This window comes from Erinaceus europaeus, chromosome 1 (genome assembly GCF_950295315.1).
Source record: "Erinaceus europaeus chromosome 1, mEriEur2.1, whole genome shotgun sequence".
NCBI classification, from domain to species: Eukaryota; Metazoa; Chordata; class Mammalia; order Eulipotyphla; family Erinaceidae; genus Erinaceus; species Erinaceus europaeus.
In genome coordinates this window covers 74,137,459-74,281,637 of record NC_080162.1, presented here as the reverse complement: position 1 = coordinate 74,281,637, position 144,179 = coordinate 74,137,459, and the positions used below count along the sequence as shown (strand labels likewise).

General features: G+C 43.2%; 4 protein-coding genes and 1 non-coding gene across 8 annotated transcripts; 4 read left to right on the top strand and 1 right to left on the bottom strand.

Moving 5' to 3' along the window:
• The first annotated feature begins 31,535 nt into the window (after positions 1-31,535).
• Positions 31,536-31,673, top strand: LOC132542862 (small nucleolar RNA SNORA70). Its single transcript, XR_009553833.1, has one exon. It is a non-coding gene; the product is annotated as a small nucleolar RNA SNORA70 (small nucleolar RNA).
• Positions 31,674-32,906: 1,233 nt separating this feature from the next.
• DEFB129 (defensin beta 129) lies at positions 32,907-41,225 on the top strand. Its single transcript, XM_007523092.1, has 2 exons — positions 32,907-32,964; positions 40,759-41,225. The coding sequence occupies exons 1-2, from the start codon at positions 32,907-32,909 to the stop codon at positions 41,223-41,225; spliced, it is 525 nt and encodes a 174-aa protein (XP_007523154.1).
• A 24,515-nt stretch (positions 41,226-65,740) lies between these two features.
• Positions 65,741-99,707, bottom strand: C1H20orf96 (chromosome 1 C20orf96 homolog). Of its 4 annotated transcripts, none has more exons than XM_060187986.1 (12): positions 99,052-99,702; positions 98,726-98,987; positions 98,385-98,427; positions 97,365-97,476; positions 89,680-89,792; positions 81,089-81,247; positions 76,658-76,757; positions 73,628-73,785; positions 73,446-73,547; positions 73,203-73,289; positions 71,486-71,604; positions 65,931-66,123 (listed from the first exon to the last, which is right to left on the bottom strand). In XM_060187986.1, the coding sequence occupies exons 2-12, from the start codon at positions 98,851-98,853 to the stop codon at positions 66,063-66,065; spliced, it is 1,182 nt and encodes a 393-aa protein (XP_060043969.1). In that variant the 5' UTR covers positions 98,854-98,987; positions 99,052-99,702; the 3' UTR covers positions 65,931-66,062. The 4 variants fall into 4 exon arrangements, with proteins under 4 accessions (XP_060043958.1, XP_060043978.1, XP_060043969.1 ...); XM_060187992.1 differs by lacking the exon at positions 65,931-66,123 and adding an exon at positions 66,136-67,482 and having other exon boundaries at positions 99,052-99,704; XM_060187975.1 differs by lacking the exon at positions 71,486-71,604 and having other exon boundaries at positions 65,741-66,123; positions 99,052-99,707.
• Positions 99,708-107,690: 7,983 nt separating this feature from the next.
• Positions 107,691-110,620, top strand: ZCCHC3 (zinc finger CCHC-type containing 3). The gene has a single exon (XM_007523051.3). It carries the CDS (start codon positions 107,981-107,983, stop codon positions 109,205-109,207), a length of 1,227 nt encoding a protein of 408 aa, XP_007523113.2. The 5' UTR covers positions 107,691-107,980; the 3' UTR covers positions 109,208-110,620.
• Positions 110,621-132,943: 22,323 nt separating this feature from the next.
• Positions 132,944-136,125, top strand: SOX12 (SRY-box transcription factor 12). The gene has a single exon (XM_007523050.3). It carries the CDS (start codon positions 133,380-133,382, stop codon positions 134,319-134,321), a length of 942 nt encoding a protein of 313 aa, XP_007523112.2. The 5' UTR covers positions 132,944-133,379; the 3' UTR covers positions 134,322-136,125.
• Positions 136,126-144,179: the final 8,054 nt, after the last annotated feature.

The window sequence follows — 144,179 nt, the reverse complement described above, 5'->3', positions numbered from 1 at the left end:
ATAAAACAAGGGCAACGAAAGGGAATCAATAAAAATTTAAAAAAATAAAATCTGCTAGTCAAAATTCTCTGAGCCTACACTCAAATACATGCACTGCATTCATCCTTCTGATTCAAGAATGAGGCTGTTGACAAAATAGATAAACACCAATGCAAATGAGCCCCATACTAGCTACCTTTGCTAATCTGATTTTATACCTAAGTATATATCCCATCAAGTATCAAAAAAGCAAAGAACATAAAAGAAAAGAAACTTGGGAATGAGCAGTGATGCACAATACCATGTGTGAATACCTGTGTTCAAGCCCTGGGCCTCACCTGCAGGAAGGGAAGCTTTAGGAATCGAGTGGAGCATTGCTGCAGGTGCACCTCTGCCTCTCTCCCTCTTTTCTATTTCTGTCTCTATAAAAATGGGGAGTTGGGTAGTAGCGCAGTGGGTTAAGCGCACATGTCACAAAGTGCAGGGCCTGGCGTAAGGATCTCGGTTCCAGCCCCCGGCTCCTCACCTGTAGGAGGTCGCTTCTCAAATGGTGAAGCAGGTCTATAGGTGTCTATCTTTCTTTCCTCCTCTCTGTCTTCCCCACCTCTCTCCACTTCTCTCTGTCCTATCCAACAACAGTTATGACAACAATAATAACAACAACAAGGGCAACAAAATGGGGAAAATAGCCTCCAGGAGCAGCGGATTCGTAGTGCAGGCACCGAGCCCCAGCAATAACTTTGGAGGCAAAAAAAAAAAAAAGCACAAAGGAAGGAAAAAATGGCCACTGGGAGTGGTGGTTTTGTTGTGGAAACACCAAGCCCTAGCAATGAATTTTGTGGCAATAAAAAGAAAAAAAGGAACTTAAATGAATTATAAGATAAATGACCTTTATAGAAGAAAAGCTAATACCGAGTACAAAAAAAAAAGGAATTATTTAAAATGCCAAATGAGACAAAATAGATGGAACTTGGGGTGACTATACTTAGCAAAAAAGAGAGATGAAAGACAACTACCAAATGGTTTCACTCACATGTGAAATCTAGAGATCTGATAAAATGACAAATGACAAAACTAAATATATTATTGAAGCTTACATAGTGCTGGAAACTAATAGTGAAACAATAAAAGAAAGTGATAAATTTGAATGCATAAAATGCCTAGCATTTCCATACCAAAGTGCATGTAGTAGAAATCAGATGTTCAAGATAAAAAGACAGAGCAAAATAAAATATGTAAATATAAAGGGATTGTTACCCATAATACATAAAAGAAAACTTACAGCTCAATAAGAAAATGAAAATATTCAAAATGCATCACAGTAACAAAAGGCACCTCTTACATAAGTGTATAAATTCAGAGATATAATATATTTTTAAGAGAATTGTCTCTTAAAACAAATTGTCTTTCAAAATTTTTTTTGCTTGTTTGTTTGTTTTTGCCACCAGTGTTATGTGTGAGATTTGGTGCCTACCCACTGAGTTCTCCACTCCCAGCACTCATCTGAGTATAGTTTCACACCACACCCACCATCAAAGCTCTGTCTCACCCAACATAGGGTAACCACCATAGTATTATAATTCTCCAAAATCTGAGAGATATTTTTTCTTCTCCACTAAATCTTTTCTTTTATTTATAAAAGGGAAACATTGACAAAACATAGGATAAGATGGGTACAACTCCACACAATGCCCACCACCAGACCTCTGTATACCATCCCCTCCACTGATAGCTTTCCTATTCTTTAACCCTCTGGGAATATGGACCCAAGGTCATTGTGGGATGCAGAAGGTGGAAGGTCTGGCTTCTGTAATTGCTTCCCCGCTGAACATGGGCATTGGCTGGTCGGTCCATACTCCCAGCCTGTCTCTCTCTTTCCCTAGTGGGGAAGGGCTCTGGGCAAGCGGAGCTCCAAGGCACATTGGTGGGGTTGTCTCTCCAGGGAAGTCTGGTCGCATTCTGATAGCATCTGGAACCTGGTGGTTGAAAAGAGAGTTAACATACAAAGCCAAACAAACTGTTGACCAATCATGAACCTAAAGGCTGGAATAGTGCAGATGAAGTGTTGGGGGGGGGGTCCTCCATTTTGTAGATAGCTAGTAGGCATATTTTAGTTATATTCCAAAGGGCCTGTAGCTATACTAGTGTTTGTTGTTTGTTTTTGTTTGTTTGTTTGTTTGTTGCCTGAGCCTGAAATATGATATGTAAGTGGAACCAAGTTATTGTCTGGGGACATGATGTCATGGCTGGGAAAAGGACCGGAAAGAAAGCTGGATCAGGGAAGAGAGTATGGGGAAGGGGTATAAATATTGTTGACTGGAAAATCAAATAATATAGAGTAGAAGTATGATAATCAAATATACAATAATTTCCAAACTTTCCTTTACACATGCAAGATAACACTTTATTTTTATCTTCTTTTTCATGTTGCTGAAGAATTGTAAAACATTAACTACTCGTATTGTTTTACTCTCTCTCTCCCACCCCATCTCTCATTCAAATAAATTATAGTGTCAAAGATGACAGTCAGTGCTGAGAGGCAGCCTGAGAGCTAGCAGGGTAAAAATTACATTGTAATGTGACTTAGCTTTTTAAAAAATAAGTTAACGAAGAAATAAATAACAAAACTAATGGAAGAAAGAAAATAAAGACCTCAACCCAGATGACTGCCCAGTGACAGAACCAGAGGCCCAGAGTGTGGTCCCCTGCAAAGCCACAGGACTGGGTTGGTTTTACTCTTCTCTGTGTGTGTCTCTATCCATTGACAAATGTATGATAAATGATACTTTCCTCATATTAGGGAGATGCTCTAATCCAGCTTTCTAGCCCTATTCTCAGCTCTGACACCATCTCCCCAGACAATACTTGTAGTTTACCTGCATGTTAACTGTTAGGCTCAGGCAAGAATTACTAAGTCATGGGTCCCTTGGAATATACCTAAAATAGACTTCCCAACTTCTTTTCACGAGACACTTAGTTTCTATTTTTACCTTTAAGTTCCTGTTTATTAAACAATTTGCCCTGCTTTATACCTTACTGCTTTTCAGCCACCAACTTGCAGACACTACCATGATGCCATCCTGACTTCTCTGAGCAAACAGCCTCACTATTGTGTCCCAAAGTCTCACCTCTACAGAGCCCTACACCACTTGAGAAAGATAAAAATAGGCTGTGGGTATGGATCAACCTGCCAACGTCCATGTTCAGTGAAGAAGCAATTACAGAAGCAGACCCGTCCACCTTCTGCACCCCATAAAGGATTTTGGTCCATACTCCCAGAGGGATAAAGAATAAGGAACTTTCCAATGGAGGGGATGAGAGTTGTTTGAAATTGTACCCCTGTTATCCTACAATGTTGTTAATCATTATTAAATCAATAATAGTGAGAGAGAGAGAGAGAGAGAGAGAGAAAGTTACAATATAAAAATAAACATCTAAAGATGTCATTGGGTTTGACATACTCCTCAAGTGTATTCTACACTGTGTCCACAAGGCGGCGACATAACACCACAATTGTCTTTTTTTTTTTTTTTTTCGAGCATTCCAGCCCTGTGGACTGCACCTGCTTCTTGCTTAGTCAGTTATTCATTTTTCTGTGCTCTATCGAGTCAATAAACGAGCAGTTTTCACACTGCATTAAATTTCAGCATTTAGAGATTTACAGGTGAAATAGCTCAAGAGGCAGAGTGCAGGACTTGTAAGCTTGAGGATCCAAGGTGTGTCCGCCTGCCTCCCCAGGAGCGCTCCAGACTCTGTTGTGTCTGGTGTACAGATATCTCTTTCTTTCTCTCCGTCTCTCTCTCTCTCTCTCCCTGTGTGTGTGTGTGTGTGTGTGTGTGTGTGTGTGTGTGTGTGTGTTTCCTCCAGATAAATTTTTAAAAAATTAAATCCAAAGAGTGAAAGAACTTTGGCAGGTACCTGCACAGGAGAAGCTAGGACTCAAATTAAGGGGGGAAAGTTTACAAATTAAGAGTTCTTCCCTGAGACACCAATCAAACAGCGCTTCAAAGTTACAAAAGTAGGAGTTGGGCCGTAGTGCAGCAGGTTAAGCTCAAGTGGCGCTAAACTCAGGGACTGGAGTAAGAATCCAGGTTCCTGCCCCCGGCTCCCCACCTGCAGGGGAGTGACTTCACAGACGGTAAAGCAGGTCTGCAGGTGTCTATCTTTCTCTCTCCGTCTCTGTCTTCCCTCCTCTCTCCATTTCTCTCTTTCCTATCTAACAATGACAACAGCAATAACAACTACAATGACAACTTTGTTTTTTTATTTTTTATATTTACTTTCCCTTTTGTTGCCCTTGCTGTTTAAATAAATAAATAAATATAAAAAATTTTAAAAAAACAAAGTTACAAAGGTGATCACCATCTTGCCTGGAAGCAGGGGAGAGGGCGCTCTTCTGAAGGCCCCGAGCCCTCAGGCATTCATCATCTACAAGCTTTTAACTTATCAATTTTCTCAAGTGTTGTCTTCACTCAAAAAGTACTTTAGGGGGCTAGGGAGGCAATGGTTATGCAAAAGAAAAAACTCCTTCCAAGCCTGAGGCTCTAACATCCCAGTTTCAATCTCCAGAACCATCATAAACCACAGCTGGGTAGTGCTCTGGTATAAAATTTAAAAAGTACTTTGGGCAGCAGAAGGTAGTACAACGGATAGACTTTGATCTCTCAAGCCTGAGGTCCCAGGCTCATCCGTGTTCAGTGGAGAAACAGTTACAAAATTCCCACCTTCTCACCCCAAAGAGAATTTTGGTCCATACTCCCTGAAGGGGAGAAATGTTAGGGGAAGATGACCAGAGGGCTCTGAACTCCAATTCCATCAGGACCCAGAGAGAGAAGAGGGAAAAATGAAGGATATTTGGAATTAGTAACAGGTGTACATGTGACAGAAAGAGAAGGCAAGATTATAGAAAAAGGGGGGGCAGTGGTACGCACACTTAAGTGCATATAATACTAAGCACAAGGACCCAGGTTCAAGTCCCCACTCCCCACCTGCAGGAAGTCCACTTCACAAGTGGTGAAGCAGGTCTGCAGGTGTCTATCTTTCTCTCTCCCACTCTATTTTTCCCTCCTCACTCAAGTTCTCTCTGTCCTATTCAGTAAAAAAAAGAAAAGGAAAGGAAAGGAAAGGAAAGGAAAGGAAAGGAAAGGAAATAGAAAAAAATGTGGGGTGGGGCATGATGATGAACATGATGGCAAAGGAGGACCTAGGGGTATTGTTAGGTGGAAATGTTATGCATGTACATATTTTACTGTAGTTCACTGTCAACTGTAAACCATTAATCCCCAATAAAGAATTTTTTTTAAAAAAATGGCTGCCAGAAACAGTGAATTTATAGTGCCCGCACCAAGCCCCATTGATAATTCTGGAGGCAAAAAAAATAATAATAATTATAGGGGGTCGGGCGTTAGCGCAGTGGGTTAAGCTCACGTGGCGCAAAGCACAAGGACCAGCCTTAAGAATCCCAGTTCAAGTCCCCGTCTCCCCACCTGCAGGGGAGTCGCTCCACAGGTGGTGATGCAAGTCTACAGGTGTCTGTCTTTCTCTCTCCCTCTCTGTCTTCCCCTCCTCTCTCTATTTCTCTCTGCCCTATCCAACAACGATGACATCAACAATAATAATAATAACCACAACAAGACTACAACAACAAGGGCAACAAAAGGAGGGGGGAAATGGCCTCCAGGAACAGTGAATTCATGGTGCAGGCACCGAGCCCCAGCAATAACCCTGGAGGCAGAAAAAAATTATAAATAAATAACGGGGGTCGGGCAGTAGTGCAGCGGGTTAAACGCACATGGTGCAAAGCGCAAGGACCAGCATAAGGATCCTGGTTCAAGCCCCCGGATCCCCACCTGCTGGGGATCACTTCACAAGCAGTGAAGCAGGTCTGCAGGTGTCTATCTTTCTCCCCCCTCTCTGTCTTCCCTTCCTCTCTCCATTTCTCTCTGTCCTGTCCAACAACAAGGGCATCAATAACAACAACAATAATAACCAAAACAACTATAAAAAAAAAAGGGCAACAAAACGGGTGGGAAAGCCTCCAGAAGTAGTGGATTTGTAGTGCAGGCACCCCAGCAATAACCCCGGTGGCAAAAATAAATAAACAAATAAATAAATAAATAAAACAAAAGTAAAAATTAAAATGAACAAATATATATAATAGTTAACCCATATGTGTGGCCTTGGGATAACTACCGCATTTTCCAAGGGAAGAAATGGGGACACAGAACTCTGGTGGCGGAAACAACATAGAATCATACTCCTGTTATCTTGTAATTTTGTAAATCAATATTAAATCACTAATAATTTTTTAAAGCATGCAAGTTGTTTCAAAATATTTCATTCAAAACACTTTTTCCATGACGTTGGAGTAGTAATGTTTTCTACAGAAAGCTGTTTTTCAGGTCTTGCTCTGAAGCCAAGAGCAAGACTTGCAGCCAGACAGCAGAAAAGCAGCCTGAGCTATGAGGACCGCTGATTTTGCTCTTCCTCTCTCTCAGCCCACGACTTCTGAATCTAGACCAGGCAGCATGAAACGTGTCAAAATCTCTTCTATTTCTACATTTCTAGGCCTTCTGCATTCTCCACACTGCACACAAATTCAACCTTCTACAAAGATAATAGAACCCCAGTAGCCGTCATGCATACGTGAGGCCAGGATCAAACCTGGGACCTCACACATGCCAAGCTATAGCCCACCATAGAGCCACCTCCTCAGTCTGTCCATTTCTTATAATGAATTGATATCTCCATTTAATCAATTTTATCTTTGAATCTGATAGGTCTCTCATAAGCTGCATTCTACTTTATGTCCACAAGGCGGCAACACAACACCACAGTGCGCATTGTTTACAAGGCTCCCCGCCTCTTGTCTGTATCTACTTGTCTCACGTTCATTGTCCATACCAAGTCTATGGACTTTTAACTTTTTAATATTTTGTTTGTTTGGTGGCTAGAGACAGAGAAATTGAGAAGGAAAGGGGAGATCAAGAATGTCTTTGGATTTGTAAAATTAGTCTCTTGGGTGCATTCTACTCTGTGACCACAAGATGGTGACCTAGCCCTACATTTAACCTTGTTTGCAACTGTTCCATTCCTGGGACCACACCTGCTTCTTGCTCAGTTACTCATTTTTCTGTGCTCTGTCGAGTCAATTGACTTGAATCTTTTTTAAAATCTGCCTTTCATTTTAGGATTTAGAGAATGGAAGGTAAAGTAGCTCAAAGAGCAGATCAGGAATTGCATGACTGAGGCTCTGGGTTCCATCTCTCCACCCCCAGGTACTCCAAGGGGACCTGTGGCCCCTCTTTTTGTCTGTCTCTGGTTTATTTCTCTCTGTATCCTCAGATTAAGTTTTTTTAAAAAAAAAAAAACACTTAATCCAAAGAGAGTAGTAGAGCCCTCGCAGGAAACTGCCCTGAAAGGGCTGGGTTTCCAACCAGGAGAAAATGTTTACAAAATAAGAGCCCTTCACCAGGCCACCAATCACACACAGCTTCAAAATTACAAAGATGGGAGTCGGGTGGTAGTGCAGCCGGTTAGGCGCATATGGCCCAAAGCTGAAGGACTGGTGTAAGGATCCGAGTTCGAGCCCCCGCTCCCCAACTGCAGGGGAGTCGCTTCACAAGCGGTGAAGCAGGTCTGCAGGTGTCTTTCTCTCCCCCTCTCTGTCTTCCCCTCCTCTCTCCATTTCTCGCTGTCCTATTCAACAACATCAATTCCAACAACGATAATAATTACAACAATAAAACAAGGGCAACAAAAGAGAATAAATAAATATAAAAAAAAGTTACAAAGGTGAGCATAGTGCCTGGGGGGGGGAATCTTCCAGCAATCCCACCTCCTCCCAGGCATTCATTATCATTGAGTGTTAACTCAGCAATTTATCTCAACCATTGCCTCACTCTAAAAGCATTTTGGGAGGCCCTGGAGCAATTTGATCTTTCAAGCCAAGGCCATGAGTTCAATCCCCAGCATTATATGGACCAGAGAGTTGCTTACATCTTCTCTCTCCTTTTCTTTCAGGCCACTCAGGTCACCCTCAACCACTTAAAAAATCAATAAATAATTTAATGTATTAATTTGGAATTTGATATAATTATTTTTTAATATTTATTTATTCCCTTTTGTTGCCCTTGTTGTGTTATTGTAGTTATTATTGTTGTCATTGTTGGGTAGGACAGAGAGAAATGGAGAGAGGAGGGGAAGACAGAGAGGGGGAGAGAAAGATAGACACCTGCAGACCTGCTTCACCACTTGTGAAGCGACTCCCCTGCAGGTGGGGAGCTGGGGGCTCAAACCTGGATCCTTATGCTGGTCCTTGCACTACCGCCCAACTCCCGATATAATTATTTTAAAAGATGCAAAAATATATAGTAATGATTTGGCCAGGGTGGTGTTATAATACAGAATCTGCATGCCAGGTACCCTGAGTTTTGTTCACAGCAAAGACATAAGAGCTGGGATTTGATATTCTCTCTCTCTCTCTCTCTCTCTTTCTCTCCCTTTCTCCTTCTCTCTCCCCATGTCTCTCATCTCCTGACACCTATATGTAAGTAAAGAATCTATTTGGTGATATACTTAGAGAATAGCTTGAGAGGTTGGTTACCTAGTGTAGTGGCTATTCAGAAAGGCCTTCATGCCTATGGCAGCAAGCTTCAAGTTCAAATCCCAGTCTCACCAGAAACCAGAGGTATACCCCTCTAGTAGAATAGAGAGAGAGGAAATAACCTGAGGAAAACATTCTATCTGTACAGGCTTAAAGTAGTAAAGATTTGTATATTTAAGAATAGCTTGATAAAAGGGACATAAAGTCACTGTCAGCTAACAAGTACAGGGGTAGCATCAACAGATTCAAAAAAATAAATAAGTACGTGACCCTTTCCTCCAGGGTCAAGCACAGGAGAGACTTCCTTTCCGTGAAAGAAGCAGCGGGTACTTGTTTGCAAGCATGCCAACCCTGTGGACAGCACCTCCTCTTTGTTCAGTTGTTCATATTTCTGTGCTCTATCGAGTCAATTGACTTGAAAATTTTTGAAAGCTGCTCTTCATATCAGGATCTAGAGTGGCAGGTGAAATAGTTCAACAGGCAGAGTGCAGGATTTTCATTAATTAGGATATATATACATACATACATACTACACACTTTCATGAATATACTATCTTTTCATTACTCCTATAGAACTCTCCTGGGGTGCATTCTACTTCATGTCCACAAGGCGGCAACATAATACCACCAAACGCACTGTTTACGACACTTCCTTCCCTCCCCTTGCTCTGCACCTGCTTCTTGCTCACTAGTTTTTTGTTTTTTTGTTTGTTTTTTGAATGCCCCATCCAGTCAATGGACTTGAAAATTTTTAAAGAAGTTTTCATTTCATAATGTAGAGTGACAGGCAAAATAGCTCAAAGAATCACAACGAAGAGTTTGCATGGCTGTGGCTCTGGGTTCCATCCCCTCGCGGCTGCATGTGCTGCAGGGATGTTCTCACCTCTCTGTGTCTGTCTCTGGTGTATGTGTCTCTCTGTCTCCTCCTGAAGAAGCAAAATCTACTTAAAGCTAAAGAAAATGTGAGAGAACCTAGGCAGGAACCTGCACAGAAATGCTCCAGTTTAAACTTGGAGCAAAGAGTTGGCAAATTAAGAGCTCTTTCCTGCGTCGTCGACAACCAACCACAGCTTCCAAGTTGCAAAGTGACGGTAGTGCCTGTGGCAAGGGGAAGGCACTCTTCTGCAAGTTCCAGCCACTCCCACGGCTTCATTATCCTCAAGATGTTCACTCAACAATTCTCTTTTTTCTTAATATTTATTTTATTTTATAGGAAAGAAATGTAAAAGGGAGGTAGAGAAGGAGTGGGAACTAGAAACACGCACTGCACTGCTTCACTGCCCCCTGCAGGTGGGGGGCTGCAGGCTTGAACCTGGTAACGTGTGCTCAACAGGATGTATCACTGCCCACCCCTTAAACTATCTCTCTTTTGTTGTTAATTTAATTTTTAATATGTAGTTACTTTACCAAAGCACTACTCAGCTTTGGCTTATAGTGGTACTGGAGATTGAACAGGGGACCTTGGGTGCCTAAGGCATGGGATTCTTTATGCATAACCGTTTATGTCCCTGGTGCAAGGAATTTTCTCAGTGCTGACCTCATCACAAAAATACTTTTTTTTCCTTTATTTAAGAAAGGATTAATTAACAAAACCATAGGGTAGGAAGGGTACAACTCCACGCAATTCCCACAACCCAATCTCCATAACCCACCCCCTCCCATGATAGCTTTCCCATTCTCTAGCCCTCTGGGAGCATGGACCCAGGGTCATTGTGGATTGCAGAAGGTAGAAGGTCTGGCTTCTGTAATTGCTTCCCCACTGAACATGAGCGTTGACTGGTCAGTCCATACTCCCAGTCTGCCTCTCTCTTTCCCTAGTAGGGTGGGTCTCTGGGGAAGCGGAGCTCCAGGACACATTGGTGGGGTCTTCAGTCCAGGGAAGCCTGGCCGGCATCCTGATGACATCTGGAACCTGGTGACTGAAAAGAGAGTTAACATACAAAGCCAAACAAATTGTTGAGCAACACAAAAATACTTTGGCTGACTTGGGAGATGGTGCACTGGATAGGCCTTTGGTCTCTCAAACCTAAGCTGATCCCCCAACATTACATATGCCAAGAGCTGCTCTGGTTCTCTCTCTCTCTATCTATCTCTATCTCTCTCTCTCTTCTTCTTTAGATTCCTCCTCCTCCTTTCTCTCATAAATCAGTAAATAAAAAATATTTATAATATCATTCAGAATTGTATGAACTATTGTTTAATGCAAGTGCATACTAAATAACCAAAATCGCCAAGGGGGTTGTTCAGTACTAGAACACAGCGCTGCGTACCAGAGGTGTGTCCATAGCAAAGCGTTGACTCTGAGAGTTGGGCTTTGATTTATTTTTTTTTTTACCAGAGCACTCTTCCACTCTGGCTTCTGGTGGTGTGGAGGCTTGAACCTGGAACTTTGGAGCCTCAAGCATAAGTCTGTTTGCATAACCATTATGCTACCTCCCCTCTGCCTTCTCTCTCTCTTTATCTCTCCCTCTCTCCTCCCCCTCTCTGCTTAGGTTAATATGTCAATAAATAATGCAAGAGAATCTTACAAACAACTTGAAGCATGCACTCATCTGAGGACAAAATGCCAGATTCTTATACTTCAGACTCGCTGGCTGATAGGGACCGAATACCACAGTGAGCTAACAGCACCAAGTTCAGGGGTCACATCCACAGAACAAAGAAACTGTCCCTTTCTGCAGCGTAAGGCTCAGAGGAAGATAGCGCTCTGTGAAGGAGGTAGTGGGTCCTGCATAGAAAGGGAGTCTGCTGGCATCTGACTGAGGACTTTCCAGGCTTCAGAGGCCTGCGAAATATAATCTGTTATTAATTCAAAAAAAGGTGCAGGCAGTTTCAAAATGTTTCATTAGGGCACATTCTTTTCATGACATTGATGGCACCTTGTTTTCTACCCAAAGCTGGTTTTCAGGTATGGACTTAGGAGGTGAGTACAGGCTCTCCCTCAGACAGCAGGAAAGTGGCCTGAGACATAAGGACCACTGATCTCGTCTCTTCCTTTTACCCAACCATTTTCTCTAAATCCAGAGCCCAAGGCAATATGATGTGTGCTGAGATCTATTCTCTTTCTACACTTTGGGGCAGCTTTTTTTTTTTTTTATCACACCGCACAGGTATTTATTCTTTTAAAAAATAACTTAGAGGGGGTCGGGCGGTGGCGCAGTGGGTTAAGCGCACGTGGCGCAAAGCACAGGGACCGACGTAAGGATCCCGGTTCGAGCCCCCGGCTCCCCACCTGCAGGGGAGTCGCTTCACGGGCGGTGAAGCAGGTCTGCAGGTGTCTATCTTTCTCTCCCCCTCTCTCTCTGTCTTCCCCTCCTCTCTCCATTTCTCTCTGTCCTATCCAACAACAAAGCAACGTCAACAATGGCAATAATAACTGCAACGAGGCTGCAACAACTAGGGCAACAAAAAGGGGGGAAAATGGCCTCCAGGAGCGGTGGATTCATGGTACAGGCACCGAGCCCAGCAATAACCCTGGAGGGAAAATAAATAAATAAATAAATAAATAACTTAGAGAGAGTCGGGCAGTAGTGCAGTAGGTTAAGCACACATGGCACAAAGCGCAAGAACAGACATAAGGATCCTGGTTCCAGTCACTTCACAAGCAATAAAACAAGGGCAACAAAAGGGAATAAATAAATATTTTTTAAAAGTTTAAAAAAACATTTTAAAATAATAATAATAGCTTAGAATTCTTTTTTATTAACTATATTTATTGGTTAGAGACAACCAGAAATCTACCAGTGGTTAGGGAGGTAGAGGAGGAGACAGAGAGAGACCTATAGCAGTGCTTCACCACTTACAAAGCTTTCCCCCTGCACTTGGGGACTGGGGCTTGAACCCAGGTCCTTGTGCACTGTGACATGTGTGCTCAACCAGGTGCACCACCACCAGCCGCAGTATTCATACTTATACAAAGGTTTTTATATTAACAAAAGAGCCAGATAGAACCCCAACAGCAGCCAGGCATAGCTTGGGCTGGGATCAAATCTGGGTCCCCCATATGTAGGATAATCACCACCACAAAGCCACTCACCTGGCTACTCCATCTCTTACAATGAATGGACATGTCTATTTAATCATATTAAATACATATTAAATATTAAATTCCTTTGACCTACTAGAGAAGTTATCTCCTGAGCTGCATTCCACGCCATGTCCACAAGGAGGTGACATAACACCACTATATATATTGTTTGCATCATTTCCTGCCTCCAGTCAATGGACGTGAACTTTAAGAAAAACAAAGCAAAACAATCATTTCAAGATTTAGAGAGCAACAGGCAGGCAGAGCACAGCACTTGCATGCCTGAGGCTGGTTCCATACTTGGCCACCTCAGGCACTGCAGGGGTGCTCTGTCCTCTCTGTCTGTATTTGATGTGTGTCTTTCTCTCTCTGCCTCTTTGTGATTAAGGGAGCCATTTAAATCCAAAGAGAGTGAAAAAGCCTAGACAACAACCTGCACAGATTGTGACAGAGTTAAAATTGAGACAAACTAGTTTACAGATTAAGAGCCACTGATCTCACATTGTTAGTTACCAAGTTGCAAAATGACCAACGAATCAAGCCGTTAACTCAACTGTTGCCCTCACTCAAGAAGTGCCTTAGGTAACACAGTGGGTAGGGATAGTTTCTCCTGTCTGATGTTGGGAGTTCCAGCCCCCAGCACTGCATGGGGCAGAGGGTGTCTCTTTTCTCTCTCTTCTCTCTCTCTCTCTTCTCTCTCTCTCTCCCTCTCTCTTTCTGTCATCCTGGATGTCCCTCCCCCTCTCTCCCATAAACCAGTAATTATCATTTTAAATGATTACTTCATAATTTCATGTAATAAATGAAAAAATGGGCAAGGACATACAAATAAGAAAAAGCTGGTTGGGGGAGGAGTGTTTCTCAGTACTAGAACAAAGAGTTTTGTCCATGGCAAAGTCATTAATTATCCCAACTGGGCATTGTTCTTCTTCTGAAGTTAATTAGCTAATTTAATAAATCATGTATTGTAAACAAATCTCAGAAAATATCTTGAAGCATGATCACTATCTGAACGGGGTCAACATTCCAGAGATTTATACACTTCAGAGTCACTTAATGATACAGATACACAGCCACTGACAACTGGCAGCATCCTCTATAGGGCTGACACACCCAAAGCAAAGAAACTGACTCTTTCCTCTAGGTTAAGGCACAGAGAAGGACAGGAAGCTGTAAAGGCAGCTGTGGTCCTGCATATGCAGAGAGTCTGCTAGCATCTGACTTAGGCCTTCCCACATTCCAGAACCCTGACTTCTACAAGTTTGTTATTAAAGGCAAAAGAAAGAAGCAGATCAGTGCAAAATAATCTCAGTGCCTCATGTTTTCATCAAAAGACAGTAGCATTGCTTGCTTGCAGCAGCTGGATTTTAGGTGCGGACTTTGTAGCCAAGTGCAGGCTCTCTCCCAGACAGCAGAAAAGCAGGCTGAAGCATGAGGACCACTGATCTCTGCTCTTCCTCTCTCCCAGCCCATGATCTCTGAATCCAGAGTCCATGGGAACATGAGATGTGCCCTGATCTTCCTCTTTCTACATTTCTGGGTAGTCTGCATTTTCTACACTGCTCACATATTCATTCTTTCACAAAGGCATTTATGTGTTTTTTTTTTTTTCAAGGAGTCAGAGAAAAACCCAGCAGCAGTAGGGTGGGGCCAGAATCAAACCTGGGACTTCTTTTTTTTTTTATTTATTTAAGAAAGGATTAACTAACAAAACCATAGGGTAGGAGGGGTACAACTCCACACAGTTCCCACCACCCAATCTCCATATCCCACCCCCTCCCCTGATAGCTTTCCCATTCTCTATCCCTCTGGGAGCATGGACCCAGGGTCATTGTGGATTGCAGAAGGTAGAAGGTAGAAGGTCTGGCTTCTGTAATTGCTTCCCCGCTGAACATGGGCGTTGACTGGTCGGTCCATACTCCCAGTCTGCCTCTCTCTTTCCCTAGTAGGATGGGTCTCTGGGGAAGCGGAGCTCCAGGACACATTGGTGGGGTCTTCAGTCCAGGGAAGCTTGGCCGGCATCCTGATGACATCTGGAACCTGGTGACTGAAAAGAGAGTTAACATACAAAGCCAAATTGTTGAGCAATCATGGACCCAAAGCTTGGAATAGTGGAGAGGAAGTGTTAGGGGGGTACTCACTGCAAACTCTAGTGTACTTCTGCTTTCAGGTATACATTTTGCAGTAGTTTACGGATACGTGTGAACATATGCTATCTCTCACAGAAACTGGTGTATATCTAGGTTTTGGGACTTTGTTAGAAAGTGAACCACCTGAGATGGAATTAGAGTATACTATGAAAGGAAAGGTCTCACCTGAGTAATGAAGCTAAAGGGTTGTCATTCCACATGTGAAGTCTCTGGACACAGTCTGAAGTGAAGCATGTTGAGGTGGCAATCGTTGCATTGGTTAGGTTGTGATCGGCAGATGCAATATTATTTGATATGGATTGGGAGAGGCATACGGGAAAGTGGGTCCTATCCAATGGTTCCAGGACTGGGGGAAATAGAGGCTCTATAGTGGAGATGTGAGGTTCCTGCTGTCTTAGTGTTCAAAAAGACAATCGATAGTTAATGTTATCATTATTTGGTAATTGGATTAACTTTGAAAAGTCCTTTTGTTAGGGTTTGCTGTACAATACCCAGTATCTTGTATATAGCTGTGCTATTGGTTGCTTCTGATCTACTTGGTCTAGGCTTTTGAGAGAGTCTGCATATCAATTACACAGCCTATATATTGAAAAGATTCAGTTTGTGTTTTGAAAAACTTCGAGACATACAATTAATTTTCCCCCTCTCGTATTAATTAACTAGTGATTTATATGACTACATTTTACTAGGAGTGTACATAAACACCATTCCCACCACCAAAAGACTGTGACCCATCCCTCCCACCCACTCTCACCCCCCACTGGCCCAGGAAGCTGCATGTCTACCCCTCACCACAGGGTTTTTACTTTGGTGCCCTACTTACAATTTCAAACCTGGGACTTCTCATGTGCAAGACCATCACCCACTACAGAGTCACCTCTATGGCTTACAATGAATTAATATGTCTAGTTAATCAATCTAAAGAATGCCATTGTGGGGCAAGTGGTGGTTAAGCACACATAGTACTAAGCCCAAGGATCCACTCAAAGATCCGGGTTCGAGCCTCCACTCACCACCTGCAGCAGGATGGTTTCACAGGCGGTGAAGCAGGTCTGCAGGTGTCTATTTCCCCCTCCCCTCTCAATTTCTCTCTGTCCTATTGAATAAAATGGGGAGGGAAAAGGTCGCCAGGAGGGGTGGATTCATAGTGTAGGCACCAAACCCCAGCGACTGGAGGCAAAGAGAGGGAGAGGGAGAGGGAGAGGGAGAGGGAGAGGGAGAGGGAGAGGGAGAGGGAGAGGGAGAGGGAGAGGGAGAGGGAGAGGGAGAGGGAGAGAGGGAAGGAGAGAGAGAGAGAGAGAGAGAGCAATAAGAAAGAATACTGTTGGGTTTGGTGTTCTCCCGCGTGTCCACAAGATGGCAGCACAACACAGCAATAGGCATTGTTTGCAAGCCTTCCCACCTCTTAATACATGTCTGCTGCCTGCCCACAGGCTCGTTTTTCATGCCATGTCTTCTTAAGAAAATTAAACATTTTTTAAGCTGTCCTTCATTTGGGGACTTAGAAATTGAACCATATCTAAAGATAGTCTTTAGATTTGTTGAAGTAGTCCCTCCACAGGTGTATTCTACTCTGTGTCCACCAGACGGCGACATAGCACCACAATTCCCCTTCTTCTAGCGTTTGCCCTTCTTCCATAGCCAGTCAACAGCGTCAGGTTGAGCCTGATGTAAAGTTTCGAGACCTCCTTTGAATCTGGAGAGGTGGCAGTCGTTGACTATGTGGGTCATAGTCTGTCTGGAGCCGCAGGGGCAGTTCGGGTCGTCTCTGGCTCCCCAGCGATGGAACATAGCGGCGCACCGGCCATGGCCTGTTCGATAGCGATTGAGGAGGGCCCAATCATAACGTGCTAGGTCAAAGCCGGGTTGACGCTTGCAGGGGTCTGTGATGAGGTGTTTGTTCTTTACCTCAGCTGACTGCCAACTCTGTTTCCAAGAGTCTGGAACAGAGAAGATCAGTGTAGGCGTAGGGGACCAGATTGGGTGACGAGACGTCAAGCGTTGGACAGGGTGGGCGAAGATATCCGCGAATATTGGCAGGTCCGGTCGAGCGCAGACGTGGGAAATGAACTTAGATGATGCCGCATCCCGACGAATATCTGGCCGGACGATGTTGCTAAGAACTGGCAGCCATGGAAGCGGGGTGGAACGGATGATTCCCCTGATTTGCAAGCATTCCAGTCCTGTGGACCATACTTGTTTCTTGCTCAGTTCCTCGAGTTTTTGTTTGTATTACGTGCTGGAATTTTTTTTGCATTTGTTTGTTTGTTTGTTTGTTTGGTGTTTTGTTTTTTACCAGAGCACTGCTCAGCTTTGGCTTGTAGAAGTGCGGGGGATTGAACATGGGACTTCAGAGTCTCATGCATGAGAGTCTCTTTGTGCAATTACTATGCTATCTACCCCCGCCCTGGGAATATTTTTGAAAACCGCCTTTCACTTCAGGATGAAGTGGTAAGTTTAACTACTCAACAGGTAGAGTGCAGTGCTTGCCTGCCTGAGGCCCTAACCATCTGCCACCATCCCAGATGCTTCAGGGCTGCTTTAGAGTCTTTCACTACTACCCACCTATGTACGTATGTATCCATCTATCATCTGCCTAGCTATGTATCTATAATCTTTCATCCATTATCTTTTTCTTATATAAATTAACTCCAAGAAGTAGAAATTTCTCCTAAATTGCATTCTCCATTGTTTCCACAAGGTGGAGTCATAACATGGCAATAAGCAAGACTTCCCATCCCTTGCTCCACACCTGCTTCTTACTCGTTCATATTTTTCAGCCACATCCACTCATAGACTTAACAATTTTTTTTACTAAAAGGAAACATTGACTAAACCATAGGATAAGAGGGGTACAATTCCACACAATTCCCAACACCAGACCACCGTATACCATCCCCTCCACTGATAGCTTTCCTATTCTTTATCCCTCTGGGAGTATGGACCCAAGGTCATTATGGGATGCAGAAGGTGGAAGGTCTGGCTTCTGTAATTGCATCTCCACTAACTATGAGCACTGACAGGTCGATCCATACTCCCAGCCTGTCTCTCTCTTTCCCTAGTAGGGTGGGTCTCTAGGGAAGAAGAGCTCCATGACCTATTGGTGGGGTCGACTGTCCAGGGAAGTCTGGTCGGCATCATGCTAGCATCTGAAACCTGGTAGTTGAAAAGAGAGTTAACATACAAAGCCAAACAAATTGTTGACCAATCATGAACCTAAAGGCTGGAATAGTGCAGATGAAGAGTTTGGGGGTCCTCCATTTTATAGATAGCTATTAGGCATATTTTAGTTATATTCCAAAGGGCCTGTGGCTATACCAGTTGTTTTTTTTTCTTTTTTCCCCTGAGCCTGAAATCTGATATGTAGGTAGATCCAAGTTATTGTCTGGGGATATGGTGTCATGGCTGGGAAAAGGACCAGAAAGCTAGATCAGGGAAGAGAGTAGCTCCCTAATATGGGAAAGGGGTATAAATATTGTTGACTGTAAACTCCACCAATTTGATGTGATCTGGAGCCCATTTTCTGCTTAGGAGCCTGTGTGACCTCTGCATCCCTGTAGATCTGAGCTCACATTCTGTGGTCATAAGTAGGAACATTCCAAGCTGCCCCAATATCAACCCATCTTCCTCAAGTGTAGCATAGAGTATGTTGCCCATCCTCCCTTCAGAGGATGGAACATTACCGTTGTTGATCCAAGTTGAGGGCAAGGACCTATGGGGGTCCACAAAGGGGTCTCTTGTGTTGTTCCTGATAGAGATGACCGGTAATAATGGAGAGGGGGATTTATTTGAGGTCTAGGCTCATCATGTCTGTTTGGGACTCTCACAACTCCTCGAATAGGGCCCCAGCTGATGGGGTGGCCTAATAGGGACTAAAGAGTCATCATTAAAGTATGCCAGTCTCTAGCCCTTATTCAGCTTTTGCAGTCCTTGCTTTGATAAGGTTAGCTTTGGAGTGAGTGAGAGAACTGTAATAGGAAGTAGGTGAGGATGGTATCTAAGCCTAAGTAGACACTATTTCATTATGAACTTTATACTGACTCGCTGCAGACTACTGAGCACTTGTGCTTTCAGGTATATATTTTGCCCTAATTTATGGATACATGTGAACATATGCTCTATCTCATGGGACCTGGTCTATATCTAGGTTTTGGGACTTTTTTAGGAAGTGAACCTCCTGGAATGGAATTAGAGAATCCTATGAAAGGAAAGGTCTCACCCGAGTAATGAGGCTGAAGGGTTGACATTCCATGTCTGACGTCTCTGGACACAGTCTGAAATGAAGCATGCTGAGGTGGTACTCATTGCATTGATTAGGTTGGGATCGGTGGGTGCAATATCATTTGGTATGAATCCAGAGAAGAATTCAGGAAAGTGAGCCCCACTCTAGAGGTTCCAGGACTGGGGGAAAAATAGGCTCTATAGAGGAAGTGGGAGGTTCCTGCTGTCTTAGGGTTTAAGAAGACAATAGATAGTTATTGCTACAATCACATAGTTTGGCAATTGGGTTAACTCTGGAAACTCCCTTTCTTAGGATTTTCTGTATCATACACAAGATCACCATAATTTATGTCCTTTGGCATTATTTGTATATAGCTGTGCCACTGGTTACTTTTGTTCTCACTGGTCTAAGCTTTTAAGACAGTCAACATATCAAAGATTCAGCCTATGTATTAAAAAGACTCAGTCTGTGCTTTAAAAAGTTTGAGACATTCGATCAATTTTCCCCTCTCATATTATTTAACTGATGATTTATATGATTACAGATTAATAGGAGTGTACATAAGCACCATTCCCACCACCAAAAAAAAGACTGTGTCCCATCCCATCCACCCCCAACCCCCCACTCCCCTGTGAAGCCGAACATTCACTCTCAACCCAGGGTTTTTGCTTTGGTGCCCTACTCCAAATTTAGTCAAATCCTGCTTTTAGTTCCCCTTTCTGTTCTTCTTTTTCAACTTCTGTTGATGAGTGGGATCATCCCATACTCATCTTTACCTTTCTGACTTAGCTCACTTAACATAATTCCTTCTAGCTCCATCCAAGATGGGTCAGAGAAGGTGGGTTCATTGTTCTTAATAGCTGTGGATGATTTTTTAATATTTATTTATTATTCCCTTTGTTGCCCTTGTTGTTTTATTGTTGTAGTATTATTGTTGTTGTTATTGATGTTGTCGTTGTTGGATAGGACAGAGAGAAATGGAGAGAGGAGGGGAAGACAGAGAGGGGGAGAGAAAGATAGACACCTGCAGATCTGCTTTACCGCTTGTGAAGCGACCCCACACACACACTCCCGCAGGTGGGGAGTCCGGGGCTCGAACAGGGATCCTTATGCCCGTCCTTGCACTTTGCGCCACCTGCTTTTAACCAGCTGCGCTTAACCAGCTGCGCTACCACCTGACTCCAGATTTGACAAATATTAAAGAAACCTTAGGAGGCGGGCGGTGGCGCACCCAGATAAGCACAAATAGTACTAAGCTCAAGGCTCCCAATTTCCCACCTGTGGGAGGGGGGGCACCTCAAAAGCGGTAAAGTAGGTCTGCAGGTCTCTCTCACTCTCCCTCCCGTACTTTCTCACTTTCTCTGTCCTATCCAATAAAATTGGGGGTTGGGGGAAATGGCAGCCAAGAGCAGTGGATGCGTAGTGCCGGCACCAAAGCCTAGCTATAACCCTGGAGACAGAGAGAGGTGGGAAAAACATTTCAAGAGTCAGAGTGCAGAGCTTGCCTGCATGTGGCTCTGGTTTCCATCCCCAGAGTGTCTCGTGTGCTGCAAGGGTGCTCTAAATTCTCTCACTTTTTTTTTTCCTGTCTCTGTCCCTTGTGTAAATCTATCCCTTGTGTAAATTACTCTCCATGTACTCTCCTGAGGTGCATTCTACTTCGCGTCCACAAGGTGGCAACAGAACACCACAATTCACGTTATTTGCCAGGCCTGTGGCTGGTAGTTCTACTTCTTGGTCACTTTCATTATTCCAACATATACAACAAACTTAAACATTCTTTTTTCCTTATTGGATGATTAATGGTTTCCAGTCAACAGTAAAATGCAGTACTTTGTACATATGTAACATTTTTCAATTTTCCACATAACAATTTAACCTCTGCAAGGTCCTCCTCTACCAATATGTTCCAGGAACTGAACCCTCCCTGTCCCCCGCGCCCCCCCCACCCGGAGTCTTTTATGTTGTTGCAATACACCAACTCCAGTCCAAAGACCTTGAACATTTATTAAGTTGCCCTTCGTTTCAGGATTTAATGTGGCAGAAGAAACAGCTCACAGGCAGAGCTCATTGCTTGCACGCCTGAGACTCAGGATTTGGTTTCTGCATTTAAAGATCTTTCTCACAATACCAGCTAGGGCGGAATGGAGACACCACGCTTAAAAGTTAAGAACTCTTTCTCTGGCCACCTTCCAGAACTGGAGTGGAAGTATTGGAAGTAGGTCGCAGAGATAGCGTAGTGGTTATGCGTAAGACTTTCAAGACTGAGGCACTGAAACCCTAGGTTCAGTTCCTGATAGCAGAGCTGAGCAGTGCTCTGTACCTTTATATCTCTCTTTATATTTATATCAAAGTTTTAAAAAATGTTTTTTTTTTCTTTTTCCCTCCAGGGTTATTGCTGGGCTCGGTGCCTGCACCATGAATCCACCGCTCCTGGAGGCCATTTTTCCCCCTTTTTGTTGCCCTAGTTGTTGCAGCCTCGTTGCGGTTATTATTGCCATTGTTGACGTTGCTTTGTTGTTGGATAGGACAGAGAGAAATGGAGAGAGGAGGGGAAGACAGAGAGAGAGGGGGAGAGAAAGATAGACACCTGCAGACCTGCTTCACCGCCTGTGAAAAGACTCCCCTGCAGGTGGGGAGCCGGGGGCTCGAACAACGGTCCCTGTGCTTTGCGCCACGTGCGCTTAACCCACTGCGCCACCGCCTGACCCCCTTAAAAAATGTTTTTTAAATATCAACAGTGACAGTGCTACCTGGCACTGAGAGCTGGGGGAATGTAAAATTCTGACAAGACTGAGTACTTCCTGGGATGCATTCTCTGCAGGCATCTGCCAGCTATTTTCTTTTCTCTTTAAAAAAAATATATTTTTACTTTATTGAGACAGACACAGAGAGAAAGAGAGGCCAGAACACTGCTCAGCTCTGGCTTATGGTGGTGTTAGCGACTAAACCTGGAACTGGGGAGTCTCAGGTAAGAAAGTCTTCTGCATAGCCATTGTGATGTCTCCTCAGACCCTCTTTTTTCTTTTAATTGTTATTAGTAATATAATAGTGGTTTATAAGATAATAATGATATAATTCTTTTTCTTTTCCCTTTTTTGTTGTTGCCCTTGTTGTTTTATTGTTGTAGTTATTATTGTTATTGTTGACATCATCGTTGTTGGATAGGACAGAGAGAAGTGGAGAGAGGAGGGGAAGATAGAGAGGGGGAGAGAAAGATAGACACCTGCAGACCTGATTCACCACCTGTGAAGCCACTACCCTGCAGGTGGGGAGACAGGGGCTCGAACCAGGATCCTTATGCTGGTCCTTGTGTCACGTGCACTTAACCCCCTGCGCTACTGCCCAACCCCCATAAGGATATAATTCTATACCACTCCTACCATGAAAAACCTGTACCCTCACCCCCAGCTAGTTTCTGAACTTTGCCTCATAAAAATTACATCAGAATTTGATTTAACATTGTAAATTATAAGAAAAACTAATAAAGTGCGACATATAATAAAGGTAATGGAAGAGAGATTGACTAGAGTGATTGCTCACTGACAGAACATAGAACCAGCATCAAGATCCACCGGGTGTTCCACAGCAACGCCATTAGCTTGAGCTTGGCTTTGTTCTTCTCTGTGTCTGTGTCCATTGATAAATGTATGATAAGTAATCTATATGGATACAGTCTTAGAAGAGATGACTGGGGGAGTCGGGCGGTAGCGCAGTGGCGTTAAGCCCAGGTGGCAAAGTGCAAGGACCGGCAGAAGGGTCCCAGTTCGAGCCCCCGGCTCCACACCTGCAGGGGAGTTGCTTCACAAACAATGAAGCAGGTCTGCAAGTGTCTTTCTCTCCCCCTCTCCATCTTCCCCTCTTCTCTCCATTTCTCTCTGTCCTACCCAACAACGACATCAACAACAATAATAAAACTACAACAATAAAAAGCAAAGACAACAAAAGGGTAAAAATAAATATTTTAAAAAATCAAAAAAAATAAGAGATGATTGGATAAACGTTATTTGGATATCTACCTTATGGAATACCACTCAGCAATCAAAGATGATATTGTGTCCTTTGGGGTAGAATGGATGCAACTGGAGATTACTATACCTAGCAAAATAAGAGGTGAAAGACAACTACCAGATGATTTCATTCATATGTGGAATCTAGAGAGCTGAAATACAAGAACTTGCAAAAAAAAGGCAGGAGTAAATCAACTGACTTTATGAGAACTGTAGTAATGTTCGGGAGGGTGGGGGCACAGAATTTTGTGTGGGTGGGTATGGTATAGAATATTCTGTAATCTTACAATTGTTAATGATTTTCATTATTAATTTAATAATTATTGACAAGATTGTGTTATAAGAGGGGTACAATTCTCACCACAAGAATTTCATATTCCCTCCCCTCCATTGGAAGTTTCCCCATTCTTTGTTCCTCTGGGACTATGGACCAAAGATCTTTATGGGATGCAGAAGGTGGGAGGTTGTTGTGACCCCAGCAGGAATTTGGGATTATTAGCATACAAATGACATCACCCTGAGGAGGTGCTTCAGAGAAGGGGATGCATAAAAGCACAGGACTTTGAGCAGGTTGCGCCTTTTGACTGCTGCTTCTTCTCCTGGTCAGAAGCATGTTGGCGGAGGTGGGCCAGGTCCCAGCATGGCTGCTCCTGTGAACTGAGCACGTGTCACTCTGCTAGCCGGTGAACTCTGGCACGCGTGCTGCCAGGGATTGAACTCAGGACCTGAGAAACCAACGTTTTATCCACTGCACCACCTCCTGGACCACCTTATCCAGCTTTTTTAGTCCTTATTTATCTGACATGGTTGGACTTAAAGTGACTAAGGAAAGTGAAATAGGGAGTTGGTGAGGAGGGCATATAAGTCAAAGTAGAAAATATTTATTAAGTCCCTTGTGGTGTCTTCTTTAGGTCTTGCTACTTGCTTGCTGCATTTATTGAGTCACTGTGGACTATTGCACACTTTTACTTGAAGGCATATATTTTCCCCCAATTTATGGATACATGTGCACGTTTCCAATCTCATGGGCCTTGGTCTATATCTAGATTCTGTAACTTTGTTAAGAAGTGTACCACCTGAGAGGAAACTAAGGATTCCTATGAGCTAGCAAAGTTCTCACCAGAGTATTGGAACTGGAGGGTTGACATCCACACCTGACGTCTCTGGACACATTCCAAAGTGGAACATGTTGAGGTGGCACTGTTTGCCTTGATTTGTTTGAGATCAGCAGGTGCAGTATCAAATGGTGTGGATTAAGAGAAGCATGAAGGCAAATGAGCAAAGCCCCAGAGGTTCCAGGACTGGGAGAAATATGGGTTTATAGAGAATGAGGAAGTTTCCTTGCTGTCTTGGGTTTAAGAAGGCAATATAGGTGGACGGGGATAGACAGCATAATGGTTATGCAAAAAGACTCTCATTTCCAGGTTCAATCCCCCACACCACCATAAACTGAGCACTGCTCTGGGGAAAAAAAAGAAGAGGAGGAAGAAGGAGAAGGAGGAGGAGGAAGAGGAGGAAGAAGCAATAGATAATAATAATTATTATGATTATCATTATTATTATTATTGTTATAACCAAGTTATTTGGGAATTTGATTTACTTTGAAAATTCCATAGCTAAGATTTACAGACCTTTTTTATATGTCTGTTGGCCTTTTGTATCTCTTCTGTAGTGAATATTCTGTTCTTATCCTCTGCCCACTTTTGAATTAGATCATTTGCTTTTTTTTTTTGCTAATTTTGGTGAGCTTTTTATTTATTTTGGGTTTTAGCCTGCTGTCTGATGTGTGGCATGTGAAGCTCTTCTCCCATTCTGTGAGGGATCTCTTTATTTAGGTGATGATTTCTTTTGCTGTGCAGAATCTTTTCAATTTGATGTAGTCCCATTGGTTTATTTTTGTTTTAGTCTTCCTTGAAATTGGGTCTGTATCATCAAAGATACCTTTGGTACTTAGATAGGAAAGTGTTAGCCCAATATTTTCCTCTTAGTATTTGATAGTTTCTGGATTAACATCTGGGTCCTTGATCCATTTGGAATTTACTTTTGTTTCTGGTGAAATATAGTGGTTCAGAAGAAAGCTGAGAGGTGAGGAGACCACTGCTCTCTGCTCCTCCTGTCTGCTTGCTCAGGACCTCTCAATCTAGAGCCCACAGCAAAGGGGCTTGTGTCCTTTTATTTTATTTATCTACTTTTCTGGGTACTCTATATTTTCTTTAAAAAAGTATGTAGTATTTTTCAACAGGGTTTTTTCTAGGGCTTCTCACCTGCATGATTTAACCACTCTCACTTCTGTTAAATATTTGTAATGTAAAAAAAAAAAAAGATAACTCTGTACCATGATAGATGTGCTTGATAACACCACTACAGTAATTATAATATTTTATTATTATATCAAAAGGTTTCATACCTGAAATTTGCATAATATCAATTACATCTCAAAAATTATATTCTTATTGAATTAACATTGGCTTACAAAAATATAAACATATTTTTAAATTTCACATCATTTTCAAAATAGGATATACCATTTCAATCGAAGTGGCAATATCCTTTCATTTATAAGTTGGACCCCTTCTGCCTCTTCTTTATCTCTCTCTCTCTTTCCCAGAGAACTGCTCAGCTCTGGTTTATGATGGTGCTGGGGGTTGAATCTGGGAGCTCAGAGCCTCAGGCATAAAATCATCTGCATAATCATTATGCTAACTCTCCAGCCCTGACCCCTTCCACTCTCTCACCACCTTTTCCTGATTTGGTAGCCTTGGCTTTACAACCAGAATCTAAGAGTTTGCTTTGTTGTGTTGTGTTTTGTTTTGTCTTTCTCCTTGCTTTGTTTGTTAGTAGTGGTGGTGGTGGTTTTTGTGTTTTGTTTGCTTGTTTGTTTTGCTTTGTTTTTGAGGGGAAAATCAAGACAGTGGGCATGGTCTAAGTTCAAGCCCAAATCCTACCACGTTGAAGGAAGTTTCTGTATTGTGGTCTCTTTCCCTCTCTCTCTGCCTCTGTCCCTATTGAAAGAAAAGAAAGGAAAGCAAAATAAAATAAAATAAAATAAAGGAAGGCAAGCAAGCTTAACCTAAGAGCTAGTATCTATCTAAAAATTAGCCAAAGTCTATATTAATGAACCAATTAGTTTTGTAGTGCCTTAACCCTGAACCTTTCAGTGTAGTTTTCAGCTCCCATCTCTGATAGTCATATGTTGTCCAAGAAGTAGAAAAAAAGACCCTGATTCCTATATTACAAGTATAACTGACACCTGAAAATGAAAGTACACAGCTCAAAACATTGCATTCTGCTCGACTGGTTTTATATTACCCTGGATCTAATCACCATGATTTGTGAGAAATTGTCACCAAAACACTCCACTTAATTCTTTTTGAAAAGTTGAGTACTGCCTTTTACTAATTTTTAAGATGATTTAAAACTTTCATTTTAATTTATACAAGGAAGCCTTTCAAAATCATGGACATTTATGTGATACTGGAAACTGGTATTTTGTATTTATGAGTTTGTAACTTTACAAAAAACTTGGGGGTCAGGCGGTAGTGCAGCCGATTAAGCGCACGTGGCGCAAAGCGCAAGGACCTGCATAAGATCCCGGTTCTAGTCCCTGGCTCCCTAACTGCAGGGAAGTCGCTTCACAGGCAGTGAAGCAGGTCTGCACGTGTCTGTCTTTCTCTCCCCCTCTCTGTCTTCCCCTCCTCTCTCCATTTCTCTCTGTCATCCAACAACAACGACATCAATAACAATGATAATAATAACCACAACAATGGTAAAACAACCAGGGTAACAAAAGAGAAAAAATGGCCTCCAGGAGCAGTGGATTCGTGGTGCAGGCACCGAACACCGGCAATAACCCTGGAGGCAAAAAAAAAAAAAAAAAAAAATTAAGACAGAGGCAGAGAAAGGACTGAAGAGAGAGCCAAAGATCCTTACAACTTACCCTACAAGAAACGGTAAAGCATCCTGTGACTCCTCCAGAGGGTGCTCTAGGACTTGCATATGCTCCCTGATGTGGTGTTAGATGGTAGGAAAGCTCCCTCTCTTCCTGTAAACTCCATTATGCCATTGCTGATGAACCCTGCCTGACAGTTTAACAGCAGCAGGAACTGGACTCATTTGTAGCTGCATTAGACTCACTGGCAAAGGCCACTCTCATATCCATAAGCAGCCCTCCTACCTGGATCCTCAGCTCCTTAACCATGGCCATCTAATAACTTCATTTACTTGCCTTTTGTTTCTTTTATAAGTAGATCAGTGAGGTCTAGACTACCAGTGCAAATGTATGGAAGCACAATGAAGACATGTCTCATCCATAAAAGCTTATTCTCAACAATGACACCAGTCACTTTGCTTCACGTTTCATTGCTAAAAGCAAATCATATAACCATACTTTCATCAAGGAGAAAGGGACAACTCCGTCCTTCCTGGGGAGCTAATTCCTAGTGACAATTACCCTGTAGTGGAAGAGGACTAAACAATTGGGGATAGAGTTGATCATAGTAGCTATAGATGTCCAATTCTGAAAACACATAAAACTGAAAGGTACTACGAGCTAAAAGAAAGTGTCAAATGTCTGTTATAGGACATACGACTCAAAGGATATAGTGATGAACATTCTTCTGTTGCTTCACAAATACCAATCACCAAGAAAGCATGCACAACAATTCCTAATGGATATGTCTAAGCACTTGATTTAAAAAAAAAAAAAACTGTACCAAGGAATGGATGATAGTCTTACCTGATAGAACACATATGTTACAAAGCATAAGGACCCAGGTTCAAGCCCCTTGTCCCTACCTGCATGGAAAAAGCTTCACAAGTGGTGGATCAATGCTACAGGTGTCTCTTCCTCTCTGTTTCCCCCTTCTCTATCTATTTTTGTCTACCCCTATCAAATAAATAAAATATTTTAATTGTATCAAATTAATTTAATAATTGTGTGATTACAAAATGAAAACTCCAACTGGTTTGGATTATACAATTAAATGCTAATGTATATTCCATTGTACTAAAAAGTTGTTGTCGGGGCAGGGGAGATAATATAGTGGTTATGGGGAAAAAAAAAACAAACCTTCATGCCTAGGTCTCCAGAGTCCCAGGTTCAATCCTTGATACCACCATAAGCCAGAGCTGAACAGTATTCTGTTTTTTTTTTTTTAATGTGTTTTCTTTCTGTTTCTATTATAAATCAAGAATTCATTGTCCAAAATAAATAGAACTGTAGGTTGTTTTCAACTGTTTAGGCTCTACATAGTTGTATAAGTCTATTTGTTTTATAAATCCAATTTTGTTTCTGATATTTCCCCTATGGAAAATTACAGGAGCATGTACTTGGTATACACATCCCACAATTTCCTATGCACATTCTCCATGGCATACATAAGGCATGCTGCACTGCCTCTACTGATGGGGCTAGGGGAAATTTTTCCAATGCTTTGCTCTTTGGACCATGCAGAAGAAGTATGTGGACATAAATAGTAACAGATCATACTGTGTCTGATTGAGAGCCCATTAGTACTCCTTGTAGGACTAGGTGAGAAAAGACACAAGTACAAGAAGTTTGGGGCTTGTGTGCCCAACCAGAGGGGTTATTGAAGGCTCCTTGTACCATCCACATTGGGTTATTTGGGCATTAAATCACCCTAGAGCCATATAACCTAAGTGAGGGAACTGACCTTGCTGCTAAGACATCCTCTTAAAGTTTTCTATCTTCTAGTCCTGTAAACTTCCCTTTTCAGAACAATTTCCATACCCTTTATTTTGTTTCGTGGGCCAATAACTCTGTTAGGACTCTAGTTGTGACAGGAGGGAGGGAAGGAGAGAGGGAGGGGATAAAAGAAGGTACAGCAGTATCAGGGAGAGGTGAGCTAATATTGTATGGGCACTTGTTATGTGCTGAGTGCTTCCACTTGTTATCACACGTAAAACTCATAACACTTTAGGAGCCCCAGAGGAAGATACAAATAAATGGGAAGATATTCTGTGCTCATGGCTTAGAAGAATCAACAATATTAAAAAACGTTCCTGTTATCCAGAGCAATTTACACTTTCAATGCAACGCCTATCAAAATTCCAACACCTGTCAAAAAAAAAATCCCTAGGAATAAATTTTTCCCATAAGAATGAAGTAGACCAAGAAAGTGAGAAATCCAGAGTAAAAGCTGTAAAATTAAATTAAATTAAATTCTTGAAACCATAAGATGAATAGAATATTTGACATTGCTCTTGGCTATGAGCATTTTGGATTTGATGCTAAAAGCAAAGACAAAAATGAGCAAGTGGAACTACATCAAACTAAAACACTTCTCCAAATAAAACCACCAGCAAAAGAAAAACACAATATACATAATAAGACAAAACATTAGCAAACTGTCTATCTCATAAAAGGTTATTATCCAAAATATACAAAGAGCTTATACAATTCAATAACAAAAGCCAAGCACTACAATTTTTCTAGTGGGCAGAAGATCTGAGAGAACTTTTTCTTTCCCAAAGAAATCATACAGATCACTAACATGTCTGAAAACAATGCTAAACACCACTAATCGTCAAAATGAAATAGAGATCAAAAACACAGTGAAATATCACATGACATCTATTAGAATAGCTACTATTTTGAAAGTTACATGATAAAAAATGGTGAGGAAAATGTGGAGAATAGGGAACATTTGTTCATTGTTAACTAGGATGTATATTGGTTCAGCCACTGTGGAAAGAGTATGGAGATTTCTTGAAGAATTGGGGCTAAAATTATCATACAATACCATTTCTGGGTGTTTATCCAAAGACAATGAGACAGTAACTTAGAAAGACACAAACACCCTCAAATTAATTGCAGCATTATTTTGCAAAGGCCAAGATATGGAAGGATGAAACTTGAGGGCATTATGCTAAAAGAAGTAGAAAATATCATGTTATCTCACTTAGATGTGAAAACTAAAAAAGCAGGTGTCAGGCAATAGTGCAGTGGGTTAAGCACATGTAGCACAAAGCACAAGGACTGGTTAGGATCCCAGTTCAAGCCCCTGGCTCCCCACCTGTAGGGGAGTTGCTTCACAGGTGGTGAAGCAGGTCTGCAGGTGTCTCTGTCTCTCTTCCTCTCTATCTCCCCCTTCTCCCTCAATTTCTTTCTCTATCCAAAAGAAAACTAAAAAAGCTAATATTACTCAAAAATATGTTCATGCTTAAAGCTCCAAAGTCTCAGATTGAATCCCCAGCACCAACTTAAGCCAAAGCTGAGCAGTGCTCTGATAAAATGAAATAAAATAAAATTTGATTTCATAATTACAGAGAACAAATTGGTGGTTTCCATTGGCAAGCCCTCACTGGGGGATTGGGCTAAATGTGTGGCGGGCATCAAAAGGTACAAACATAAGGTTATAATGTTAAGAAGTCCTGGGAGGGTCAGAAAGATAGCTCACTGGAGAAGGGGTCTGCTTTACCATGCACATAATCCAGGCTTGAACCCAGCTTCCACATGCACGGGGGGAAATTTTGGTGCTGTGATATTTCCCTCACCTCATTCTGTCTCTCTCTTTTTCTCTGTAAAAGTCAGACCAGAATGGTGAAGCCCTGGTGACAATAACAACAAAAAAAAGTCCCAGGGATAAATGTACAGCATGGTGGCTACAGCTCATACAGTATTATATACTTAAAATTTGCTAAGAGAACAGATCTTAAGAATTCTTATCATAAGAGATATTGAGGTTAAGGAGAGGACACAGAACTTTGGTGGCTGGTGTGGTGGGGAATTATATTTCTATAATCTAATCATCTTGTAAATCATTATTAAATCACTAACAAATTATTTATAATTCTTAATTTTCTAAAGTTCTTATCATAAGAAAACAAATTTAGGGGCCAAGTGGTGGTGCACCTGGTTGAGTGTACATATTACAATGTGCAAAGACCCAGTTCAAGATCCAAGTCCCCACCAGCAGGGGAAAAGCTTTGTGAGTGGTGAAGCAGGGCTGCAGGTGTCTCTCTGTTTCTCTCCCTCTCTATCAATCTGTTCCCTCTCAATTTCTGGCTGTCTCTATCCAATAAATAAATAAAGATAATAAATTTTAAAAAACATAAAACAATTTTGTAATAATGGGTGGAAAGGGATATTATGAGTGGCGAGTCTTTTTGCAGGGGTCACTTTATAATACATAAAAATATGAAGTCATTATGCTATATACCTGGAACTAATATAATATTATATGTAATTTTATATCAACTTAAAAACAAGTTAAATTTGGGGCTGGGAAGATAGCATAATGGTTATGCAAAAACAAGTTAAATTTACACCAAGAGATGTTTCCCATAAACTCATTCAACAAGCATGTTCTGAGTTTGTTGATCCAGTACTCATGCAGATCATCGAAAATACCAATACTAAAAAGACTGCGTCTGTCCTCCAAGAGTTCATAGCCATAGTGATTTTTGCTTTTCTGATTTTCAAACACTAGCAGCTAGCATAATAAGGCTGACAAATAGTCAAGCAAATTTATTATTCTTGTCCTGCTCAAACTTTAAGGAGAAGAGATGCAAAAGACTTTACCTGCAGTCAATTAAGCCGACTTACTGTGCTTCCCTCCTTGTGAGGCACCCTATGCATTGGCTGTGAACAGCAGCCTCCTGGGTAACGTCTGCAGCCTGCTGCTTGTACAGATTGCCCCAACAGGTCCTGGACACAGCCCTTCCCACTCAATATTCATTTCATGCCTGGTCCCCTGATGTCCCCAGTCTTAGGCTCCAAACAAGTATTTGTGATGCCATTGGAAAGCTCCAGGGCATCATGGCCAGGGTCCACGTTGACCAGCCCATCATGGGCATACACACCAAACTGTAGAGTAAGGAACATGCGACTGGGGCCCTGTGTAGGGCTAAGTTCAAGTTCCCTGCATACCTGTAGATCCACATCTCCAAGAAGTGGGATTTCACCAAGTTAAAGCAGATGAATTTAAAGACATAGTGACTGAAAAGTGCCTCATCCCAGATGGCTATGGAGACAAATGCATCTCTAACCATGATTCCCTGGACAAGAGGTGGACTCTGAACTCCTGAGAGCCTCAGAAATGCCCCTTACTTAATCACACAATAAATCTATATCTTTCCTTAAAAAAAATAATAATAGAGGGCTGGGCAGTAGCGCAGGAGGTTAAGTGCACATGGCACAAAGCACAAGGACAGGCGTATGGATCCTGGTTTGAGTCCCCGGCTCCCCATCTGCAGGGGGGTCACTTCACAAGCGGTGAAGTGAGTCTGCAGGTGTCTATCTTTCTCTGCCCCTCCCATTCTTCCCCTCCTCTCTCAATTTCTCTCTGTCCTATCCAACAACAATAACAGCAAGAAGAACATTTATAATAACAATGATAAACAACAAGGGCAACAAAAGGGGAAAAATAGCCTCCAGGAGCAATGGATTTGTAGTGCAGGCAACTGAGGCCCAGCAAAAACCCTGGAGGCAAATAATAATAATAATAATAAAAACAATAAGATTGCATTCTCTTTAGCATTATATATATTTTTTATATATGTAAAAAATAGATAGATGATAGATAGATACAGTGGTGTTTTTTTTTTCACCAGATCACTGTTCAGCTCTGACTTAGAATAGTATTATGGATTAAACCTGGCACCTCAGAGTCAGAGGCATGAAAATCTTTTTATATAAACATTATACTACTGCTCTAGCTCACATCTTATATATTTTTATATTACCTTCCCCCATGGATCAGGAGCAGATTTTATTTTATTTTTTTTGCATACAGGTGTGCAGGAAAACCTGTTCCCAAACACAGAGATAACACATTGCTGTAGGCTTTGGCTGCACCTCACTGCTCATGGCCTTAGGCCATGGCTAGGCCAATAAAGGCCAGAGCTCAAGAACCTCCGTCCAGATCAAAGGCTCCCTCTCTGGCACCTAGACATGAAGCTCCTCTTTCCTATCTTTGCCAGTCTCATGCTACAGTCCCAGGTGACCACAGGTAATGTAGAATCCTAGGTTTAAGAGGGGAAGGTACGAGGAAGCAAAGATCAGATTGTTCATGACAATGGGCATTCAGAGAAGCTAAAGATATGATGTCCAAAGATATGACTGAGTGGTTTGCCTATCACATCAGTCCTGAACCATGGCCTACACATTTCCATCCTGTGATGGGGGTATACAAGGAGTACAGAGAAAGTCGAGTGTCTTCTGTGTTTTCAGAAACTGTCCAATATACATAGCTGTCTTCCTGTCTTCTACATTACTAATCATGAGAGACTCAACCCAAGTCTACCTCATTTTTGCTGCCCACAATTTAAACCATCTCTTGAAGCAAAAAAAAAAAAAAAAAAAAAAAGGATTAGTTTCCATGTGGGTGTAATAAGAAAGTGGTCACTTTATACTCAAAGAAACCCTGGTTTAGGATCCTGTCTATGTTCTCTATCTCTGCTTTTTCAGACTTTCATAGTCTTATCCTTCTTTCATTCTTTGTCTTCTTGGGAACCATAGTACCCAAAAGACCATGGGAGCAGTTAGGAGTACTGGGAAATAGTCCACCTAGAACATCATGCAGCAAATAAGTCCATGGTCCTGGGGTTTAGCCCTATCATAATGTGGAAGTCCTGTAACAGCTCTAGGAGAGCTCCATGTGTAGTAGAGTGGTACCAAGGTGTCTCTCCCTCTTTTCTTTCCCTCTGTCTCTCTCTATCTAAATAAAAATAATTCAAAAATTGAACCAAGAGGTCATTCAGCAGTAGTATACATGTATAAGGCCCTGAATTCATTCCCCAGCACACATTCTTCTTATTCATTTTTTTGCTACCAGGATTACCACTGGGGTTTGGTATCTACACAATTCCACCATTCCTGGTGGCCATTTCTTTCTTTCCTCTAAACAGATGAAGAGACATAGTGAAGGAGAGAGAGAGACAGAAGGAGAGACACTACAGCACTGCTCCACCACTCATTCTTCTGTGGTGACTCAGGGTTTGAACCCAGGTCCTTGAAATTCATAACTTGTGTATTCTACCAGGGTGAGCCATCTGCCACCCCCACCCACACCCTGAGCAGCATTTTCTTTTAAGAGAGAATATCTAGAAACTTCATCTTGGTTCAGTATTTTTATTTAAATCCAAGATGTTTTCAGGGTATTTAATTTAAATTTTTTGTTAAATTCAAGTTAAATCAGTAGGCAAAAGAAATAAGTTGTTAGGTATTTGAAAATTTTCAGTCATTCCCTACTGTACTTTCTCTATAGCTACAATTGTAATTTCTATTTTCTTTTATTATTTTATTTATTTATTCCCTTTTTGTTGCCCTTGTTGTTTTTATTGTTGTAGTTATTGTTGTTGTAGTTGTCGTTGTTGGATAGGACAGAGAGAAATGGAAAGAGGAGGGGAAGACAGAGAGGGGAAGAGAAAGACAGCCACCTGCAGACCTGCTTCACCGCCTGTGATGCGACACCCCTGCAGGTGGGGAGCCGGGGTGTAATTTCTATTTTCTAGATTTTATTTATAATTAATTTTTTAATGGTATAACAACAGTTGTGCTTGGTTATTTGATGCTTGGACTAGTAATTAGTTTAAAGTGGTGATTTACAATAAAATCTCCTTGGTTTAAAATTCATTATGTTTTATTCTATTTATCTTTAATTTTTATAAGTGAACGCTAGAAGCAAACACTAGAAGAAGTGATTAAATAACGATTAACAAGATTGTAAGATTTCAGGGGTACAATTTCACATAGTTCCTACCACCAGAGTTCTGTGCTCCATCCCCTCCATTGGAAACTTCCCTGTTCTTTGTCCCTTTTAAGTTTCCTTTTAATTCATTGCAGCATATTTCTAGTACTCTTACCTTGTTATAATTTATCTCCTCTTCTACTTAATTGTCTGTCAATAGATATGTCTATCTTCATATTTGAGGAAGCAATCTGTTGTGTGCATGCTTCATGGCTTAATACAATTAATAGCTCGTTTCTTAATTTCTTGCTGAATTCTCTTTTTATTTCATGAAAATGTTTGTGGATAGTATTTTTGAATAGGAAAGGTAAGCCCATTTATTCCTACTTTGTCAGTTACAATCTGACTTGACGTTTTTTTCATTTTATCGGAGGGTTAACGGTTTACAGCACAGTTGCTGATACATGGGTTCAATTTCCCAGCTCCAGAAAACATCTGTACCCCTGGGAGAATGCTTTCTAAATCATGACTAATTAAAAGGAGCAGGGATTTCAGATTGAGAGTAACTTAACGTGTGGGACCTAATAGTATGAGGTCCTGAGTTTGATCTCCAGCATTGCATATACCAGACTGATAATTTGGTGTTCTCTCTTTCATTAATAACTACATAAATATTTTTTAAAGTGGAGCGGGCATTAAACCTGCAAGTGGTAACCTGTGTGCTCTACCAGGTGAGACATCTGCCACCCACAGACACACTCTTAGTGGCATTTTTTTTCACTTTTTTTTTAATATTTATTTTATTTATTTATTCCCTTTTGTTGCCCTTGTTGTTTTATTGTTGTAGTTATTATTGTTGTTGTCGTTGTTGGATAGGACAGAGAGAAATGGAGAGAGGAGGGGAAGACAGAGAGGAGGAGAGAGAGATAGACACCTGCAGACCTGCTTCACCACCTGTGAAGCGACTCCCCTGCAGGTGGGGAGCCGGGGTTTGAACCGGGATCCTTATGCCGGTCCTTGTGCTTTGCGGCACCTGCGCTTAACCCGCTGCACTACAGCCCGACTCCCAGTGGCATTTTTTTTAAAGAGAGAGTGTCTAGGAACTTCATCTTGGTTTAGCACCCCTTGGTTCACCAGAGGTGTCCACAAAACATCTTCACTCCAAACTTAGGACTCTATTTCACACCCCTAGAGCCCTCTCTCCCACTCCCTCCCCAGAGTCCTTTGCTTTGGTGCAGTACGCCTGCCGTTTTTAAGTTCAATCTGACACTTAGAGCAACTATTTATATGGTTTGCTGAAGGTGGCAATATATATATAAACTGAATTTTCCAAGAGAGGTGAAGTTTATCAGAATTTATTAGTTGCAAAACACACTCCTTCAGAGGAATTAACCAAAAAAATAAATAAATGAAACAGTCCTTTGAATTTTAAGTTATCTCTAGCAGTACCCTGGAAAATAATTTGTTAAGTGCACGTGACGCAAGTACGGATCCAGGTTCGAGCCCTCGGCTCCCCACCTGCAGGGGAGTCACTTCACAGGTGGTGAAGCGTCTGCAGGTGTCTATCTTTCTCTCCCCCCTCTGTCTTTCCCTCCTCTCTCCATTTCTCTGTCCTATCTAACAACAACAATACCAATAACAACAACAATAATAACTACAACAACAATAAAACAAGGGCAACAAAAGGGAAAATAAATAATAATAATAAAATTAAAAGAAAATTTAAAAATTAAAAGAAGAAAAGAAAAACAAATGGTTTTTTTTTAATTTATAAAAAGGAAACATTGACAAAACCATAGGATAAGAGGGGTACAGCACCGCACATTTCCCACTACTAGAACTCCGTATCCCATCCCCTCCCCTGATAGTTTTCCTACTCTTTAACCCTCTGGGAGAATTAAAGAATTAAAAAATTAAAGAATTAAAAAAATTTAAAAAGAAAGTAATTTGTTAAGGAGGCCAGGTGGTGGTGCACCTGTTTGAATGCACATGTTACAATGTATAAGGACCCATGTTCGAGCCCCAAGTCCCCACCTGCAAGAGGAAAGCTTTGCAAGTGGTGAAGCAGTGTTGCAGGTGTCTCTCTTTCTCTCTCCATATCATGCCTACCCTCTTGATTTCTGGCTGTTTCGATCCAATAAATAAATAAATAAAAATAATTTTAAAAATTTAAAGAAAGTGATTTGTTAAGTGAATTGTTTGGGTTTAGGGTTAAGCATAGTATGTCTTCTAATCCTGGTTTTAGGTCTTAACTATATAACCAGACTACTAAAGGCAATTTCATAACATGATTTTATTTTATTTGTAGCTTTTACGGTCTAGTTAAGCTTCTCTTTACTGTTAGGGAAATTTCTCTTACATACTTTATGCTGAGATTGTATTAGCTTGGGGAAATGACATGACAGCATTATGTTAGTGTAACTTAGTGAAGCTTCAATTTACAGTTTTCAATGTATCACTGCCACTTCCTGTGAAGTGTGGTTAAGCTACTTGTTTCTGTACTTGATGCCTGCTTCATGGAAAAAAAATGTATGTATGTAGTTATTAACAAGAGAGAGAACACCAAAGCATCTGGTACATGCAATGGCAGGAATCAAACTCAGAACCTCATGCTCTTAGGTCCCACCTCCCAGACTGAAATACCTGCTATTTTTAATCAATCATGATTTAGAAAGCATTCTTCTGGGGATCGGGCGGTAGCGCAGTGGGTTAAGCGAACATGGCGCAAAGCGCAAGGACCAGAGCAAGGATACCAGTTTGAGCCCCCTGACTCCCCACCTGCAGGGGGATCACTTCACAAGTGGCGAAGCAGGTCTGCAGGTTTCTTTCTCTCCCCTTCTCTGTCTCCCCTCCTCTCTCAATTTCTCTCTGTCCTATCTGGCAATAACAACAATAAAAATGACAACAACAACAAGGGCGACAACAAGGGCAACAAAAAAAAAAAAGAGGGAAATGGCCTCCAGGAGCAGTGGATTCGTAGTGCAGGTACCAAGCTCCAGCAATAACCCTAGAGGAAAGAAAGGAAGGAAGGAAGGAAGGAAGGAAGGAAGGAAGGAAGGAAGGAAGGAAGGAAGGAAGGAAGGAAGGAAGGAAGAGAGAGAGAGAGAGAAAAAAAATTCTTCCAGGGGTCAGATAGTTGCATATATATAATCTTACTAAATATTAACAGAAAGACTCAAATCTTTATAAGTTTATGGAGTTTAAAAAAAAAAACTCATCCACAGGCCAAGCAGTGGCATGCCTAGTTGAGAGCATGTGTTATCATGCACAAGGACCCACATTCAATCCCTGGGTCCCCACCTGCAAGGCGGAAGCTTCATGAGTGGTGAAACAGGTGCAGGTATCTCTCTTTCCCTCTCAATTTCTCCCTACCCTCTCAATTTCTCTCTGTCCTATCAAGAGGGAAAAAAATCTAATCCAGGCATATCGAGTGCCTTGCTTTAATTGGTAAACTACACCAGCAGTTATGTTTTATGTGTATCGTCTACAGAGGCTTTTTATAGTGACCTAACAATATGGTAGAGATGGTTGTAGAATGTGTTTTTAAGGGAGTTGGGTGGTACCGCAGCGGGTTAAGTGCAAGTGGGCAAAAAGCAAGGACCCACATAAGGATCCCGGTTCAAGCCCGCAGCTCCCCACCTGTAGGGAGGGGGGTCACTTCACAGGCGCTGTGAAGCAGGTCTGCAGGTGTCTATCTTTCTCTCCCCCTCTCTGTCTTCCTCTCCTCTCTCCATTTCTCTCTGTCCTGTCTAACAGCGACGACATCAATAACTACAACAATAAAAAAGAACAAGGGCAACAGAAATGGAAAATAAATTTTTTTAAAAGAATGTGTTTTTTATTTGTAGCTATGGAATAGGAACTGTGAATGGGTTTGTTAGTTTTTTGTTTGCTTAAATTAATACTAATTTGTTACTATGAGATGAATAATTTAGGAGCATAGTAGTGCACATTTATGTCCCCATTCATAAATGTTAAATTTATTTTTAAAATATGGATGTTATTTGAATGATTCCTTTAAAGCATTGTAGGTTAAGTTTGGCCAGAAAAATAAGGTTTGATTTTATGTAAGCTACTATGCTTATTCTTGCCTTGGGGGTTGACAGAAGTTACATTTGTACATACAATTTGCAGCTAAAATGGGGTAGGGGTTTATTTAGACTATATTAGTAATAAGCATTATACACATGTGTAGGATAGTACTGTGGCATTTGGTTGAACCAGAAAATTGCCTGTTGTTGTTGCTGTTGTTTTATTAAATAGAGAAAAAGAAAAAAAATGAAGAAGAGAAAAAGCATTGAAATTTATTTCAGAACATGAGAATTCCCCCAGATAAATTGAGACAACTGGCAGTCAAAAAAGAATGAGAAAAGGGAAATTTTTAATTGTTTCTAATCTTTTATCTTGGGGTCCTATGAATATGATAGTACAATAATTATGGCTTTGTTGTCTTAGAGGAAGCCATTTAGCCACTTTGAGCCTCAAAGTCTGCATGAGTTTAGAAAGGTTCAACAGGGGAGTTAGTGGTAGTGCAGCAGGTTAAGCACACGTGCCCCAAAATGAAAGGACCCACATAAGAATCCCCATTTAAGCTCCCCCCACCCCCCACCTTCAGGGGGTCACTTCACAGGCAGTGAAGCAGGTCTACAGGTGTCTCTCTCTCACCCCCTCTCTGCCTTCCCCTCCTCTCTCCATTTCTCTCTGTCCTATCTAACAATGATGACATCATTAACAACAACAATAACTACAACAATAAAAAAAAAGGCAACAAGGGCAACAAAAGGGAAAATAAATAAATAATAAAAAAAAAAGGTTCAACAGAGTAACTCTTGAAAGATACTAATTCTACTGTTTTATAAATGAATGCCGGGTGCTACAAAAACCTCTTGCTATATATGAAAAATAAGATGGATTATTAATACAAATGAGGGAAATTTTTCTTTTTAAATATTTATTTAGGAAAGAGAGGTAGGAAGGGGAGAAGAGAGAGGAGGAGGAGGAGAAAGAAGAAGTAGAGCATCACTCTGGCACATGCAATGCAGGAGCTCGAACACAGTACTTCATGCTTGAAAGTCCAACATTTTATCTACTGTGCCACCTCCAGAGCCACATGGGAGGACTTATGTCATTCAGAAAAAAAAAAAAAGGGAGTTGGGCGGTAGCACAGCGGTTAAGCGCAGGTGGCACAAAGCACAATGACTGGCGAGAGGATCCCGGTTCAAGCCCCCGGCTCCCCACCTGCAGGGGAGTCGTTTCACAAGCGGTGAAGCAGGTCTCCAGGTGTCTATCTTTCTCTCCTCTCTGTCTCCCCCTCCTCTCTCCATTTCTCTCTGTCCTATCCTACAACGAAGACATCAATAACAACAACAATAATAACTACAACAATAAAACAACAAGGGCAAAAACAAAGGGAAATGAATAAATAAATATTAAAAAACTTAAAAAAAAAGATGAGACATTGGGATGGAAAAAATATTTAGCAGATGAAGATGAAGTAGTAAGCTAAACAGAGAATTTAGATGAGATGAAGGCTATGACAAAAAATAAGACCGCTAAGAGCCAGAGTGTCCTAGGAGGCTGAAAATGCTAGAACACCATGCCCCAGGAACCACAAATCAAGCAATTATCAAGGAAGATGGGGCCATGGACCACTGGGTTTGGCAGGAAATCAGCGCTCTTGAAATACCCACTGATTACTTTTTTTTTCAAATTTCTTTCAATTAGTTTTATGATAGATTTCATTCCTGTTAATGTTTCCTAGGGTCATGGGGAGGTATAATGATGTCCTAAGAATATTTAACATACTAGGTTGAAATCCAAAAATCTTATACTGCAGCAAATAATTGGATTCCCTTTTATTTCTTCTGTGTGCTCTTTTTTGCCATCTGCTCAGATTTTTTTTAAGTTACTCAATGAAGGACAATTTAGAGAGGATATTTATTTTGGATTTAAAAGGTGTAATAAAAACTGCCATGACCTGCCAGGAATCTCCAACTGCATCCATAAAAACTGTATTTAAATTTTAGCATTAGCAAACTCCCTCTTACCCTAGTTCTCTACTTCAGCAGTTTTAGTTATTAACCATAGCCCAATGTCTCTCTTTTCTTTGTGCAGAATTACTTGGCTTGAAAAAATGTTTGATGGGTCTAGGAACATGCAAAGACCACTGTGCTATAGATGAAAAAGAGGTACAGAAATGCAAGAAGAAGAAATGCTGTATTGGGCCAAAAGTGGTTCAAATGATAAAAGACTATTTAATAAGTGAAATGGCCAACACATTTAATGATAACTCCAAAGAATTGCCAAATCCTATGAAGGATTCTAATGTCATACAAGCAAAATATCATCTTGCATCTCTCCTCCAAATCAAAAGTTCCAAGCCTTTTGCTGACATCATTACCTCAAAATCAAACTCTGGGAAGTCGGCCGCTGCCAAGCCCATGATCTCAGGAAAAATTACATACACCAAGAGTGATGCCAAAGACAGCAGAGATTCAGTTTCTGACTATCCACCCACGTTAGACCTTGATAACACAAAACTGGAAGAAGCATATGATATGAACTGTGGATCTTTCCCTTAGAACACCAAGTTCCCCTCTTGTCTATGTTATCTGTAAAATGAGATGTGGAACTGTTTCTTCTGTCATCAGCCATTCAATAAATACTGTTGAAACACCTATAGTTTGTGCGTGTCATCATCCTGATAAGATCCCAACAGAAAAGATCAATCTGAGAAGAAATTAATTGAATAGACATTGAATTTGACCCATTTTATGGCTAAATTGGGCCACTGTAATAAGATTATGTATGGTTCTCACATGGTGTGCTTTTTCTGGAGGGGAGGGAAGTGTATCTTAAAGAAGAAACATTTTTTCATTTCATAGATTTGTGGGGGAAGGTCCATGTGCAAAATAGAATGTGAACGATACAAGGTTACTTTCTCCATAGAAAATTAATACACAAAACCATTTACAATAAGCATATAAGGGACGTGAAAAGAGGGAGCAGGGGTCAGAAAGAAGGTGTATCATGTCTATTATGTTATTTTCAAGATTCCCAGTGGCATGACAAGCAATAGATCAAAAGAAATTTCCAGCAGCTACAGAATGTGGACCACAAATGCCAACCATAAAGGTAATTTTGAATTTTCTAGTAGAAATATTTTAAGATAATTATTCTATAATATTTACAATTATTGTGTTTTTCTTTTTTCATTTTTTTTACTGAGGGTGTTAATGCTTGACACATTTGCATAATTTCATTATTAGCTGGCCCCCAAAGTGTTCTCCCTCTCCTCCCTCCCGGGGCCTTTACTTGTACCAGAGTCCTTTGTGTTGGTACAACACATCATGTCCAGTCCATGTTTCACTTTGTGTTACTCATCCTCATCCTATTTATTAAGTCCTACTAATAAGTGAGATCATTTGATATTTGTCTTTTTTTTTTAGCTTATCTCAGATATAAACGACAATTATGGAAGAGGATGTGGAGAAAAGGGACACTTCTGTACTGCTGGTGGGAGTGCAAAATGGTACAATCATTTTGGAAAGCAATCTGGATATTTATCAGAACACGAGAAATGGGCCTATCCTACGACCCAGCAGTTCCTCTCTTGTAAATTTACCCAAAGGAAATAAAAATACCTACCAGAAGCAACACACTTTGTAATCACCAGAACCTGGAAGCAACCCAGATAACCAACATCAGATGAATGGCTAAAAAAAATGTGGTATCAGATCGATGTGGTTAGTTAATTATATTTATATATTTCCTTCACTTTTGGGAGCTACTCTCTACCCTGATCAAGCTTTCTAGTCCTATTCTCAACTCTGACACCGTCTCCCCAGACCATATTGTTAGTGCACCTGCAAGTTAGCTATCAAGCTCCAGTGAAAAGTATCATAGTCATAGGCCCGAAGGAACATACCTAAAATAAACTTTCTACTTTCTATCCACCCTAAAATCCCTATTGCCATCTGCTCTATTCCTACTTTATGGTTCCTGTTCATTAAACAATTTGTCCTGCTTTATATCTTACTGCATTTCAGCCACCATGTTGTGGATGCTTCTATGATTCTACCCTGAACTCCCTGGACAGATGACTTCTTCATCAGTGTGTCCCAGAACCTCACTTCTCCAGAGACCTACCCCACTAGGGAAAGATAGGGACAGGCTGGGATGTGGATCAACCTGCCATTGCCCATGTCCATCAGAAAAGCAACCTCAGAAGCCAGACCTATCACCAGCCGCACCCCATAAAGAATTTTGGTCCATACTCCCAGAGCGGTAAATGTTAGAGGAAGATGACTAGGGGGCTTCGAAGTCCAATTCCATTAGGACCTAGAGAGGGAAGAGGGGGAAAAAAGTGGGGGACACTTGGATGTAGTAGGTGTGACAGAAAGGAAGAGAAGGTATGACCATAGAAAAAATGGTCAAACCCCATTCAGGGCATCTCCATCAGGAACAACATCATAAACCCTCTTGTGGGCCTCTACAGGACATTGCCCTCAATGTAGAACAACAATAGTAGAAACTGCCCCACTCACTGAAGGAAGGCTGAACCAACATATTCTGCCACTTGAGAAAGACTGGTCCTGAAATGAGTGCAGCCTAGAATATTCCTAGCTATGACCATGGAATGCAAGTTCAGACCAGTAGGGATGCAGAGGTTGCACAGGCTCCTATGCTAAGTACGGACAGACGTGGGTTCTAGGTTAGATCGATGGATCAATGGGGTCTACAGTTAATGGTATTTATATACTTTTCCCATATTTGGGAGCTTCTCTCTGCCCTTATCCAGTTTTCTAGTCCTATTCCCAACTCTTACACTATCTTCCTAGATAATACTTTCAGTATACCTGAATGTTAGCTGTTGGACTTAGGCAAAAATTAGTAAAGTCATGGGCCCCTTGGAATATACCTAAAATAGACTTCCTAGCTCCTTCCAACAGAAAGACCCCAAATCTCATCTGCTATTAAGTTCTTGATTACTAAAAAGCTTGTTCTGCTTTATGTCTTAGTGCTTTTCAGCCACCAAGTCACAGATACTACCATGACACCAACCTGACTTCCCTGGACAGACAAACTCAACAATGTGTCCTGGAACGCCACCTCCTCAGAGACCAACCCAACTAGGGAAAAAGAAAGATAGGAACAGGCTAGAGGTTTAGATCTACCTGCCAACATCCATGTCCAATAGAGAAGCAATTACAGAAGCCAGACCTTCCACCTTCTCACCCCATAAAGATCTTTGGTCTGTACTCCCAGAGAGATAAAAACAATAGGGAAGCTTCCAGTGGAGGGAGTGGGATGTGAAACTTTGGTGGTGGGAATTGTGTGGAATTCTACCCTTTTTATGCAACAATCTTGTTGATAATTATTAAATCACTAATGAGATAAGTAAATAAAAAGAAAAAATGGGCAGATATATATATATATATATATAAATACAGATAGTTATAGAAATGATAATCAAGTCATATTGTGATCTTGAAAGAATGAATGCATTTTCCAGTGGAGGGAATGGGGACACAGAACTCTGGTGGTGGGAAGGATGTGTAATTATACCTCTGTTACTGTATAATTTTATATATCAACATTAAAACACTGAAAGAATTGTGGTATGTATGCAAGATGGAATACTACTCAGCTATTAAAAAATGATGAAGTTGTCTCCTTTGCATCCTCTTGGATGAAACTTGAGGACATCATGTTTAGTAGGATATTTTATATATTTTTATTTATTTTCCCTTTTATTGCCCTTTTTATTGTTGTTGTTATTGATGTCATCATTGTAAGACAGGACAGAGAGAAACAGAGAGAGGAGGGGAAGACAGAGCGGGGGAGAGAAAGATAGACACCTGCAGACCTGCTTCACTGCTGTGAAGAGATTCCCCTGTAGGTGGGGAGCTGGGGGCTCAAACTAGGATCCTTACGCCAGTCTTTGCGCTTTGCACCACGTGCACTTAACCCGCTGTGCTACCGCCTGACTCCCTAGTAGGACATTTTTTAAAGTAAAAAGAAATAGGTGAGATGAATATTGATAAGATAATAATGCAATAAGCCAATAAGCCAACGGGGCAATAGGTAATTCACCCAGTAGAACTCACACTTTGCCATGCCCTTGGCCATCCCATGGGAACACCTGCAAAGGGGCAATCTTCACAAACAGTGGAATAATGGAATAGATGTCTCTTCTTTCTCTGTATTTTCCCTGTCTCTCTGGCTCTCACATTCTATCTAAAGGAAAGGAAAAATAGCCACTTGCAGTGGTGGATTCATATAGGCACTAAGTCCCAGTGATAACCCTCTTGGAAAAAGAAAGAGAAAGGAAGGAAGGATGGAAGGAAGGAAGGAGAAAGTAAAGGACCAGGCAGTGGCACACCTGGTTAAGCACACACATTACAATGTGCAAGGTCCCAAGTTCAAGTCCCTGATCCCCATCTGCAGGGGGAAAGATTCACAAGTTGTGAAGCAGAGTTGTAGTTGTCTCTCTTTCCTTCTCTATCTCCTTCTCCCCTCTCAATTTCTCTGTCTCTATCCAATAATAAATAAACAAACTTTTAATTAAAAAGAAAGGGGGAGGTGAGAAGGAAGGGAACACTATGGTTATTCAAAAGTCAAGTGACACTAAGCTGAAACTGTTCTGATCTGGAACTTGATTAGCTCTACTAAACTTCAAGATTCAAATAATAAACGTGAGCAGTCATACTCAGCAGCCAATTAAAGAGGCAGAATATGCTCAGTCTGATGGCAGAGATGTCCTGCTTTATCACTAGCTCACTGCCCAATTTTTTAAATCTCATCTGAAATCTAATAAAGTTTGATGCTCCAGGCAAGTGGCACAGGTAGCTGTCTGTCCCCATCCCACCACCGCTTTCCCTCTAGGTCTGTCCCCATCCTTCAAGCATTAAGTTCTTGCCTCTGGCTTTTGCTATTCTCTTCTTCCTGACTTAACTGACCTTAAATAACCTGACATTCTTCATAACTGACCAGCCTGTAGTTTAACAAAAGAGTCAGGGGGGAAAGGCAGTTAAAAGGAGCTGTGTGCGAGTTGGGTGGTTAAGTTGTGCGGGTTAAGTGCACGTGGCGCCAAGCACAAGGACCGGCATAAGGATACCAGTTCGAGCCCCGGCTCCCCATCTGCAGGGGAGTCGCTTCACAGATGATGAAGCAAGTCTGCAGGTGTCTGTCTTTCTCTCCCCCTCTCTGTCTTCCCCTCCTCTCTCCATTTCTCTCTGTCCTATCCAATAACGACGACGTCAGTAACAACAATAATAACTACAACAACAATTAAAAAACAACAAGGGCAACAAAAGGGAAAACAAATAAAAAATTTTAAATATAAAAAGGAGCTGTGTTTTAAATATTTATATGCCAGAATAAATGGCCCAAACTTAGTGAAAACTATGGTGGTTACTATTGGGAGGGAGGGATGGAAAAAGGGAGGGAAGGTCAAAACTTCGATGGTGGGTGCAGTGCAGAAACTATACTCTATAATCTTATAATCTTGTTAACCACTATTAAACACTAATTAAAATATAAACTAATTTTTCAAAGGAAGCTGTGCTAAAATCATATTTATTCTAGGGAGCATGGGAAGCTGTGAACACATGCCAGGCTGCAAGCACCCAAGAAAAACAAAAAGAGACACTGGAATGCTCCTGGTGCCTGGATGAATACAGCACAGACTTGAAAGCATCCTCTGAGTCACACAAGAACCACCTGTGCCAAATGGAAACCAACAAGGTTTCACTCACAGGTCTGAAGTATTAGCTTTGGATGGTGAATGATTGACCTCTATGGGACTTGTCATATCTCAGGAGAAAAGAACCCCTTATTTACATGATAAGTGGACACCAAAAGGGCATGCCCCCCAAAACACAAGTGCTTATCAAATCGCATTTTGCATCACACTTGCCAGTTTCCCTTTGGTCAGAGCAAGTGGCTACAGCAAAAAGTCAATGTTGAAGGGGCTACAGAAGCCTGGGAACACCAGGAGACATGATTCCATGTGGAAGTTTACCATCCAATCAGCAGTTTGACCTATTCTTCTAGACCCTAAGGTCTCCTATTGCTTCCCACATGCAAAATATATTCACAAACTCTCCTCATATTGAATACATTCAAAAGTGAATTGGGTAATGTTGCACTCACTGTGGTAAAGATTATACCAAGCAAGTCACCAGAGATTGAAAAACCAAAGTTAAAATATTGAGGAAGAGGAGGAGGAGGAGGAGGGATGTACTATGCACAGTGTGTTGGGAAAACCGGGCAACACCTTGGCGAATGATCAAAATTAACAAGTATCTCCAGCAGATAGATGGGCATTATGTGCCTACAGTTCACTATCCTGAGATGAACGTAATGTCATCTTTGCTGAATATTATCATAGAATATATAACCTCAGTCTAATTGCAAGGAAACAGCAAACAAAAATAATGAGTAATATTTTTTAATAAAAAACAGGAGGACGGGGGCCAGGCGGTAGCACAGCAGGTTAAGTGCACATGGCACGAAGTGCAAGGACCAGCATAAGAATCCCGTTTCGAGCCCCTGGCTCCCCACCTGCAGGGGGGGTCACTTCAGAAGCAGTGAAGCAAGTCTGCAGGTTTCTATTTTTCTCTCCCCCTCTCTATCTTCCCCTACTCTTAACAATTTCTCTCTGTCCTATTCAACAACAGCAGCAGCAATGGCAACACTAACAATAACAACAACAACATGGGCAACAAATGGGAAAAATCGCCACCAGAAGCAGTGGATTCATAGTGCAGGCACTGAGCCCCAGCAACAACCCTGGAGGCAAAAAAAAAAAAAAAAAAAAGGACCATATATACAGTAAAAAAAAAAAAAAAGTGTTAATACAATACTTACTGGAGTTCTACTCTGCAGTTAGAAAACACTACAGTATGTCCTTTGGGACTAAATGGATGGGACTGACAGTGATTTTGAAGTAAGCAAGGAATTGAAGGATAACTAAGGGATGTTTCACTCATAAGTGAAATATAGAGGATTGTAACACATGAACTTGAGGATCAATATATATATATATTCAATCCTTATCTATGACCTTGGAAGAACTATGGTAGTTATCACTGGAGTGGGTGGGGGGCACAGAACTTTGGTGGTGGGAGTGGTATAGAATTATACTCCTATATTTTATAATCTTGTAAATCACTATTAAGTCACTCATTAAAAAATTTTTTAAAAGATACTAAACAAGACAAGGCAGGGGACCAGGTAGTGGTACACCTGGTAGAGTGTACAAGTCATAATGCACAAGAACCGGGGCTCAAGCTCCTAATCCCTACCAGCAGAGGGAACAAACACTTGACCAATAGTGAAGCACTGCTGCAGGTGTCTCTATCTATCTACTCCTTTCTTCTCAGTTTCTCTCTGTCTCTATTCAAAAAGTGAACAAGTAAAATGGTTTTTTGGTTTTTTTAATTTATTTATTTTCCCTTTTGTTGCCCTTGTCTTCTTATTGTTGTAGTAGTTATTATTGTTATTGATGTCGCCATTGTTAGATAGGACAGAGACAAATGGAGAGAGGAGGGGAAGACAGAGAAGGGGAGAGAAAGATAGACACCTGCAGACCTGCTTCACCTCCTGTGGAGCGACTCCCCTGCAGGTGGGGAGCCAGGGGCTCGAACCAGGATCCATACACCGGTCCTTGAGCTTTGCACCACGTGCACTTAACCTGCTGTGCTACCACACAACTCCAATAAGTAAAATGTTTTTTAATAAGATAGCAAAGGACACAAGGCAAACTAAATAAGTTTTCCATATTTTCCTACACTAAAGTTTATGATCCTCCATTTATATGTTAAATGCCTTACCCTCCAATATAATTCATTTGAAGATGGGACCTCTAAGGGAATAAATAAGTTTAAATGAGGTCATAAGAGTGGTGCCCTAATCTGGTGAGATTTGTGTCTTCATAAATTGAGATACAAGGAAACTCACTCCCTCCCATTGCACACACAGGAAAGACCACATGAAAACAGTGATAAGGCATTTCACTATAAGCCAGAAAAAAGTTCTCACCAGAAATCAACCATTTAAGTACCCTGAATTCAGACTTTCAGTCTAGAGCCATGAGAAAATAAATTACTATATTTGAGAGAGAGAACTTAGTGAGCACTTAGAGATTTGGGAAGAGTATTACTTTTGCTTAACAAATGAGAGGTTTCTTGGGCCAGATGATGGCACAGCTGGTTGAGTGCATACACACAGGCAAGACCCAGGTTTGAGCCCTTGGTCTCCACCTTCTAGGGGAAAGACTCACAAATAGTGAAGCAGGACTACAGGTGTCTCTCTGTCCCCCTTTTTTAATTTCTCTATTGGGGTATTAATGTTTTACAGTCAACAGTATATACAATAGTTTGTACATGCATAACATTTCTCAGTTTTCCACATAACCCCCCACTAGGTCCTCTGTCATCCTTTTCCAGGACCTCTCTGTCCCTTTTCTTTTCTATCTCATCTTCCTCTCAATTTCTGGCTGTCTCTATCCTATAAATAAAGATAATTAAATTAAAAAACAAATGAGAGGTTTCTAAAAAGTCTATTAACTTATTGAAAACAAGCATAAAAGACACAGAGGTCTTTATATTTTTATTTATAGATTTACCAGGGGCATGAAGAAGACTGTGTACATTTTAAAATTATAATTTACATAAATCAAGAAATAAAAATAAATTTGAAATTTTTAAAATTATATTTTACAGTATTTAATTAAATATTACAACATCTGAGAGAAATTTAAAAATGTGAGCAACTTGCCAGCTCCTAGATCTTTCTAAAGAGGAGTTAGGAGATCTGAGAGCTACTCCACTCAGCTTACATAGGGACATACCTATTGATTCCCATAAACTACAGGTTTCTGATCAGATGAAAGTTTTAGGAAAACTATAATTTATACACAAGAGAAAAGCCTGGATTATGAACGAAATCAAAGTCATTCCAGAAAGTGCAAACAAAGAGTGACCTGAGGAGGTAGGACAGTGGAACATTCAAGCAGGCAGTCCTGAGTTTGATCCCTGGCATCCTATGTGTCAGAGTGATATTCTAGTTCTCCCCTTTTCTCACTAATGGATAAATAAATCTTTAAAAAAATAATAAAGGGCAGAAGTTGGGGGGGTAGTGCAGCGGATTAAGCGCACGTGACACAAAGGATTGGCGTAAGGATCCCTGTTCGAGCCTCTGGCTCCCCACCTGCAGGTAGGCTGCTTCACAGGTGGTGAAGCAGGTCTGAAGGTGTCTTGTCTTTCTCTCTCCCTCCCTGTCTTCCCCTCCTCTCTCCATGTCTCTCTGTCCTATCCAACAACGACAACATCAACAACAATAACTACAGTAACAATAAAAACAAGGGCAACAAAAAAGAAAATATTTTTAAATGATAATAATAGTAAAGGGCAAATAAACTTTGTAAAGTTTAACATATTCTATAAAAAGAGGAAGGAAGGGGGCAAGGCAGTAGCTCAGTGGGATAAGCACACGTGGAGAGAAGTGCAAGGACCACCATAAGGGTCCCAGTTCGAGCCCCTGGCTCCCTACCTGCTGGTGGGTCACTTCACAAGCATGAAAGCAGGTCTGCAGGTGTCTATCTTTCTCTCCTCTGGTCTTCCCCTCCTCTCTAAATTTCTTTCTGTCCTATCTGGCAATAACAAGGGCAGCAAAAATAGAAAAAATAACCTCCAGGAGCAGTGGTTTTATAGTGCAGGCACCAAGGCAAGAAAAGGAAAAGAAAAGAAAAGAAAAGAAAAGAAAAGAAAAGAAAAGAGAAAAGAAGGGAGGGAGAAAGAAAGAAAACATTCTTTGATAAGAATATAGAGATCATAATGATGGTGATCTTCTCTAATGAGATAACAAACTCCCTATTCTCTAGAAACTAAACTCTAACTGGAAAAGGCAAAAACTGGAGAATGAGAGGCTTCTCTTTCTCATCATAAAAAAAACACACACAGGTAATATTAGGGAGAGGGATTTATTCGAGGTCTAAGCCCATCATGACTGTTTGGGAATCTCAGGACTCCCCAAATAGGGCCACAGCTGATGGGGTGGCCTGATAGGGACTAAAAAGTCATCGTTAAAGTATGCCGGTCTCTTGCCCTTATTCAGCTTTTGCAGTCCTTCTTTTGATGAGGTAAGCTTTAGAGTGAGTGAGAGAACTGGAATAGGAAGTAGGTGAGGAGGGTATCTAAGTCTAAATATTTCATTATGAACTTTGTACTGACTCACTGCAGACTATTGAGTAATTTTGCTTTCAGATATATATTTTCCCTAATTTATGGATACATGTGAATATATGCTCTGTCTCATGGGAACTGGACTATATCTAGGTTATGGGACTTTGTTAGGAAGTGAACCACCTGGAATGGAATTAGAGAATCCTATGAAAGGAAAGGTCTCACCTGAGTAATGAGTCTGAAGGGTTGACATTCCATGCCTGACGTCTCTGGACACCGTCTAAAGTGAAGCATGCTGAGGTGGTACTCGTTGCGTTAAGTTGGATCGGCAGATGCAATATCATTTGGTATGAATCGAGAGAAGCATGCAGGAAAGTGAGCCCCACCCTAGAGGTTCCAGAACTGGGGGAAATATATTAACAGTCATCTCTATCAGGAACAACAGAATAGACCCCTTTGTGGACCCCCATAGGACCTTACCCTTAACTTTGATCAACAACGGTAGACATATTCTATGCTCCACCCAAGGAAGATGGGTCCTGATATAAGGGCAGCTTGGTATGTTCCTACTCATGACCACAGAATGTGAGCTCAGATCTACAGGGATGCAGAGATCACATAGGTTCCTAAGCTGAATCTGGGGCCCCAGACTAGATCAAATCAATGGGGTTTACAGTCAACAATATTTATACACCTTTCCCATATTTGGGAGCTACTCTCTTCCCTGATCCAGTTTTCTGGTCCTTTTCCCAGCCATGACACCATCTCCCCAGACAATAACTTGGATCCACCTGTATATCAAATTTCAGGCTCAGGAAAAAAAAAAAAAAAACTTCACAGGACCTTTGGAATAGAACTAAAATAGGCCTACTAGCTATCTACTAGCAGTCTTCATCTGCACCATTCCAGCCTTTAGGTTCATGATTAGTCAACAACTTGTTTGGCTTTTTTTTATTATTATTATATTTATTTGTTTTCCCTTTTTTGTTGCCCTTGTTGTTTTTATTGTTGTCATTGATGTCATTGTTGGATAGGACAGAAAGAAATGGAGAGAGGAGGGGAAGACAGAGAGGGGGAGAGAAAGATAGACATCTGCAGACTTGCTTCACCGCCAGTGAAGCGATTCCCCTGCAGGTGAGGAGCCAGGGGCTGGAACCGGGATCCTTAGGCTAGTCCTTGTGCTTTGCGCCACCTGCACTTAACCTGCTGCGCTACCACCCAACTCCCAAGTTGTCTGGCTTTATATGTTAACTCTTCTTTCAGCCACCAGGTTCCATGATGCCAACCAGACTTCCCTGTTCCAGGTTCTAGGTTCCATGATGCCAACCAGACTTCCCTGGACAGATGACCCCACCAATGTGTCCTGGAGCCCCGATTCTCCAGAGCTCCACCCCACTAAAGAAAGAGAGCTGGGAGTATGGATTGACCTGTCAACGCCCATGTTCATCAGGGAGGCAATTACAGAAGCCAGACCTACCACCTTCTGCATCCCATAATGACCCTAGGCCCATACTCCCAGAGGGATAAAGAATAGGAAAGCTATAAGGGGAGGGAATGAGATGTGGAGTTCTGATGGTGGCAATCATGTGGAGTTGTACCCCTCTTATCCTATGGTTTTGTCAATGTTTCCTTTTTATAAATAAAAATAAAACAAAATAAAAACACACACAAATTTCTCCCCAAATTCAAACATCTTATGGACAAACTGATTTTTTTCAAAGATTATATTATACTATGTATCTGTCTTGTAATATATTTTTATATTTTATTATCAGTTTAATGGCTGCATGGTGTTCTCTTATATTTTATATTCAATTGCATTCATGTATTATCACAATTTAGGTTAATTTTTTTATTTGTATTTATTTATTATTAGATACAGAGAGAATGGAGAAGGGAGAGGGAGATAGAGAGGGAGAGAGACAAAGAGACATCTGCAGCCCTGCTCCACCACTCATAAGCTTTCAGTCTGCAGGCGGGGGCCAGGGGCTTGAACCTGGGACCTTGCACACTGTCATGTGTGCACTTAACCAGGTATACCACCACCTGGCCCTAGTTAATTTTTTTTTCTTGAAAAATAAATTTTGTGTGTATTTGTTCAATTATTCTATTAGATAAAAGTCCATGAGCCTATGTAGCCTTTGCATCCCTATAGATCTGAGCTCACATTCTGTGGTCATGAGTAGGAACATTCCAAGCTGCCCCAATTTCAGGAGGCTCCTAAGCTGAATATGGGCCCCAGATCACATCAAATTGAAGGGGTTTACAGTCAACAATATTTATACACCTTTTCCATGTTTGGGAGCTTCTCTGTTCCCTGATCCAGCTTTCTAGCCCTTTTTCCAATGATGACATCATCTCCCCAGACAATAACTTAGATCCACCTGCATATCAGATGTCAGGCTCAGAAAAAAAAAAAAAAACTAGCATAGTCATAGGCCCTTTGGAATAGAACTAAAATAGGCCTACTAATTATCTACAGAGACCCCCAAGTCTTCATCTGCATTATTCCAGCCTTGAAGTTCATGATTATTCAACAATTTGTTTGGCTTTGTATGTTAACTCTTCTTTCAGCCACCAAGTTCCAGATGCTACCATGATGCCAACCAGACTTCCCTGGACTAAACAACCCCATCAATGTGTGCTGGATGCCCACTTCTCCAGAGCCCCACCCCACTATAGAGAGAGAGAAAGAGAGATAGCCTGGGAGTATGGATAGACCTGACAGTGTCCATGCTCAGCGGGGAAGCAATTACAGAAGCCAGACCTTCCACTTTCTGTACCCCATAATGACCCTGTGTCCATACTCCCAGGGGGATAAAGAATAGAAAAGCTATAGGGGGGATGGGATACAGAGTTCTGGTGGTGGGAATTGTGTGGAGTTGTACTCCTCTTATCCTATGGTTCTTGTCAGTATTTCCTTTTTATAAATAAAATTTTTTTAAAGTCCATGAAATGGAGTTTCTGTGGCAAAGGGTGGGTGATTTTAGACTTTTAATGTATAGTACCAAATTGCTCTCCAAAAACAAAACTACCAATTAACACTTCCAGCCTCAGTGCAAAGGAGCACAAACCTCTCCACACCATCAATAATGATTAGAAAACATACTTTCAGGGGCCAGGTGGTGGCGCACCTGGTTAAGTGCACAAGGACCTGGGTCCAAGCCCCTGGTCCCCACCTGCAGGGGAAAAATTTTGCAAGTGGTGAAGCAGAGCTGTGGGTATCTCTCTCTCTCTCCCTCCCTTTCTATCTCCCCCCATTTGTCTTTATCCAATAATAAATAAATAAGATTAAAAATTTAAATATATACTATATTTAAAAATAAAACATACTTTCAAAGAAGGGGTGCTAGGGACTGATATTCTCTGTTTGGTTTCTCTTCCTCCTAAAACCTTTGAATATGGGTGCTCAGTGAGTCCATTCTGTAGTTGGGTGGACATTTTGATCTGAGCTGACTGTTCCCAGGTGGAGAGAACTTTCCTGGTTCACTGCCCAGTATCCTGTCATCTGTGGATACTATAAATACTCAAACACATTTCACTGAGGGCCCCATTCCATTAAACCACACCCTCCTCCCCAAGTCTTCAGTCATGAAGCTTCTGCCACTGGCCTGTGCAGTCGTCGGATTTCTGGCCCCAGGTAAACGAGGAAGGGAAAGAAAATTGGGGGTCAAGAATACAAGCAAATCTGGCTGCTCTGGTGATAGACCAGTCAGGCTGGAATAAGGCAGGGCTCATCCCACTGAGTTCTAGCCTAAGGTTAGGATCTTAGGATCTCCTACCTAATCACTGGCCTTGGAACCCCATACATCATACCACACTGTACAGTTTTGTATAAAAGTGAGTTTCAAAAACTTTTCTACCTATCAGCCTCCGTATGGGGACAGAAAATCTCCTTCTGTGAGCTCCCTCCATCGGAACTCACACTGAGAGAGCAAGCATCTGTCTTCACTGCTTTCATCCTGAGATGTCAGCCATGGGTTAGTGCTCAGAGGAGAGACCAAGCTTGGGAGGAAAAGATGGGGTCCCAGCACAGGGCTGGCAGGCACGGTGAGGAGCTCTCTTAGGGAGCTGGCTCACATTGGATAGCCAACAAAGTGGCCAGCCCTGGGGGAAGGGAGGATAAAGAGCCAGGTAAAGAGAAGAATGAGCAGTGGGTATGGACTGAAGAAAGCCAGAGAAAGAGAGAACTCTTAAGAAGGCTGCAATACAGGGAGCCGGCAGTAGCATGGAGGGTTAAATGCACGGGGAGCAAAGTGCAAGGGCCAGCGAAAGGATCCCGGGGGCTCCCCACTTGCAGGGGAGTCATTTCACAGGCGGTGAAGCAGGTCTGCAGGTGTCTCTCTTTCTTTCCCCCCTCTGTCGTCCCCTCCTCTCTCCATTTCTCTGTCATATCCAACAACGAATGACATCAATAATAATAATAATAACTACAACAAGGCTACAACAACAAGGGCAACAAAAGGGGAAAAAAATGGCCTCCAGGAGCAGTGGATTCATGGTACAGGCACTGAGCCCCAGCAATAACCCTGGAGGCAAGAAAAAAAAGAAGGCTGTGATATAAGGACCTGGGTTTGAGCCCCCAGTACCCATTTACAGGGGGACACTTCACTAGTAGTGAAGCAAGGCTGCAGGTGTCTCTCTCTGTCTCCCTATCTTTCCTCCCCTTCAATTTCTCTCTGTTCTATAAAATAAATAAATTTTTACATGTATTATTTGCTATGAGATATTGATAATGAGAAATTTTGTGCAGCAGGAGTAGATAGCATAATGAAACCCTCATGCCTGAGGTTCCAAAGTCCCAGTTTTAATCCCCTACACTACTATCATCCAGAGCTGAGCAGTGCTCCGGTAAAAGAGAAAAAAAGGAGAAAAGAAAAACTTGTGATCAAGTGACAGCAGAGAGTGTGAGAAACCTCTGAATCTTTCACTCAATTTTTCTGTGAACCTAAAACTGCTGGAAATATATATATTTATCTTAGTAAATATATACTTTCCTTTCAAAAATTATAGTGAAGTGTGCCCTTTGCCCCTCTTTCATTTTGACTTAATAAACTATAACGAAGAAGAAGAAGAAGAAGAAGAAGAAGAAGAAGAAGAAGAAGAAGAAGAAGAAGAAGAAGAGGAGGAGGAGGAGGAGGAGGAGGAGGAGGAGGAGGAGGAGGAGGAGGAGGAGGGGGAGGGGGAGGGGGAGGGGGAGGGGGAGGGGGAGGGGGGGAGGGGGAGGGGGAGGGGGAGGGGAGGGGGAGGGGGAGGAGGAGGAATGGTGGAGGAGGAGGAGAAGAGACAGTGCTGTGAGCTTATAATAGAATGGAACAGAGCCCTCAGGTTTGACCAAAAGGTACTCTCTAGCACCTGAAAGTACCCAGTCAGTAGCAAGCATTATTTCCCCTGAAACATTTTAGAGAATTTGACTTTTGGTTTTTGTTGTTGTTTTTAACCTTGGTTTCACTACATTTGTATGTTCCCTGACAATAAATGGAGCAGGAACACCATAATAGGGGAGGCTAAGGGGTAATTCCTCCCTCCAAATATTCAAACTCTTCCCTGACAATGAAGACTTGCCCCCATTGAATTCACCCTACACAACCTGAAGTACAAGGGCATTAACCCCCTTTATCTACTGTTTCTCTTTACCTGGTTTTAGTTACAGTCAATCTGATCCAAAGTTATTGTATATAACAAGATATATTCAGAAAATTATTCTCTTATTAGTGGTTACTGCTGTTAATCTCCTACTGTGCCTAAGTTATAAATTAAATTTTATCATAGGTATGTAGCTATAGAAAAATGCAGTATACAAGAGGTTTGGGACTACCCGTGGTTTCAGACAGCCACCAAGGGTGGGTGGACTTATGAACTAGCTACAAAGATGCAGAGACTGGCAAAGAGATAAAGCTCCTCAGAGTTCCCAGAGGACTTTCATCAAGAAAGACTGTCTCTTCATCACTGCCCTTCTCATGTCTCATTTGCCCAATGTCTTAAGCATAATGTCTCAGAATAAGAAACATACTATTCCCATCTAATCCTGACCCCTGGGCAGTCCCTGTGCTGCCTCTGACTTTGAGTTTTTGGTCTTTTCCTCTTCCTTGCAGCCTGTGAGGGTGGAGTAAGTTGTGGACAGAAGTTCCTAGGATACTGCAGGATGTACTGCCATCCCCAGGAAAGAACACTGATCATGTGTGACAACTACAGAGCCTGCTGTGTCAAAGGCATTATGCCGGATCCTATCATTTCATCAACTCACCAGCGATCTAAAAACCCTGTCAGAAAAGCACACAAAGAAACAGCAGCAAGCACAGCACCAAAATTATCATCAACTCCAAGGCAGGAAAGCACTAGCACCACAAATGCTGGGCAGTGGCACACCAAGTTGAGCTCACCTGTTACAACACCCAAGGATCTGGGTTCAAGTCTCCAGTCCCTATCTACATCATAGATAGCCCACCTATGCTGTAGGTGTCTCTCTCTCTCTCCCCCTCTATCTTCCCTTCCTTCCTGATTTCTATTTCTATACAGTGAATAAAATTTCTATTTTTAAAAAGCTGTGTCATGAGCTGGAAAAGTAGCCCATTTGGACTGTGTGCTGCTTTGCCATGCATGTGAACCCCATTGTACCTCACCACCACTACACTGAAAGGAGTTTTGATGCTATACTTTCTTTCCATCACTCCCCCTCCTTTCCCTCTACCCTTCTCAACTCTCTGTCTCAATATATCAGGGGAAAAACTAGAGCCTCATAAATTGTTGGGGCCTTCTCCTTCTAGGGCTTCAATTTACAATCAGTCTCATTCTCAAAGTTCCCATCTCCTGCAGCACTGAAGGAAGCTGTCTGTCTCCTTCTCTGTCTCTATAAAAAAATTTTTAAAAAGCTTCTGGTGGCCTGAGAGGTGGTACAACTGGTAGAATGCAGGACTTGCAAGCATGGGGTCCTGAGCTCAATAACTGACATTGCATATGCTACAGTGAAGTTCAGGTTCTCTCAATCTATCATAAATATAGGTAATAGCAAGTCTGCAAAGTGAAAGAAACAGTCATTGTGGAATATATACAAAATAGGACATTAAGGGGCCAAGTAACGATGTACTTGATTGAAAGAACATGTTACCATGCTCAAGGACCCGAGTTCACGTCTCTAGTCCCTACCTATAGGGGGAAAGCTTCACCAGTGGTGAAAGTAAGGCTGGGTGTCTCTCTCTCCCCTTCTCTGTCTCCCTATTCCATCTTATTTCCCCTGCCTCTATCCAGTAAATAAATAAATAAATAAATAAATAAATAAATAAATAAAATATTTTAAAAACTAGAATACTATTCAGTTGTTTAAAATGATGACATACAGTTCGAGCCCCCAGCTCCCCACCTGCAGAGGAGTCGTCGCTTCACAGGAGGTGAAGTAGGTCTGCAGGTGTCTATCTTTCTATCTTTCTCTCCCCCTCTCTGTCCTCCCCTCTTCTCTATTTCTCTCTGTCCTATCCAACAACAATGACATCAATAATAACTACAACAATAAAAAACAACAAGGGCAACAAAAGGGAAAATAAATTAATAACTATTTTTTTAAATGATGACATAGGAGAAGGGTAGATAGCATAATGGTTATGCAAAGAGTCTCTCATGTCTGAGGCTCCAAAGTCTCAGGTTCAAGCCCCCACACCACCATAATCCAGAGCCTAGTAGTGCTCTGGTTAAAAAAAAAAAAATCTCCTCTACCTTATCTTGAAGCTTCAGGAAGGTATCCTTCAACAGACAATTGAGTAAAAATGTGGTGTATATACACACATGGACTACTACTCAGATACAACAACAACAAAAAAGGAAATTCTTCCATTTTCAGCAACATGGATTGACCTAGGTGTGTTTAGTAAAAATACAGCAGGAAGTGGCTGAAGGGGGTTGGAGGGAGTTCTCAGTGGTAGAGCACAGAATTTGCTTGTGTATTCAGTCCCCAGAACCACATATGCCAGAGAGATGCTCCTGGTCACTTGTTCTCTCCCTCTTTCACTAATAAAAATGAATGATAGGACTAGGGAAACAGCATAATGGTTATACATAAAGACTTTCATTGCTGAGGCATCAAGGGCCCTGTGTTCAGTCCCCAGTACCACCATAGGCCAGAGCTAAGCAGTGCTCTGGCATCTCTCTCTCTTTCTCTCATTAAAAATAAATAAATAGGGAGTCGGGCGGTAGTGCAGCAGGTTAAGCGCAGGTGGTGCAAAGTGCAAGAACTGGAGTAAGGATCCCGGATCAAGGCCCCTGCTCCCCACTTGCAGGGGAATCTCTTCACAGGTGGTGAAGCAGGTCTGAAGGTGTCTATCTTTCTCTCCCCCTTTCTGTATTCCCCTCCTCTCTCCACTTCTCTCTGTCCTATGTAACAACGACATCAACAACAATAATAACTACAACAATTAAAAAAAACAAGGGAAAATAAATAAATAAATAAATATAAAAAATTTAAAAATAAATAAAAACATTTTAAATGAATATAATAAATATTGTATGCAGAGAAAGACAAATATAAGATTTCACTTATATGTGATACATAAAAAGCAAAATAAATGACTGAAGGAAATAAATTTTTAAACTATGAGACTAAACTAGTGTTTGCCAGAAACAAAAGGGGACAGGGAGTGTGTTAACTGGGGAATCAATCATAAGGGAAAGAATAGAATTAGACATTTCTATGTATATAGGTTGATTAATAATGAAGCACACCTGAAACATACATGTTATAAAGTAGAAATAAATATACTAAAATAAAACAGCAAAAATTGAACTTTTTAATCAGGAATTATTATGCACTAAGAGCATTGTAATTATGAACAAACAAATATTTATACTATACTAGTACGTATTAAGAACATTATTCAAAATGACATTTATACTGTAGTTGTCATGTCAAAATTATCTCTTCAAATTACACAACAAGACTCATGGAAATTATGACTTTTTTATATGACAGGAAAGGAGAACTGTACATCACTAAAACATGTATAGTTTTAAGTGCCAGACTGGTAAACATCAAGTCAAGAGTTCAATCCCCCACACTGTGGCAGATTCCAGAGAAAAAAAAGATAGTAATAAGCAGTTTTAGGTTGCTACCAAATGTTTAAAAAGAAAATTAGAAATAATTTTGTAAAACACTGTTAAATCACTAATGGTAAAATTTTAATTAAAAATTAAATTGAAAGCAGAAAAGTAAACATATCATAGCCTTTACTCTCAGCAAAATATAATGAGAAATTAATATAAAGAGAAAGCCAAATGTTTACTCTGTAAAATATGAACAAAGGCACCCTAGATTCAAGGACATCACACAAAGCTAAAAGCACATAGACATGAAGGATTGAATGATAGACTCAACTTAGCTTCAATTGGCCAGTCAGCCAGGCTTAGATTTCCTGAGCAGGAAATGAAAGACTACCCTTCCAGTGTACTCAAGAGAATTTGAGAGGCAACAATTACTCTGTATCCTGACCTTAGCAGTAAAAATATTAACAGCTTCAAAGTAGTCAATTTTACTGTCATAATTTTAGAAACTAAGAAATAAAAGATATAATCACAAAAAAATGCCAATTTGGGGAAGAAAATTTAGTATACCAAAATAAAAATTATTTTTATTTATACAAATCTCATATGTATATATATTCTTTTATTTATTTTACCAGAGCATTTTTCCATTCTGGTTGATGGTGGTACCAAGGATTGAACCTGAGACCTCAAGTTTCAGGAATGAACATCTAATGTGTAAACTACTGTGCTATCTCCCTGGTCAATCACTCTTAAAGTATTAAAATACAAATTATCAAAAGCAATAATATAAGCTTCTATATATACTTAGGAGAACAGTTCTCTTATGAAGATGATTCTCCTTGGTGATTCTTTTCTGTCTTCTTCTTCCTTGCTCATTTTGCTCAAATAGTGGGTTAAGCGCAAGGACCGACGTAAGGATCCCGGTTCAAGCCCCCGGCTCCCCACCTGCATGGGAGTCGCTTCACAGGCGGTGAAGCAGGTCTGCAGGTGTCTATCTTTCTCTCCCCCTCTCTCTCTGTCTTCCCCTCCTCTCTCCATTTCTCTCTGTCCTATCCAACAACAATGACATCAATTATCACAACAATGTTAAACAACAAGGGCAACAAAAGGGAAAATAAATAAATAAATATTAAAAATAAAAAAGAAATAAAATGCTGGGAGCTGGGCAGTAGTGCATCGGGTAAAGCATAGGTGGCTCAAAATTCAAGGACCGGCATAAGGATGGAGCCCCAGGCTCCCCACCTGCAGGAGAATCACTTCACAAGCAGTGAAACAGGTCTGCAGGGTCTTTCTCTCCCTTTTCTATCTTTCCCTCCTCTCTCCATTTCTCTTTGTCCTATCCAACAACAACAACAATAATAACTACAACAATGAAACAATAAGGGCAACAAAAGGGAATAAATATTTTTAAAAAGAAATAAAATGCTATTTGCTTGTTTGTTTGCTTTTTTTAACCAGAGAACTGGTCATCTCTGGCTTTTGGTGGTATGGGGGATTGAACCTGGGACTTGGGAGTCTCAGGAATGAGGGTCTCTGTATAATCACTATGCTATCTACACTACATTTTTACCAAATAAAATGCTATTGTGAAACTGATCGTCTTTAATATTCTATTTTTCTGTGTAATTGTATACATAAGAGAAATTGACCTTGTGAGTCATCAAAATGCCAATTAACAGCAACTCTAGAAACTGATAAAAAAAATTCTCATGATAAATTGTTTATCTGATAAAATATTTATAGTGACATTATGTTCAGAAAAATGGCACATCAGCTATTTCCCAGGCATACTTTTTAAAAATATTTTTACTAGTGGTTTAATGATAGTTTATAAAATGATAAGATTTTAGGGGTAGCATTTCACACTACACCTACCACCAAAATTCTACCACCACCATAGCCATTATAATTCACAGTTTGGTTACTTTTTTTTTCAAGCTTATGTGCTTTAATTATCTATATTCCACATTTGGGCAAAGCCACTAATAGTTGTCTTTCACCTATCTACTTATTTCACGAAGTATAATCAGCTCCATTTCTTTTCCAGGCAGGCTCAGCTCTGCCTTTTGGTGGTGCTGGGAGTTCAATCTGGAAATCTTGAAGCCTAGATGTCATGTTTTTTTTGTGTCCTCTGGCTATCATTCCAAAACAAGAATATTGCAGGTGAAGATTTAGGGTATCCATTCTGGAAAAAGCTAGTAGGTCCATTCTCCAAAGGGAGGTTGGACATTTATATATATATATTTAACATGTTTCTGTTTTAAAAATATATATTAACCCCAGACCTAAAGTAATAATAACCAAACCATCAATATAAGCAGAGAGCTTATATCTGTTGCCCTTACATTCTGCATTATTCTCCAAGTGCAAATCCTAATTTTCCTAGTACAGAAGCTTTTCTAAATGTCATGAACAAAAGGGCCAATTTATAGCTAATAATAATGATAAACTAGTTCTTTTTTTTTAGTATAGCCACAGGCCCATTGGACTATAACTAAAATATGCCTACTAGCTGTCTACAAAATGGAAACCCCCGCCCCAACTCTTCATCTGCACTATTTCAGTCTTTAGGTTCATGATTGGTCAACAATTTGTTTGCTTTGTACGTCAACTCTCTTTTCAGCCACCAGGTTCCAGATGCCAGCATGATGCCAACCAGACTTCCCTAGACAGACAACCCCACCAATGTGTCCTGGAGCCCTGCTTGCCCAGAGCCCTGCCCCACTAGGGAAAGAGAAAGGCAGGATGGGAGTATGGATGGACCTGTCAACATCCATGTCAGCGGGGAAGCAATTACAGAAGCCACACCTTCCACCTTCTGCATCCCACAATGACCTTGGGTCCATACTCCCAGAGGGTTAGAGAATAGGAAAACTATCAGGGGAGGGGATGAGATATGGAGTTCTGGTGGTGGGAATTGTGTGGATTTGTGCCCCTCTTATCCTATAGTTTTGTCAATGTTTTCTTTTTATAAATAAAATAAAAATAAATAAAGCAATAAACTCGGAAAGGGAGGAAAATATTTTTATGTCTTATCCTATTAAATATGTTACTATTTTTTAAAATATTTTTATTTATTCCCTTTTGTTGCCCTTGTTTTTTTTTCTATTGTTGTAGGTTTTTTTTATTGTTGCTCTTATTGATGTCATTGTTGGATAGGACAGAAAGAAATGGAGAGAGGAGGGGAAGACAGAGAGGGGGAGAGAAAGATAGACAACTGCAGACCTGCTTCACCGCTTGTTAAGCAGCTCCCCTGCAGGTGGGGAGCCAGACGAACCTGGATCCTTATACAGGTCCTTGCACTTTACGCCATGTGCACTTAAAGCACTGTGCTACCGCCTGACTCCCTAAATGTGTTACTATTATTCTAAAAAAGAAATGATAAACTTTCACAGAAATTATCATCTCCAGTTTAAAACTCTACAATAAAACATCCTATTGGCATTTTACCAGCTAGGGATAAATATTCAATTCAAAGTCCCCAAAAGTACTAGACAGGTTGATTTTCTTGGCCTCTTATCGCCATCTGCTGGTGTTACTCTGTTCACACTATGATTCATGCATATTGATTCAATGCTAGGAAATGTAGGACATTCTTCAGGCCTTAACAGTACCTCCTAATTCTTATTAGTCAGTAGATCCAGATAAAAGTTCGCATCACTGGGAGTCTGGTGGTAGGGCAATGGGTTAAGCGCACGTGGCACAAAGCGCAAGGACCGTTGTAAGGATCCCGGTTCGAACCCTAGCTCCCCACCTGTAGGGGAGTCCCTTCACAGGCAGTGAAGCAGGTCTGCAGGTGGCTATCTTTCTCTCCCCCCTCTGTCTTCCCCTCCTCTCTCCATTTCTCTGTCCTATCTAACAACGACATCAATAACAACAATAATAATAACTACAACAACAATAAAAAAATTCACATCACAGGATAAACAGAGGTGGGTTTAGAACAGAAAAATCTGGGAGTCAGGCGGTAGCACAGAGAGTTGAGCGCATGTGGCGCAAAGCGCAAAGACCAGCATAAAGATCCCGGTTAGAGGCCCTGGCTCCCCACCTGTAGGGGAGTCCCTTCACAGGTGGTGAAGCACGTCTGCAGGTGTCTTTCTCTCCCCCCGTCTTCCCCTCCTCTCTTCATTTCTCTCTGTCCTATCTAACAATGACAACATCAATAACAACAATAACTACAACAATGAAAAACAGCAAGGACAACAAAAGAAAAAATAAATTTTAAAAAAACAAACAGGGAAATCTATAGAAATTCCTTTTACCTTACTAGCTGGGCTCACAGAAGCTCCAGGATACACTGTTCAAACAGCCCCTACTAGAGTTTAAAAAAAAAAAAATAGGGGCCAAGAGATGTGTGAGTCTCTCTGGACTGTAACCAGGGGGAAACTCCTTGAATGATAAAACAGCACTTCAGTGTTTCTCTCCCTCTCTTCATGGGTCAATAAACTGAAGGGAGAAGGCCCAAAAGGGAAGAAACAGTACCTTTATTGTTTAAGCAGAGAATTAATTACCCCCACTCCCCACAGTGGAGAGAAGTGAAATATCCTTACCAAAAACTAGGGGACCTGCCCTCTGCAATGTAGAGCATTCTTTGATGCAAATTCTCAAGACCCTAGACTGGTTCAAGGGCCTGTGATATGACAATGCCTCACAGTAAATCTTAAAACTAGCTGAAAATCCTGGGAGACACACTCCCTCTGGGACTATGAGAATATGAAAAGGAATCACACCACCAGAGATGATGATGTGCCCCAGCATGGGGCACAAGTTGTGCTGATATCAGAAAGAAAACAAAGTAGGGAAACAAAAATTGGTATTTAGTGCCCTCACATGATTCCTGGTTATCTCACCTAGACTCTACTGGACCCCTTTACTGTTTAGATCAACTTGAGCTGGGTGTTCTGTTTGGGTAACCAAGTCTCCTGACACACAGAGTGGATATGTGAGCAGCCAGAGAGACTCTGGGGAATTGCAGTGGTCTGGGCCCAGCGAAGCCAACTCTTACCAAAGAGTAGCAGGTGCAGAAGGTTTACTGATGAGTGCCCTGGGAGTTGACAACTAAAGAAAGCAGATGTATGCAAGACTGGGAGAGATCAATCTGCAATGCAGGCCCAAGGGGTTCAGAAGCAAAAATAACCCTTCCATGTTGTCCAAATTAGTTATGAGAGGACTGAACCTTTGCTTCTTAAACATGAAGCAATCACTGAATGTGGGGCAGGACTGAATCTGTATGCAATTTAAGCACACCCTGTGACCTGGCAATGAAGGATACTGCCAACAGCAACCCCAGTATCTGGAGCACTGAGTCCTTGTCTGAAGGTGAACTGGTGGCACATCACTCAGCCCACCAAGGAGAGTACATAGCAGATGGGGAACTATGCCTGACTACATCCCTGAGTGTGGATTTGTGTTCATGTCTATATGTAGCCTGCGTAAAAACAATGGAGAGAGAGCTGGGCTATAAGAGAAATGCCAGCAATAAGGAAGGCCCAGCAACCTCCCAGGCCACTGGCCTCAACAGGTATGGGCACAAACCAGGAAAGGGGTAGCTGGAGCTGCAGAGCTAGAGAGGCTCAAGCATGGGGTCACTCTGGCACTTCTTAGGTAGCTCAGAGTCCCAGCTATAGTCAGCACCTGCTCCCTCCTGATTTTAGGGCTTTGTTTTGGTTTGGGTTGTTTGTTTGTTTGTTTGTTTGTTTTGTCAGAGCACTGCTTAGCTCTGGCTTAGTATTAAGAATTGAACCTAGGACCTTGGAGTCTTGGGCATGAAAGTCTTTTGTATAAGCATGATTCTATTTCCACAGCTCTCAGTGTTTAAGACAAAGTCCATTCCTACTGTACCCTTTACAAGGTCTTGCTGATAAGTGGCAAAGAGCAAGTGCTAACACAGTTTTATTGGTTAAAAAGGAGTGGCAAGCTCTACTGAGAATTCCCACCTGTCCTGAGTAACAGCACCAACCTGGAAGAAGGGAAAGGAGGAGGGAGCCGGAAGGAAGGAAGGAAGGAAGGAAGGAAGGAAGGAAGGAAGGAAGAAGGAAGGGAAGAGAGGAAGGAAGGGAAGAGAGGAAGGAAGGGAAGAGAGGAAGGAAGCATCGAGGGATGACAGAACAGGGTCTATATGGGGACACAGTCTTGAAAGCAGACAATGTAAGGTTCCAAGTATGAGAGTGAGGGGAGGGGTGGCCCATGGCCTGACATCTAAAAGGGTAGCAGTTCTTCCACAGGGATATTGAGGGTGACTTCCATGTCTGGGGTGCACCTGAGAGGAAAGAACAAAGAAGAGTGTGAGAAGTCAAGCATGAGACACCAGAGTGGCAGGGCCACAAACCTTGCCCTCAGGAGAGCCCTGTTCTTCTGAGGAGCGTCAGTCCAAATTATAACCTGTGACTGCAAAGCCCAACTGTGTGCCTCATGTCAGAGGAGATGTACCCACATTCCCAGGTAAATATCAAAAATGGGAGGCTGGAACGTGGTGCACCTGGTTAAGTACACATAATACTAAGCACAAGGACTTGGGTGTGAGCCCTTAGCTCCCCACCTATGGAGAACGTCTGCAGGTATCCACCTTTCTCTCTTCCTCTCTATCTCCCAGCCCTCTCTCAATTTCTTTCTGTCCTATCCAATAAAAAAATAAATAAATAAGTAAAAATAAAAGAAAAAAGAAAAAAATGGAGGGCCGGGTGGTGGCGCACCTGGTTGAGCACACATGTTCCAGTGAGCAAGGAACTGGGTTCAAACCCCCAGTTCCCTCCTGCAGGAGGAAAGCTTCATGAATGGTGAAGCAGTGTTACAGGTCTCTCTCTCTCTCTCTCTCTCTCTCTCTCTCTCTTTCTATTCCCTCTTAATTTCTGGTTGTCTCTGTCCAATAAATAAATAAAGATAATAAATTTTTAAGTTTTATTTTATTATATTTATTATTTTCTCTTTTGTTGCCCTTGTTTTTTATTGTTGTTGTAGTTATTGTTATTGATGTCATCGTTGTTGGATAAGACAGAGAGAAATGGAGAGAAGATGAGAAGACAGAGAGGGGGAGAGAAAGATAGACACCTGCAGACCTGCTTCACCGCCTGTGAAGTGACTCTCCTGCAGGTGGAGAGCCACCAGGAGCAGTGGATTCATAGTGCCAACACTGAGCCCCAGCAATAACCCTGGAGGCAAAAAATAAATAGAAAAGGGAGGAGATACAACTGGTTGAGCACACATATTACAATGTGCGAGGACCCAGGTTCAAACCCTCATTCCCCACCTGCAGGGGGGAAGTTTCAGGAACAGTAAAACAGGTCTGTGGGTCTATATTAGTCTATATTATATTATATTATATTAGTCTCCCAATCTTTCCCTCTCCTCTCAGACTCTCTAATAAAAAAAGATTTAAAAAAAGGAAAAAATGGCCATTAGGAGAGGTGGATTCATTGTGCATGCACTAAGCCCATGATAACCTTGGTAACAATTTTTTAAAAAATGGAAAAGGAGACCAGAGAGATAGCTCACCTAGGAAGGCATCTGCCTTAACATGCACATGGCCCACATACAAACCTCTGGCACCACACCAGAAGTAATGGCACCAGGAGAATCTTCATGGTATGGTGTCTGTCCCTCTGTGTGTGTCTGTCTCTATCTGAAAAAGTCATCCAAGAACAATAAAATCATACATATATGAAGCAAAAAAGTGGTGGCTGTGATACGGTACACAGAAGGCAGTGAGGATGTGCACTGCCTCACCCCTTCCTCATGGTAGCAGCAGTGGTAGCTGCAGCCCAGCTGCCACAATACAACCAGTTGTCCACACCTTGGAGCTAGCTCCACACCCTTGAGGTGACCAGCCAGGAGACAGTCTCTCAGACCATGACTCATGGAGCCTCAACAGACGACATCATACCGCAAGATCAGGTAGTGCTCATGGTGAGAGCACCCTGAAAGGATGAGGCTGTCCTGGTCAATGCAGGTCAAGGCTCTGACCATGTTGGAAGGAGCCAGTAACACATTGGGAGGTAAAGTTTACAGTTTTCTCTGGCCTGTGCTAGGAAGTGAGAGGTCAGACTCCCAAGACGGCCAAACAGAGGAAGACTGGCCAGACTAAGAGGTGGCTGCAATACGATCAATCCTGTGCCAATGTTGTACCCACCTGTGGTAAGAAGGATCTCAACTCCAATGCAAACTCTTAAGTTTTTATAACTCCAGTTTTCTCTAACAACAAAATAGCACAAAATAATAATAGCACCAAAAAAAATGGGGAATAGGTTTGTCAAGACACATGTTCCCCAGCAGAGTTCTGAGGTTAAGAAACAGCAGGAGCTCAGTTCTGCAATGTTGAGGCCTCTCAGAAAAAGAACTCTCTGTGGCATCACAAGAACTGGTTTTGGAAATCTGGTTGTGTCCCCTTGAGCACATGATCTTTCTCTAAGCCTCAAGCCTCTAGCTGACAGCTACATAATAAGCACCCATTATGTGAAAGACTCTAGGTGAGACTCAGTTTCCTCATTAGTAAATTGGATAGTAACTCCAATTTCAGTTGCAGTTGCTGGCAAGTCGATTAAAGGACACTAGGTTGGCATGAACAAAGTGCTCAGCAAATGGCAGGCAATTACTCTTTCCATACAAGTAGCAATACAGTCTATGCCACATCAGACATCAGCTGTGACAATACGGCAGAGCCACATTCTCTCTCCACTCTTCTAGTTCTCTCCTCTACTTTCCTGGTTTCAAAAGCTGCTGATGCACACTAAAGTATGTGGACACAAAAGGCCAGGATGTCCTACAATTCTGCAATATTTAATACTCTGGGGGGATAGTAAGGAAGGGAGTGTGGCAAAAATATATCAATACCTAAATCTAGATGAGCAACTAGGTATTTCATTATAATCAACTCTTTTGTATATTTGACATTTTTCAGGATAGCAGAAAATATGCATCTCTACATAGGGTCCCCCTGCTATCCAAAAGTAGGACATTGCAATTTTGTATGATATTTGATAAGTTATTTTCTGGATCTGTAGACAATGTTACCACAAACTCACATGGAGTAATTCTAGGGTATTTCCAAAACCAAAAACTAATATATAATGCCAAATATAAACATTCTACTTTCAAAGGGGGAAACCTGCACACAACCAACCTGCAGCCAAACCAATGGCCACACTCCTGTCTTCAGGTCTGCACTCACACAGACACCTACCTGATAACTTCACACTGCAATCACGCATAAACTGAACTGCTGTTTGCACCTATTTTTGAGGCTGCCCCTCCTCTCCCAAACCCCCTGTCCTATCTTCCCTGGCTCTGAATTCACCACCACCACTCCTCCTTGACCTCTCTCTGAGCCTCACTTGAGGCTTGAACCTGACTGAGTCTTGCACATGACAAAGTAAGCACACTATCCAAGTGAGCTATTTTGCTGGTCCTAGACAGTATTTTTAAAAATATTTATTTATTTATTTTCCCTTTTGTTGCCCTTGTTGTTTTTCATTATTGTTGTGGTTATTGTTGTTGTTGATGATGTCATCATTGTTAGATAGAACAGAGACAAATGGAGCGTGGAGGGGAAGACAGAGAGGGGGAGAGAAAGATAGACACCCTGCAGACCTGCTTCACCGCCTGTGAAGCGACTCCCATGCAGGTGGGGAGCCGGGGACTCAAACCAAGATCCTTAAGCTGGCCCTTGCGCTTTGCACCATGTGCGCTTAACCCGCTGTGCTACCGCCCGACTCCCTAGACAGTACTTTTTAAAGAAAAGAACAGAAGATGGAATAAAGGAAGAGGAAAGAAAAGGGTAGGGCGCAACGATTGCCACCTCAACATGCTTCACCTCAGACTGTATCCAGAGACTTCACGTGTGGAATGACAACCCTTCAACTTCATTACTCGGGTGAGACCTTTCCTTTTATAGTACACTCTAATTTCATCTCAGGTAGTTCACTTTCTAACAAAGTCCCATAATCTAGATATACACCAGTTTCTGTGAGAGAGAGCTTATGTGCACACATATCCATAAACTACTGCAAAATATATACCTGAAAGCAGAAGTACACTAGAGTTTGCAGTGAGTACCTCCCTAACACTTCCTCTCCACTATTCCAAGCTTGGGATCCATGATTGCTCAACAAATTGTTTGGCTTCATATGTTAACTCTCTTTTCAATCACCAGGTTCCAGATGCCACCAGGATGCTGGCTAGGCTTCCCTGGATTGAAGACCCCACCAATGTGTCCTGAAGCTCAGCTTCCCCAGAGACACACCTTACTAGGGAAAGAGAGAGGTAGACTGGGAGTATGGACCGACCAGTCAACGCCCATGTTCAGCGGGGAAGCAATTACAGAAGCCAGACCTTCTACCTTCTGCAACCCTCAACGACCCTGGGTCCATGCTCCCAGAGGGCTAGGGAATGGGAAAGCTACCATGGGAGGGGGTGGGTTATGGGGATTGGGTGGTGGGAATTGTGTGGAGTTGTACCCCTCCTACCTTATGTTTTTGTTCACTAATCCTTTCTTAAATAAAAAATTTAAAAAAAAAAAGATTAAAAAAAAAAGAAAGAAAAGGGTAGGGCGAGGAGACAGATATGGAGACTAAAAATAATAATAATGAATTCACAAATGGCAAGATCTAACCCACAAGTGTCACAGTATCCCAAGGCCCATGAGCACCATCATGGAGAAGCCTGGCCTATTGGGATCCCCATGCTCAAACACAGGGGATCAAGTGACAGGAGGCAGAAAGCAGGTCTTAGAAGGAAGAAAGGGGGCCAGGTGGTGGCACATCTGATTGAGCACACATGTTATAAGGCACAAGGACCCAGGTTCAAGCCCCTGGTCCCCACCTGTAGGGGGAAAGCTTTGCAAGTGGTGAAGCAGTGTTGCAGGTGTCTCTCTGTCTCTCTCCCTCTTTACCACCACCACCACCTTCCTTCTCAATTTCTGGTCTCTATCTAATAAATTAATAAGGATAATTAAAAGATAAAAAAATAAAATTGACCAAATTCTTTAAAAAAAAAAGGAAGAAAGTTTTTGGGGGGCCCAAGAGTCTACCAGATGAAAATAACATGCTTTCCTCTCTTTCTCTCTCTTTCAATTTTTTATTATCTTTATTTTTTGGGTAGAGAGTCATAAATCAAGAGGAAAGAGGGTGATAGGAAGACAGAGAGACACCAGCAACACTGCTTCACCACTAGCAAAGCCTCCCCCTTGTAGGTGGGGACCAGGGTCCTTGAGCATTGTAACACTATAACACTGTAACCTATGCTCAACCAGGTGCACCACCAACTGGCCCCAGGACATGCTTTTCTCCATGTGGCATATCTTCCAACAATCACTCAAGTCTTCCTAAACAATCCAGAAGCTTAAGGGCATGCCCACTTAGATAAAACATAGAATCTAGAAAGTGGAAGAATTCACAGAGATTTCCTAACTGAGTCTGCTGTCTACAAACAAACAGCCAAGGAAGCCAAGACCCAGAGATGGGAAAGGTCCCATCTGGCACATGAATAGCAGCAGAACCAAAACTCAATCCAGGTTCCCTCCCACCCTGGGCAGGCTTCTGTCTTTCACACCCAGATGCCTCCTTGAGAAGGGGGTGGAGGGGAGCCTAGAGCATGGCTAGTTAAGAGGCTGCTGCAAAATGACTACATACTTGGGTCTCCGAAGCAGAACATCTGCAAAAATGACCTCTCGGGGATCCATGACTTGAACTTCAAGCTGCTCCACTGAGGCCTTTAATACAGGTATTTCCTTCTCAAACCTGTCAACAATCTGAGGGAGAAACCCAGCAGGAGAGAGTGAGAAATTAAATATCCTCTTAATCAAATGGAGAAAAGAGCAAAATGAGCAAAGAAGAAAGGCATCTAAAGAAATGTCCTGGGTTTTGCCAGGATACATCCTGAGCTCCATGCCCACAGGAGTCTCACAAGTTAGTGACTATGTTTGGTGGTGCTGACAAAAGTGAGAGGCTCGGGAGTCGGGCAGTAGCACAGTGGGTTAAGCGCAGGTGGCGCAAAGCACAAGGACCGGCATAAGGATCCCGGTTTGAGCCCCGGCTCCCCACCTGCAGGGGAGTCGCTTCACAGGCGGTGAAGCAGGTCTGCAGGTGTCTATCTTTCTCTCCCCCTCTCTGTCTTTCCCTTCTTTCTCCAATTCTCTCTGTCCTATCCAAAAAACAACAATATCAATAGTAGCTACAACAATAAAAAACAACAACAAGGGCATCAAAAGGGAATAAATAAATAATAAAACAAAGAAAAGTGAGAGGCTCTACCCCACTAGGGAAAGATAGAAACAGGCTGGGGTATGGATCAACCTGCCAACACTCATGTGCAGTGGAGAAGCAATTATAGAAGCTAGGCCTATCATCTCCTGTAACCCATAAAGAACTTTGGTCCATACTCCCAGAGGGGTAAATGTCAGGGGAAGATGACCAGAGGAATCTGAACTCCAATTCCATCAGGACCCAGAGAGGGAAAAAAAAAAAAAAGAGAGAGAGAGAAAAAAAAAGGAAGGACACTCAGAAGTAGTAGGTGTAACTTAGAAAGGAAGAGAAGGCAGGAACATAGAAAAATGGAGAAATATATATAAATATAGATATATAGATAGTTATAGAAATAACAGTGAACCTGTAGCTGTGTTCTGGGAGAACTAATGCAGTTTCCAATGGAGGGAATGGGGACACAGAACTCTGGTGGTGGGAAAGGGGTGGAATTATATCCCTGTTATCTTATAATTTTGTAAATCAATATTAAATCACTAATAAAAATTTTAAGAGATGGGCTCTTGGATAATGAAGACAGACTGCAGAGTGGTGGAAATGTTTGATGACAAGGATTGGTAGGGGCAGCAGAGATGGTGCAGGGCATTCACTTGTGTAACTAGTGAAATAATGAAAGTGAATGCAAGAAGGTAGTGATGGTGAAGATCTTAACACTTGATTTCTGTTTGTTTCTTTTTCACAAAAGCTCTGCTCAGCTTTGGTTTATGATGGTGCCAGGGATTGAACTTGGGTCCTTGGATCCTCAGGTATGCAAGTCTTTTGCAGAACCACTATGCTGTCTCTCCTGCCCTACTGATAATGGGTGCCAGTTAACAGCAAGAATTAAAAGGCAAAGAGAAGGGGGTGGTTAATAACAGTAAAATGAGGATTGAGTGTGATGCCTTGTGATGTCATTAGTGGGTCATGATTAGTGATGGTTGTTAGTGAGAGTGGACCAGACCAATACTAACCTCTTTCTCAGAGGAATGATGAGTGACAGTGATTGCAAGGAGTTAGAGACCCTCAGAACACCAGATCAGGACAAACCCTGGGGCCAGTCTACCACTCTGGTCCCACAAAGAGAGCATGGCCTTCCCTGTTCACTCACTTCTCTGAACCTCTTTGTATGCTCCAGCAAATACTGAGTGTCCCGGGTCCTCTGTAGAAGAGCCTCCTGATGGGGAGCGAGGGCTTTCTGTGGAGGAAGGAGAGGCCCCCACAAGAGTCTATTACTACACAGCAGAGCACAATAGAGACTGGCGGGGGTACAGAGGGCCAAGAGGTAGAGGGTGTGGAAGAAAGCTGGTGTGGGGCAGCATCTGAGCACACACCATAGCAGCTGGCAACTCACTTCCACCACAAAGTTCAGACGTCTTTGTTTCTTCATATGTATCTGCCTGGACACAGACCCCAGGACTTTCCTGCGCATTTCACTGAGGTCATCCAACTCATCCTGGGGGCCAGAAAAAGGATGTGGGTCATCAGTCCTGCCTCTTGCAATGTCTATCAAGGCAAAATTTAGGGCTCACCCACCTGCTGCCTGTCCTTTATCTGCTGCAGTTTGCGTGCAAGGGTAGAGATCTGGACTGACTTAACAGGGTACTCATGGTCCATGTAAGTGCTCAAGAAGTTCACCTCCTCCTGGGTCTTCTGGATCTTGGCATTTAATTGTTCCAACTGCTGCTCCAGGTCTGCAGAGTTCAGAAGAAACAGGAAGTAAGGCCCTCCCTAAGGATCCCTCTCCCCAAGAGATATGATAAGCAAAGCTCTCTTGGCCTGAGATCTGGGTTAAAGGTGCTCACACAGAGGTGATGAAAATTAAGCTGCAGGTGGGGGTAGATAGCATAATGGTTTTGCAGAGACTCTCCTGAGGCTCCATAGTCCTAGGTTCAATCCCCCACACCCCAACAAGCCACAGCTGACCAGTGCTCTGGTAAAAATTTAATTAAAAAAAGGAGAACTAATAATAATAATAATAAAAATTTTAAAAATTAAGCCTCCAGAGAATCTTCTATCCTCCAGCAGAAAAGACAGACAACACTAGATAAGAAAGAAAAATTAAACTGGCACAAGATTCCTAAGCTAGTGATGATCCTAACCAAGATTGTCCCTCTCTGGAATCAGGGAGCTAGCTCAGCCAATTAGAGCACCAGCTTGCATGCCTGAGGCTTAGAGGTTGCAGGTTAAATACCCAGCACCAGCTTCTGCCAGAGCTGAGCAGTGCTCTAGTCCTCTTTCCATCCTTTTCTTGCATTCTCTTCTCTTCTCCCCACCTCTCTCTGTTATAACGAATGAGAAAATCTTTTTTAAAAAAAATTTTTAAGTAATGTTAGGAGGTAGCTCACTCAGTAGAACACATTCTTTTTTATATTTATTTATTTTCCCTTTTGTTGCCCTTGTTTTTTATTGTTGTAGTTATTATTGCTGTTGTTGTCGTCGTTGTTGAATAGGACAGAGAGAAATGAAGAGAGGAGGGGAAGACAGAGAGGGGGAGAGAAAGACAGACACCTGCAGACCTGCTTCACCGCTTGTGAAGCAACTCCCCTACATGTGGGGAGCCGGGGCCTCAAACCTGGATACTTATGCCGGTCCTACTGTGCGAACACACTCTTTACCACACATGAGGACCCAAGTTAGAGTTTCTGGCACAAAATGGAAGCAACAGGCAAGTTCTGTACTTACAAGCAGGAGGTCCTGAGTTGGATTCCCAGCACTGCTTATGCCAGAGTGCTGCCCTGACCTCCCAACCTCTATCTGTGTTTCTCTTTTTCTCTCTCTCTTCTTTTCTTTCTTTTTTTCTTTATTCCTTTATTGGATAGAGACAGCATAAGGATCCCAGCTCAAGCTCCCAGCTCCCCACCTGCAGGGGAGTCACTTCACAGGCGGTGAAGCAGGTCTGCAGGTGTCTTTCTTTCTTTCCTCCTCTCTGTCTTCCCCTCCTCTCCATTTCTCTCTGTCCTATCCAACAATAACAACAACATCAATAATAACTACAACAATAAAACAAGGGCAGCAAAAGGAAAGAAAGAAAATTTAAAAGACTCAGTCTATGCTGTAAAAAAAGAAAGAAATCAAAACAACAAGGGCAACAAAAGGGAATAAATACATAAATAAATACTTTAAAAAAAAAAGAAATCAAGAGGGAAGAAGGAAGATAGAGAGGATGAGAGACACCTGCAGTATTGTTTCATCATTCGCAAAGCTTTCCCCCTGCAAAGTGAGGACTGGGGGCTCGAACCTGGATCCTTGTTATCTATCAGTTTTATAAAAAAAAATAATAATAATAAAACACATCTTTTGGGGCTGGGTGATGGCACACCTGGTTAAGCACACATTACAATGCTCAAGGGCCTGGGTTCAAACCCCCAGTCCCCACCTGCATGGGGAAAGCTTTGCAAGTGGTGAAGCAGTGCTGCAGGTGTCTGTCTCTCTCCCTCTCTGTCACTCCCCTCTCCCTTGATTTCTGGCTGTCTCTAACCAATAAATAAAGATAATTTAAAAAATGTTTTAAAAGCTATTAAAAATATATCTTTTGGGGAGTCGGGCGGTGTGCAGCGAGTTAAGAGCAGGCGGTACAAAGCATAAGGACCAGCATTAAGGATCCCGTTCGAGCTCCCAGATCTCCACCTGCAGGGGAATTGCTTCACAAGCAGTGAAGTAGGTCTGCAAGTGTCTATCTTTCTCTCCCCCTCTCTGTCTTCCCCTCCTCTCTCCATTTCTCTCTGTCCTATCCAACAACGACAATATCAATAACAACAATAATAACTACAACAATAAAACAAGGGCAACAAAAGGGAAAATAAATAAATTTTAAAAAACATCTTTTATATTTATTTTTTTACCTACTTGTTTATTGGATAGAAACAGAAACAAATTAAGAGGGAAGGGGGACATAGAGAATGAGACAGAAAGAGATACTTGCAGCATTACTTCACCATTATTGAAGCACTCCCCCCACTGGTAAGAACTGGGGGCTTGAACCCAGGTCCTTGTACATTGTAGCATGTGTGCTCAACCAGGTGTGTCACCACCCAGTCCCAAAACAAATCTTTTTAAAAAAAAATGCTGTCCCTCTCTGGACCTTAGTGTCTTTATACACTCATTTACAAGGCAATAAGCCCAGGGAGTAGAGGAATACTGGCTACAAAGTTACAGTCAAGCAGGATCAAGACAAATCGTATCCTGCTGCCCTCCATGAAGGGGATCCCAACATCTGAGGCTGATCACACCACTACTTGGGCATGAAGCCAAGGGAGGCTGTGAACAGATTCTTGTTCACAGCTATAGAACTCCGAAAGACTACCTTACTTCCCTTGGCCTCAGTTCCCTCATTTATAAAATGGGAGAAGTCCTTGCCTCAAAGGTAGTTGCAATGATACATGTCCTGAGAGTGCTAAATGCCTGACAAGTGAGCTGTTGACTGTGCATTGTAGCAACTTAATCTGTTTAAGAAGAGAGATGGTGGGCCTGGTAATTTCCAAAAGGTAGGTACAAGATGCATGTCCTGAAGTTGTCCTCATCTACGGCTGGTGAGGAGCAAAAGATGTGTCCTGGGGTCCTTACACTTCATCTTGGATTCCTCCTTCTCCTTCCAGTCCTCAAACTCTGCTGTCAACTCCTCCAACTTCTTCTTGTTCGAGTACTCCAAGATGTCCATGATGGTCTGTGGGAGTGACAGCATCAACTCACTCCAATCCTCTGCTGACACAGCCAAAGCTTGGGCTCTCAGGAAGCATAGTCTGCCTTGGGCCCAGCCACCTTCTCAGAGGAGTCCCCAATCACAGCTCCACTTCCAGGTCTAGAACTCTGCACAGAGGCTGGAAAACATGTACCTAATTTCTAAACTTTCCCCTTTCCTACCACCCTCCACACCGAGTGATGCTACCTCCCACCTAGGTAGCCTTTCCTAGCCTCCATCTCATCCAAAATGACACTAATTCGATGGAGCTTATAGGAATGCTCTTCTCTCCACATTCACTAACAATCAATCTTATTCAAACTCTCTAAATCTCCTGTCTGAAATACTGTACTTTTCTTGTCATCACCAGAACTTTTCTACTCCAGGATGACTTTTCCAGAGAGAGATAGATCTACAGACAGAGGAGATATACCACAGCACCAAAGTTTCTCCCAGTGTTATAGAGCTCCCATGTAGACTGCTGGGGAGATCGAACCCAGACTGTGTGCATAGCAAAGAAGGATCTCCCAAGTGAGCCAATCTCCACACTGCAATCATGATCATCTTTCCTATAAAAAAACAAATTTCCGTGGTCCAGGAGGTAGCGCAGTGGATAAGGCATTGGACTCTCAAGCATGAGGTCCTAAGTTCAATCCCCAGCAGCACATGTACCAGAGTGATGTCTGCTTCTTTCTCTCTCTCTCTCCTATCATTTCTAATGAATCATAAATAAAATCTTTTTTAAAAATTGCCACATCCTTTTCCTGTTTAAGATCCTGCAAAGGGGAGTCAGGCGGTAGCTCACCAGGTTAAGCACACTTGATGTGAAGCACAAGGACCAGCGTAAAGAAACCGGTTTGGCTCCCCACCTGAAGGGGGGGGTCGCTTCACAGGTGGTGAAGCAGGTCTGTAGGTGTCTATCTTTCTCTCCCCCTCTCTGTCTTCCCTTCCTCTCTCGATTTCTCTCTGTCCTATCCAACAGCAACAACAACAATGGCAACAATAGCAATAATAACAAAAAGGGCAACAAAATGGGAAAAAATGGCCTCCGGGAGCAGTGGATTTGTAGTGCAGGCACTGAACCCCAGAAATAACCCTGGAGACAAAAAAAATCCTACAATAGCTGGGGAGGTAGCTCAGCACTAGAACATAGTGGGGATCCCAGTTCAAGCCCCGGCTCCCCATCTGCAGAGGAGTCGCTTCACAGGCAGTGAAGCAGGTCTGCAGGTGTCTTTCTTTCCCCCTCTCTGTCTTCCCCTCTTCTCTCCATTTCTCTCTGTCCTATCCAACAACAATGACAGCAATAACAACTACAACAATAAAACAACAAGGGCAACAAAAAGGGAATAAATAAATAAATATTTTTTTAAAAATTTTAAACGTCCCACTGATCACTGTTTTCTTTTTTTTATTTTTTTTAATATTTATTTATTTTCCCTTTTGCTGCCCTTGTTGTTTATCGTTGTTGTCGTTACTGCTGTCACTGTTATTGGATAGGACAGAGAGAAATGGAGAGAGGAGGGGAAGACAGAGGGGGGAGAGAAAGACAGACACCTGCAGACCTGCTTCACTGCCTGTGAAGCGACTCCCCTGCAGGTGGGGAGCCGGGGGCTCGAACCAGGATCCTTAAGCCAGTCCTTGTGCTTCACGCCACGTGCGCTTAACCCGCTGTGCTATGCCCGACTCCCCTGATCACTGTTTTCTAAAAGCCCACAAGATACCCTCAGGAAGGACAGGGGAAAAAAAAGTGTTAGCAGGCCACTTTAAGAAAGTCAAACAGTGGGGGTCGGGCGGTGGCGCAGTGGGTTAAGCGCATGTGGCGCAAAGCGCAGGGACCGGCGTAAGGATCCCGGTTCGAGCCCCCGGCTCCCCACCTGCAGGGGAGTCGCTTCACAGGCGGTGAAGCAGGTCTGCAGGTGTCTTTCTCTCCCCTTCTCTGTCTTCCCCTCCTCTCTCCATTTCTCTCTGTCCTATCCAACAACGAATTGCGTCAACAAGGGCAATAATAATAACCACAACGAAGCTACAACAAGGGCAACAAAAGGGGGGGAAAAATGGCCTCCAGGAGCGGTGGATTCATGGTGCAGGCACCGAGCCCAGCAATAACCCTGGAGGAGGAAAAAAGAAAAAAAAAGAAAGTCAAACAGTGACTCTGTCCAGGAATGGAGAATATTCTACTAGATTTCACTGAACTTAACAACTTCTCTATATTTTTGGCCTCTGCCATAAATTGAGTTGTCCCCCACTCCTATTCATATAGTGAAATACTAACCCAAGGTGTCACTGTTTTTGGAGAGACAATTATGGCAAATGAGGTCAAAAGGACTAGGATCCTTTTTTTTTTTTTAAATTTTTATCTTTGTTGGATAGATACATCCAGAAATAGAGAAGGTAGAAGGAGATAGAGAGGGAGAGAGAAAGAGAGACACACCTGTAGCACTGCTTCACTATTCACAATGCTTCCCCCTGTAGGTGGGGTCCAGGGGCTCAAACCTTGTACAATGTAACATGTGTGCTTAACCAGGTGCTCTACTACTTGGCCCCAGGACTAGGATCCTTACAAGATGAGGAAGAGATGCCAGAGATTTCTCCCACCCACATACACACATGCACAAAGAAAATGTAAAGTCATCTGACCATGAACATACGTAGATAGTTAGAAGGTAGCTGTCTGCACCCAGGAGATTGGCTTTACCAAATATCAACCCTGCTGGCACCTTGATCTTATTTTTCCAGACTAAAGAACTATGAGAAAACAAACTTCTAATATTTTCTCAAGGAAGCACCAACAGACCAATTAAATCCTCAAGAAGTCTGAATATTCATTTCTCACAGACTCTAGATGAACTCAATTTCTCTCTTCTCTTACAGTTAAAAGATAATTAACCTCTCCATTAAGTCATCATCTGACTTTTCTCCAGCCCAATTCCTGGATCCCCCCCCCAGAACATCCAACCATCTCAACAGTTCCCAAACCCCATACCACCTCAGAGAAGACAGAAAGTGCTCTCTGATCTCTCCACAAAGTCACACCTCATCCACAGACAGCAAATACCATCACCAAGCATGGGTAGCACTTCATCACAACATAGGAGATGTGCAGAGACTAGTGCCAAATAGCCTGGGTTCAAATCCCGCTGGTTTTGTTTGTTTTTTATGCTCTTGTTTTTTATTATTATCTTTATTTATTTACTGGATAGAGACAGCCAGAAATCGAGAGGGAAGGGGGTGATAGACAGGAAGAGAGACAGAGACACCTGCAGCCCTGCTTCACCTCTTGCAAAGCTTTCCCCCTGCAGGTGGGAAGAGTGGGGCTCTAACCTGAGTCCTTGTGCATTTTTTTATTATTTATTTTCCCTTTTGTTGCCCTTGTTGTTTTGTTGTTGTTGTCGTCATCATTCTTGGATAGGATGGAGAGAGGAGGGGAAGACAGAGAGAGGGAGAGAAAGATAGACACCTGCAGACCTACTTCACCGCCTTTGAAGCGACTCCCCTGCAGGTGGGGAGCCGGGAGCTCGAACTGGTATCTTTCCGCTGGTTCTTGTGCTTCACGCCAAGTGCACTTAACCGGCTGTGCTACTGCCGGACTTCCGTCATTGTGCATTTTAACATGTGAGCTCAACCAGGTCAAATCCCAGTTTTGATACTTGGTAGGCAGGTGACCTTGAAGGTGACCTTACGTATGTTATCTCCATAGCCTCTCTGCTTTCATTTCTTCATACGTAAAATCAGATCAATAGTGCTCACCCCTACAGGGTAGTCATATATAGCTGTAATACAAAGCACTTAGAATCACACTATATAAGCATCTGTGGTCAGTTGTGTTCTCCTGCATACCTACTTTGTGCAAGTACATCTCTTTGGAGCGGGTGCTACTGAATCCCATTTTATGAAGCTCAGAGGTTAACTCAAAGCTTCCCAGTGGTAAGTGCTGGCCTGGAATTTTAGTTTGATTCTGATAGGTGGAATGAAGGGGAGAAGAGATGTTATCTTCCAAATATAGGAAGAGTGGCTAAATCACGTAGTGACTAAGAGTCAAATCACACTTACCTCCATCACTTACCACCTAAGGGAACCTGGGCAAGTTAGTCTTTCAAAGTTCCACTTTATGCATTCTAAAGGTTAAAAAGGAATACCTGCTTCGGAGAGTTGCTGTTAAATATGAGGGAGATATTCACAGTCAAACCACTCAGTGACAAATTTTCCCATGCCAAGTGCAAATGGACTGGGGGAAAGCCAAGAGAGGGCGCCCTAGGACTCAGGAGGGCAGTGCCAGGTACAAACAGGTTACTGCGGGGGGGGGGGGTTTCCCTCACTGCAAGGATGTCTTGATGCTGCAGCATCTCCCGCACTTTTAAGGCCGAGCTGTCCTCGATGTCCTGGATGTCCTTAACAAGGTCCTCACTGAGCCTGATGAGTAACTGTTCGTGATTACAGAGCTCTTGGAAGGAGGTTCGCCGGCTCCTGACCATGCACTGCAGATGGAGTGAACAGGACCAGAAAAATGCAACGGGTCAACACCCCCAACCTCAGAGAGCCTGGGAGCCATGCCCTCCCGCTGCGCGCGCACCCTCTTTTGGCTTCAACTCGTAAATGCGACCATAGCGCACCGGCGGTTCCCCATTGTCTGCCGGCCCCAAGCACCTCCAACTGTTTGGCTCATTTTGAACTGCCAATTTCCCCTGTGATTTTTACATCTCTGAGGTGGCGTTGCATCTTACAATTGGCAGCATGTCACAATCTAACCGACAAGTATTTAATCGGTGGGTAAATAAAGGCGTGCTTTATTATCACTGGCTTTGAGAATCAATGAAACATAATGTTAATAATTAGTCACAATACAAACTCCCCAGGGAGATATGGTGGCAGGAGTGATAGGTCAATGTCTGACATTCACCACAATTTCATATCAGTCAGCTGAGCTAAGTATTCTCATTTCATACAATGAATGCCCTTATTAAACCTAAAAGAGGTTGGGGGAGCTGGGCGACAGCGCAGGTGGTGCAAAGCATAAGTGACACAAAGCACAAGGACCTGCCTAAAGATCCCAGTTCGAGCCCCCGGCTCCCCACCTACAGGGGAGTCACTTCACAGGCAGTGAAGCAGGTGTGTAGGTGTCTTTCTCTCCCCCTCTCTGTCTTCCCCTCCTCTTTCCATTTCTCTCTGCCCTATCCAACAACGACAACATCAATAACAACAACAATAATAACTACAACAATAAAACAACAAGGGCAACCAAAAGGGAATGAGTAAATATTAAAAAGAGAGAGAGAGAGAAGTTGGACTGTTCAGCAGTGGTATCACACATGTATCCAGGACTCATCCTCTAAGGCCACACTAAAAAAATGAGGTCTTGGGGGGGGTAGATAGCATAATGGTTATTTATGCAGAGAGACTCTTGTGTCTGAGGCCCCTGAGGCCCAGATTCAATTCCCTGTACCACCATAATCCAGAGCTGATAAGTGCTTTGGTAAATAATAATAATAATAATAATAGACATGCAAAAAATAGCAGTTGTTGATGATCTATGTGTTGGGTACTGTGTCTCACTCAACAAATGGCATGTGGTATCAATTTATCCTCTAACAGCCTCATGTTTACTTTTTTATTTGAGAGGTAGAAGCTCAGAGAGGTTACAAGACTTGCCCAAGGGAGTCGGTCAGTAGTGCAGCAGGTTAATCGCACATGGTGCAAAGTGCAAGGACCGGTGTAAGGATCCAGGTTCGAGCCCCCGGCTCCCCACCTGTAGGGGAGTCACTTCACAAGTGGTGAAGCAGGTCTGCAGGTGTCTATCTTTCTCTCCCCCTCTCTGTCCTCTCCTTCTCTCTCCATTTCTCTCTGTCTTATCCAACAACAACAACAATAATAACTACAACAATAAAACAACATGGGCAACCAAAGGGAATAAATAAATAAATACATTTTTTTAAAAAAAGACTTGCCCAAGGGCAGGGGAGATAGCATAATGGCTATACAAAAGACTTTCATGCTTATGCCTCCAAGGTTCTTCTCTCTATATCTATCTTTTGCTCTTATTAAAATAAAATAAAATAAAATAAAATAAAATAAAGTAGGGGCCAGACGGTGGGGCACCTGGTTAAAGGCACACATCATGGTGTTCAAGGACCCAGGTTCAAGCTTCTAGTCCCCACCTGCAGGGGGAAAGCTTCACGAGTGGTGAATCAGGGCTGCAGGTATCTCTCTGTCTCTCTCCCTCTCTATCTCCTCCTCACCTCTCAATTTCTCTGTCTCTGCCCAATAAATAAATAAATAAATAATAAAATACACACAAAAATGTTTGCCCAAAATCATACAGGCTACTTGTGGTGAAAAGGCAGACCTCCTACTGCCAATGTCTGTCTGTCTACTACAATAATACAAGAAACTGAGTGAGCTTAAAGCTGCAAAGCATGGCTAGACTTCTCAGTGACTTAAGACTTGGATTTTAGGGCCAACAGGCAACTCACCCAGTAAAGGAACACACACCTGACCTATATGGGGACATTGATTCAAGCCCCAACACCACATGGGAGCACCATAGATAACACCAGGAAAGCTCCATGGATGAGTGGAGCAATGCTATGGTGTCTCTCCTATCTCTGTCTCTCCCTTTCTCTTTCTTCCCCTCTCTCAAAACTTAAAAACAAAAGTTGCACTAGGAGGCAGCCAGCAGTGTTGCATATGCATGAGGTCCTGGGTTCTTTCCCTGGTAGCAAAAAAAGACTTGGATTTTAAGGTGAACCTTTGGTTGAAATCCTACCTCTGCCACTTGCCATCAATACGAATCTGAGCAAGTTATTTGGCCTCCTAGAATACCACTCTACTCATTCTAAAAGTTAGGCAACATGTATGCTTCAGAGAGCTGCTGTAAAAAATAAAGAAGGGAGTCAGGCGGTAGCGCAGCGGGTTAAGCGCATTGGCGCAAAGTGCAAGGACTGGAGAAAGGATCCCTGGTTCGAGTCCCCAGCTCCCCACCTGCAGGGGAGTCGCTTCACAGGTGGTGAAGCAGGTCTGCAGGTGTCTATCTTTCTCTGCCCCTCTCTGTCTTCCCTTCCTCTCTCTATTTCTCTCTGTCCTATCCAACAACGACATCAATAATAACTACAACAATAAAACAACAAGGGCAACAAAAGGAAATAAATATTTTTTAAAAAAGAGAAATATTCAAGCCATTTAGAAGCTGTACCTCACATGCTCATTGTGTGCTTAGTGAACGGGAGCTGACATTCACGGATTCTAGCCTCTACCTCTGCCATGCATGTGTACTTTCTCCTGTATTCCTTCTGTTCCTCTTCATTTCTCTATCCTTTACCAGAAACTACCTCTTTCCTAGTTCTCAGATCTCATAATACCTCATAGAAAAGCAAGAGTAAGAGTGCAAATGTATCTTGCCCTCTCTGCCTAGGTGAGCCTGCCAACATGTGAGTAAAGGCTCTAAATGGCTCTCTCTCTCTCTCTCTCTCTCTCTCTCCCCCTCCCTCCCTCCCTCTCTCTGTCTCTCTCTCTCTACCTAACATGTGATTATTCTCAGTCTCCCTGAATAAAGTTTAAAATACCTAAAAATAAATAAATAAATACAAATGTACATAGTGCTTACCATGTGCCCCAAATCATGTTAAACACACCAGGTGCACTATCTCACTTGACACTATTATCAGGGCACATTTATAGAAGCAGAAGATTCAGAAACTTTACCCAAGGTCACACATGACAGAGCTGTTGTCCTTGAAGCCTGGGCTCCTAGCCATTCCACGATGTTGCTTCTACATCTCCAGACCAAAATATCTCCAAGTACGACCCACAGGAAGCAAAAGTAGCCTTATGAAAAATGTCAGTCTCCAAGTCTTGGGACTACTATGTCAGTATTGATAAGGCTGTTCCCAGGAATCTGTATTATTTACACACACACCACCCCTAGGTGTTTCTAACTGTGGAGAGTTAATGACCTCTGCTCTAGAAACAGATTTTCCCTGGCCACCAGATTGAAGGTAGTAACCCTGCTTTGCTTCCTTCCTGCCCCTTGCCTCAATCTGTATTCACACCACTGTAATTTATAATTCTGTCTCCTCCCATCCCAATTTTTTTTCTCCTACCAACTTATCAACCCCTAACCAATAATTTTCTTGTTTCTTTTGTCTTCCCTCCTAGAATGTCAAAGCCAGGAAGGGCACTATTTTGTCACTGCTGAATCTCCTAGGACAGCACCTAGAGCCTCATATATAAGCTTGAATAAATTGATGAGGAACTATTCTTTGGGTTTTTTTAATTCATTTACTCCCCACCAAATCTAAAGCTTCATAATAGCATAGATTCTGAATGCCATGTGCATAGCTGTGTCTCTAACTCCTGGCATGATGCCTGGCTTTCTCAAGAGCTACAGACTGAATAAATCATTGCCTGAGGGTGGGACACAGAGTTAGAAGCTTACTCCATCCTCAAGAACAAAACAACTGGGCAGTTTCTGCTTCTCCCTTGCATTCAATAACTATTTTCCACATAGTAGCAGCAGCCCAAGGACACCAGTAAAAACCCAAGTCAGACGTGACAAGGCCCCAGGGTCATAAGAAAAACAAAAGCAAAAACTGGGTTTCATCACTGGAACAAAAATAAAAAAAAAAAAAATAAGTCAAATCATATCCTCCTTACTCACCTCAGATTCCTTCAAGGTCTTTCTGTCTTATTCTGCAGAAAAACATAAAGCCTAGTAGTGAACAATAATAGCGCCTTATACATGATGTCCTCTTTACCCCCACTCATACACACACCCTGCTGTCTTTCCTCCCCATCACCAGCTCCAGCTATACTAACTTCATGGCCTTTGCACTTGTGGTTCCTTTGCCTGCAACATCCCTCCTTTACATGCCACTACCATAGCAGCCTACCCTGACTGAAAATAGCCACTGCTACTCCTTCCTTTGTGCCTCTAGCCCCCAACTTTCCTTTTTTCAAAGTTCTTTGTTCTTTTTCTTTTTTTTTTAGCAATTTAATATTGATTTACAAAATTATAAGATAATGAGGGTAAGGGGGCCGGGCAGTAGCGCAGCGGGTTTAGTGCATGTGGTACAAAGCGCAAGCACCCAGGTAAGGATCCCGGTTTGAGCCCCCGCCTTCACAGGTAGTGAAGCAGGTCTGCGGGTGTCTGTCTTTCTCTCCCCTTCTCTGTCTTCCCCTCCTCTCTCAATTTCTCTCTGTCCTATCCAACAACAACGACAACAATAATATTAACAACAACAACGATAGACAACAAGGGCAACAAAAGAGGAAAAAATGGCCTCCAGGAGCAGTGGATTCGTAGTGCTGGCACCAAGCCCCATCAATAACGCTGGAGGCAAAAAGAAAAAAGAGGGTAGAATTCCACACCTTTCCCACCACCAGAGTTCTGTGTCCCCATTCCCTCCATTTGAAACTGCATTGGTTCTCCCAAGATCACAGCTACATGTTCACTATTCTATCTACAACTATCTATATTTACATATATTTGTCCATTTTTTTCTATGTTCCTGCCTTCTCTTCCTTTCTAAAGTCTACTACTTCTGAATGATTGTCCTTTTCTTTCTCTCTCTCTCTCTCTCTCTCCCTCCCCCTCCCCCTCCCCCTCCCCCTCTCCCTCTCCCTCTCCCTCTCCCTCTCTCTCTTCAGGTCCTGATAGAATTGAAGCTCAGAGCCCTCTGGTCATCTTCCCCTAACATTTATCCCCACTGGGGGTATGGACCAAAATTCTTTATGGGGTGCAGAAGGTGGTGGGTCTGGCTTCTATAATTACTTCTCCACTGGACATAGGTGTTGGCAGGTCAACCCATAACCCCAGCCTATTTCTATCTTTCTCTAGAGTTTTCAGTTCTTATCATCGCTGTACATATTGATTTGTCATGTGAGTTGTCTGTCTCTCCCTGTAAAATGTGAGATCCCCGGCATCAGAGGCAACATGACTGATGAATGCCCACATTTAAAACAGGGCCTGGTGCCCCTGGTCCTCATCTGCAGGGGGAAAGCTTTTCGAGTGGTGAAGCAGTGCTACAGGTGTCTCTCTTTCTCTCCTCTATCACCCCTTCCCTCTAGATTTCTGGATGTTTCTATACAATAAATAAATAAAGTTAATAAAAAATTAAAAATATAAAAACAGGGCCTGGTGATTAGTAGGTGCTCAACAATTTATTGACCAATTCAATGAATGAATGATTAAAAGAGACAATTGTAGAGGCATACCTTTTTGAATCAAACTGTTCAAGCTCATGTTTTTGGTGTTTTTTTATTTTCTTAATATGTATTTATTCCCTTTTGTTGCCCTTGTTGTTTTATTGTTGTAGTTATTTTTATTGTGGTCATTGTTGGATAGGACAGAGAGAAATGGAGAGAGGAGGGGAAGACAGAGAGGAGGAAAGAAAGACAGACACCTGCAGACCTGTTTCAGCACTTGTGAAGTGACTCCCCTGCAGATGGGGAGCTGGAGGCTTGAACCAGGATCCTTACAGAGGTCCTTGCGCTTTGCACCACGTGCGCTTCTTCTTCTAGCGTTTGCCACCACCGTGCGCTTAACCCGCTGCACTACCACCCGACTCAAGCAAATATTTTATATCAAAAACACATAAACCCTTCTAAAGTAAGGATAAAATAACATCAAAAATACAATTTCTGGGCCTGAGCGGTGGCACACCTGGTAGAGTGCATGCTACCATATTAAAAGATCCAAGTTCAAACACACAGGCCCCACCTGTAGAGAAGCTTAATAAGCAATGAAGCAGTATTACGGGTGCCTCTCTTTCTCTCTCCCTCTTTATCACCTTTTCCCTTATTTTTTTGTTTCTTTATTTTTATTTATTTATTCATGAAGAATGATAGGCAGAGAGAGAGAAAGAACCAGACAGCTCTCTGGTATATGTGCTACCAGGGATCAAACTCAGGACCTCATGCTTGAAAACCCTGTGCTTTATCCACTGTGCCATCCCCTGAACCACTCCCTTTCCCTTTTCAATTTCTCTCTGTTACTCCAAGTAAGAGAAAGCATAAAATAAAATAAAATTTATTTTTAAAAAGAAAATACAGGGGCTGGATGGTGGTGCACCTGGTTGAGCGCACATGTTACAATGAGCAAGGACCCAGATTCGAGTCCCTGCACCCAGATTCGTGCACCTGCAGGGGGAAAGCTTCACAAGTGGTGAAGCAGTGCTACAGGTGTTTCTCTCCCTCTCTATCCCCCCCCCTCGATTTCTGGCTGTCTCTATCCAATAAATAAATAAAGATAATTTTAAAAATTTAAAAAAGAATTACACATTTTAAAAAATACATTTTCATATTTCTTTATATATTAACAGTAGACAGTGTTAATTATGCCATTAAAATGTTCTTGAAGTAAGATTTCTATGTTTTGTCATATTTATAAGTATTAATATTTTATCAAAAATAAAGACCTCTTGTTCATTTCAGATCATTTGAAATTTATTTCAAAGACTAACATAAGTCATAAAAGCAAAAAATAAAAAGTAACATATAACAAGAAAATTCATTTTCTTATTTAAATTTTTCCTTTAATATTTTAATTATTTTTTTAATATTTATTTCTTTCCTTTTGTTGTCCTTGTTGTTTTATTGTTGTAGTGATTGTTGTTGTTGTTATTGATGTCATTGTTGTTGGATAGGACAGAGAGAAATGGAGGGGGGGTTAGACAGAGAGGGGGAGAAAGATAGACACCCGCAGACCTGCTTCACCACTTGTGAAGCGACTCCCCTGCAGGTGGGGAACCGGGGGCTGGAACCAGGATCCTTACTCTGATCCTTGCGCTTTGCTTCACGTGCGCTTAACCTGCTGCGCTACCTCTGGACTCCCCATATTTTAACTGTTTATTGGATAGAAACAGAGATAAATTGAGAGGGAAAGGGAAGATAGGAAAAGAGAGACACCCCTGCAGCATTGCTTCGCCATTCATGATGCTTTCCCCCTGCAGGTGGGAATCAGGGACTTGAACCCAGATCCTTGAGCACTGTAGCATGTGCACTCAACTGGGTGTGCAACCACTCTGCCCCCAAAGTATGATTTTATAAAGCTGTATAAATTAACATGAAAACCTTTTGTTATTGTTTATTTTTGTTGTCATCAGAGTTTTACCACTCTGGGCTTACTTTTTCAGATGAAGTGAGAATTTTAATAAGATACTATGCCTTGCTTCTGAATATACTGTATTCCTTGAAAGGCTAATTTACTGAAAACTTTTCAACAAGAGCAACAAATGGGAATAAATAAATATTTTTTTTTAATTTTACTGAAAGGGAGTTGGGCAGTAGCGCAGCAGGTTAAGCACACATGACGTGAAGCACAAGGACACATAGAAGGATCACAGTTCGAGTCCCCCGCTCCCCACCTGCAAGGGAGTCGCTTCACAGGCGGTGAAGCAGGCCTGCAGGTGTCTATCTTTCTCCCTCTCTGTCTTCCCCTCCTCTCTCTATTTCTCTCTGTCCTATCCTCCAACAATGACGACATTAATAACAACAACAATAACTACAACAATGAAACAACAAAGGTAACAAAAGGGAAAATAAATAAAATATTTTTAAAAAATTTTTTAGAAGTTTACTGAAAACTTTCAAATGAACAATCACTATGTTATCAATGCAATGAAATAAAAATTCTGATTATTCTCTTGAATCCTACACACAATTGGGAATTCTTTCCTTAGCTGGTCCTTGGCACTACCATTCTCTGGCCCTGTGCCTTAATGTAAGTCATTTACCTCTCTGCACCTCAGTTTCCCCATGTGTATCATTACAGGGGTAATGATAAGCATGGCCACAGGGAAGAAATATTTCAAGTCAGACACCCAAGAAGTGTCCAGTGCATATTTGCATGCCCATTTTCCTATTGCCAACACCCACATCCTGAGTCCCAGTGCACATGGAAGGAAGCGCCTTATACCCGCATTAGACGGATCTTGGCCTGTGTCTTCCCAGGATCCAATTTCCCTCTGTTTGGTTCTCGTGCATTCCTCTGCTGGTTTGTTGCCAACATGGTGGGCCTAGAATTCAATCCTAGGGCATGGGAGATGTCAGAGAGGGAGAGAGAGAAAATTAGGGTACAGACTGGCCTGTAGACAGGCCCCAGGGAATGCATAAGAATTAACGTAGACCACCTTTGCACACACTGTCTTACACTGTGTGACAAAAAGCAAAGGATGAAATTCACACCCAATAGAAGTCCCCAGGCAGTCAACGCCCATGTTCAGCGGGGAAGCAATTACAGAAGCCAGACCTTCTACCTTCTGCAACCCACAATGACCCTGGGTTCATGCTCCCAGGGGGATAGAGAATGGGAAAGCTACTGGGTAGGGGGTGGTATATGGAGATTGGGCGGGGGGCATTGTGTGGAGTTGTACCCCTCCTACCCTATGGTTTTGTTAATTAATCCTTTCTTAAATAAAAAAAATAAAAAAAAAGAAGTCCCCAGGCTCCACTCTGGGTCTTGATATAAGGGAAGGAGAACTCTAGGGAAAGCAATGATTATAGTCAGGGACTGAGGGAAGACTGAGTGAAGATTGGGGGAGAAAGGTGCCCCCAATCTCAATTCATCCAAAGTCAGGAATGCTCACTTTTGCTGTCCTGCCAATAACTACAGTGCACAACATGAGACAGCGAAAGGTCAGGGTCTAACAGGCCTGAGTTCAAATGTCTGCCAACCCACCAACCTGGTCTGTGACAAAATCAGGCTGTGAGTAGGGAGGAGATAGCATAATGCAGAAACTCTCATGCCTGAGACTACAAAATCCTAGGTTCAGTGCCTAGCACCACCATGCATCAGAGCTAATCAGTGCTGGGGTTGGGGGGGAGGAGGGGAGGTAGAAATTAAAAGCAAGAATTAACAAATCAGCTGACGTGGGAGGGCGTAGTGGCTAGAACATTGGACTGTCTCAGCCATAGGGTCCTGAGTTTGAATCCCAAGCACCACATGTACCAGAGCGATGTTCTGGTGCTCTCTTGCTCTCTCTTTCACTCTCTCAGTCTAATAATGAATGTCCTTTAAAAAATTTAATGAGGGGCAGGGGTAGATAGCATAATGGTTATGCAAAGAGACTCTCATGCCTGAAGCTCCAGAGTCCCAGGTTCAATCCCCTGCACCACCATAAGCCAGAGCTGAGCAGTGCTCTGGTAAAAAATAATAATAATAAATAAAATAAAAAATAATAATTAGGGAGTCAGGCTGTAGTGCAGGGGTTAAGCGCAGGTGGTGCAAAGCGAAAGGACCGGAGTAAGGATCCCGGTTTGAGCCCTGGCTCCCCACCTGCAGGAGAGTCACTTCACAGGCGGTGAAGCAGGTCTGCAGGTGTCTATCTTTCAATCCCCCTCTCTGTCTTCCCCTCCTTTCTCCATTTCTGTCTTATCCAACAACAACGACAACAATAATAATATCCACAACAATAAAACAACAAGGGCAACAAAAGGGAATAAATAAATAAATATTTAAAAACAAACAAATAATAATAATAATTTAAAAATTTAATGAGGGGGCCAGGTGGTACCACAGCGGGTTAAGCGCACATGACACAAAGCGCAAGGACTAGTGTAAAGATCCCGATTCGAGCCCACGGCTCCCCACCTGCAAGGGGGGGGGTCACTTCACAAGTGGTGAAGCAGGTCTGCAGGTGTCTATGTTTCTCTCCCCCTTTGTCTTCTCCTCCTCTTTCCATTTCTCTCTGTCGTATCCAACAGTAATATCAGTAACAACAACAATAACCACAACAACAATAAAACAAGGGCAACAAAAGGGAAAAAATAGCCTCCAGGAGCAGTGGATTCATAGTGCAGGCACCAAGCCCCAGCAATAACCCTGGAGGCCCAAAAAAAAAAAAATTAATGAGTCAAACAGCCTAAGTCTGAATCCAGGCTCTGCCTTCTGTTAGCTGTATGACTATGGCCAGATAACTAATATCTTTGTCCCTCAGAGTCCCAATCTATAAAAAAAAAAAAAGAACACCATGCCTACCTCATAGGTCTTTCATAAAGATTAAATAAAAGGCTGTTATACTTGAAAGTGTTTGAAGTAGTAGCTAACACATACTCAGTGCTGCATATGCATTACCAGTTACTATTTCTACTCTATTGACTTGAATATTGGAACCACAGCCCCAGATAAAAGAAAAGGAGTTGGGGGCCCGCCAGTGGCCCACCAAGTTAAGCGCACATAGTATGAAGCATGAGGACCCACCCAAGTATCCCATTTCCAGCCCCAGGCTCCCCAATTGCAGGAGGGTGGCTTCACAAGTTGTGAAGCAGGTCTTCAGGTGTCTTTCTTTCTCTCCTCCTCTCTCTTTCTCTCTGTCCTATAAACTAAAAAACAGAAAAATAGCCAACAGGAAAAGTGGTTTTGTAGTGCCAGCACTGAGCCACAGCTATAATCCTGGTAGCAAAAAAAAAAAAAAAAAGCACAGGAGCTATGCAAGATTCCAGCTAGCTGTCTCTGAAATATCTATAAAAGCTGTGGCCCTGTCAGATAAGGAGTATAAGGAAACAATTCTATTCAGAATTAAGGATGTATTTGGGAGACATGTTTCACAATCCCAGCTCTTCTCACCCTTTGTATAAAACAAATCACTCAGAAGGCTGTAGTAACATTGCCAGCCTCTCACCAAAGCACATACATGCATCCCAGTTCATTTTGGAAAGATATTGTCTTTGCTGTGTGGTGGGACACCCAGCTAAGCACATATACTACCAAATGCAAAGTGCAGGGTTCAAGCCTGTGCTCCCCACCTACAGGAGATAAGATTCACAAGCAGTATCTATCTCTATCTCCCCCTACCTCTCTCAATTTCTCACTGTTTTATCCAACAAAAATCAAAAAGGAGGAGTCAGGTGGTAGCTCAGTGGGTTAAGTGCACTTAGCAAAGCACAAGGACCAGCATAAGGATCCCAGTTCGAGCCCCCAGCCCCCCACCTGCAGGGGAGTCGCTTCACAGGCGGTGAAGCAGGTCTGCAGGTATCTTTCTCTTCCCCTCTCTGTCTTCCCCTCCTCTCTCCATTTCTCTCTGTCCTATGCAACAACGACGACATCAATAACAACAACAATAAAAACTACAATAAAACAAAGGCAACAAAAGGGAATAAATAAATAATTTTTTTAAATCAAAAAGGGGGGGAAATGGCTGTTGGGAGTAGTGGATTAAAAGTGCCAGCACGATCTCCACTGATAGCCTTGAAGGCAATAAAAAAAAAAAAAAGCATTGTCTTCAGGGAGTCAGGTGGTAGCGCAGTGGGTTAAGCACAGGTGGCGCAAAGCACAAGGACCTGCGTAAAGATCCGGGTTCCAGCCCCCGGCTCCCCACCTGCAGGGGAGTCGTTTCACAGGCGGTGAAGCAGGTCTGCAGGTGTCTATCTTTCTCTCCCCCCTGTTATCCTCTCCTCTCTCCATTTCTCTCTGTCCTATCCAATAACAACCACATCAATAACAACAACAATAACTACAACAATTTAAAAAAAAAAAGACAACAAGGGCAACAAAAGGGAAAATAAATAAATTTTTTTTTAAATCTTTTTAAAAAATATTGTCTTCAATTTATCAATATACTTAATAGTGGGAAAATTTAATGTTAAATATGGAAGTGATAAAATACATTAAAATAGGGAGTCGGGTGGTAGTGCAGCTGGTTAAGCACAGGTGGAGCAAAGCACATGAACCGGCATAAGGATCCCGGTTCGAGCCCCCGGCTCCCCACCTGCAGGAGAGTCGCTTCACAGGCGGTGAAGCAGGTCTGCAGGTGTCTTTCTCTCCCCCTCTCTGTCTTCCCCTCCTTTCTCCATTTCTCTGTCCTATCCAACAATGATGACATCAATAATAACTCCAACAACAAAACAAGGTCAACAAAAAGGAATAAATAAATATAAAAAAAATACATTAAAACAATTGTGTTGGGGGAATCAGGCATTAGCGCAGCGGTTAAGCGCAGGTGGCGCAAAGTGCAAGGACCCTCGTGTAAGGTTTGAGTCCCCGCCTCCCCACCTGCAGGGGAGTCACTTCACGGGCCATGAAGCGGGTCTGCAGGTGTCTGTCTTTCCCTCCCGCTCTGTCTTCCCCTCCTCTTTCCATTTCTCTCTGTCCTATCCAACAACAACGACATCAGTAACAACAACAATAATGACTACAACAATAAAACAACAAGGGCGGGAGTCAGGCGATAGCGCAGCAGGCTAAGCGCAAGTGGCGCAAAGCGCAAGGACCAGCATAAGGATCCCAGTTCGAGCCTCTGGCTCCCCACCTACAGGGGAGTCACTTCACAGGCGGTGAAGCAGGTCTGTAGGTGTCTATCTTTGTCTCCCCCTCTCTATCTTCCCCTCCTCTCTCCATTTCTCTCTGTCCTATCCAACAATGACGACATCAATAACAACAACAATAACTACAACAACAATAAAAAGACAACAAGGGCAACAAAAGGGAAAATAAATAATTTTTTAAAAAAACTAAGGGCAACAAAAGGGAAAAAATAAATATTAAAAAATTTAAAATAATTGTGTTGGGGCTAGGGAGATAGCACCATAGTTTATGCACCAGACTTTCATATCTGAGGCTCAAAAGGCCCCAGGTTCAATCTCTGGCACTACCAAAAGCCAGAGCTGAATTTCTGGTCTCTCTCTCACCCACAAAAATGGAATAAATATTTTTAAAAATAATAAAAATTTGGGGCCGGGCAATAGCACACCAGAATAAGTGCACATAGTATGAAGCACAAAAATCCATGAAGGATCCCAGTTCAAGCCCTCCCACCCTTCCCCATCTACAGGCAGGTCACTTCACAAGCCATGAAGCAGGTCTACAGGTGTCTATCTTTCTCTCTCCCTGTCTTCCCCTCCCCTCTCAATTTCTCTCTGTCCTATCCAATAAAGTGGAAAAACTGGTCGCCAGGAGTAGTGGGTTCATAGCACCAGCACCAAGCTCCAGCAATAATCCTAGAAGAAAAAAAAATTAAAATAAATAAAAATAATAAGCATTCTGTGCTAACTTTATAAAGCACCTGTGTATATCTGGTATGTAACTGTATTGTTTAAGACATAAAATGAATAACAGATAACTCTGTAGGTCTAATTTTAAATGTGTAAATGAGACTTCACAGCTGGGGAGACAACATAATGGTTTTGCAAAAAACTTTCCTAAGGCTTTGAGGTCTCAGGTTCATCTGGGGCCCCAGCACTACCATAAGCCAGATCTGAGTAGTGCTCTGGTTTCTCAGTGTCTCAATTTCATTAAAAAACAAATAAATACTAAAAAAAAAAGGAAAAGGAAAAAAGAAAAGAAAGGCTGGGTGGTATATACCTGGTTGAACACATATGTTACAAAGTGTGGTTGGAGTAGATAGCATAATGGTTATGCAAACAAACTCTGATGCTTAAGGCCCTGAATCCAGTTCAATCCCTCACACTGTGGGACTATGTGAAAGCTTGGTAGAGCTTAGGGGAGCTCTCCCATCCTTGGATGGAGGTCTGGAAAGACACCTCACTTGCTGGTCTCTCCCATATAGAGATGAGCTAAGAGGGAAAAAAAAGTCTTCCATGACTCAGTTTCCCCTTGTTAGTCTCTCAAGCCCACAGAAAGCCTACAAGCCTCTCACACTTAGTTCCCCTTGCTAGCAGGCCAAATGGCTGCCTGCTTGAGGGTTCACTCAAAATTCACTATAGTCATTCAAAGTTCACACAATAGTCATTCAAAGTTTACACGTTCACTATAAGTTCACCTTTTGATCATATAAGAGAACACACTCGGGGGTCGGGCGGTGGTGCAGTGGGTTAAGCGCATGTGGCGCAAAGCGCAGGGACCCGCAAAGCGCAGGGACCCGCAAAGCGCAGGGACCCGCGTAAGGATCCCGGTTCCAGCCCCCGGCTCCCCACCTGCAGGGGAGTCGCTTCACAGGCGGTGAAGCAGGTCTGCAGGTGCCTATCTTTCTCTCCCCCTCTCTGTCTTCCCCTCCTCTCTCCATTTCTCTCTGTCCTATCCAAAAATGAACATCAACAATGGCAATAATTATTTTTGCCACAACGAGGCTACAACAACAAGGGCAACAAAAAGGGGGGAAAAATGGCCTCCAGGAGCGGTGGATTCATGGTGCAGGCACCGAGCCCAGCAATAACCCTGGAGGGAAAAAAAAAAAGAGAGAACACACTCTATCATATACCCTTGCCAGTACCTTGGTAATGAGACCCCCACATCTATTTCCTTGCTTGCCTTTGATATTTATGATTTACATCAAGCTTTGTCTCTCTCTGTTTCATCTCACCCTACTGATTTAGCCCTATGTTTTTCTTAATACCTTTGGATAATTAACATGCCCACATCATGGAGACTAATTGTTCTGACCTTTTGGTATCACATCAATTCTTGTCATTCCTACCCCTCCCTACTATAGGGGCAAGCTGACCTTTATGAAACCTGTAATTTCTGACATATGTGAAAAATGTCCTTTGTTCTGTTTGCTATAAAGCCTTGTGTTCTACCATAAATAAACTAGAGGTTCATACTAGGATCTCTCCTGGCACTTCCTTTCTTTGTACGTGGTCACTAGAACCAGTGGCAGTTAGGCCAGAGGCTAACCTCCTAGTTGGAGGCACTCCACGTGAGCGCCAGCATCGCACCACCATAAGACAGAGCCAAGTAGTGCTCTGTTTAAAAAAAAAAGGAAAAGAACAAAATGCATGGACCTGGGTTCAAACCCCCGCTCCCCATCTTCAGGGGTAAGGATTCACAAATGGTGATGCAGTGCTGTAGGTGTCTCTCTCTTTCCCTCTCTATCTCCCCCCTTTCTCTCAATTTCTGGCTGTCTCTATCCAATATATAAATAAAGATAATAAGAATTTTTAAAAGAAATCATTTTTTAAAAAATATGCTTTTAAAAAATAAGATTTTAGTTTTAAATTGAAATTAAATGTGTAGAGATTGCCAAAACATAAGAACATGTTATCTATATTTAGAATTTTATTTAAGTGCATAAGATTTATTGTTATTAGGATTTATTATTTATTTATCAGATGTACAACAGTTTTGTTATTCATACAAGTAAACTACTTGAAAATGAATATATTAAAATTTTTAATGTGGCTTAAAAGAGTTAGGGGAATTTAATTAACCAAGCTCCAATATCTGTCACAATTATTTACAGAAATTATAAGATTTGTAAATTGAACTTAATACTTATGAAGATTTGTGACTTCGGTAATGCTTATTTTTCATTAATAGTGGTAGCCCTGATTTTAGCCTTTTTTTAATATTTATTTATTTTCCCTTTGTTGTCCTTTTTTGTTGTTGTTATTGATGTTGTCATGGTTGGATAGGTCAGAGAGAAATGGAGAGAGGAGGGGAAGACAGAGAGGGAGAACAACACCTGCAGACTTGCATCACCACTTGGTTCTCTCTCCCTTTCATGTTAATGAATAAAATAATGGTTATGCAAAAGACTTTTGTGCCAGAGCCTCCAAGGTCCCAGATTCAATCTCTTGCACATAAAATAAAATAAAATAAAATAAAATAAAATAAAATAAAATAAAATAAAATGTCACTAAAGGACAAGAGCAGCCTCTATACTCTGACCCTAACCCCCACACCAGTCCCCAAGTGCCTCTTCCCACCTGCCTGGAAGTTAGTCAAAGTCTTCATGTTGCTTTTCTTGTAGCCATTTTGGATTGAGGGCAGAGAAGATGATTTGATTTTCTGCTTGGTTCGCTGCCATGGAACATAATCCTACAAATATAAAGCAATTAGTCACACTGCCTTGTGGGTTTAAATCAGTTTCACACCTTACAGATATCTGTGACCTTGAACAACTGACTTAGCTCTCTAAGTCTCAATTTTCTCATCTGTAAACTGGACCTAATAACAAAACCTACTTGTAGGACTGATAAAGAGAATTCCAAAAGACGATATGTGTAAAGCATGTGATAAGTGCTCTGTAACTGTTAACTATCACTTTTGTATCAGCCAGTCAGAATTTACTATGCACATCAGACTGTGAGGTGCTAAGAACTGTGAGAAACAGAAGGCATGGAAAAGACCCAATAGGAAACCAGAGTAACAATCAGCGATAAATAAAAGAGCAACAGAATATACTCTTTTTTTTTTCTTTTTTTACCAGAGCACTGCTCAGCTCTGGTTTATGGTGGTGCGGAGGATTGAACCAGGGACTTGGGAGCCTCAGGCATAAGAGTCTCTTTGCATAACCATTATGCTATTTACCCCTGCCCCAGAATATACTCTTTTTTTTTTAATTTATTTTTTCCCTTTTGTTGCCCTTGTTGTTTTATTGTTGTATTTATTATTGTTGTTGTTGTTGTTGGATAGGACAGAGAGAAATGGAGAGAGGGAGGGGAAGACAGAGAGGAGGAGAGAAAGATAGACACCTGCAGACCTGCTTCACCGCCTGTGAAGCGACTCCCCTACAGGTGGGGAGCCGGGGTTCGAACCGGGATCCTTATGCCGGTCTTCGTGCTTTGCGCCACCTGCGCTTAGCCCGCTGTACTACAGCCCGAGTCCCCAGAATATACTCTTATCGTCTGATAAAGTGGTGAGATACAGCAAATGTGTGATACAATTCCGGGTCCAGAACTCAGGTCAGTGAGCCCCCTATCCCCTCCCTAACCCTCCATACTCACCAGATTCTGACCGCTGTAGACTGTGGAGCCCTTCCCATAGTTGCTGGAATTGGAAAGAGAGAGAGAAAGAAGTTTCATCATCCCCCACCTCATGAGGCTACCAAAGCAAATATTTAAAAAGGGGTACAGTCTCGAACCCCAACCCACAGTTTAACAGGGAGCATAATTTAACAAGGAGCAAGGCGGAGCACCAAGAGCTCAAGGAAGAGGCGGGGCTGGAGAGAAGTGAACGCAGAGGGACTGGGCGGAGGGCCTAGCGGCGCATCCAAGCGGAATCAGGTTGTCCCTGGCCAGATAACACTAGAGCACGCAGCCTTGCATCCTTGATCCTTCTCACCTACCCGGACAAGGTGTGCGAGATTGAAGAAAGCGGAACGAGGCTCCTTAGTGTGTACAACTCTAATCCCTTGGAATTTCGACTTCCTAGGCCTCTCAATTTTTTTTGTCTCGAATCAGATCGCGCGGCCATCCAGACCACTCAAAGTTCTCCAAGAGACTGGACGCTTTCTTTTGTCTCGATCTCCAAGGAAACGGACACAGAGACTACCGAGAGCCAAGAGGGACTAATCTCAGCAGAGCAAAATGTACTTCTCAACATGTCAACTTGACTTTAACTGCCCCCAGCGCGCGCGCGCGCACACACACACACACACACACACACACACACACACACAACCCAGCCCATGAGCCTAAAAAATATCAGTAGCCTCCACTCTGCATACCTCAACCACTTCCTCCTCCATCTTTTGCTTCCCGCGTCACTAAGGAAGGAAATCATGGGGACCTGTAAATTCACATCTCTTTACTAATCTCGCCTATTTACCTCTCGTGATTATGTAGAAACCAGTTCTTACAATTGTGTTCTGATCCCTATCCTCTTATTCTCTAAGGTACTGCCCCTGCAATTCTCCACATTTCTCCTGCACCCCTCCCCCCTGTATTATTCTCATCTACTTAAAAAAAAAAAAAGTAACTCAGCGGGTTAAGCACTGTGGTGCAAAGCGCTAGGGCCTGCATAAGGATCCGGGTTGGAGCTCTCGGCTCCCCACCTCCAGGGGAGTCGCTTCACTGGCAATGAAGCAGGTCTGTAGGTGTCTCTCTTTCTCTCCCCCTCTCTCCATTTCTCTCTGTCCTACCCAACAACAACGACATCAATAACAACAACAATAATAACTGCAACAACAATAATAAAATTTAAAAAAAAACTAAAGGCAACAAAAGGGAAAATAAATATATATAAAAAAATTTTTTAAGTTAGCACTTCCCAATCAAGTATTCTCCCATTTCTGCTTCACTTTCCAGTGAACATTCTAGAGGTTTGCCTTCTCTGTTTCCAATTCCTCTCCATTTATAAGGCTTCCAGTGTTCACTGGAATTGTCCTTGTCACAGGCACCAGTGACCATCATCTTGCTAAACCCCAGGATCACTTCTCACTCCTCCTCTTCCTTGGTCTCCTTAGCTTGCCTGTTATTTTATACCTATATATTATTTATTTATTTAGGACAGAGAGAAATGGAGAGGAAAGGAGGTAGAGAGGGAGACAGAGACACCTGAAGCCCTGCTTCACCACTTGTGAAGATTTCCCCCTACAGGTAGGGACCAGGGGCTTGAACCCTGGTCCTTGAGCACTGTAATGTGTGTGCTTAACAAGGTGTACCACCGCCTGGCCCCCATAGCTTGCCTTTACTTTTTTTTCCCCCCCAGAGCACTCACTACTCTGGCTTCTGGTGGTTCATAGAATTGAACCTGGAATTTTGGAGCCTCCAGCATGAAAGTCTCTTTGCATAACCATTATGCAATGTCTCTTGCCCCCTTAACAATTTTTTTTAATGAGAGAGCCAGAGCATCACACTGGCATATGTAGTAGCAGACATTAAACTCAGAACCTTGTACACAAAAGCTGAAATTTTTTTCCTTTTTTTAAATATTTATTTATTTAATATTTATTTATTCCCTTTTGTTGCCCTAGTTGTTTTATTGTTGTAGTTATTATTGTTGTTGTTGTTGGATAGGACAGAGAGAAATGGAGAGAGGAGGGGAAGACAGAGAGAGGGAGAGAAAGATAGACACCTACAGACCTGCTTCACCACCTGTGAAGCAATGCCCCTGTAGGTGGGGAGCCAGGGGCTTGAACCGGCATCCTTAGCCGGTCCTTGCGCTTTGCACCACGTGCACTTAACCCGCTGCGCTACCGCCTGACTCCCCTAAAAGCTGAAATTTTGATACTACCCACTGCACTAACTCCTGAGTTGTAACTTTTGACACAGTAGCCTAGGAAGTGATGCAGTGGCTAGAGTTTTAGACATTAAATCTCGAGGTCCAGAATTTGATTCTTTTAAAAAATATTTTATTTATTTATTTTAACTTTTTTTTTATTAGGATAATTATTTGTTTATTTTACCAGAGCACTAATCAGCTCTGGCTTATGGTGGAGCAGGGGGGATTGAACCTGGGACTTTGGAGCCTCAATCATGAAAGTCTCTGTATAACTAACTATTATGCTATCTACTCCCACCCAATATTTTGTTTATTTATTCATGAGAAACATAGGAGGAGAGAAGAGTGAAAGAACCAAACATCACTCTGGTACATGTGCTGGCGGGGATTGAACTTGGGACCTCATGATTGAGAGTGCAATGCCTTATCCACTGTGCCAGTTCCTGGACGACCAGAATTTGATTTTTATGCCAGAGTGATGCTCTGGTTCTTTCTCCCCTCCTCTCATGTATGTGAATAATAAATATTTTTATTTATTTATTTTACTTTTTGATAGAAACAAGAGAAATTGAGAGAGGAGGGGAAGATAAAAGAACTAGAGAAACCTGTAGTACTGCTTTACCACTCAGCCCCTATTTATTTATGTATTTATTTATTTATTCCCTCCAGGGTTATTGCTGGGCTCGGTTCCTGCATGATGAATCCACCGCTCCTGGAGGCCATTTTTTCCTTTTTGTTGCCCTTGTTGTTGTAGCCTCCTTGTGGTTATTATTATTGCCATTGTTGATGTTGTTCGTTGTTGGACAGGACAGAGAGAAATGGAGAGAGGAGGGGAAGATACAGAGGGGGAGAGAAAGACACCTGTACCTGCTTCACCGCCTGTGAAGCGACTCCCCTGCAGGTGGGGAGCCGGGGGCTCGAACCCGGATCCCTACACCGGTCCCTGCGCTTTGTGACACATGCGCTTAACCCACTGCGCCACCGCCCGACCCCCTATTTATTTATTTATTTATTTACTGGCATGTGGAAGGGTGAGAATACAGAATCCTGTTGGTGGGTATGGTGTAGAACTACATATTATAATCTTATAAACTTGTAACCTACAAGTCACAAATAAAAAATAATTTAATTGTGGTCTGGGAGGTGGTTTAGTGGATAAAGCATTGGACTCTCAAGCATGAGGTCCTAAGTTCAATCCCTGGCAACACATGTACCAGAGTGATGTCTGGTTCTTTCTCTCTATCATCCTATTTTTCTCATGAATAAGTAAATGAAATATTTTTTTAAATAATATTTCCTTTTAAAAAATAATAATTTAATTGGGGTCAGGTAGTGGCATACCTGGTTGAACACACATGTTATAATGTGCAAGGACCCAGGTTGAGCTCCCAGCCCCCACCTAGAGGGGGAAAGCTTTGCAAGTGGTGAAGCAGTGTTGCAGGTTTCTCTATGTCTTATTTATTTGTTGATTGATCTTTTTATTTTTTACCAGAGTATTGCTCAACTCTGGCTTATGGTGGTGTGGGGAATTGAACCTGGGACTTCGGAGCCCCAGGCAATAGAGTCTCTTTGCATAATCATTATGCTATCTACCCCCCCACCCCGCGCGTGCATCCTCTACCTCCCTTCCCTCTTAATTTCTAGCTGTCTCTATGCAATAAATAAAGATAATTTTTTAAAAAACAATTTTTTAAGTCATCTTGTTACTTGTCCGGAGCAAAGGCATGATTTCTAATGACCAACTTTGAAGATCCAAGAAAAAAACAAGAAAATTAAAATATTTCCAAGCTTGGATCTTGTTGCATGAGTACTGATATGAGCTGTTTCGAGGACCCTGGGAACCATGACAGGAACCAAGATTCTCTCAAACAGCACCATGCACGTGGTCTAGGTTAAATCTCTGTAGCACTTGGGAGCTTCAATGGCATTGGATAAAGTTTTAGTGCTATAGTCTTTCTCTCTCTCTCTCTCTCTCTCTCTCTTTTTTACCAGAGCACTGCTCAGCTCTGGCTTATGGTGGTACAGGGGATTGAACCTGGGACTTTGGAGCCTCAGGCATGAGAATCTGTTAGCATAACCATTATGCTATCTACCCCTGCCCCTATAGTCTTCCTCTATGTGAATAAAAACAAAAAAATCAGCCCATGAGCTATGATATCGTGTAGGGCAAATTAATTAATTAGTTAATTAATTAAAAAGTAGGACTGGGGGGGGCAGGTGGTGGCACTCCTCGTTGGGCGCACATTACAGTGTGCAAGGACCCATGTTCAAGCCCCTGGTCCCTACTACAGGGGGAAAGCTTCATGAGTGGTGAAGCAGGGCTGCAGGTGTCTCTCTCCTCTATCTCCCCCTTCCCTCTCAATTTCTGGCTGCCTCTATCCAATAAATAAGTATAATTTTTTAAAAAGTAGGACTGGGGAAATAGCTGAGCCTGTTAAGCACCAGCTTGTATGCCTGAGGCCCCAGAAGTCTCAGTTCAGATCCTGGCAACACCTTAAGCCAGAGCTGAACAGTGCTCTGGTTCTTTTTTTTTTTTTTATTTATCCCCTTTTGTTGCCCTTGTTTTGTTGTTGTTCTCATTATTATTGTTGTTGTTGTTGATCTCGTTGTTGTTAGATAGGACAGAGAAATGAAGAGGGGAGGGGAAGACAGACAGGGGGAAAGAAAGACACCTGCAGACCTGCTTCACCACTTGTGAAGCGACTCCCCTGCAGGTGGGGAGTCGGAGGCTTGAACTAGGATCCTTATGCTGGTCCTTGCACTTTGCACCACGTGCACTTAACCCACTGTGGTACCGCGGAACTCCCCAGTGCTCTGGTTCTATCTCTCTGAATCTCTCCCTTTCATTCTGTCTCTTTCATAGTAAATAAATAAATGGTCTTTAAAAAGTAGTAAGATTGGGGCCAGGTGGTGACTCACCTGGTTGGCTGCATATGTTACAATGTGGAAGGACCCATTCAAAACGTTGGTCCCCACCTGCAGGGGGAAAGCTTTGTGAGTGGTGAAGCAGTGTTGCAGGTGTCTCTTTTTCTCTTTCCCTCTAATTTCTGGCTGTCTCTATCCAATAAATAACTATTTTTTTAAAGTAATAAGATTTAGATAAATGTGAAATTGAACAATGTCACAAATGAGACTAGGTATTATAAAATGGCAGATTTGGACAACTTAAGAAAGTTTCGGGACTCGGGTCCAGGCAGTGGTGCACCTGGTTAAGCGTACATAACAGAATGTGAAAAAACGCGTGGAAGAACCAAGGTTTGACTGCCTGCTTCCCACCTGCTGAAAGAATGCTTCACAAGTAGTGAAGCAGGTCTATAAGTGTCTGTCTTTCTCTCCTGTATCTACCCCATACTCTCAATTTCTCTCTGTCCTATCAAGCAAAATAGAAGGAAAGAAAAAAAGAAAGAAATTCAACACATCCAGTTGAGTGCACATGTTAGAATGTGGAGGACCCAGGTTCAAACCCCCCTACCACCTGTTCCCATCTGTGGGGGAGCTATCCCTATCTGTCTTCCCCTTCTCTCTTGATTTCTCTTTGTCTCTATTCAATAAATAAATAAAATATTTATAAAGAGAGAAAAAGACCAACATTGCTTCACCACTCACAAAACTTCCCCACCCCTACCTCCACAGATGGGGACCAGACACTTGAACCTGGGTTCTTCTGCATTGTAACATGTGTACTCAACCAGGTATGCCACCATCCAGTCCTTTTTATTTCCCTCTTGAACTCTCCCTTTCCTCTTGATTTCTACCTCTATCTAATAAATAAAAATATACTTTAAAAAAGGATAAGAAAAAAGTTGCACCTTGTTCTCCTCCATGCCAAAAGTCAAAATCAGATTTTCTCTTTAAATCCCTACATTAGTCCCTCCCCCCCCCCCCCCGCCTTGAATAGGCAAACTAAAGTCTTGAAAAACTAAGGCACTATCCCCTTGTGACAAGAATGAGATTTGAAGCAGTCAGATTCAAACTTGTGTCGCCCTTGCTCTATAGTCCACCTTTATTTTCACTAGAAAGGTCACTGATATACCTTGGTGTGTGTGTGTGTGTGTAAAGAAAATGAGACTCTAAGTTATACACTTAGCACCACATTCAAACAGGTTTTTTTTTTTTTCCTCCAGGGTTATTGCTGGGGCTTAATGCCTGCACTATGAATCCACTACTCCTGCAGACCATTTTTTCCATTGTTGTTGCTGTTATTATTGCTGGATAACACAGAGAAAAATTGAGAGAGGAAGGAGAGACAGAAAGGAGAGAAAAACAACTGTAGACTGTTTCACCACTTGTGAAGTGACCCTCCTGCAGGTGGGGCACTTGGGGCTCAAACTGGGATCTTAGCACAGGTCCTTATGCTTTTCACTATGTGTGCTTAACCCCGTGAGCTGCCGCTTGGGCCCCCAGTTTTTCCCCCCCTTTTGTTGCCCTGTTGGGTAGTATGCCAGCTCCCCCTGGCTTCTGCTTAACCAAGCACCAGTATGCCTATATAGGGATTGGTTTGATCTCATTCAAAGTGGTCTATTTAAATCACTTTTACATTTACATAAAGCACCACATTCCCTCCAGGGCATTGGTGGTTTAGTGGTAGAATTCTCACCTGCTCCACCCCCTCTCCTTGTCACACCCTGATCTTCCACCAGTCACTTTTCGCTCCACCCTCTCTATGTCACATCCTGTTTCCACCCTACTTGGAGAGTATAAAAACAGCTGCTCTTCTGATTAAAGACACTTGGAAATTGCTTTCCAGCTCCGAGAGTTCCAGAGTGTATCTCCTATGAAGTTAGTGCGGCACGAGTTCCTGATCCCTCTCCCACGCAGCAGCCTAGATGGGCTCCAGTTGAGTTCTCTCCAACCCAGAGAGCACTAGCTCGGGAAGAAGTACCCTCAGGCTATCCCGGCATTGCCCTTGTTTTATTGTTGTCGTCATTGATGGATAAGACAGAGAGAAATGGAGAGAGGAGGGGAAGCAGAGAGGGGAAGAGAATGATAGACACTCAGAGACCTGCTTCATCACTTGTGAAGCAACTCCCCTGCAGGTGGGGAGCCAGGAGCTTGACCCAGATCCTTACTCTGGTCTTTGCGCTTTGAGCTACCTGCGCTTAACCAGCTGTGCTACCGATGAACTCCCAGTTGTTTTTTTTTTTAATACTTTATTTATTTACAAATTCATACATTTCAATTCTTTATATGCACATATGCATAAAACCATTCCATAACTATCTTTTAGAGAAATGTAGGTCATTTGGTAACAGATATAAACTATAGAAATAACAGCTTATTCCTATAGTAATAAACAACCTATAACAATAAGCAACATAAAAAACTGAATAAAACTTGACTTCATCTCTTTCCCCATCCCCCACATTTTAGAAAACAACTCAGAGTCTGGGGTTGGATATTGTACCATTATAATGCACAAGACTTTCAGGAGGCTGGAAAGTGGCACACAATTTTTTAAGCATCCCAAAAAAGTTTTTTAAAGTTGGTAAGAGATAATATTAAACCCACCCCTTCAACTATCCAAACTGTATCCATTCTTCCAAAGCATCAACCAAGAGAGAAGGTGGAGAAATAGAAATGATGCCAAATAATTTTATCGAGGTAATCTACATGTTACGGTTTCCTAGAGAGTAAATGAGGAAACAGTCCTTGATCAGTTTCAGCAGAAAAGAAGTTCTAGAAATAAAAATGATCTACATACACTCCGCTACCAGAGCCCAGTGATTTAAAACTGGCCTCCAACCCCATCTCCTATAAAACCAGTATAATTGCACAGTTTGGGGAAGATTTCATGTGATAATACTTGCAATGTATAAGACACTGAAACGTCATTATTTTTTTCAATTTTCCCTTTTTGTTGTCCTTGTTGTTTTTCATTATTGTTGTAGTTATTATTGTTGTTGATGATGTTGTTTTTGGATAGGACAGAGAGAAATGGAGAGAGGAGGAGAAGACAGAGAGGGGGAGAGAAAGAGAGACACCTGCAGACCTGCTTCACTGCCTGTGAAGGTACTCCCCTGAAGGTGGGGAGCGGGGGCTCGAACCGGGATCCTTACACCGGTCCTTGCGTTTTGTGCCACGTCCGCTTAACCCTCTGCGCTACCACCTGACTCCCTGAAATGTCATTATTAGTATGATTAGGGTCTTAAAAAATAGTATGGGGAGCTTGGTGGTGGCGCATCTGGTTGAGTGCACAGGCTACAATGCCCAAGGACCAAGGCTCAGGAGCAGTGGAGCAGTGTTTCAGATCTCCAACCCTCTATATCACACTTTCCTCCCAATTTTTCCATGTCTCTACCCAATAAGCAAATAAAATTAATGCTTTTTTAAAGGTAGTATGACCTGGGAATGTATCAAAAATAAGAACTGATGGATAAAGTGTAGTATGTATAGGCCATTGTTCCCTTGTGACAAGGCTGAGATGTGAAGCAGTCAAAAAAATCAAATGTGGGTTTCCCTGACTTCATAATGTATCTTTAAGTAAATTTTTAAAATTATTTATTGAGGAATTAATGGCTTAGTCAATAGTAAAATTAATACAATAATGTGTACATGTATAACATTTCTCAGTTTCCCACATAACAATTCAAAAACCTCATGTGGTCCTCCTCAAACCTCCTCGTGTCTTCCAAGACCTGAAAGCCACTCCCCACCCCAGTCTTTTACTTTGGTGCAATCAGTAAAATTTTAATTAAAGTTAAAACAGTAAAAAGGTGGAGGTAGAAAGTTCTTTCAGTCTTCTGTATGTCTGAACTTCCGTAATCCAACGTTAGAAAAATAATACATCGTCTCTATCCAACAGAGATGATTTTAAAACATTTTTTAATAAAAGAATTGAAAAATAATAATAATACAGTGTGGTACGTGCTTTGGGAGAGAGGCGACCTTAATTAAGTTTTGTTTTTGCTTTTCTAAATAGAAAAAGTATAAAGAAGGAAACGAAATGGAGAGGCGTTCCTGAACCCTGTTCTGCCTTTGCACTGTGAAAACCTTTCGTAGTACGGCTTGAATGAAGTCGCGGAGGGCCGCTTGCGAAATAGCAAATCCTCGAGAGCGAGGCCGCAGGCTGCCAAAGCCCGGCGAGGAACCGGACGCCCTGCAAGCTCCCCTTTCAGCTTCGGGGCCGAGGAGGCGGGGAGCCGAGGGCGCGCCAGCGGAAATGCCACTCAGACGGCACCGGACTCCGGGCGGAGCTGGCCGCTTCGAACGGCGCGAAAGTACCTTTTAGTGGGCGGGGGCGGGGGCGGGGGGAGGGGAGCGTCGAATTTCAGGGGATAGACAATCCCGAGCCCCCACAGCCCCCAGCGGGCGGGCGGGCGCGCGCGATGGGCGCCCTTTGGCAGCGGGAGCGAGAGGAGGATGCTGGGAAGGAGGTAAAATGGCCACCGGCGGCGGCGTGGAGGAGGAGAGTCACCGGGGTCGGCCGCAGCTTCTGTCCCCCGCGCCCGCGCCCGCGCCCGCACCGGCCCGGGGCGAGGAGGCCGACGGCGGCCGCGAGAAGATGGGCTGGGCGCAGGTCGTGAAGAACCTGGCCGAGAAAAAGGGCGAGTTCCGCGAGTCTCGCCCGCCGCGGCGGGAGGAGGAAGGCGGCAGCGGCGCGAGCGGCGGGCTCATCGCCCCCGCGGGCCTGACGACGCCGGGACTCGGTGACTTTCCCCCAGCCGGTCGCGGGGACCCGAAGAGCCGCCGGAGAGACCCGGCGGGCGAGGCGGCTGACACCCGCAAAAAGAAGAGTGCAGCTGAGGTGGGCAAGAGGAAGAAGGCCGAGGCGGCGGCCATAGCGGCCCCGGCCAGGCCCAGCTCGGACGAGGACGCGGCCGAGCAAGCCCTTCAGGACGAGCAGGCGGCGGCAGCAGGCCCCGCGGCGGGTCCGGGCAAAGGCCGCTTCCTCGTGCGCATCTGTTTCCAAGGGGACGAGGGCGCCTGCCCGACCCGGGACTTCGTGGTGGGCTCGCTCATCCTGCGCTCCATAGGCATGGACCCCAGCGACATCTACGCCGTCATCCAGATCCCGGGCAGCCGCGAGTTCGACGTGAGCTTCCGCTCGGCCGAGAAGCTGGCTCTCTTCCTGCGCGTCTACGAGGAGAAGCGCGAGCAGGAGGACTGCTGGGAGAACTTTGTGGTGCTGGGGCGGAGCAAGTCCAGCTTGAAGACGCTCTTCATCCTCTTCCGGAACGAGACGGTGGACGTGGAGGACATCGTGACCTGGCTCAAGCGCCACTGCGATGTGCTGGCGGTGCCGGTGAAAGTGACCGACAGGTTTGGGATCTGGACCGGGGAATACAAGTGCGAGATCGAGCTGCGCCAGGGGGAGGGCGGGGTCAGGCACCTGCCGGGGGCCTTCTTCCTGGGGGCCGAGAGGGGCTACAGTTGGTACAAGGGGCAGCCCAAGACGTGCTTTAAATGTGGTTCCCGGACCCACATGAGCGGCAGCTGCACGCAGGACAGGTGCTTCAGGTGCGGGGAGGAAGGGCACCTGAGCCCTTACTGCCGGAAGGGCATCGTGTGCAACCTCTGTGGCAAAAGAGGACATGCCTTTGCCCAGTGCCCCAAAGCAGTTCACAATTCTGTGGCAGCTCAGCTAACTGGCGTGGCCGGGCACTGAACACCCTCCTGCCTGCCAGGGTGAACACACAGCCAGCTTACCCGTCTTAAGTGCCAAAACTTTATTTTTTCACTTTTTTTTTATCGTTTTTGAAGATCTTTTAAAAACCTGCCTTCTTAAACCGAGTTTACTCCGTTTCAGCCTTTTCTGAATTGATGACTTTGTCATCAGTGACTAGTACCGAGGACTGTAGTGTGTGCAGATTTGTCTCCCTCCCCAGTTTTTTTAGTATTTGGGGAAGGAGGGTATCTTCTACGCCTCATTCCTTGTCGCCCCCCCACCCCCCATTTTCACTTAATGGGCTGCCTCCCTTATTCTTAATACCCAGGCACCTGGTAGGCACTCCAGTGTTTGTTGAATTGAGAACATTGTTGACTGTGGCTTCTATCACTATCAGAGTGTCTACCTTTTGCAGTTCTTCCCTTTTAACTTGCTGCTCCTAATCTCTATGGTCTGAGAATTTGTGAAACCAGTGTTGTTAGAAGTGTATATAATCTGAGTCTAAGATCTGAATGGTGGCCAGGGGTCTCTCTTGTGGCATAAAAATGCACAGACTTTGACAGCTTTTTGTGTGGCTCAGAAGCCATTTTCCGTATAATCATGGGATCTGAAATTACTTTGCTAAAAAGTACCTTTAAAATAGTTTAGACCAGTTCCCATTTTCCATCAGGTGAAATAGACCCAGAGTGTTTAAAGGACTGGGTCAAAATTGCATAGCTATCTGATACCAAAACTAGCCTAGAGTTCCCTGACCCCAAACCCGGTGCTCATTCCACTACCTCTCACACTTCACAACATTTTCCTCAACACTTGTGAGCCCATAAAGTCTTATCTCGACAGAATGAGGGCAGAGAAATGGTAGGAAGTCTTCTCACAGAAGAAGCTAAAAAAAGGTTTATCCAGGGGGCTTCCGAATACTCAAGATAGAGCAGGAGCAAAGAATCATAATCCAAGGTGTACTCCTCAACCCTGATGTTATCTGGGTTGCAAATGTGTCAGGTTCTTTGGGCCTTTACTCTTGCCCATTCTTGGACACTAGTGCAAATTGGAGATGTTCCTAAACAAACCTACCAGTGGTTTACATTTGCTCCTTACTCTCAGTAGATAGAAACCCCAGAGAAGCAGCAAACTGGAGCTCATCTGCAGTCTCCTAGATTTCAGGAGAAAGGTGATTTAAACCTGGCATTATTAAATGGGCTTTTAACTTTAAAATATACTTGCAAAGTGGGCCAAGCCCAGAGGGCTTTGGGTCAACTAAATGTTATCAAGTTAAGGTCGTAAGACTGCTTTTTTGTTTTTTCAGTTGCCTTTCCTTTGCTATATGTTTTGCTGTTTCCTTGTGACCAAGAATATAAAATCCATTGTTGTTAAAAGTTTTTGTTCTGAATAAATATTTATCTTTTGTATTGCTAACACTGCTGTGCTATTTCGTTTCAAAGTGTTAGATAAGCTAATACACAGGCCTTAATTCAATCTCTACTCCCTACACAGTTTGTTTACCTTGCAAATACATTTCCAGCCCCTCTGCTAGCAACACTTAGCACTCATGGTGTTGTACCAGACCTGTTGAAGTTGTTACCTAAACTCTGTGTGTCACAGTCACTTAGCACACTGTTAAAATTCCAGGGTTTTTTAATATATTTATTTATTTTCCCTTTTGCTGCCCTTGTTGTTTTTCATTGTTGTAGTTATTGTTGTTGTTACTGATGTCGTTATTTATTGTTGGACAGGACAGAGAGAAATGGAGAGAGGAGAAGACAGAGGGGGAGAGAAAGACACCTGCAGATCTACTTCACCTATTGTGAAGCAACTCCCCTGCAGGTGGGGAGCCGGGGGCTTGAACCCGGATCCTTACTCTGGTCCTTGTGCTTTGCGCCACCTGTGCTTAACCCGCTGCACTACTGCCCGACTCCCAAAATTCCAGTTTAAGTTGAAATAGCTCCAAGGACTCAGACTTAATAGAAATGAGTGATAATATTTCTAGTAAGTATCCTCAAGCAATTCTAATCAACAAGGCGGTTATAGAAATGAGTGAAAATATTTCTAATGTGGTCTTAGAGGTGGCACAGTGGATAGGGCATAGAACTCTAGCATGGGGTCCTGAGTTCAAATCCCAGCAGCACATGTTACCAGAGTGATGTCTGCTTCTTTCTCTTTCTCCTCTTGTCTTTCTCATTAAAAAATAAATAAAATCTTTTAAAAAAGAAAATATCTCTAGTAAGTATCAAGCAATTCTAACCAACAACATGGTTTGAGACCTCAGTTCTGCAAGGTATGTATATGAGAGAGGGCACTTGGGTGGATACAAACCTGTTAGAAAGAGGCAGAGCCTCTCTCCAGGTCTGCCAGTTCCAAGTGTTTGGGGGATATACTTTTGCTTGCTTTCACTCTTAACTCCCACTTTCCCTCCTCTACTTCATAAACTAGTGTCCTTTACTACTGGTAGGGATAGGTGGGGGCGGTCAGGGGTGTAGATAACCTTTGGGAATAAGTAATAAAGGCAGCCAACTTCAGCTTCTTCCAGTTAATGTAACTACCATAAGTTGGATGTAAAGTACTCCTAGACTTAAAAAAAAATAGGGAGTCGGGCTGTAGCACAGCAGGTTAAGCACAGGTGGCACAAAGTGCGAAAACCAGCGTAAGGATCCTGGTTTGAACCCTGGCTCCCCACCTGCAGGGGAGTCTCTTCACAAGCGGTGAAGCAGGTCTGCAGGAGTCTTTCTCCCCCCCTTCTCCATTTCCCCCTCTCTCCATTTCTCTTTGACCTATCCAACAACGATGACAACAATAATAAGTACAACAATAAAAAAATAAGGGCAACAAAAGGGAATAAATAAATATTAAAAAATCGTAAGTGCCATTTCCTACATTTATATAAGAGAGGGCTGGGAGATGACTCAGACTATTAGAGACCCAACCTGTATGCCTAAGGCCCCCGAGAACACAGGTGCAAGACCTTGTACAAGAGCTAAGTAGTATTCTGGCCTCTGATAATAAAGAAATCAATCTTTTTAAAAGGGATGAATGGGAGAAAAGTGGAGAGTTCAGGAAACTTCAAAAAAACTGACTCCTGGAGACACTAGACACAACCTTCTGAAGGATTTTCCTGCACAGAGATGTTAAGCTGATCTCATCCTAAGAATTAAACTTGACAATTTACTGATTGTCTGACTCGATTTAAGAATATACCTATTTTTTTAATTTTGAAAATAGAAGGGAGCTGGGTGGTGACACACTTGGTTGGGTGTTACCATGTGCAAGGGCCCAAGTTTGAGCCCCCCCACCCCCACTGCAGGGGTAAAGCTTTGCAAGTGGTAAAGCAGGGCTACAAGTGTCTCTCTGTCTCCCTCTATTTCTCCTTTCCCTCTCAATTTCTGTCTATAGTAAATAAATAAATTTTTAAAAAGAAAAAAAAAATGAGCAGTGAACAAGACCACCTACCTAAGGATTTTTTTTTTATATAGCTGATCTGGTAAAGTTGAAACCCTGTCTTTTGGAGAACTCCATACAGAGTTTCAGTTTATCCCTCTGTTTCCCTCTTGTCCTATCCCTCATCTCTTATTTCCCCCCTTCCTGGCACCAGTTCCCCACCATCTCAGGACTAGGAGACTGAAATTTGGAGAAAGCTTTCATTCATTATGTTCCCCACCCCCACCCCACCCCTCCCCCCTCTCACCCCACCCCCCTCTTAGCCGGCACTGCTCTGTAGAAAGAATCTTCCTTCTTTCCAGACTCTCCTGGAGGGGGCAGAGGAAGACTGTTTCCCTGCCCATCCCCCACAGGATCCACTCTAGGGCCTCTTGCCTGGCTGGCGGAGCTTGAGTCTTGGGTTGGAGCTCCACAAACTTCCTCTAGCTTCATCTCCTGAACTAGCAGCCCCCAAATTACAATTGCTTGCAGTTCATGGGTTCCGAGGGTGAACACTAGAATCCTCATATAAAGCTGGTTGACTAGCTTTCAGCAAATAACTAGCTTACAGCACAGGGCCACTGGAGCAAGGCCCTGTGCAAAGTGCCCTGCTATCACAAACAAGGCAGTGTGCTTGAGGAAGAAGATAGGATGAACAAACCAACAATTTTTAAAATACTGAGTTAAGATTTTTCTAGGGAGAAAAAATCCAAAGTATAAAATTGCCTGGAGTAGAAGTTTCCTAAAAGATGTTTCAATTGAGGGTGGAGGTAGATAGCATAATGGTTATGCAAAGAGACTCTCACACCCAAGGCTCCAAAGTCCCAGGTCCAACCCCCACACCACCAGAATCCAGTGCTCTGGTGTAAAAGGAAAAAAGATACCTCATTTGTAAACCTGCAAAATAAAAAGCAGACATACTGTAAACTTAATAAAGCTCTAAAGTTAAAAAGAAGAATTAAGAAGAAAAAGCAGCGAGTTGGGCAGTAGCGCAGCGGGCTAAGCACAGGCTGCGCAAAGCGTAAGGACCCGCGTAAAGATACCGGTTCCAGCCCCCGGCTCCCCACCTGTAGGGGAGTCCCTTCACAGGCGGTGAAGCAGGTCTGCAGGTGTCTATCTTTTTCTCCCCCTCTATCTTCCCCTCTCCTCTCCATTTCTCCCTGTCCTATCCAACAACGATGAAATCAATAACTACAACAATGAAAAACAAGGGAAAATAAATATTAAAAAAGCAAAAGAGGAATTGCAAAAATAAAACAAAGTTCAAAAAGATAATAAGAGTCACATGAATAGAGAAAACAACAGGAAGAGCATACAAACTTCAGATGGCTGGAGAGTCACAGGAAGATGTCTTTGGGGAAAGGCTAAAAGGAAGTGACACAGGGCTTATCAGTGAGACCTGATTTTGTTCTCAGTCCCATTCATCTATTCAATATATGTATGTTAAGCACTAACTCTTTCTAGGCAATAGAATACAGCAAAGTAGATCACCTAATGGTCAAATTTTAGAGTCACGTGAATTTATAAATCTACACTGTGACAATGCATTCAAGAAACGGTGATACCAACCTTGGATTTGGTTTGTTTTTTGTCATCATTTGGACTTCATCCCGCTGAGCCAACTTCTTTCAGAGAGAGAAACAGGGAAAGAAACCACAACACCAACAGCTTCACCAGTGCGCTGGGGACCAGACTCAAACCTGGGCCACACATATGACAAAGCAGGTACACTATCCAGGTGAACTATCTCGACAGTCCTCCTGATGTCATGTTTAGCAAGAAAAACTGACCTGGTCATAGTATTACAGAACCCAGTCTTTACACTGCTTGCCTCTCAAAAGGTCAGTTATCCAAAAGACAAGGGTTGGTGATAGAAAAGCAGATTTACAGGAGTCGGGCGGTAGCGCAGCAGGTTAACCGCACGTAGTGCAAAGCGCAAGGACCGGCGGAAGGATCCCGGTTCGAGCCCCTGACTCCCCACCGGCAGGAGGAGTCGCTTCACAATCGGTGAAGCAGGTCTGCAGGTGTCTTATCTTTCTCTCCCTCTCTCTGTCTTCCCCTTCTCTCTCCATTTCTCTCTGTCCTAGCCAACAACAATGACATCAATAAAAACAACAGTAACTAAAACAGGGACAACAAAAGGGAATAAATAAATATTAGAAAAGAAAAGCAGATTTACTCAGGAGCTAGTAATCCTGAAAAAACAGCAGACTCGTGTCTCAAAAACCACATTAATATTAGGTTAGGGTTCAGGGTTTATAAAGAATAATGTGTCAGTGGGGAGAAGGTGTCCTGTCACATAGCCTGGCTAATATAAATGGTCTTGTCACAAGGAATGAATCACCAAGTCGTGGTCGGTCTCTTGTGAGCAGTACCTTTTTCCCAGGTGTCCATGTGACTGCCTTCTGATTTAACATTCAATATTAGGAGACAAGGCAAAGGGAAGTAAGAAATAAACACACACGGGAGTCGGGCAGTAGCGAGGTGGGTTAGGCACACGTGGTGCGAAGCGTAAGGACCGCAGTAAGGTTCCCAGTTCCAGCCCCCGGCTCCCCACCTGCAGGGGAGTCTCTTCACAGGCGGTGAAGCAGGTCTGCAGGTGTCTATCTTTCCCTCCCTCTGTCTTCCCCTCCTCTCTCCATTTCTCTCTGTCCTATCTAACAACGACAACATCAATAACAACAAACAACAAGGTCAACAAAAGGGAAAATAAATATTAAAAAAAGAAACACACACGGGAGTCCAGCGGTAGCGCTTCAGGTTAAGCGCACGTGGCGCAAAGTACAAGGACTGGCTGAAGGATCCCGGTTCAAGCACCTGGCTCCCCACCTGCAGGGGAGTCGCTTCACAGGTGGTGAAGCAGGTCTGCAGGTGTCTTTCTCTCCCCCTCTTTGTCTTCCCCTCCTCGCTATTTCTCTCTATCCTATCCAACAACGACGACATCAATAACAACAACAGTAATAACTGTAACAAAACAAGGGCAACAAAAGGGAATAAATATTTTTTTTAAAAGACACACACGGAGAGAAAGAGAGAATCTGTAATGTTCACTAACATTAGGTGTTAAGGAGAAAATGTTTGAACTGAGACGGAAAAGATATATAAGGGTCTGAGGAGATACAAAAGACTTTAATGCCTGAGGCTTCAAGGAAGAGAGAACCAGAGTATAAGCAATGGCAGGGACTAAACTTAGGACCTCATGACTGAGAGTCTAGTGCCCTATCCAATTGAGCCACTTCCTGAGCCACACTTTAAAATAAAACATCTTTAGAAAGCATTTTAGTGTTATCAAAAATGTTAATTCACATAATCTTTAACACTCTAGTCATTTGTATAAAATGACTATAGCAAAACTTATTTTTTTTTTTTTTTATTAAAGAAAGGATTAATCAACAAAACCATAGGGTAGGAGGGGTACAACTCCACATAATTCCCACCGCCCAATCTCCATATCCCACCCCCTCCCCCGATAGCTTTCCCATTCTCTATCCCTCTGGGAGCATGGACCCAGGGTCATTGTGGGTTGCAGAAGGTAGAAGGTCTGGCTTCTGTAATTGCTTCCTCGCTGAACATGGGCGTTGACTGGTCGGTCCATACTCCCAGTCTGCCTCTCTCTTTCCCTAGTAGGATGGGTCTCTGGGGAAGCTGAGCTCCAGGACACATTGGTGGTGTCTTCAATCCAGGGAAGTCTGGCCTGCATCCTGATGACACCTGGAACCTGGTGACTGAAAAGAGAGTTAACATACAAAGCCAAACAAATTGTTGAGCAATCATGGACCCAAAGCTTGGAAAAGTGGAGAGGAAGTATTAGGGAGGTACTCACTGTAAACTCTAGTATACTTCTGCTTTCTTACTTTGGTGCCATACTCCAAACTCAGTCAATTTCTGCTTTGCGTTTCTACTTGTTTTTTTTTTTTTTTTTACATGCATAACATTCCCCAGATTCCCATTTAGCAATACAACCCCACTATTTCATTCATCATTTTTCATGGACCTGTATTCTCCCCACCCACCCACCCACCCCAGAGTCTTTTACTTTGGTGTAATACTCCAATTCCATTTCAGGTTCGACTTGTGTTTTCTTTTCTAATCTTGTTTTTCAACTTCGGCCTGAGAGTGAGATCATCCCATATTCATCCTTCTGTTTCTGACTTATTTCACTCAACATGATTTTTTCAAGGTCCATCCAAGATCGGCTGAAAACGGTGAAGTCACCATTTTTTACAGCTGAGTAGTATTCCATTGTGTATATAGACCACAACTTGCTCAGCCACTCATCTGTTGTTGGACACCTGGGTTGTTTCCAGGTTTTGGCTATTACAAATTGTGCTGCCAAGAACATATGTGTACACAGATCTTTTTGGATGGATGTGTTGGGTTCCTTAGGATATATCCCCAGGAGGGGAATTATAGCAAAACTTAGATGTGTACATAACAATGTATGTTCCAGGTTGGGGAAAAAACATAATAATTATGCAGTAGACTTTAATAATTTTTATTATTTATTTTTTATTTTATTTATTTTGAATAGAGACAGGAATTGAGAGGAGTGGGAAAGGTAGAAAGGGAGACAACTGCAGCACTGCTCACCATTTGTGAACTGTAACCCCTGCAGGTGGGGACTGGGGGCTTGAGCCTGGGTCCTTCCTTGCACAAGGTAATGTGTGTACTTTACCAGGTATGCCACTATCTGGCTCCTATTTATTCTTTTTTTTATTATATATTTATTTATTGGATAGAGACTGCCAGAAATTGAGAGGAGGAGGGGAGATAGGGAGAGAGACAGAAAGACACCTATAGTACTGCTTCACTCGCAAAGCTTTCCCCCTGCAGGTGGGGACCAGGGGCTCGAACCCAGGTCCTTGTGCACTGTAATATGTGTGCTCAACCAGGTGTACCGCCACCTGGCCCCCATTCTTTTTTTTTTTAATTTTATTTATTTATAAGAAAGATAGGAGGAGAGAGAAAGAACCAGACATCACTCTGGTACATGTGCTGCAGGGGATTGAACTCGGGACTTCATGCTTGAGAGTCCAAAGCACTATTACTGTGCCACCTTCCAGACCACCCTATTTATTCTTTTTAAGACTTATTTATAAGAGAGAGAGAACCAGAGCATGAGTCTAGCACTTGTGATACCTGGGACTGATCTTGGGAGCTCATGCTTGAGAATCCAACACTATCTACACTGTGCCATCTCCCAACCCACTCTAATTTACTTGCTTTTAAATATCTTTTATGTATTTATTTTTACCATAGGACTGCTCAACTTTGGCTTATGGTGGTGCAAGGAATTGAACCTGGGACTTTGGAGCCTCAGGTATGAGTCTCTCACTCTTTTTTTTTTTTTTTAATTCACCTCCAGAATTATCACTGGGTATGCAATACTCCTGGCGGCCATTTTTTCCTAATTTATTGGATAGGACAGAAAGAAATTGAGAGAGGAGAGTGAGAAAGATAGACACCTACATACTTGTTTGTGAAGGAAGCATCTCCTCTGCAGATAAGGAGCTGAGGGCTCGAACCCAGATCCTTGCACTTAGAACTATGTGCACTGAACTGGGTGTGCGACCACCCTACTCCCAGCATGAGAGTCTCCTTGTATAACCATTTTTAAAAATATTTATTTATTCCCTTTTGTTGCCCTTGTTTTATTGTAGTTATTATTGTTATTGTTGATGTCGTTGATGTTAGATAGGACAGAGAGAAATGTAGAAAGATGGGGAAGACAGAGAGGGGGAGAGAAAGACACCTGCAGACCTGCTTCACCGCCTGTGAAGCGACTCCCCTACAGGTAGGGAGCCGGGGGCTCAAACCGGCATCTTTAGGCGGGTCCTTGCGCTTCGCACCATGTGTGCTTAACCCACTGCACTACTTCCCTACTCCCTATACTTAATTATTTTTTTAAACTGGTGTTATCAATTTTAATAAGTATTTAGATATATCTTTATTATTTTTAATCAACAATAGAGTGGGCCGGTTGGGGGGCACCAGAGCACTACTCAGGCTGGCTTACAGTGTTCTTCAGAGCCCTGGTGTGAAAGTCTTTTGTATATATGATCATTATGATATCTCCTCGGACCTAAAGTTTTATTTATGTATTTATTTAGGAAAGAAGGAGAAAGAGCCAGAACATCACTATGGCACATTTGATGCCAGGCATTGAATTCAGGACCTCATGCTTAAATGTTAAACTTTATCCACTGCACAACCTCCCAGGCAACTTCATGCTTTTAAGTCAAGAGCTCTAGCTACTATACCACTTCCTAGCTTCACAACAGACTTTCATGCTTAAGATTTCAGATGTCACACTGTACACCAGAGCTAAGCAGTATTCTAGGGAAAGGAGAGAGAGAGAGAGAGAGAGAGAGAGAGAGACCCAGAAATACCCTGAAAGCATTACTTGAAGATTCCAGGGACTAGGAAAAAAACTGATTGTCTACCAATAGGGAATGAGTTAGATAGGGTATGACAAATTCAAAAGTGGAACACTTTGCTATTGTTCAAAGAATTCGGCAAATATTAATAAAGAACAATATCTAAGACATTTGAAAATAACAAAGCAAGATATGGTATGCTGTTTATTTTATTTATTCATTCATTTATTCATTTATTTATATTTTCTCCAGAGCACTGCTCAATTCTGGCTTCTGGTGGTATGGGGGACTTTGGAGCCTCAGGTATAAGTCACTTTGCATAACCATTTTGGTGTCTCCTCTGCCTTGCTTTTTACATTTTTCACTTTAGTTTTTTCAGTTTTACTAAAGTATATTGATAAAATGATACTGAGATTATAATGTGTTTATCTGATATACAGGATATAGATCTAGGGAGATAGCATAAAGGTTATATAAGACTTTCATGCCCAAGGCTCTGAGGTCCCAGCTTCAATTGCCAGCACCATCATAAACCAGAGTCGATCTGTGCTCTAGTCTGTGTTTTTCTCTCTGTATTTCTCTCATTTAAAATAAGTGGATATTAGATTGTTAGGAAGAGGAAAACGTATTTTCTCTGTTATTTTAAAGTCTTTCTCATAAATTACCTCTAAAAAAACGTTTTTAACAACAACAAAAAAAAATCATGCAAAAAATACATAATTCCTATAGACTCTGAAAGACAGAAGTCCATTTCCTCACTTCTAAAAATAAGAAGTTGGATGAAAAATTTTAAGACTCTACAGAAACCAACTCACTGGTCTCCATTTCTAGCTGGTCTCTTTCAATTCAGGAGAATCATCCCAGAATGAAATTTGATCACTTTACTCCCTTAGCTTAAAAACCTTCAAAGAATTTTCATTCTCCCAGGGGCCCACCAGGGGAAGCTTGCCAAGACCTGCTTTCTCTGGGCCTTCTCCCAGGTCAGGCCTTGCTCTAGCTGGGCTCCAAGACTTTTCACTCCAGGAATTCACCCTCCCCCACTGGCAGTTAACCCTTACTTGCCACCAACATTGAATTCTATGCCACTTCCTAACTACAACTTCCCTTTCTTCCCAGACCATATTTCCTACATTCTCACCTAGCCCCTTGGCCTCCTCCTTCCATCAGTGACTGTTTAAGTGTAATGATATGATTGTAGTGCTATGGTTTGATTAATATCTGCCTCTGCCTCTTGATTATGAGTTCCCAGAGAGCAGATACTGCAACTTTTTTTTGCTTTTGATTGTAAGCTCCAACATGTAGCACTGTGCCTAGCACATTAAAAAGCTCCCCACCCCACCCCAAATTTTTGTATTGTATTAATGATAATGAAATTATTTAACAGAAGTTACAGATTGTGGTCCAGGAGGTGGTGGTACAGAGGGAGTTATTATTATTATTTTTTAAATTTTATTTTATTTATTTATTCCCTTTTGTTGCCCTTGTTGTTTTATTGTTGTAGTTATTATTGTTGTTGTCATCGTTGTTGGATAGGACAGAGAGAAATGGAGAGAGGAGGGGAAGACAGAGAGGAGGAGAGAAAGATAGACACCTGCAGACCTGCTTCACCGCCTGTGAAGTGACTCCCCTGCAGGTGGGGAGCCGGGGTTCGAACCGGGATCCTTATGCCGGTCCTTGTGCTTTGCGCCACCTGCGCTTAACCCACTGCACTACAGCCCGACTCCCGGGAGTTATTATTTTCACCTTTTCCTTTTTGTCCTCTGGCTATTGTAGCCCATTATTTTCTCTTTTTTTTTTCTTTTTTTTAAAATTTATTTCTTTATTGGGGAATTAATGTTTTATATTCAACAGTAAATACAATAGTTTGTACATGCATAACATTCCCCAGTTTCCCATTTAACAATACAACCCCCACTGTGTCATTTATCATCCTTCATGGACCTGTATTCTCCCCACCCACCCACCCACCCCAGAGTCTTGGGTGCAATACGCCAAATCCATTTCAGGTTCTACTTGTGTTTTCTTTTCTGATCTTGTTTTTCAACTTCTGCCTGAGAGTGAGATCATCCCATATTCATCCTTCTGTTTCTGACTTATTTCACTCAACATGATTTTTTCAAGGTCCATCCAAAATTGGCTGAAAACGGTGAAGTCACCATTTTTTACAGCTGAGTAGTATTCCATTGTGTATATATAGCACCACTTGCTCAGCCACTCATCTGTTGTTGGACACCTGGGTTGTTTCCAGGTTTTGGTAGCCCATTATTTTCTATATGACATCCAAACTGATCTCTTTGTAGGTTTTCCACACTGTGCCTCCCTCTTCCCTCCTTACCTATGACCCATAATGGTAACTAACCTCCCCATTCTTTCCAGCTAGTCAAATTATGGTAATAGCTACTATTGACTGCATTCTTACTGTGTTTCAAGCATTGTATTAGGAACTTGACATGCATTATCTCAACTCAGTGCTGATACCAGCTTAGTGAAGTGGGTACTGTTTATCACTGCCTTAGCACAAAGGCATTGGGATCTAGAGCACTGAAGCACTGGCACCTGGTAAGTGACAGAACCCACAGGAATGTGAAACACTGGGAGTCTTAAGGCAGAAGCAGGTCTAACAAATACCTAGTTAAGATCCTGTTTGCTGCTCCCTCCCTCCTACTAGTGCACCAATGACCCCTCTCTCCTTCAAGCTTCCACATCCTAGGCTTTCATGCCCCATCAACCCCTGAGCTCTGCACTTTGAGCATAGCAGTGGCGAGCACTTTGTCTCATGTTAGGTTGCCACCATTATGGATCCTCCCTTCCCCTCCCTCTCCCTCTAATCCTCCCTTACTTTCTTTCTTCCTTCTACTAAGTATTGAGTTCCTATGTTTGCCAGGCTTTGTGTTCGTTCACATGCAAAATGCTATGAGTGTGTGTGTAGGAGGGGGGTGTTAAAATTCTATGTCATTTTTCTCTTTCTTCTTTACGCCTTTCTGGTTGGTTGACTTTTACCAAGTGAACTAGCTAGATTGGTTTGCCAGAGGAAGTCCCTGTCCCCTTAACTCCCATCCCCCACGCTTCCTCCACTGGCCCTCAAATCCAGCCGTCCTACCTCCGGGAGGGGGAGTTGGGGGCGAATGCTGAAATCTGAGTGGCTCTTTCAAGCCTCTGTTACCATAGAAACCAGCTGCACAGACCTTGGCGGTCCATTACACTATCCTCCAGCGATGCTGCCTATGGGCTCCGAGTTCTATCCCTGGAGCCCCGCCCCCCATATGCGGGACAGCCCACCAATGGGCAGGTCCCTTGGCTTAGAGTCCTGCCCTAGGCCCAGAGGCACCGCCATTGAGCTTCTGTCCTGTTCTCCCTTTAGATTCACTGTAGCAGTAACACTAGATTTAAAAAAAAAAAAAAAAAGGAATTCTCTAATAGTCAGGCATTACAACTTGAATAATCTTTCACTGACATTTGAGAATAAAAAATTCCAACTACAGAGCAGTGTATGTCATTTTCTACTAAAAACAAGTTTAGAAAAAAATGAGGCAATAAAAGTTTTTTTAATATATTTTATTTCTTTATTAATGAGAGGCATAGGAGAGAGAGAGAGAGAGAGAAAGAACAAGACATCACTCTGGTACATGTGTTGCCAGGGACTGAACTCAGGACCTCGCGCTTGAGAGTCCAATGCTTCATCCACTGCACCACCTCCCGGACCATGGCAATAAAAGTTTAAACAATGAAATTGATATCTGCTCTATTTGGATTTCGTTCGTTATAATATTTTCATTTAATTAAGAATGACCAAAGGGAAAAAAAATGACGAAGAATTTGTTATCTTTCTTTTTTACTTTAAGTACAAGTTTTAGTGCTGAAATTTTAGCAAATAAAAAAATTGAGGCTGATAATGACCTTGGGTCCATACTCCCAGAGAGTTAAAGAATAAGAAAGCTAGGAGGGGAGTCGGGCTGTAGCACAGCGGGTTAAGCGCAGGTGGCGCAAAGCACAAGGACCGGCATAAGGATCCCGGTTCGAACCCCGGCTCCCCACCTGCAGGGGAGTCACTTCACAGGTGGTGAAGCAGGTCTGCAGGTGTGTCTATCTTTCTCTCCTCCTCTCTGTCTTCCCCTCCTCTCCCCATTTCTCTCTGTCCTATCCAACAACAACAATAATAAAACAAGGGCGACAAAAAGGAATAAATAAATAAAATAAATTTAAAAAAAAAAAGAAAACTAGGAGTTGGATGGTAGCGCAGCGGGTTAGGCTCATGTGGTACGAAGCACAAGGACCTGCCTAAGAATCCCAGTTAGAACCCCCAGATCCCCACCTGCAGGGGAGTACCTTCACAGGCAGTGAAGCAGGTCTGCAGGTGTCTATCTTTCTCTCCCCCTCTCTATCTTCCCCTCCTCTCTCCATTTTCTCTGTCCTATGTAAACGACGACAGCAATAATAACTACAACAACAATAAAAACAAGGGCAACAAAGGAAAAATAAATAATTAAAATTTTAAAAAAAGAATAAGAAAGCTATTAGGGGAAGGGATGGGATACAGAGTTCTGGTGGTGGGAATTGTGTGGAGATGTACCCCTCTTATCCTATGGTTTAGTCAATGTTTCCTTTTTATAAATAAAAAATTTTTTAAAAGATAAAAAAAATGAGGCTGGGAACATAAACAAAACAGTTTACACAACAGACCTTTATGCTTAAAGTTCAGAGATCCCACGTTCAATCTCCAACACCCTCATAAGTCAGAGCTGATCAAGTGTACTCATTAAGAAATAAATCAGAAGGAGTCAGGCGGTAGCGCAGCGGGTTAAGCACATGTGGCGCAAAGCACAAGGATTGGTGTAAGAATCCCGGTTCCAGCCCCTGGCTCCCCACCTGCAGGGGAGTCACTTCACAAGTAGTGAAGCAGGTCTGCAGGTGCCTTGTCTTTCTCTCCCCATCTCCGTCTTTCCCTCTCCTTTCCGTTTTTCTCTGTCCTATCCAACAACGACATCAATAATAACTACAACAATAAAACAAGGGCAACAAAAGGAAATAAATAAATAAATATTTTTAAAAAAGAAATAAATCATTTAGAAACATTCAAAAAAGAGGCTAAATTTTTTGTGCTGATTTCATGAAGAATTATCTGAAGTTATTGGTAGCTGACATTTACTGGAGAATTTAACTCCTAAATTCAAAACTTACTAAACCTGTAGGATATACGAATATTTCTCATTTTAAAAAAATGTTTGTTTCTTTGTTTTTGTTTTTTGTCATCACCAGAACTCAATACTCTGAGCTGACTTTTTCAAACAGAGATAGATATACAGAGAAAGACATCACAGCAAAACAGGGCTGGGTGGCGTTGCACCCAGTAATGCACAGCATGCATGTTATGTGCATGGACCCTGCAGATGTCTCTCTCCCTGTCTCCCTCTCCCCCTTTCTCTTTCAATTTCCCTGTATCCAATAAACAAACAAACCACAGCACAGCACAGAAGCTAAGTCTAGTGACAAAGCAGGCACCCTCTGAGATGAGCTAGCTAACCCATCTAATATTTCTCTTGATCCTTTGGAGAAACTCCATTTTTCTTTTAAGATTATTTATTTATTTATTTGAAAGGTAGGAGGAGAGAAAGAACCAGACATCACTCTAGTATGTGTGCTGCCAGGGATCAAACTGAAGACCTCATGCTTGAGAGTCTAATTCTTTATCCACTGTACTACCTCCTGGACCATGAGAAACTCCATTTTTCAAAGGCAGGCTGTTAAAAGTTTGACACTCAAAAGTCTAAAGAAATGTGTCTTATTTTATTATTATTATTATTTTATCACTACTAGGATTGTCACTGGGGCTTGGTGTCTGCATGGTGGATCCATCACTCCTAACAATGATTAAAAATGTCTTTTGGTGTGTTTTTCCCCATTTTTAGTGAGATGTAGAGAGGGACAGAGAATCAGAGAAAAGAGCAGCATTGCTTCAGCACTTGTGAAGCTTGCCCCTCCCTGCCCATGGGCACTGGAGCTTAAACTCAGGTTCTCTCACATAATGTATGTGCACCACCAGGCCCCTAATATCACATTTTTTGTTACTGTTATTGTTGCTGCAGCTGCTGCTTTAACAGCCTGCTTAGCTCTGGTTTATGTTAGTGCTGAGAATTAAACTTGAGAGCTCAGTACCTCAGGCTTAAAAGTCATTTACATAACCACTAAGCTATCTCCCCACCCCTAATATCAAGTTTCTATATACTCCACTCACTCTTCCTGTTTCCTCTATTAATATCTACATCAAAATAGTATATTTGTTATAATTAATAAACTAATATTGATATATTATTATTAACTAAAGATCACAGCTTATTCCAACTTTACTCCCTGCCTTTTTTTTTTGGTTCCAGGATTCTGCCCAGGATGCCATGCCACATTTATCACGTCTCTATAAGTTCCTCTTGGTTGTACAGTTTTCCAGACTTCAGCACAACTTAGCACAAACAAGCACTGACTTTAATCACCTGGCTGTGGTAGTTTTCTCCTCTAAGAAGTTACTTTTTGTCTGCCTTTCTCCATATTGTTCTTTTGGGAAGAAGTCACTAAGTTTAAGGATTAAGGAGGTACACTCTACTTTCTTGAGGATGGAATGTCTATACTTTATTTAGAATTTTTGCGTTGAAGAGTTGGCTCTTTTCATTCTCCCCAATTAGTTACTCATATCAGAATAGACTCAGATATTCATTTCACTTTCTAGGTTACAATCTAATAGTACTTAATTGTGTAACTCAAATTGTTTCAGTTTTGATTTTTGGGAGCTCTTTCAGTTAGCTCCTGTGCCTCTTTGACAAACCCCCAGCTTTCTGTTAGTTTTCTTTTTATTATTATTTTTTTATATTCCCTTTTGTTGCCCTTGTTGTTTTATTGTTGTAGTTATTATTGTTGTTGATGTCATCGTTGTTGGACTGGACAGAGAGAAATGGAGAGAGGAGGGGAAGATAGAGAGGGGGAGAGAAAGATAAGACACTTGGAAGACCTGCTTCACCGCTTGTGAAGCGACCCCCCTGCAGGTGGGGAGCTGGGGGCTCGAAGGGGATCCTTACACCGGTCCCTGCGCCTTGTGCCACGTGCGCTTAACCCACTGCGCTACCACATGACTGCCTTCTGTTAGTTTTCTTTGCTGAGACTTCGCTACTCTACTAACTTCTTCAGATAGAGAGAAAGATACTACAGCACCAAAGTTTCCTATTATGATGGGATCTAGGTTTGAATCTGGATCTCCAGAATGGCAAAGCAGGCATCCTCCCAGGTGAGCAATCTTGCTGGCCCAGAACACAGACAGACATTGAGATATCACCATAATCTCATAATTTTGTTTTAAATTTATACTTTGAGTATGTGTGATTTCACTGCTCTGGGCCATTTTTTTTTTTCATTCAGACAGAACAAGACAGAGAAAAACCCCACAGCACCAGAGCTCTCTCCTGTGCCACACCATCTCCCATGTAGTACAGTCCTCAAATCTAGGCTATTCATGTAACAAGGTATGCTCTCTACCAGGTGAGCTAGGTCTCCAGCCGTCTTATTTATTTCATTGTTGTTGTTGTATTTTTTACCAGAGTACCAGGTGGTGTGGGGAATTGAACCTGAGATTTGAAGCCTCAGACAGGAAAGTAACCATTAAACTATCATACCCCTCATACTTTCTATACGTTTTTTAAAAGATGATTTAGATGAATCCAAAACCGAATTTCCTTATTCTTACTGTTCTCTCTTCATTATGAATGCCTTTGAGGAATATGCCAAATAACAGACTGACATTTTCATAGCTAGGCACAGTTGGAGAAAGTGGGGTTTTTGCATGATGGTATCTGTGACAGCCATGTCCTTCATTCACTGAACAGATGTAGAGAGTTTATATTGTGTGGTGTTCTGCTCAGTTCTGGGGATATAATGATGGGAGTGGAAATCAGGAGGCCCCTCTGGCCTCATGGAGGCTCTGCTCTGCAGTAGTGAACTAAGTGGGGTGGTGAAGGCAATGAGAGGATGAATTGTTTGCAGAGAATTTAAAAACAATAATGAAACTGATTGAAAGTTGATCTGCTTTTTATTATCACCATATGCATACAATTCTATTCCTTGTCAAGTGATAAAATACTCCTCCCAGAAGATCAAGTTGTTGGTCTAATTTGAGTTTAATGTATTTGCTAGCTTCAAGTCAGCATATTTAACTACTTATAGTCTAATAAAATTATTTTCTCTAAAGGAAGTTAATACAAAGTACTTCCAGTTATACAGTCGGCCCCTAACACATGCCAACTCGGATGTAGTTACACGTGTTCATTTTGAGAATGAGTTTGTTACAATCCAGAATTGTTCAAGCTTACTTTCTGAGTGCTTGCATCTCCAGTCCCTTTGGTAGAACATATGTCTCTGTTTAAAAAATGAAGGGAGTCGGGCACTGGTGCAGCGGGTTAAGCGCTTTGTGCCACGTGGCACGTTAAGCGTGGCACGTTAAGCGCACGTGGCACAAAGCGCAGGGACCCCCATAAGGATTCCGGTTGGAGCCCCCGGCTCCCCAACTGCAGAGGAGTCGATTCACAGGCAGTGAAGCAGGTCTGCAGGTGTCTATCTTTCTCTCCCCCTCTCTGTGTCCCCTCCTCTCTCCATTTCTCTCTGTCCTATCCAGCAATAGCAGCAACAACAACAATAATGATAACCACAGCAATGATAAAAAAACAAGGGCAACAAAAGGGGAAAAAATGGTCTCCAGGAGCAGTGGATTTGCAGTGCAAGGCACCAAGCCCCAGCAATAATCCAGGAGGAAAAAAAAAAGACTTACATGCTTGAAGTCCTGGGTTCAATTCCTGATACTGTGTGTGACAAAGTGATAGTATGGCCTTTCTCTCTTTGCCTCGCTCATTAAAAAAAAGGTAGAAGTGAGGTTTTTTTTTTTTTGTCTGGTTTGAGTGTCAAATGAATTAACAAGATCATTGGTGTAATGAACACAAGAAAGGGAATTTGAGGGGCTGGGTGGTGTTGTACCTGGTTGAGAATATATGTTACCATTTGTAAAGGCCAGGGTTTGAGCCCCTACTCCCCACCTGCAGGGGGGAAGCTTCATAAGTGTTGAAGTAATGCAACAGGTGTTTCTCTCTTTCCCTTTCTAACTACGTCTTCCCTCTCATTTTCTCTGTTTTATCAAATTAAAAAAGAAAAAGGAAGGAGTGAGCACTGAGCAGTACTTTAAAAAAAGTGTGTGTGGGGGGGGGAGACTGGGGGAGTATAAGGAGGCAGACCAAGGAAGAAGTACTGAGAAGGAGTAGAGAATGAACTTTACAGCCCTCTTTGAGGAGGCTCATTGACAAACTGATTGGAGATCAGTTGAACAAGTGGTGCATGACAAGAAATAGGGGAAGGGGGTCAAGTCAGTAAGCTGGGATCATACCAAGTTTGATCACCCTGTCAACACTCTGGTTTCAGAGAAAAGAATGTAAAGAGACCTGGTCAATGCAGGAACTGGAAAAGAGGCCTGACAGTGCCCAGATGAGAGAGAATGGTGGCTTGAACCTGAGTGATCTGCATCACTCCTGCTCACTGGTGAGTCTGGTCTTGAATTCCTGTGATCTGCAAGGATTACACTCCCAGATACCCACGTAGGGGGTTCAGAGTAGTCTGAGAGAAATGATAACCAACACATCTCAGAAACAGACTGAAGTTTTCTTTAAAAAAAAAAAAGGTTCTTTTTTTGTGGTCCCACAGGAATTTGAGTGCATTCATGATAGAATATTGTTTGTGAGTCATTCAGTAGGTATTACTGATCATCTACTATGTGCCAGACACTCTCCTAAGGATAAAGTAGTAAACAAAGTAAGCAAAATCTCTGCCCTTTTGAACTGACATTCTAGGCAAAAAGTAAAATAAAACAAATAAAATTCCAGTATGTGATGGTAAGTGCTATAAAAAATAGAAAGTACTGGGGGTATGGATCGACCTGTCAGTGCCCATGCTCAGCGGAGAAGCAGCTACAGAAGCTAGAGCTCCTACTTTCTGGTGGTGGGAATGGTGTGGATTCAAACCCCTCTCAACATGTAATTCTGTAATATAAAAATAAAAATAATAATAAAATAAAAAGGGGAGTCGTATGGTAGCGCAGTGGGTTAAGTGCACACGGCGCGAAGCACAAGGACCGGCATAAAGATCCTAGTTTGAGCCCCCGTCTCCCCCCACCCCACCCTCCCTATTCCCCCCAACTCCCACCCCGCCCCGTCCCCCACCTGTAGGGAGGGGTCACTTCAGGAGGGGTGAAGCAGGTCTGCAGGTGTTTGTCTTTCTCTCCCCCTCTGTCTTCCCGTCCCCTCTCGATTTCTCTCTGTCCTATCCAACAACAATAGTAATAACAATAATAAAATAAAGTAAGAAAGAAAAAAATAGAAAGTATGATTAGAGACTAATGCAGGCAAGATGAAGACATCTTCATAATGAGGGGCCCCAGACAGCACACTGGGTTAAGAGCACATAGTACGAAGTCCAAGGACTCGTGCAAGGATCCTGGTGCAAGCCCCCGGCTCCCCACCTACAGGGGGGTCACTTCACAAGTGGTGAAACAGGTCTGCAGATGTCTATCTCTCTCCCTGTATCTATCTCCTTTCTTCTCTCAATTTCTCTGTCCTATCCAATAAAAAAAAAAAAAAAGGGAAAAAACCTCCAACAGGAGCAGTGGATTCATAGTGCACCCAGCCCGATCGATAACCCTGGAGAGAAAAATAAGACATGGGGCCTGCAGGCATCTCCTCTAAAAAAAAGAAAATAATATATAGATAGATATAGATAGATATAATTCATGTAGAGGTTAAATGAGATTTCACCAAATTAAAAAAAAAGATATCTTGATAATGTCAGGTTTTGCACAGAATATGGTCTGGGAGGTGGCACAGTGGATAAACCTCTTGACTCTCAAGTGTGAGGTCCTGAGTTCAAGCCCTGGCAGCCCTGGTACTAGAGTGATGTCTGGTTCTTTCTCTCTCTCCTCCTATCTTTCTCATCAATAAATAAAATCTTTTTTTTTTTTAAAAAGAGGTTCTCTTCTATGTCTCTGATGAAAAAGTATCCTGGTACAACTTGGAAATTGAACATTACCTTGTAAAAGTGAACTTGCACATGCTTTCAGATGTAGCCATCATATTTGCCATCATGATATGCTGGAGAGATCTTTCTGCATTTGAGTACAAAGGACACACCCAGGATTGTCAAAAGCAGCACTGTTCAGAAAAGGAAAGAGAGGGGAATAATCCAAACATTCATGGACTGTACAACAGATAGGAAAATTGTGGTATTAATCCCATAGTGGAAAAAGAATCAACCCAACATCGGTGCAATAAGTCATATGAATTTTAGCACAGCAATACTAAGCAAGTAAATTACCATAATAGTGCACATAGCATGGACAATGCGTTGCTTTGTTATGTGTGTGACCCAGGTTTGAATCAGACACCCACAGCTTTAATGGAAGATTTGATGCTGTGGCTCCCTTCTTTTGCTTTCTGCCTAAGTCTTTCTTTCTTTTCTTATTTTATTTTTGCTACCAGGGTTATCACTGGGGTTCATTGCCTGCACAACAAATCCACACTCCTTTTTTTCCTTAATTTTTTTTCTTTTTTATTTGATAGGACAGACAGAATATGAGAGAAGAGTGGGAGAGTGGGAGAGAGGGGGCCAGGCAGTGGCACACCTGGTTAAAACGCACACATTACAGAGTGCAAGGATCTGGGTTCAAGCCCCTGGTTCCCACCTGCAGGGGAAAAGCTTCACAAGTGGTGAAGTCGGGTTGCAGGTGTTTCTCCATCTCTTCCACTAGCTCCTCCTCCCTTCAATTTCTGTCTCTATCCAATAAAAAATAAACAAATAAAAATTTTTTTAAAAGAGGGAAAGACACCTGCAACACTACATAATGGGTTAGCAGGCTTCCCCCCTGCAGGTGGTGCCAGGGCTTTAACCTGGATTCTTGCGTATGTTAACATCAGCTCAACCAGCTGTGCCACTGTCCAACACCTCTGTCTAGCTCTTTCTTTCTGAAAAATTCAGCCCAGAGAAGTGAATGAATATTAAATGGTAAAAGTATAAATGTGTCGGGAAAATGTTAAGGTCTTTTTTTTTTGTGACCGTTATTTTGACATCTTTCTGAAACACTAAATCCATCCCCGCCATTTTTTAAAATATTGGTATCGCCACTTTGTTGTTGCAAGGTCCCAAGTGATTTTATTAAGCTTGTACTAGGTTTCAGGGTTGTATTTGCATCATCATTTAAAGTGAAAGTCAAGATATGAAAGAAAAAATGAGGAAGCACGGGGATGTGAATGCCAATACACTGACTCCATGGAGCAGTGAACAAGACACGCTATAGGTATGATAGTTCAAACTCTCTAGATCTCAGCGTCCAATAAATCAGCAGAGGAATTATTTCGTGAAAAGCAGATTCTCCTTCAGAGAGCTGTGTGTTTTTAAGTGTCGCCCTCCCTCCTCCCATCGGTGTGCTCCAAGTTCCCTCCAGGGCCAGTAAGAGCATCACCCCGCCCACCCCCCCCCTCACCACCACCCCCCCCACCCCCCCCCCCCCCGGTCTGCAGAGCTTCCCTCAGGCTCTTCCTCCACAGCCTCCACTAGGCTCTCAAATCCCGCCTGACTAGAGGTGGGGCAGTTCCTACATCTGAAACTTGCATCCTCCTCCCCCAGCCGTGTCCGTTGCACACAGGAGAATGCCACCTTTCAAGCCAAATACTACCCCCCCTTAGTCTCTCATTCCTAAGGGTGAGGCTCAACGCCCCTTCCCATTGCCCAGGCCCACGGCGCCGTGAAGGTGACCTCCCTCCCGGGCAGCACACACCCCGCGAAGCCTGAGCGGCCTCCCACATGGTGAGCTGGGAGCGCGCGGCCCCTCCCCGCCACGCGCCTGGAGCATGCGTCTCGGGCACGCCCCTTGGCCAGGCTCCGCCCCGGGCCCGAGTCGGCTCCTCCCGACCCAGTCCGCTTGCGCCCTTCCCTGGCACCAGGCTGGCGGCCTGGTGGGGTGGGACCTGGGGTTCGGGCGCCCACACATTCTAGAACTTCGAACTAAGGCTGTGAAAAGCGGAAAGTCTGCCCTGCTAGAACCCTCGGCCGGTGATCCAGGCCCTAGTGGACAAAGCGGGAAGAGAGCTGGGGACTGCAGGACCAGGATGGAAGACTCAGTCTGTGTGTCCTTGGTGTTTTGAATCTACAAAGTGGGGTTACAGTTCCTTCTCTCTCAGGATTCATGTGGCACCTCAAACGAGATAAAACCATTTACACACAAGCGAGGAAAAAATAGATTAAAAGGATTCACTGGATCCAAAATAATTCTAAGTCTCTATGTCTATGAACCTTGTGTACTAAGCAGGGACTACATCTATGATACATAAATCTGTCCCCTTTAGCTTTCTGAGACTCCCCACATTCTGTTCTGGAACTGTACAAAAAGGCAACCCTGAGAAAAACCCGGGTAGGCGTGAAGGGTGAAGTCCCCACATTCTGAGGTCCCCACATTCTGTTCTGGAACTGTACAAAAAGGCAACCCTGAGAAAAACCCGGGTAGGCGTGAAGGGTGAAGTCCTACCTGACGGCAGGTGTCACTGAACAATCTAAAATTTCAAAGGCAATGCGGGGCGGGGACAATCTATCGCAAGCAGACGGAAAACAAGCTCCGCGCACCCCCCACCCCCAAGCCTCCCTCCAACCCCATGCCTAAGAAAAGAAACCGACCTCATCCGACATCCCCCCCATCCCAGTCGCGAGACCGCCCAGCCCGCAGCCCCAGTCCCGCCCCGCTTCAGCAGCCAGCGATTGGGAGATGCAAATACCAGGTTCTCTGCCCAGCAACGGGTGACGCACCGCCCGAGCGCTAGGCGTGGCCGGGCCGCAGCCCAGGCGGGCACCTCGGTGTTTACACGGGGCGGCCCCGCGCGCGCCGCAGCGGCCCGCAGACGGCGAGGGGGAGGGCTAGGGGGTGGTGCGCGCGCTGGCGGGGCCGCGCGGGGAGAAAGACACTGGAAGGCGGCGGGGCGGGGAGCGGCGCGCGCGGGCCGCGGCGGAGCAGGAGGCTGCAAGGAGAGTCTGCGGGGCGCGGGGTGCCATTTCTGTGCCCCCGCAAAACAATGTGCGGCGTGCAGCGGAGCGCAAGTTGCTGGAGGCAGCGGGGGCGTGCCGAGCCTGCCTAAGACCGCGCCGCTGACCTTCTCCCCCCGCCGTCCGTTGGGCCCGAGTGCCCAGCTCTTCGCTCCCGAGCTCGCGGGGGCCGGGCCGAGCTGCGGGGCGGGGCCGCCCCTCCGGCGCTACTGCCTCCTCCCCCACCCCAAGCCGCGTAGGATGCGGACGGCTCCCGGCGGCGTCTAGCGGCCCCGGGCCCAGGCGCGATGGTGCAGCAGCGGGGCGCGAGGGCCAAGCGGGACGGCGGGCCGCCGCCCCCGGGGTCCGGGCCGGCAGAAGATGGGGCGCGTGAGCCGGGCTGGTGCAAGACCCCGAGCGGCCACATTAAGAGACCGATGAACGCGTTCATGGTGTGGTCGCAGCACGAACGGCGGAAGATCATGGACCAGTGGCCCGACATGCACAACGCCGAGATCTCCAAGCGCTTGGGCCGCCGCTGGCAGCTGCTGCAGGACTCGGAGAAGATCCCATTCGTGCGGGAGGCGGAGCGGCTGCGCCTCAAGCACATGGCGGATTACCCGGACTACAAGTACCGGCCGCGCAAAAAGAGCAAGGGGGCGCCCGCCAAGGCGCGGCCCCGCCCCCCCGGCGGCGGCGGTGGCAGCCGGCTCAAGCCCGGGCCGCAGCTGCCTAGCCGCGGGGGCCGCCGAGCAGCTGGCGGGCCTTTGGGGGGCGGCGCGCCGGCGCCCGAGGACGACGACGAGGACGACGACGAAGAACTGCTGGAAGTGCGCCTGGTCGAAACTCCCGGGAGGGAGCTGTGGAGGATGGTCCCGGCGGGGCGGGCGGCGCGGGGACAAGCGGAGCGCGCCCAGGGACCGTCGGGCGAAGGGGCGGCAGTCACTGCCGCCTCCCCGACTCCTTCGGAGGACGAGGAACCCGAGGAAGAGGAGGAGGAGGCGGCGGCGGCAGAGGAGGGCGAAGAGGAGACTGTGGCGTCGGGGGAGGAGCCGCTGGGCTTTCTGTCCAGACTGCCGCCTGACCCCGCCGGCCTGGACTGCAGCGCCCTGGACCGCGACCCGGACCTGCCGCCCGCCTCGGGGACGTCGCATTTCGAGTTCCCGGACTACTGCACCCCCGAGGTCACCGAGATGATCGCGGGGGACTGGCGCCCGTCTAGCATCGCCGATCTGGTTTTCACCTACTGAGCCCACCGTCAGCGGGGCGCGCACGCCCCCAAACCAGCTGTTTACATACAGGAATCAGGTATTGGGGCCCCTCGGAGGCCGAGGCTGGCACCCCATCTCCCACACAGCCTCCCCCCTCCTAGACGTGCCCATCCCCCTCAAATCCAGACATGCCCCTCCCAAGCAGACACACCCCAAGGCAGCCCAACCCCCACCCCATTCCCTAAGATGCCAACCCCTCCTCTCCGCCCTCCTCCCCCTCCTGCACAGCCACCAGCAACCAGCCCCCCTCCTTTTCACCTCCTGTCCACTCCTACAGACCTGCACCCCTCCCCCACTTTTCACGCCCCTCCTCGTGGCCGGAGGACACGCCCCTGCCCTTGCTCCAGAATCCCTCCGCCTTGGTCTAGGCCACCTCCTTTCTTGTTGGGGGGGGGTGTGCGTTGCGGCTGGAGATAGCGCGCGCTCCTCCCCTGCCCCTCCCCTTCCAGGGAGAGGATGGGAGCGCTAATACTCCGGGGGCGCTGGGACCTGCCCCCATTTTGCGCATGCTTAATGCTTCTCGGAGGGAGGTCCTATTCCAAGTGCTCGCTTCTGTCGCCCCCTCGGGGAAGAAGGGAGCCGGGTCTGGAGCGATCCTCAGTACTCCTGTGATCCAGGAGCCGCGGCTTCCTTTCAGCCCGGCGGAACGTCACTGCCGTAATGGGAGGAGCACTGGAAATAGGGAGAGAGACGTATAGCTAGTTGGTTTGGAGATTGGAGCTCTCTTGAATAAAACTCTTTTATTTCCCCTTACCGGGGTCGTCCAGGCACCGCCTGCACACCGACTGCCTGACTCCCTCTACAACCTCCCCCAGAAAAGTCCCATTCTTTGACCCACCTGAGAACCTGGGTGGGGTGTTTTCCCTCGATGTCCCCCACGAGAGGAAGAGGCTGCCCAAGAAAACTCAGAATCAAGACATTTGCCAGTCTATTTGGGGACAGGGACACGCTGCTCCCTCTACCCTTGCTCCCAAAGTGCTCACCACCTTGGCACACTCTCGACCGGGGTTCCTCCCGCTTCCTATCACCTAAGTCCACTCTCGGTGACCACACTTACAGTATTAAGTGGGAGAAACGAAAGCACGTTGGTCGAGGGTGAAATTGGGACATGATAGCAGATGGAGTGGCAATCAAAACCCCACTTTTCAGTAGCTTGAAGGTGGGCTATTTGAGCCTCAGTTTTAACGTGTAAAAAGTAGGGATAGTGGTGCTGTAGGAGCAAGTTATGTCCAGTTCGGGGGACCCTGCTCCTGAAACTGTTTGCCCTCTTCAACTCCCGGAGCGAACCCGCCCCTCTGGCCTAGCACACCCGCTTTGCCCTCACTACCTGTATCTCACTGGCTTGTGCTCATCCTCCTGGGTGTGCACATACTCTCATTCACACACACAAATCTCAGGAACAAACGGTCCTAGAGTCCTCCTGGACCCCAGGCTAGGGTCTCTGCAGGTCTCTGCCCCACGCGTTCCCGTCGCTGACAAAGCCACCAGCTGCCTCCTTTAAGCTTGGTGCTCCGGCTCTGGGCCTTTCTTGCGCTCTTTCTCTGTTTCTTCCCTCTCTTTTCTTTTTTTCTTTTTTTAAAGAAAACAACAATACAAAAAGACAATGAAAAAAAAAAACCAGAAAATGTCATGTAAGTGAAACAATGTCACTGTCTGTGGTCTTGGAGAACTAGTCTCATAGCTAAGGGGAAGGGAAGCCTCCCTCCAATTTGGGGCACTGGCACCCACAGCAGGACTTCCGCCAGCCTGATGCCAGTTTTGAATAAAGTGTATTTGCCCTGACCTTGCCCTGTGGTTCTACAGTCTGTGCCTTTCCTCAACCCTCCCCATGCAATTTGCTGTATTCAAGTTTATGTGATTTAACACCGTGCCAGGAAGATCTGGGAGTTCCAGGGTAGGACACCTGGCTCCTCTGGGTTCCTGGTTGACTCAAGACTCCTTGGGTTTTTTGGGTTTTTTTTGCTTTTGTTTTTAGGATGATGCACACTCACCTCTTCAGTGACAGGCAGGTAACATAAGTGAAAAAAAATACTTTGGGTAGACACCAGCTTCATGAACCACATCAAAGGAGCCAGTGGGAATGAAGCCTAGAGTGGCCAGAAGTTTTGATTTTTCTGGAGAAAGTTCTTGCCATGAGTCATCTTAATTTCAAAACGACTGACAAATATTTTTTTCTTTTTTTTTTATAAATTTTTATTATCTTTATTTATTAGATAGAGACAGTCAGAAATTGAGAGGCAAGAGGGAGATAGAGAGTCAGAGAGACACCTGCAGCTCTACAGCACCATTCATGAAGCTTTCCCCCTGCAGCTGGGGACTAGAGGCTTGAACCTGGGCCCTTGAGCACTGTAATGTGTGCGCTTAACCAGGTGCACCACCGCCTGGCCTCAACTGACAAATATTTTTAAATCCTTATGGATCAAATAAATGTCCTCACCTGGTCCAGGGGGTCCAGTTTGACCTACTTGTAATAAGCATTAAGAGGCAGTTTTCACTTTTGGCTAGGGGTATAGCTTGTAGAAGAGTGCATGCTTTGTATGGCTGAAACTCTAGAGGAAAGAAAGAAAGAAAGATTAAATTCACAGGTTCAGTCCCTGGCTCTGTCATAAATCAGAGTTGAACAGTGCTCTGGTTAAAGAAAATAAATTAATTTCATCATGTCTTTACTGTCTATGTGTGTCACATAGGATAATAGTACCTAATTCACAGGTTGAAGTGAGGCTTGAGGTGAGAAACATTTTAATGGGTGTGCCACAAGTTATATTAGCCCATTATACAGAGGAGGAGATGGGCAGGATGGTGAAGCAATGTGTATGTGAGCCCACAAGTGCCCAGGTCAGATACAGGAGCCAGTCTTGTTTCTGTGTCCTGACTAAGTATTCTCCAGGTGCTGCCTTTCCCTCTTCAGGTCTGTAGATAGTGTTAGGCTGTCACCTCAGGGTTAGTGGGGTTGGTCTCAGTGCCTGGCTCATAATTGACTCACAGTATAGATTTATTGACTGACTGAAGAACAATAGAAGCCACAAAGATTCTTGACCTTGAGCTACTTATCTATATGTTTTGGAGACACCAGGAATTTTCAAGATTGATATCCCTCGTCTTTGTTCTTCCCCTTCCAGATCCAGTCAATTCCTAAACTCAGTCAAAGCCTGGTTTCCCAGTAAGAATGAAGGCTGAATGTGCAGTCCTCATTTAGAGAGGGTATCTAGGAACTGAGATACCCAAAGGTACTATAAAAGGGTCAAAATAGGTTTGAGCCACCGAAGCACCCACAGAAAGTAGTGGTAGAGGTGGTATAGGAATTGCAGTAATTGGTTGTTTCCTCTTGATCTCTGATTAGAAATAAAATGGGGGGAAAAATCTAAGAGTTAAAAGTGTAGAAAACAGATGTGCTACCTAGAGCCTCCCCTTCAATGAAGGACTTTTTTGACCATATGGTCAGTGGGCAGCTTCTAGCCCTCAGCTCACTGAGGCCTGCCACAGCTGTGAAGAGCCACTTCAGCCAGGGCAGCCTGCATCAGGTGTCTGAGTGGAGTATTTCAGTTATATGTGCGACAGATGCTTGACAGGCAGAATGTGCACCCCTTCATTCCCTTCTAGACTCACCTGCCAGGTGACTGGCTGTTAGGTTTGACTGCCTGTCCCCAATCCTGTTTCTTCTTTTCACAGGTGTTATCCCCAATCCAATAAATATCTTACACCCCAAATTTGGTTTCGGTGTCTGCTTCTGGAGAACCCAGTCTGCAAGGGAGGGGCTGGACAAAGGGAACTGAGTCACTGGCCTAGCAACTGCAGCTAAGAGCCCCAAGTAAGGAGTCAAACCTCCTCCATCAGCTCCTTCAGCCTCAACCTCTGGGCTGCATCCTTTCCCTGTGGAACTCCAGCTTAGCCCACAATCACTCCACAGTCTACTGCTGATGGCAGTCACATTGCAAGTCCCTCACCTGGTCACAACTGGAAAGAGGAAAGAAGGGGTGGGAGGGGCTGGGAGATAAAATGCCAGGCCTGGAGATAATGCTGTAGGGTTCTGAGCAATGCTCTTCCACCTTGCAGGCCTTAGCTTCCCCATATCTAAAGTGGAAGAAGGGGATGGTAATAAAAGACAGAAGGAAATGGATTCAGATGGGGGGAGGGGGGGATGGAGGATACTGATTGGTTGGTTCTAATTTATTGGACACTAGGGACACCTAGTGGCTGAAAGAAATAAAGCAATAGGAGTAAGGGTCTGGGTGTGTCCCACTCAAATCTCATTCATAAGTCACTGACTCCTGGGGTTCCCCCCCCCTCCCGTCCCCTGGGCTATTTGGATCAATTTGGTTCCAGGGCTTTGAAACACCGACACTCAGACATACTGGCTATCACTGTATAACAAATTGCCACACACTTGGTGAGTGAAAACAACATGCATATGTTAGTTCACAGTCTGAGTCTAGCCCAACATGCCGTAAATGGGCTGCATTCCTTTCTTGAACTCTGCCTTTCAGATCCACAAGGTAATCTCCAGACTGTAGTTCCTTGTAAAGGACTGCCCCTTGCTTTCTTCCTGTCAGCCACTGCTGCTCTTACCTGCTCACAGGTTCTTTCCAGTGTCAGGAGAATATATTAAAAGCTTGAAATCTTCAAGTCCCTTGGCTCAAGGAAGTGTTTGTTTTTGTTTTTCCCTGCTGGAGTCTCGCACCTTCATGATTCCATTGAAGTCTTTTTATTTTTTCCTCTTAATTTCAGACAGGTAGGAAAGTGACACCACAGCAATATTCTACTCAAACCTGGATTTCAAGCATGGCAAAGTGTCTGCTTTATCAAATGAGCTATCTTCAAGCCCCAAGGAAAGCTTTTTTTTCTTCTTCATTTTTTATTTGTGATTAACAGTGGGTTATAAGACTGTAAGATTACAGCACACCCATCACCAAAGTCCTGTGTCCCCACACTCCAAGGAAAGAAGGCTTTTTAAAAAATTTTTAAAAAATATTTATTGTATAGACAGCCAGAATTCAAGAGGGAAGGGGGTGCCAACGAGGGAGGGAGAGAAAAAAAAAACACCTGTAGCACGGCTTCACCACTTGCAAATCTTTCCCCCTGCAGGTGGGGACCAGAGCCTCGAACCGGGTCCTTATACATTGTAATATATGCGCTCAACCAGGTGTGCCACCACCTGGCCCCCAAGAAGGCTTTTAAAAAGTGTTTGGGGGTTGAGAAGTAGCGCAGCGGGTTAAGCGCACACAATGTGAAGCACAAGGATCAGTGTGAGGATCCCGGCGTGAGCCCCCAGCTCCCCACTTGCAGGGAGGTCGCTTTACAGGCAGCAGGTCTGCAGGTGGCTATCCTTCTCTCCCCCCTCTGTCTTCCTACCTCTCTCCATTATCTCTCTGTCCTATTCAACAACGAGTCCTATCCAACAATGACAAGAATAATAACCACAACAACTATAAAACAACAAGGGCAACAAAAGGCGGGGGGAAGCCTCCAGGAGCAGTGGATTCGCCCCAGCAATAATCCTGGAGGAAAAAAAAAACTTGGGGAGTTGGGCAGTAGCGCAGCGGCTTCAGCGCAGGTGGCGCAAAGTGCACCGGTGTAAGTAAGGATCCCGGTTCGAGCTCCCAGCTCCCCACCAGCAGAGGAGTGGCTTCACAGGCGGTGAAGTAGGTCTGCAGGTGTCTATCTCTCCTCTCTGTTTTCCCCTCCTCTCTGCATTTCTCTCTGTCCTATCCAACAACGACGACTACAACAATAAAACAAGGACAACAAAATGGAATAAATAAAATAATAATTAAAAAACTGAAAAAAAAAGAAATAAATAAGTGTTTGATTGATTGGGCCTGGCTCATTCAGAATGATATCCTTTTCAGTGAACAAAGAACCAACTAACTAGAGACCTTAGTCCCATCTGCAAAATCCCTTACTATTACAATATAATATAGCCTAATCACAAGAATGACCTGCATCATATTCACTGGTCTCCCACATGGAAGGAGAGGAGGTAATATTGTGGGTGGGAATCTTGAGGACCACTGTAGAATTCTCATGATGGCTGCGGGTTCTCAAGTCTGTATCTCTGGCCCTTCAAGGTTAGACTTGTATATCTAGTAGTTCTGCCCTCAGCAGGTGGGGTAATTGACAACTAAAATGTGAAATATCTAAAAAGGATTTTTTAAAATAAAAAAGACATTTATTGGGATGAGAGGGGAAGAGGAGAGAGAAAATGAGAGCATCACGCTGGCACAACGCTAGGGATCAAGCTCAACCCCGTGCTTGAGAGTGCAACACTTTATCCACTGTGCTACCTTCAGGGCCACTAAAAATTAACTAATTTTTTTTTTTGCCTCCAGAGTCATTGCTGGGGCTCAGAGCCTGTACCATGAATCCACTGCTCCTGGAGGCCATTTTTTCCCCTCTTTTGTTGCCCTTGTTGTAGCCTTGTTGTGGTTATTGTTATTGTTGATGTCATTCGTTGCTGGACAGGACAGAGAGAAATGGAGAGAGGAGGGGAAGACAGAGAGGGAGAGAAAAACAGACATCCGCAGACCTGCTTCACTGCCTGTGAAGCGACTCCCCTGCAGGTGGAGAGCCAGGGGCTCGAACCGGGATCCCTACCACGTGCGCTTAACCTGCTGTGCTAACGTCCGACCCCCAAAAATTAATTCTTAATTTTATAATGCTTCCAAAGCTGTACCCTCCTTCCATCTCCACATCTCTACATCTCATGTCACCAAAAGGTAAAAAATACACAGCAAGAACAACACCTCTTAGTCATCATTGACTTCATATCTTTTTTTTTTTCCTCCAGAGTTATCACTGGGGCTCGGTGCCTGCACTATGAATCCGTTGCTCCTGGAGGCATTTCCCCCTCTTTGTTGCCCTTGTTGTTGTCCCTATAGCTGTTGTTGTTGGGTAGGACAGAGAGAAATCGAGAGAGAAAGGGAAGACAGAGCGAAGAGAAAGACAGACACCTGCAGACATGCTTCACCATTTGTGAAGCAACCCCCCCCACACACCGAGGTGGGGAGTCAGGGGCTTGAACCCGTTTGTTTCCTTACTCCTGTTCTTGTGCTTCACACCATGTGTACTTAACCCCCTACGCTACCGCCCAGCCCCCGACTTCATATCTTCATAGGTTCATAGCTTGTAATTCTACCTGCAGAATGTATCCTGCATTGTCCTCACCCTTGGCTATTCTCCTGGCTCCAGGCCCCATCATTTCTTGAGTGGCTTTCTGTATTTTCTGTTTTTAATTTTTCTTTCTTTTTCCTTACCAGCTTTGGTTTATGGTGGTGGGTAGGGACTGAATTTGGGACCTCTGGAGCCTCAGGCATTACACTATGTCTCTGGCCCCTTGTGTGCTTTCTGGAATTTAAAAAAATGTTTTATTTTAATCAGAGATAGAGATGATATATATAGATAGAAAGATAGAGAGAAGAGTCTGGCAGTAGCGCAGTGGGTTAAGCGCACGTAGTACGAAGCACAAGGACAGGTGTAAGGATCCTGGTTCGAGCCCCTGGCTCCTCACTTGCAGGATAGTCACTTCACTGGCAATGAAGCAGGTCTGCAGGTGTCTGTCTTTCTCTCCCCCTCTCTGTCTTCCCCTCCTCTCTCCATTTCTCTCTGTCCTAACAGTGATGACAGAAATAACAACAACAGTAACCACAACAACAATAAAAAATAACTAAGAGCAACGAAAGGGAAAATAAATATTTTTAAAAATTTTTAAGAAAGAGAGATAGATGATAGAGATAGATACACAGATAGACACTGCTTAGTTCTGGTTTATGATGGTGCTGGGGGATTGAACCTGGGATTGAGCCTCAGACATTAAAGATTTTTGCATAATCATTATGGTAGCTCCCCAGCCCACTTTTTGGAATTCATGCTTTGCTCTTTGGGGGGATGGGTGGTGGCTCACCTGGCAGAGCACACACATTACTATCCATGAGGATCAGAGTTCAAGCTCCGAACGCCACCTGTAGGAAGAACACTTCATGAATGGTGGAGTTGTGTTGTCGGTGTCTCACTTTGTCTCTCATCCTCTATCAAAAAGAAGATAAAATGGCACCAGTAATGGTGGAGTTGTGCAGGCACTGAACCCCACAATAACATTGGTGGCAAAAAAAAAAAAAAAGAAAGAAAAAGAAAGGCAAAAATCAGAGGCCAGGGACATAGCTCAGTGGTAGTTTGCTTGCTTCACATGTATGAGATCCTGGGTTTGATTTCCTGCACCTCAAATGTGTGTGTGTGTGTGTTCATGTGTCACCTCAATTCAAAACTATCCTGTGAATTCCTATTTCATTCAGACTAAAAATCATAGGTAAGCACATGAGCAGGTCTCTAAAGTTAAGGTCTGACTGAGACTACCTTCGTAGGTTATTATGGTTATAGAACATGATGATAAGCACTTTGGCATTCTTCTCATAATTCCCTTCCCCTTGGGCTGGGGAGATGCCATAGTAGTTAAGCTCTGAAAACCCAGCGTCAATCTCTAACCCTACTATAAGCCAGAGCTGAGCAATACTTTGGGGAAAAAAAAAAAACGTTGAATCTGTACTGACCTTTACTTGTAACCAATAGCACACAGCAGAATGATGCTGTACTCCCAAAGGGATAATGAATAGGGAAACTTCCAATGGTGGGGATGGGATACAAACTCTGGTGATGGGAATTGTATGGAATTGTACCCCTCTTATCCTACAATCTTGCCAATCTTTATTAAATAACTAATAAAAGAAATATACATATTTTTGTCTTTTTAAATTTTTTAGGTTTTATTTATTTATTTATTCCCTTTTGTTGCCCTTGTTGTTTTGTTGTTGTTGTTATTGATGTCATCATTGTTGGATATGACAGAGAGAAATGGAGAGAGGAGGGGGAGACAGAAAGGGGGAGAGAAAGGCAGACACCTGCAGACCTACTTCACCACCTGTGAAGCGACTCATCTGCAGGTGGGGACCCAGGGGCTCAAACTGGGGTCCTTACACTGATCCTTGCGCTTCGCACCATGAAGTTAAGCACCATGGGTTAAGCTGCACTACCTCCTAACCCCTAAATATACATGTTTAAAGAATAAAAAAGTAGTGATGCTATAGGATTATTATTATTACTACCAGGGTTATAGCTTGGTCTCAGCACTGGATGATAAATCCACCATACCAAGTGGGCATTTTTTTTTCCCTTTTAAAAATTATCTTGTGGTCCAGGAGGTAGCACAGTGGATAAAGCATTGGATTCTCAGCCATGATGTCCTGAGTTCGATCCCTCACAGTACATGTACCAGAGTGATGTCTGGTTCTTTCTCTCCTCCTATCTTTCTCATGAATAAATAAATAAATTCTTTAAAAAAAATTATCAGGGAGTCGGGCTGTAGTGCAGTGAGTTAAGCGCAGGTGGCACAAAGCATAAGAATCGGCATAAGGATCCCGGTTTGAGCCTTGGCTCCCCACCTGCAGGGGAGTCACTTCACAAGCAGTGAAGCAGGTCTGCAAGTGTCTATCTCCCCCTCTCTGTCTTCCCCCTCCTCTCTCCATTTCTCTCTGTCCTATCCAAAAATAGCAACAACAATAATAACAACAATAAAACAAAAGTGAATAAATAAATAAAATAAATATTTAAAAAATTATTTTGCAGGGGTAGATAACATAATGGTTATGCAGGCTCCAAAGTCCCAGGTTCAATTCCCTACACCACCACAAGCCAGAGCTGAGCAGTGCTCTGGTTAAAAATAATAATTATTATCTTTAGGGGCCGGCTGGTTAAGCACACACATTAGTGTGCAAGGACCCAGGTTCAAGCCCCTGGTCCCCACCTGTAGGGAGGAAACTTCACAAATGATGAAGCAGTGTTGCAGATGTC

Excerpts from the sequence above, each read along its gene's own strand:
- DEFB129 (XM_007523092.1), top strand. The coding sequence starts at position 32,907 with ATGAAGCTCCTCTTTCCTATCTTTGCCAGTCTCATGCTACAGTCCCAG. Across the intron at positions 32,965-40,758 it reads ACAGTCCCAGGTGACCACAG|AATTACTTGGCTTGAAAAAA; the intron begins GTAATGTAGAAT and ends TTCTTTGTGCAG.
- C1H20orf96 (XM_060187975.1), bottom strand. The coding sequence starts at position 98,853 with ATGGCCGCGCGATCTGATTCGAGACAAAAAAAATTGAGAGGCCTAGGA. Across the intron at positions 73,786-76,657 it reads GGAGGAATCCAAGATGAAGT|ACCTGGAGCAGCAGTTGGAA; the intron begins GTAAGGACCCCA and ends TGAACTCTGCAG. Across the intron at positions 73,290-73,445 it reads GTCTGAACTTTGTGGTGGAA|AAAGCCCTCGCTCCCCATCA; the intron begins GTGAGTTGCCAG and ends CTTCCTCCACAG.
- ZCCHC3 (XM_007523051.3), top strand. The coding sequence starts at position 107,981 with ATGGCCACCGGCGGCGGCGTGGAGGAGGAGAGTCACCGGGGTCGGCCG.
- SOX12 (XM_007523050.3), top strand. The coding sequence starts at position 133,380 with ATGGTGCAGCAGCGGGGCGCGAGGGCCAAGCGGGACGGCGGGCCGCCG.